This window comes from Lagopus muta, chromosome 8 (assembly GCF_023343835.1).
Source record: "Lagopus muta isolate bLagMut1 chromosome 8, bLagMut1 primary, whole genome shotgun sequence".
Lineage (NCBI taxonomy): Eukaryota > Metazoa > Chordata > Aves > Galliformes > Phasianidae > Lagopus > Lagopus muta.
The window spans coordinates 24,805,523-24,913,481 of NC_064440.1; the positions used below are offsets into that span (position 1 = coordinate 24,805,523).

Below are 107,959 nucleotides of genomic sequence, written 5' to 3' on the forward strand. Positions count from 1 at the left end.
CTTTCTGGATCTCTGTGCTACTTCTTAGCCTCCACAGACCCTGGGTCTGGGGGAATCAACCTGCAAAGCCACGCACAAGGAACCACTGCCCAGGATAATCAGCCTGGCAGCTGCAGAGCTAATGAATTTGCCCCTGAGGCTTAACTGTAAGAAAAGTAATTAATCTTGCTGGGTTTCACTCATCATCAAGCAAACTTTCACTGATGAATTGAAAACTGCTGAGCTCTCCAGTTTGCTCCCCAAGTCAACCTCTCCCTTTTGGACTTTGTGGGTAATTGGTACATCATTACCATCCCATTTTATCCAAATTCCCCAAGAGACCACAGTGAAAGGAATGCAGATGCTAGTGAGGGAAGGGGTTTTTGCGGCTCAGACTCCCACTCCTGAAGAAGTTCCAGTTTTACTTAGAGTCCTGATTTTGGTCAGGATGCTGACTGAGAGGAGAAAAACAAGTACCCTGGAAGGGAAAGAAGAATGTGCAAAACAGCTGCCAGAAAGTTTCAGAGCAGCTGCACACGAGATGATCTCCCAGTCTTGCCACTGAATCAGTGTGAGTCAGGGCTGAAGCCAGCTCCAGTCCACATATGGTCTTAGCCTCAGCCATGGGCAAGAGATGAAAATACCACAGAAACAAAACATTGGCACAATCTCAAATGACTCCAGGCATGTGACCTACCCGAGGCATCTGTTTTAGTTTGAGATAAACTGCACTCTTGAGCTGTGTGTGCTAAGAGGAGCCTACACTGGCAGGCAAAGGAGAGCCACCACTGCAAGATGCCCTTTGCAGCTGAGCTGATGGACTTTTGAGAACACTGCTGAAAGCCCCAAGTGAGTGCAGGTCTGGGGAAGGCCAGCGGGATTGCCAGAGGATTATCCAGACCTTAAATGGGCAGCAGGATCAGAGCCGTGCAAGGAGCTGCCCGCCTGTGTATATAGCTCAGGGCCCGGCTGTAACCCAGCCCTGTTAGCAGTACTGCTGCTACTCCGCCTGAGTGTGCAGCTGGGGCTACTAGTGGGAGTCGCTGTCTAAGGTCTGGTCTGTGCCTTTTGGTTGCCTTTCAAGGACTGGAATTTATTCTTAAAGGCTTACTGATCCTTCAAGGTTGCTGCCCCATGGTGAGCAAGGCAGGTCTGGGAAACCGGCATGTGTAGAGAACATCCACCATGCTGGTCACGGGGAGCAAACAAAGATGATGCAACACCAAGATCAACACAAGGAGGGAAGAGGATTGAGAAAACAGATAAAGAAATGCAGGAATCGAAAGGAGACACTCAGATCACCTAGTCTGTTCTGCTCATTGCAGGCATTTTGTCACATAGGTTCTCATAGCCTTGAATCTCCATGCCTGCAGACAGGCCAAAGGGGACAAGTACAGCACAGTGAAAAATGAGATGTGGCTGCAATTATTATCTGCACCGCCTTTTAATTTTGGATGGATTTACCTGAGATAGTCTAAATGAAATCCATTGGGCGTCCCTGAGAAAACAAGGCTGGACAGGAGCGCAGTGTCACTGAGCGGCAGAGCTGGTGAGCACAGCACTGTGCGCTGGGAATGTACCTGACACGGAGCTTCAAATCTTATTCTGCAGTGCCATCTTGAGGTTTCGTGAGACAAAAGTGCTTTCTACGAGAGAGCGTTGGACTTTTATCGGGCTGTAGGAGTTGGTAAAGTCGGCCCTCGTCTCTACGGGACGAGGTGCGCCCTTCAACCCTGACATGGCGGTCCAGGAGGTGCAGGATGTGCAGAAGGTGCAGGCTATGCAGGAGGTGCAGGGTATGCAGGAGGTGCAGGGCGTGCAGGAGGTGCAGGGCGTGCAGGAGGTGCAGGCTGTGCAGGCTATGCAGGAGGTGCACTCTGGCAGCGCACCCCGCCCCGAGGCAGCACCGGCTCCTCGAAGAGCCTCCCCTGGCAAGGCTCTGCCCGTTCAGCGGTAGAAGGAGCCCGTCCGAGCTCCGTCCCTCCCCGGGGTGCCGGAGCACGGCGCTGCCGGGTGCAAATGGCCGCGTGGCCCGGTGCCGCCGCCAGCGCTCCAGTTTCCTCCTTCCCGGCCCGGCGCCTGCTCCTCTCTGCCCCCCCGGCCTAGCGGCGGCCGGCAGCAGAAAGCTTTGCGGGCGGATCTGCGCCGCGAGGAGGGCCGGGGCTCCGCGCCGCCGTGCCGTGCTTGTGGAGACGTTGGGTGTGGGGGTCCCCGCAGACCGAGGAGGCCCCCAGGCCCCGAGATCAGCGGGTCAGCGAGGGGGGAACCCTGGGACGCGCGGCCCCGCGGGACAGCGGCCGACGCGCGCTCGGCGAATCCGGCGTCCCGATGCCCCGGGCGCGCTCTGCGGGCAGGCGACGGCCCGCCCGCGGGACCCCCTCGGCTCTGGGCGATTCGGCCGTTTCCGCGACCGCCCGGAGGTTTCCGCGCCTGCCCCGCCACCCGCCCCGCGGGCCGCCTCGGGCGGAAGCGCCGTTCGCGCCTTCCCGCGGCCGCTCGGCTCTTTCCGCCAGCCCTCCGGGGCGCTTCGTTCGTTTCCGCGGCCGCTCGGCTCTTTCCGAGGGGGCCGGCGGCGCGCTCGGCCGTTCCCGCCGCTCGCCGCGCGCTCGGCGGTTTCCGTGAGCGCTCGGCGGTTTCCGTGCGGGCCGCGGCGCGCTCGGCGCTTGCTCCCTGGCTGGCGCTCCTCAGTCGGCCGCTGCCTGCCTGTCGCCGGGCTGGGAGCGCCTGTGTGTGTGTGAGTGACGCGGCGGAGGTGTAGTTTGACGCGGTGTGTTACGTGGGGGAGAGAATAAAACTGCGGCGAGATCCCAGGCGCGAACGAAAGCAGTGACGGAGCAGCCCGCAACCGGTAAGAGGAGGACGGCGCCCAGCGAACAGGGGCGGGGGGGAGGGAAGGAAATGGAGCCCGGCGGGGACCGGGGCGGCCGGCGGGCGGCGGGACGCGGGGGCCCGGCCTCGCACCGCCCGCGGGAGGGGCGCCCGCCTCAAAGATGGAGCCGAGCCCCGCACCGTCCCCGCCGCCGCCGCGCCGCGAACAAAGGATAATGGCGGATGGGAGCCGGCCCGGCGGCGGCCGCTCGGCCGGGCCGCTCCGGCGGCAGCCAGCGGCGGCGCTCGGCGCGGCGGGGAGGGCCCGGCCCCGCGGCGGGAGGACGAGGACGGGGGCGCGGGGCGGCCGCTCGCCCGCGGCGCGGGACGCCCTCCGCCGCTGCCGGGCTCCGGCGGCGCTGCCCTGCTCTCCTCCCCCGGCCGGGCCGGGCCGCGGCCCCGCCGCCCGACAGCCGAGAGCCGCCGCCGCGTCCCGCAGGGCGCCTTCGGCGGCACGGCTCGAGCCCGGCCCGCCTGCAGGAGGTCCCCGCGCCGGCACCCGACGCCTCCGAGCGGAGCCGGGCGCCCCGGCGGTATTTTTAACCCGCAGCGAACCCGAGCCCGGCCGCGGCGGCCAGCCTTCGCTCGGGAACCGCCGGTGCCAGCTCCCCGCGGCTCCGGGTGCCGCACGACCGGTGGGATCCGACCTCTGCCCGTCCCTTAATCGCAAATGTCAACGACGGCGCCTTCCCACGCCACGCCGGCTCGCCCGCCGCCGGTGCCGCAGCTGCGGGCCGTTCCCGCCTTGTTCCCTAGGATAGAGGACTCTATTCCCGCTTCCAAACCTGGATATCCACATCTCTGTGCTCAGCAATAACTCAAAGTGACGTGGCAATCGGATCTTCTTAAAAATGTATTTTACACGAAGGTTATTACACCTCTCGAGTACACACGAGGAGGTAGATTTATTTTATTTTTGCAGACTATATGTCTTTTCCAGATTTTTTTTTTTTTTTTTTTTTTTTTTTTAGTTACCCTTCTAAGTATTGCAGTGCTTTTTGAGTAACACTGTTATGAAAAACATCTCTTCCTGGGGTTAGAAACAATTTTCCTGTTTCTCAAATAAAGGACTAGAAACTGACCTACAATCATTAAGCAACTGCAGACCCACTGTGAGCACCAAGCACTCTCTTTTGAAATACAGCATCTGTACTTAGTCCCTTCCCCATCACCAGCAAATATGTTTGGCTTTGTTTGTGGAGTAAAATGGAAGTCACCAAAACAATTTTTTTGGTCAAGACAGATATTAGCGATTCACAGGAGCATGTGGATAGCCTGTCCTTCCTTCTGTGCAAATTGCTGTGTTCTGTCGCTTACACCACTGTCGACATAAATGCCAAGGATGTTCCATGTCGCTTGTCGCTCTCTATGATAGAGGGGTTCCTAAAGCTGTAACTGAACAATGAGACATCTGTGGGTGTCAGCGGGCAGCAGAGCTGTTGGTGGTGATTAAATGATTTGTAGTGGCTGATGTATTTCATTCATTCTTGGTTTGATGGGGGTATGCACTACATTTGAAATACAAAAATGTGACAGTAAGTCCTTGTAGTACTTTCTGTCGCTTCAGAAACACGGCACTTTATTTATCCCCCCAAACATGGTTTCATAACGGCAGAGGACTCTCAGATCCACGTTTTCTAACCCATACTATATTCGCATGAGCTCTGTATATCCATCCTTGCAGGGCAGGTTGGGAAGAGCAGCAGGCAGGAGATTGTGTTTGCTGTGCATCACTGTCAGGTGACCCAAGATCAGATATTTCAGTGCAGGAAAGAAGAATATAATAATTTTTAAAATTTCATTGATAGAGTATAAGTGTTAAAAATAATTTTCCCAGCTTTGTATCTGGATCTCCCATGAGTTGGTTGCATCTGATCCTCCCCATGGCTTTGATGTGAGGTGCCTGCTGCCCTGCGTGCAAGGAATGGTCTGACAGGGGGAGTGTTCTGTTGATGCAGAAAATTTAGAAGCATCTAATTTAGTCTGTCAAGTCATCAGCCTGTTTCATGGAAGTGTGAGCTGTTGTCACTATTGCTGGTCCTGAGATCAAATATAAAATGTTCTGGAAAGTAGCAGTTCAACCGTGCTCAGAGGTGAGCACTTCTTGCCTGTGTGCAGCTGCAGCCCGCTGGGTGCAGGCTTTGCTAGCAGCTGAGGCCCTGATAGGGAATTTCTGTTGACACCCTTGTGCAACAAATGGGATATTCACACTTCACCTCTATTTTAAGATCTCTTAGCAAGTGGAGATGGGTTACTCATGCCACACTTCTCAAGGCTTTGCTGCAGTGAGAAGGCCTTGCCAGCTTTCTGCTTGTAATCTAAAGTCAGCTTCATGAAAAAGACAGTAATCCTCAGTGAGAAAAACAGCCCCGCTCAGTTGGGCTGGAGCTCACTGCTTCCTTGCCTGCTTGCAGCTGGAGATTTATGGCAATACCCTGGTTTTTCTCTAAATCAAAAATGGTGTGGCCTCATCTGCAGTCTGTGCGGTCACACTTCACGGTGATGATGAAAACCTGACCACCTCGTGGTTAGTGATTTTCTTTGCACTTCTCCCAGTGCCCACTAAGGCACTGACACCTATTTTATTCTTCAAAACTTGTCAGCTGCTTGGTAGTACTGAGGTTAAAAAGGTGAGAGGAAGCACAACACTTTTTGGTTTTGCATGCTTCTAGAACTGCCATGTGCGCTGTGCAGATGAAATGCCCCTGGCTCTGCTTGTTTTCTGGGGTTTGCCAGGGAGAGCAGCATCTGCAAACAGACAGGGATGCTGCTGCCATCTCTTTGTGGTACCACTGAGACCAGAGAATCCACAGGATTCAGAGTAAAGCATTTTGTGGAGGTCTGTTAGTCTGTGCTTTATAAACTTACATACAAGTAGTTTTAAAGCAGCACAGATGCCTGTTAGATAGTTTCAGTGATTCTTTCACCCCTGAAGAGATGCCCCCTGAGATTATAAGCATACATGAGAATGTTTTGAGATTTGTTCCTTGTTATGAATCTGAGACCGTTGGGTGAAAAAATGTAGCACTAGTTCCAAAGACGTGAGTCGTTCCAGTTGCTCTTCTGTTACCATCAGTCAGACCAGGCAGCCCCGGCTACCGTAGGTAAAGCTGCAGAAGGCCTTGCAGTGTGCTATTTTAAAGCTGCCTTCGTGCAGGAGCATGAAACTGAAATGTCTGCCCTTGAGATTTTCACACTTTTTGGAGGAGAGAGTTGAAGTGATGTGTAGAAATGCCTTTGACCCTGTAAGTGTTATCCCATCGGCAGCTCGGTTGGTCAGGGAGGCTATCAGTAAAACCTTTCTCTCCTTCATTTGCAAGAACTGTAAGTCTGGGTTGTGTTTTCCTTTTCTGTCAGGCTGGGTTGTATTTCCCCACGCCGGCGCCCTGTCCTAGTTGCTGCAGGGCTGCACGGTGGCTGTGCCAGCACATCAGGGGAAGGGACAGGACTGGGAGAAGCAGGAGATGGGCAGCCTGAGCAGCAGTGCTGCTAGATGAGGAAATGAAGCCTGCACGAAGTTCTGAGATTATTGCTGTGTTTATAGCCAAGTTGGATCACATGGTTCTTGTCCTTTTAGCTGCGGCACTCAATCATTTCACTAAGTTTAAGTTTTTGTATGTGTCAGATAGTAGGAGTAAATGAACGTGAGCAGCAGCTGCTTCCAAACTGTAATACACGTACTGTTTGTAACACTACTTATTTACTTTGCTTAAGCACCTTCTGCGTGTTTAAAGACTACTGTATTCTCTTCTTCAGCACTGTTCTTTGTTGATCATCTGCTCTAACTCCTAACCTCCTGTCCCTTTTCCCTGCAACGCCTTGCTGCAATGTTTTTAACCATCTCTCCAGCTACAGTACAACCTCCTGTCGCGTTTTGGCTCCAGTATTGCATGCATTTTTCTGGTAGATACTGCCTCAATCCTTCTCTTTCTTGACGGCTATTCAAATAGTCCAGTTTTGCTTTCCCTTGCACCTTTCCTAGGGATGAATGTGGAATCTTCTCCCATCCAACTGATCTTTTATACCCCTTAGAATGATGGATGGGAAGCAGTATTTTCTTGCCTTTCCCTGATGGCTCTTTCTCTGGCTCTGTATAGTTGGCCCCATCTCAAACTCTGCTGGTGCCTGTCCGCTCCTCCAAGAGACTTGGAATATACACAGGGTTTGTAAATTAAAGCCTTCGTATGTTGTGGAGAGCCTTCTCTTGAGTAAATCCTAGAGCGTTAGACAAAAGCAGGGCTTCTGACCCTCGTGAAACTCATCCAAATTATTCTCTTTTGTACTGATAGGAACATTCTGGGCAATACTGAGGGAGGGAAGGTGTGGAAAAGGGCAGTGTGCAGAAACACTGCAGTGTGGTACCAGCAGGAGCCTGCTGGCCTCATTTCATCTGAGCTGACACGACTTTGTGTGGCTCTCAACAGACAGACATCTTTCTCCTTCCCTTTCTCCTGCTTTTTGTTGCATGTTGTTTGCCCATCCCTGGCGTAGGTTGTAGTGTCGGTTGTACAATTTGGTAAGCCTGTTCAAATCATTGATATGAGAGAAAACTGTTGTCAGGTCAGTTTTCTTCTGCATGAGTGAGCTGAGTCGGTTGGCGATTGAGATCCTGCTAGTACCAGCGTGGTGCAAATCCACAGTGAGACCGTAGGAAGGAGGAAGACAACTATATCCCTTCAGCAGCAGAGCTGGACCACAGCCTGTCCCACGGAGCTGCAGCACATCCTTGTTTGTGAGCCACAGGAGGAGCTGGGCTCTGTCTTTGTGTCTAGGAAAGTTGTAACACAGCAAGTGTTTCAGCTGAATTAAATAAAAAGAAAATTGAAAGTTTCCTTCTTTTGGAAAGCCTGGTGACACTTGCGTGGTTGAACTAGCTCCTCCTCATCAAAGGTGGGTTTCAGTCTTCTCAAGAGATTGGATTGGTGTGACAGTTGACTACCTCTGGTTGTGAGGAGCCCAGTCAGGTGAGGAAAATTGCATTTGATAGCTTTTAATGAAGCCTCACTGGAAAGACAAAGCTCCAGAAGTTGTCCAGGCCCAACAGGTCAGTTTAAGTCCTGTCAGCCATCCGAGGCACCTGGGCTAGAGCGACTGCTGGGCTGCCTTTAGCTACACTGTTACTGCATGTAACTGCTGCAGCCTCTCCTCTGGGTTTTAAAATAACAACTGTGGTTGAAACTTGTAGCAGGAAAGTTGTAGCAAAAGGTTTCTGTGCACTAGTGCACAGTATCCTGAGGTGGGCAGAGGAGGCAGCAGACAGCTGCTTTCTCAGAGGTGGAGCAGTCTGAAGTACATGGCGCTCTACCCAGTCCTCAGCAAGCCCTCCTTGGAAAAAAAAATCTGCTTTTAGCCTCCCATTCTTAAGGAGAGTTATTAATAAAACATTAATATTCATGTTACAGAATGTGTGTTTTCTTCAGCAGCTTTGTTATTTCCTGCAGTCTTACGACACCTATCCATGATCTGATCTACTTTGCTCCCATGGACAGGCCAGGCTTCAGCAGGGTAAACTCTACTTCACCTTCTCTGTTCTTGGTCCCATGGCAGCAGGACCAGTACAACTGCTTGTGGGATTGTGAAATTATCAGAAAACAAGTCCAGATTAAAGATAAGTTGTATTTTCTGCTTTGTATGTAGTCCAAATTGGTCCCCAGTCCCATTTACTGCACAGCTTCACAGGCAGCTGTAAGGGTAGAAATAAATAGGAACGAGAAGGAAAGCTGAGCTGGAGCAGTGCTGCCAGCTATGACTAGTTGCAGAAAGCAAAACAGAGATTTTCTTTTCTATGCTCATACAGTTTTGTATACTAAAGCAAGGCATGGATTCTGTTTCCTTCTCTGGCCCTTTCTGGTTCATCACTGGCTCCTGCTGCTTATTCAGGTCCACCGTTCTCAAATCAGAGTTACCAGCAGGTCACATCTCTGTTCCATCCAGAAAGTTGTAGTGCTCACTGGTAATACAGGTCTTTAATCCACACAAATATTTGAGAACCAAGATTCTTGGTTATGGAGACGATATTAAGCAGAGCAGATCTGCCTGGCAAGTATATGAAAGACCTTGCTCATTTTAGTTTTCCTGTACTGTCCATGCAAATCCAAAAACGCATGAAAAATAAGACAGAACCCACACAGTTGATCAACTTGTTATAGAATTTGGTTGTGGTTTAGTTTCAGTTGGTGTTTAGGGAGGGTGGGTCATAGATTTAATTTTGGTACACTAAGTAAGATATCTTCTGTTGCTTCAAGAGCAGTGCTAACTGACCAAGCAGCAACAATTTCAATGTAACTCAGCCAGAGCCATTTCAGGATTTAAAGTATTTCCGAGCTGAGCCGTGGCATGAGCCCCAAGCCTTTCAGTTTTAATGTTTCAATACATTCTGTGAATTGGAAGCATTCAGAAGTTGGACAAGGGCAAGGTCTGTAGGGAAGTGCTGTTTTTCTTGTGAATTCCTGGGCATATTCTACTGCAACACTCCAACTGTAGAAAATTCAGGTTTTCACTTCAGAGCAGCATCAGAGCGAAAGTTACTCTATCCTGTCCCTGAAGAAGGAAACAAAGCTATTACAACAAAATCTGTGTTGCATCTGCAGATACAGGTTATTTTGAAGTTGTTTCAGACACTTGGCTTTATATCTGTTAACTATCAGCTCTGTATAAATCATTCGATCTTGCTTTCAGATGACTAGTTCTAATTATATTCTGTTAATAAAACAGTGAAAACATTGGTCTGAAACATCAGTTTTGTTGTGTTTTCTTTCTGAACTCATTAAAAGTGGTGGTGTTTTCTAAACAAAACTTCCCAGAGTTTACCAAGTTACAGAACTTTGTGTTGCACAGTGGGTTGAACACTATGGTTACTACATGTGTTACAAGCATCAAACAGAACAATGTACTTTTTTTTAATTGTTCATCCCTATAGAACTTGCAGCCTCAATATTGGAAGTAGCATTTTCAACGAGCTATTTAGCCACTGACATTCAGAGGAGGGTTAGAAACGTTTGGAATGGAGCAGTCTGTTTTCACCAACAAACAGAATCTCAGCACAGACACAAACTGTGACATAAAATTCTTTTGTCAAGTTCAGTTGTATGTTGATAATACCTAAAACTCTCCATGCTTGCCCTCAGTTTCTTAACTGATCTGACAGTTCTCTGAGACAGAAGAATGATGAGAAAAAGACAGTAGTCTTTGGACTGTGATTTTCAACATCTGGCCCTTTTCAGTTTGCAGTATTCTGCTGAGGTGACTTCAACAAAGGTGACAAGACTTAAACCTCAGGCTTTTTCTCACATTTTTATATGAAAAATAAACCTCAAATGGATGATGAAATTCAGGTGTCTAATTTAATGTTTTGGGTGACCAAATAAAGAACTTTAAATACTGACAGCTGCCCTCCATCGTTACAGGGTGGGAAACATTTACTTTATTCATGGGGAAGTACCCTGAATTTCTGGGACTTTCCAGCAGATGAAATTCTGTAATATAAAGTTACATTCATATTACATTAGACGTCATCTTTAATCAGTGTAATCTCTAAGCAGCTTGAGTCTAGTCTAATGGTACGCTGTCCTGATGAATGTGAAGTGCCTATTAATATTTTCACACTAAAAAATTAACCCACTTACTCTGGAAATGAGTTACTTTGAAAGTGAAAGATTTTGAGTAATAATAAACATGTCTCTGTGGGTATCTGTCTTGATCACATTCCTACATATGCTTCTGTTAAGTCGTACCTGGTATATAATGCAAATTACTACAGTGAAAGAAACACCTGTAGTGAGACGATACCATTCTTTGCTACAGCAGCAGGATCACTTATTTGTTGCATTCCTGATCTTTGGTCCTGGAGCACTCAGGTTCACCAGACTGCTGTGACTCTGTGTAACACTCAGCTTTTTTTAGTGTGTCATTCCTGATCTGCTCTGAGCACTGAAAGAGCTGGGTGATGTTTATGTAATTTCAAAGGAGCCTCAGTCTTGTTCACTTCAGTGTTTGTTTTGGTCCCAGTGATTGGACATGTGCAAATCTCTTCCGTGCGTTTAGAGCAAAGCCCGTGCAGGAGGGCCTGTTATTGAATGCCCTTGTGTTCACCTGGGGACCTCGTAGTCTGAACTTTTTCTGGGAGAGTTCTCTGTTGAGCTGCCAGCCATTGCTCCATAATTGTTTGCCAAGAACTCCACTACAGAGATAGCCCTGCGCTGAGCGCCAGTATGTGTAGAGTCTCTCCTTGCAGAGTTCTGTGCAGCTGCAGGCTTGGGACTACCACAGTTCCTCCAGCTGGTGCCTCTGAGCTGGGACATTTAAAGGTTGCCTGGCATATAGACAAAGAGCCTAACTATACATATCCAAATGTTTTCTAGTATGACCCACAGCAGTTAGATTGGTCTTGCTCTGCAGGATGACTGGTGGGGCAGTTTAAGGCTACAAGACACAAAAATGCATACAGAGGAAAACAAATGTCTTTTGTTTGAATTACAGTGGCAGGTGAAGTCCTGACAGGTCTACAGAGCGGGGAAAAAAGAACACATGCACTTTCTTAGATGAGTCTTAACCTTGCTATCTTTGCATCACTTTCTGCTGTGAATACTGCTTTCATCATTGGTGTGGACACAGGTCTCTGTAACACCTCCTGTTTCCTCCCTCTCTCTGGGGAAAGAGGAGGTATCTGTCTGCTTGCAGAATGAGTTTTCCTTTCTGTCATTCTGGAGTGCCTTAGCTCTTCTGCTGGAACACCTTCACATGCTGATGTTTGCAGTGAAGGGAGGCAGGAAGCATCCTGGCTCCTGTTGAGCAGCATGGCGGATTTCATTATTTATTGAGCATCTCTGGCTGAGTGGTACCAGAACACATGTTCTGAATTGCTCATTGTGTCAGCAGGCACAACCTTCCTCCTTGTGCAGGAATCATGCAGCTGCTTTCATGTGATGCTGAGCCCAAACTAATAACCCCTGTTAAGAGTAGGTAGGGTGTTCCAGCTTGGACGCAGGGTGTCATGAGCAGGACAGAGATGTTAGTTCATTGTATTTACTGTTGTAGTCACAGTACTTGAGTTCAGGCTGCATTAATACAACACATGGCTTTTAGATGTTTGTGTCCAGCAAACTCACCATGGACTCAGCAGATGCAGACCACACCTTCTGTTGGATATCCCTGTTTGCAGAAGGGAATATGGTCTGCAGCATCCAGCAATGTCACAGAGGCCTTTGAAGTAACAAAAAGGGAAAGATTTCACTAATGTTAGTGTAAAGGTCTGTTCCTTTTTTCTTAAAAAACTGTCATTTGAATAGTGTCTGATCACAGTTAGCACCCTTAAAGTGAAAAAAATTGTCTGGTGTCGTTGTTACATCAGTCAGCTTCAGATCTCGTGGGCTCTGTAATTTTCAGTTCTCCACCTGCAGTGAAGAAATAAGTTAAGCCTGCTTACAAACAGCTATGCTTATTGTTAGTTTTCTAGACCTGTACCGATTGGTAAGAGCTTGCTTCTCGAGTTCATGATATGCTCAGCAAGAGCATTGGCTCCCAAACACCGTAACAAAAATCGTTTGATGCCCTTGTGTCATCTTGAAGATGTCTTCATACAAATGATACCATTCAGATATGTTGCTGTGATGACTTTTACCAACAGCCACAAGTTGTGGAGTTCTCCACAGTACTTTCAGTAGGCACACGTAGATAAGATCAATTGATATTTTTTGTGTCAATTGATATTTATACATAGTTGCACCTTTGTGAGAGGAAAACTTTCTTCTGCTTGCAGGAATTACAAGAAATCAGTGCAGGTTGAAAATCAGGTGCTTTTTATACTCTAAAAATAATCTCAGAGAAAAGATGGTAAGCTGCGGTAAGCTGCAGTCCGTTAGTATGTAAATGCACTGTATAAATAACATTGGCAACAAATGTATGAGAACTGCAAGATGTGTCGAATTCTTAGAAACAAGCAAGTTCTCCTGAAGTCTTTGTGAATAGATAGAATATACTGCCCAGGTCATCCTTAATCTGCTTTCTCTACAGTTTCAGTTTGCAGACACCTTTTGGAGGAATTTTTTTTCTGCACATATTGGCTAAAGCTGTTCATAAATATTTATCATGATTCTATCTTACCATTAGGATCACAGGCATAAGGCATATGAATTAATCTTCTAATACACTACGTGCACTGAGTATGAGGACTGAACATTTATAAATAAAACATCTTTATGGATTAAATATTAAATAATAGTAATAATAGACACCAAATGACTTTATAACCTGTCCGTAATTTGTGTTGGCATTTTCTTTTGTTAAGTGAAGCCTAACAGTTTTGAGGGGGATTTCTGATGGGCAGGTATGAGATAGCAGTGAGGCATTTGGTTTCTTTTCATTGTGAATGTCTTAGGAAGCACTTACTCTCATCTCTTCCCCCAAGCTTCTAGAAAGGCCTTGGCAAAACTGGTGCGTTCATACAAGATCTATCCCTTCTACTAGATAAGGTTTTCAACTTACATAGATTTTTTTTTTTCACATTATCAGTTGAATGTAAATATATTGGAGTTGTTTGTTTTTTAAGACGATCAGGAGAGTTCACCTTTACCTTTAGTGCCTGATTTCTATTCTTAATGGGAAAGTTTGTGCTTCAGTTAGGTCCCTTGATGATGTTATATTGAGCAAGAAAAGGCAGTATACATTAAAAATAAATTATGCATATGTACAAATGCTTGCTGGATACTCCTGTGACTTTTTGATGTAAGAAATAAATTTCAGTTAATTATTGTCGAGTCTTATTTCCTTTTAGCTAGCCTGAAGACAGACTCTGGATACTAGTACAATACCAAGAATGTAAAGGCAAATCAAGACAATCCAGCACTGAAGAATGCATAAGCACCATTCACTCACACATCGTACAAGTGCATTTTCATTCACCTCTGCCTAGTGAATGTCAGCTTCATTGTGTTATGCAAACACAGTAAAATGGAATCTAGAATTGATGGCTCATTTGGGTGCTCTACTCTGTAGCTGTGAGTTCAGTTTTAGATCTTCCACCTTTTTAAAAAATCTCATAGCTTTTTCCCTAGTGAGAGGGAAATAGAGCATACAAACCAAATATTTTGTTCCAATACAGCAGTCATTTAGATATCTAAATCTGTTAAGTATGAGAAATTTTCACTGACTTTGAAAACGCAGCTACAACCACATTAGAAGGCTGCTTGAAAAATCATGAGCCAAAAAAGTTTGTGAAGCATAACCAAGGTCCCTGGTTGCATTTTTCAGTGGCCTATATGAAAATGCTATATTTTCATCTCACTTACTTTGGCTGCTGCGTTCAATCAGCAGAGTGTTTTCAGGCATCCCCTTGTGTCACACTGATGTAAACAGGAGTGGGACCATGGCTATCATGTTCAGCTGATAGTATGATTCCACTTTGTGCAGGATCGCTTTAAGTTGAGGATCATTTTTTCTTGTAAGTTCAGGATGAAATATTTTATCTTCAGTGTCAAGAGTTTTTCCTGCTTTTTATTGCATTTGCTTCACAAATTTCTGTGCTTGAATGCAAATGTCTGGAGGATCTTTGCCATTTTTGGCATTTTTTACAGGTGGTGATTGGGCCATTCTGGTACTCACACTTCCAGTTTACTTGCCTGGCCCCTTGTTGGAAATATCCAAGTAATTTTGTCAGGACGGTATCTCTGGTAAAAGCAGTTTTTATTCACGATTGCAATGGTGGGCGTCCTGCAAGCAGGAGCGCGCCTATGGACGGGCACAACAATGTGTCCATCTGGGTATGCACCCATCTGTCAGCTTCATTAATTAGATTCCTATCCTTTCTAGAGTACCTTATAGATTCTGACTAAGGTTCAGATATTTTAAGTTTACTGTTTGGACTTAAAGCCAGTTCTACAATTTCTTTTCCTTCAGCTGCCTGTTTTGCCACCTGATCCACCATCATATTCCCAGTTTCCCAGTTTACAGTGTCACTCTTCTGATGTCCTTTACAATGTGTAACAGCCATGATGTTCTTTGGTAGATTTACATCATGCTGAATTTGTTTTCCTTGTGTGTAAGCAATCCTTGCTCTTTCCAGCTGGCACCATGAGTGGGTACCACCCCAAAAGCATATTTAGCATCCATCCATATATTTAAGGTTCTTGTCAAGGCAATTATTTCAGCCTTCTGAGTGGAAGTCCCCACAGGTAATGGCTTTGCTTCAATTACCTTGTCAGTAGCAGTTACTGCATGTCCTGCCTTACAGTTCTTTGTCTTCACAAAACTGCTTCCGTCAATGAATCCAGGAATCCTCAGCATCGTCCAACAGTTCCTCCTGTAGGTCTGACCAGCTGGCACAGACAGTCTCCATGCAGTCGCACACTGCTGGCTTGGAGGCAGCTCTGCGTTGGCGTTCTGGGTGTTCAGCAAATTGCTTCCTTCTCTTTGATCAGTTGTGCTTTCTGTTGAGAAACTTGATAGCCATTTAAATCAAGAAATTCAGCAAACTAACAGTTCATTATACACAGTCCTTTGTTACTGTAGCATCCACGTACTGCAGTAAAGTTCCACTGTGAGATGGCGAACCCAAATCTCAGGCTCACAAGTTGACCAGTTCTCAAAAACTCTAGGTAACACTGTGCAGGTTAACTGAATTATTATTATTATTATTATTAATTATTATTTTTTTCTTCTCTCCTTATTTGAGTTTTCCTATTCAAAGGCAAATAATTTTAGACTTTCTTTGGCAAAACAAGGCAGAAAAAGGTGTACTTCAAATCCTGAACAGTAAACCCCACCTACTTATTCCTTAACTTGGTTAATAAAGATATACACCATGGGTTGTATATATTCAACATTTCTATTAATTGTCCTCAAATCTTGTACCAAACTACAGCTCTTGCCATCCAATTTTTCATTTGCAAGATTGGGTGTTGTATTTGGATTTCTATCCAATTAATAATCCAAAATCCAAAACGTTATTTATTATTTCTTTTATCCTCGTACAATCTCGTATCCTCAAAGGGCATTGCTTTACCCTGGTTGGGCTGGCTCCCATCTAACTTAACTTTCATTGGGCTGCATTTTTGGCATTTCCACATCATTTCCACATACCATTAAAAACTGCATTTCCACATACCGTTAAGACTTAAGTTTCTCCCAGTGCCTTCAAAATCCACAAATCAAACAATACAATTCCTCAACTTCCACAAACACCCAGCACTTGGTCTCATGATTAGGATACTCAATTATAAAACTGGTCCCATTACTCCATTTACGTTCCTGGTTTCTTATTCAATATTCCCCCTGGCTCACCAACCTTTCTCCAGTGAGCCAAAATACAACCCAGGGGTCTTCTTGTATCACTTTAGACACCCCTTGTTCCATAACAGCCTCGTACATGACATAACATAACATAACATTTTCACGACATAAACATTTAACAATCACAAAGACAGTGACAATAATCAGTACAATTTATCCTCAGGATCCTTCTCTCTCTGCCTCCCTCCAGAGCCCAACCTTCCCTCTGTATTCATTTCCCACACTTGCGTAGCTGCCAGCCTCCTTCTCCAATAATCAACATATCAATGATAAACATCATTTTCATCCATGAGTAGAAATTAGGCCCTAGAAATTGATCTAATTGTTGTGCTACACTTATAGGATCCTCAGTTAAGGAATTCTTCTTGGAACTCCTCACTTCTAGTAAAAACAGCAGGCATTACCATACCCTATTTCCCTTTGACCTAAGACTGCCTAAGAGGATAAAGTGAAGTATTAGTAAGGTTAGTATTAGAGAAAGGAAAACTCTCCAGGTCCCATTAGCATTACTCCAACTCCCTCAGTAATCTCTCCAGGACCCTGCACAGATCAGCAGCATGGATCTCCTCCTCTGGAGAGGTCACTGCTGCTTGCACTGCTTTAGAAATTGAAGGGGGGGGAAGTTATCTCATTTATGATCTTTCTGCTTCTCTTTCCTATTTCCTTTGAACTTCGACTCCTCGCGGGGAACATTTCTTTACTTCTTGCACTCATTAAGCGACATAAGCCAATTCTGTTTCAGAAAAAGGAGTCTTACTGTTTACATATAAATGCAAAGTCTGACAGGCCCAATCTTTGTCAGACTCCTATTTTGGTCAAAATAATGATTTTCCCTGTAGTGGCTCTCTACTGTATACAGTATTTAAACATCTTTTCCCTGTTCTTTTCCTAGTTTTGGGATTATTTTCCAGTTTTGAAACACTTCCCCCAAGGGGCTGGCTCTCTCTAGGCACCATTCCGGAGACCTCTTTCCCCTGCTCTCAGAACTCCTATTACCCATCCCTCCAGAATGCTACCGTGAACTCCCCAGCTCACAGGTTACCACATTCTGATTCTCGGATTTTGGGCCCAATCCCTCAGGAGTTCTATACTCCTATCTCGGATTAATAGGGGTGTACTGCTGTCAAGTGCACAGGGTACCGCACACCAACAGCTCCCTCCCGAGACTCTTCCTTTCACCAACACAGCCGCTCCGTCCGTCCCTGGCCGTGCCCCTCGCGGGACAACGGAACTGCAGGGCGGGACTCCGCACTCGCTTTGCACTGACAGCGCGTCTCAGTCACACACACTCAAGAGTTCCAACTGACCCCTAAGGAAGGAGTTAAATCCCCTTACCTTGGTCCGTGCACGAAGTTACCGGGTCGCAATGGCCAACACCCGTGCCTACCTGCCCCTTGGCTTTCACAGAGCCCGTCCTTATGTAACAGTCTCGGTTTTTTATCGGCCGTACCAAGGAGTCACCTCAGCACCCAGACAGAACCGCTGAAATCAGCGGGGTGCACCTATCCTGTGCAGGGCAGTAGGGAAACTCCCAAAGAGGCGATAATAATCCCGGACGAGCCCCCAAATTGTTGGAAATAATCCAAGTAATTTTGTCAGGACGGTATCTCTGATAAAAGCAAAATTTATTCTCGATTGCAGTGGCGGGCGTCCCGCAAGCAGGAGCGCGCCTATGGACACAACATGACAGCCTTTATACCCTGTTTGCTCCCCCTTGCCTCCCTGCCTCCCCTGTTTCCCCACTGGCTGGGTACTCCAGGTTCACAATCTTATCGGAAGGTTTACATTTGTTATTTAGTTGTTAATTTATTTGTTATCTGGTGTCAGTCAGTAGTCATCCTGTTGTTTCCAAGATGTCTCGGTGCTCTCCTTGTCCTATTGATATTGATATTGATATTGATATGATTGATATGGTGATTTTCTTTGAAGTCATCCTTAAACAAAGAGCACTGGGGATGATGCCAGGCCTTCCATGTCTCTTCAGGTGCTTCCTCGGGCAGGCCATGGCTAGTTCTCTGGTTTGCTCTCGTGCAGGATATTCTTGCAGTGTGTATGACAAAATATACATCTATACACCTATATACAGAGTGTGCGTTCCTGGGAAGGTTCGTCTAGAGGATAAGTGATGTAAACTTATCAGAGATCTTCCCCAAGTTGAGTAGAAGGACTCCCAAAAAGAACTATGATAGCGGAGATCATGAAATAAAAATAATATTATACAATTCTAATGCAGAAACAACATTTGATTCCCACACCCCTGTACTGCCCTGACCTGTAGCCAGCCTAATTGGGAGTGGCTGTATGGTGAACAGGATCGGAGGAGTGGTAGAAAGTAGTTTTAAAAGAATTAGCAAACTAAGTTGTGTTCACAGCATTGTGCACAGTCTTCTGTCACCCGAAGGAGAGCGCAGGACAGGAACAAGCATTTGAGGGCAGTGGCAGTGACAGCTTAGGATGGCAGTGAAGCTCAGATAAAAACTGCAATTTGTGTGTAGTCATTAGTGACAGAGAGAGATAATTATGGGCATGTTTTGTCGTGTTGCGCATTTACTAGTGGTTATTTGAAGTCTCATGTTAGCAGTAAATAAAATTATTTTTCTCTGAACATTTTCAGTCTGACAGAGATTGAATAGAATTCACAGAGCAGCTGCTCAGCAGTTGAAAAGGCTGCCACACTGTGAAGTAACAGTGGAAATGTTTATAGATTGCAAGTGAATGTCCTCAGTAATTACACTGAAAAGGTGAAAGCAAATAATAGCACACAGCAGTGATGTTTGATGACTTTTCAGTGCTTTCATGGTGGATCTGTGGCTTAACAAAGCCACGTATAATAAATACATGTGGCTTTATTTAATTTCTGGAACTGTGGACTAAGGAGATGTATGTGCTTTCTGAACAACGGTGCTGGTATGCCTGCTATGAACAAAATGGAATATAGGCCATAGTGAGCACTGCTTGAGGGGCAGGCTTGACGTGCTTACTTTGGAGGAGCTTTCCAGAACTCAGGACAGCTGCTGAAATCAGGACTGGCACATACGCAACAGCATTCATGTTAAAACACCATACAAAACTGTTACCATACTTATTCTCTTGTCTGAACATCCTCAAATCTGTTTCATGCTAAAGGTTGCTGAAGATAATGAAATGAAGGGAATGCAGAAGGAGGCAAAATAGGCTTCATTCACGTTTGGGACAAGAAGCTGTAAGCAATATCTGTAAAAGGAACATGCCTTGTGAAACAGTTTATTCATTTTAATACACGTAGGCCTCTCTGTGTGTAGCTACTGTCGTGGCCCTGCGCTGCCGCACACAGCTCAGTGGCTGGGTGCTGGGCAGGCCTGGAGCAGCATGGCCATGGCGGTGACAGTGGCAGGATGACTGGATGGACCCCTGACTGGACAGGGCGCGTGCCAGGCTGGGCGTGGGTCTGTCAGGTCTGCTCCCTGCTGGTGTTGGAAAACATTGTGGTGCATCTGGTTGAGTGCTTGAATAAAGTGAAACCAAAAGCCATCCCTTAGCTGTGGAGGAGAAAGAGGCCTTTCAAAGTTGTGAAGTGTGTGGCCTGGTAAGTTCCAGGTGACGGCCATGGCTGCTGTGAGCAGGCTGCGGCTGTGGCTGCCAGCTGTATGCTGATCCGTACTGCCTCACAGCTTTGCGGCACTCCAGAAGGTTGTATCTGCTACAGCTGCCACAGCACTGGTGCTTTGCTTCTTGGACTTAGCGGCGGTTGGGAAGTGGGCTCCGTCTTCTTTCCTTCGGTCTGGTCCTGCATGGTGACACGCCGTCTTTGCAGAGCAGGAAAGCTCTGTGGTAGCTGCGAGCCAAGGTCTGGTGCCAAGGGGTGGGCATGGACCAGGGGGTGGGACATCGCATCTGGGAGAGAAGCTGTAGGAGTTTGTAGGGGTATCTGGGGTAAGAGATACAAGGAGTAAGAAAGCGGATGTATCAGGGAGGCCGAATAACTGGCAATAGGTGAGTACTGTGGATTGAAGAAGATAGGAAATCTGTAAGAAGACAGTTATATCTTCCTGAGTTTAAAGACAGGAAGGGAGGTGGCTGTACTCGTGCTCTGAATGTACAGCATTGGAGCTCAGAGATAAATCTTATCTGCAGGTCACCTCAGTCAGCATCCTGTCTAAGATACTAGTGATCAGTGGGTACCTCACGACAGTACTGGGAACTGTAGAATTAAACACAATATAATCTGCCCCCTCATGAAAGTATTTGATTTTTTAAGGATTCAAAATTAATTTACATCTTGACTCATTATTGTCTTCCTTTCAGTTGTACACTTCTTTTTTTTTTTTTTTTGTATGAAATAATCTGCTTAATCATGGATATTCTTGTTATCCTTATGCATGTCTAACCCTATTTTAATCCTGATAAATTGCTTATCAGCGTCAGTAGCTTTTTTGTGTCGTACATAAAGTACCAATTTTCACCTTTTTTTTTAGTAAATATTTTTAAATTTTTATTTTTATACTTTTAAACTTGCAGGCCTTTAGCTTTGCTGTTTTATATTCAGGCAGTGAATATTTCTGGCTTACTCTCTGTGTTACTGCAATGTTTGGTGGACATCTTTCTGAGGTATATAACAGTTTTTTTGCAGCCTCCTGATACAGCTACAAACTTTCATTCCCCAAATGCTTGCTTTCTCTGAACACCTGAATTCCATAAAGCCCATTTCCACAGTGTGCTGCCATCCTCTGCACTGTAATCCATCTGATAAATAGGGCCCACTTACACAAACAGAATTTTTTAAGTCTACTCAGTACCTTATTACTGTTGCATTCTAACATTTTAGCTTTTGTTGTCATAGGTGCATGTCAAGCAGAAACTTGAGATGAGCTAAAAGCAGTAGTGCCCAGAGCCCTTCCCTTGGCTTATGCTATGAACAAGAGAGAATTATTTGGATTATTTTTGCAGTGTATGTAGTTCAGAATTTCTTAGGCATTCTGCAACTGTTTGTGTTCATTATCATAATTCTGTGCTTAATGTCTTAGTGCTGTGATATTGCAGCTTTGTTTAGCACAGTTAGTTTCTGCTGAACTTCTTTTTCCCTCTACTGATTTGATTAAAATTAATTACTGGGTGTCAGCCGCATGTTTTGCTGTTTAGCTGTTCATCTCTGGAATTTCAGTTTGTCAGCAAGTACATTAAATAATGCTCGTTTTTTTTGCATTAATAAAGAAAGTTATCTATTAAATATAAGTGTTGAGTTAGACCATACCTAACCAGGCAATCATGTCAGCTTTCTTACCTGTGTTCAGCATTCATTCCCAGAGTGTCTCAGACAAGCATAGTCCTGACTCTGGTTGTTACAGCTGTTTGGTTTTTTTCTTCCTTTAGTTTAATCTAGGAATGTTTAGTTCCAGATGAACCAAGAGCTATTTTTCTGAAAGTGGAAGTGTGAGTCCTTTTTTGACAAGTTGGAAAGCAGCCTGGAAGCAGGGAAGAATTGTGAACTGCAAGAATTAATAGGGATTGATAACCTTATAGTCTTACAGCCATTATAGTTATACGCTCAACCACACAGTTGATAAACTGATGACTGCATTCTGTGAAGACATAAGAAGGCAATTTCATTTAGATAGATACATTTAACAAATATTTTTGAAAGAACATTTCTGAAATGAGTCATGCCTGATACAGTGATATGCATTTTTATTAAGTATTTACGTTCTAAGTGTCTTGTCTTGTATGCCTTGGCAATCTTTTAATACTGTGCTGTTAAAACAAATGTGAAACAACGAAACGGTCAGTGTATCTTGAGTGTGAAGCCACAGTGCTCACTGATATAATTCCCTCTTTTTCTCACAATTTTTTGTAAAAGGTAGTAGTGAAGAAGTTAGAATACAAATACTCTGAGGTGGAAGAGCATTCTAAATTAGCCAAATTCAAGATTACTTAGAACCTGTAAGTAATCTATGACGAAGCTTGTCAAAAAGCCCCTATAAGTCACCCTTGAAACTTGTTCCAACTCCAGTGTCAAGATGCAAATCTTGCTGGCAGCTTCCTGCATTGCTCAGTCCTTACTGTATGTTATGAGGAGTTTCCTTTTAGATGTTTACAAGTCAGGTTAAGAATTTGGTTTCTAAAATGTTGGTATTTCAGAGGAGAGTGCACCTCAAACAGTTAAAACTTACTGTAATATATACAAAGATGACACAACTGTAGAAACCATGCTTGTAAAACCACAAGTCTTTTCCTTCACGATGTATAAGACTAAGAATTCTTCCTACAGAAACGTGTATCAACAGGAACTTGGCAACATTTGCCTTTGTGAACATTGATAAGGCCCTGATTCAAGGAACTTTCTACATTTTATCTATTTCTAATCCCCTTTACATAGCAATTGACTCCGTGCTGGAGTCACAATTTCTATCCCCACGCAAAGCCATTGTTAGTTTTGCAACATATTTGAATACATAGCAGGGAAACTGTATCTTCTTAAGTTCTATGAGAACATTTGCCTGGGAGATGCTGCTGCTGTATGTGATCTGCCCATTCTCCTCAGTGGCTCTGGTGGAGTGGGCTTTGAGAGAAAGATGTTGATTTGCTTATCCTAGGCAGAATGGCTGGTACGGACACAAAAAAGGCACCAAAGTAGACACCTCCATAAAAATGATAAAAATCAAAGAGAAACCTTTAGTAGTACTCTGATTTGAAAACAATACTAAAATAAAAAGGAGGTGTGACATGGAGGCCTGAAACTATCACAATAAAAACTTATGTGTTAGAGAAAACCACTTAAAATATAATTAATGACACCTTTAAGAACAGTAATGTGTATTAGTAATAGTGCAGGGGTTTTCCTTCGTGCTTTCTGGAGCATGAAATGCAGTGAGAGAGAGTGGGTGCTGTTGGGAAGAATGGGCTTGCAGTATTTGTGTGGATACAGGCTGTCCTTGACATTCTTATAAAAATGGCAATGTAGACTACTTCAAAGCAGTGAGTTCATGATGAATTTCTTTCATGACTAGTTTACAGCTATATACCTGTAGTTGAAGTGTTTTTTTTTATCTGTAGGCATTTGTCAGACTGGTGTTACATAAAGTGGAATGTAAAACCATGACAAGAAGGAGAGGTGGAACAAAATTCCGGTGCTTAGAAGTCTTTAACTTTCATTTTCTAAAAATGTTTTTTTCATTGTTTATTTTTAAGGAAAATCAAGTTTAATGACTGCTTCTTGTTGGAGCTAATTTTTTGGTACGCACAACCACATTTCATTATTTTCACACACACACACACAGTCTGAGCAATCTTTTTCAATAATAAGTATACAGATTTTGCTTTATATACATTTACTTGCTTTCTTTTTGTGCTAGATGCAGCTACTAGTTTGAAATGCCATTTCATCATTTTCTAAGAGATGGAAATTTTGTATTATTCTGGGGTTTGAATTGTGATCCTATGGCTTTAGGCAATGTGTCTCCTAGCATGTTCTCATTGCTGTAATACTGAAGCCTAGTTGGCATTAAAATTTCTCTGAGATTAGGTTTAAAATGAAGTATTTTGAAAGGGGTTGTGGTACCGCTACATATTCTAAGTCTCTTTCTCCAGGATCAGTAAAATTCTGGAGGGAGAGGGGGATTTCTCCTTCTTTCCACCTGCCTACTGATCTGAGCATCCTCTGCCTCCAGGCCCTCTCGAAAGCAGAAATGCTCAACTGGTGGTTTTGCTCCTGCTCTGGAGAGCTGTGGTGCCGCTGGGTAGAGAGAGGCCAGAGTAACTGGGCAGCACAGAGCGGTACACAAGATTGGTATTGTGGCTGTGGAGGTAATGGCCATTCCTCTTACTTAGTATTGGGGGTTCTGCATTTCAATTTTGTATTACTGTATCCCTGTTGGAAAGGTTTCCTTGTATGTTGAAGTTCTTTGTCAGATTTTAAATATGTACTTACCAGTATTTAAAGAACTGAAAAGTAATTCTCAGAGATCAGTGCAGACTTTCACATTCATTACGTTCTGCCTACGTGCTGGGGATTGGGAGTTACACAACCTCTTTCTATAGAGTTGTGTTTTCTAGTGATCCAGACTTAACTCAGCTATTTCTCTAAAATACAAGTGTATTGGAAAATGTGTAGGATACAAAACATAGGTCATGATGAATTACTGTGTACCTCTTAATTTAAAAATAATCAATTGCATTAAGGTTCTTCAAGCGCTGGCTTCTATCATTATGTATACTGATCTGAATCCTGCAGAGTGGAAAAGCTTTAGTTGCTGTGATGTAGATCCATGCACAGTCTGGCTGTGGAAAAAGTGTGTATGGAGCTGTTGCACATTTAGCTCAGATAGAAGACTGAAAGCTAAGTACCCAACACAGAAATTGCTGTTGGTTACTTGCAAACTGTAGTGATGGGGAGAGGGAGGACTGTAGCAGGAATGCTTTTATGGCTTAATTATGGCATATTTTCACCTTGGCTCTGAGGTTTCCTGAGAAATTGTGGGTCACTGTTCCAAATTACGGAGGTAGTAGATCATCGTAGTACAATCACCCAAGCAATTATTTTAACATGAGCAAAACACATTTTTTTTCTGATCTCAATTTTTGGAGGAAACTGGACCAGTTTTTCAGGAGCATTACACATAGGAAAATGAACCTGAGGCAAACATATAGCACGCAAAATTTTGCCTGAATGCTAATAGTTTGGCACAATTTTAATATGTAAATGAAACTAGTATGTAGTAATGGGAATTCAGATGCAGTGATTGCTACCAGATCCACTAAGAGTAATGGAATTGCATACCAACACAGACTTACGACAAATATTGTGATTGTAGGTAACTAAATGACCATGGAATCTGGAGCAGAGAACCAGCAGAGTGGAGATGCAGCCGTTACAGAGGCAGAAACCCAACAGATGACAGTACAGGCACAACCACAGATTGCAACGTTAGCCCAGGTATATAAAATAATATGGTATAGTAGCTTTACCTACTGGGTAACTTTTTTAAGAGGGATAATGTCTGCTCGCGGGCCTGAGTTAAGGTCCGGTTGATACGACTCTGAAACAGCTGCTGTGTATAGTTCCATTAATGTTTGTCTTCAGATTTTTGTAGCATTAGAAATTTTCAACTTCACATCACCCTCGACTGTTAATTTTGAAGAACTGTATGTATGTGAACTTTGTAATTTTAACAGAATATTTAATATTAATTGAATTATTTATATCATTCTTTACCACAACCGTAACACTGAAAGGTTGGGTTGTTTTCAAATTATGTAATTTATTGTCTTTTTTGATATTGACCAGATTGTTTCGCTGTTGTATTTTCTGTTAGAAACATGTCTATAACAATTAACTTTATTCTGAAGGAAACAAATTGAAAATCCAGTTAAATAATACAGAAAATACAACATCATATCAGATGGGATGAACCTTGTAAACATTAGGATCAAGTAAATGGGACAACCTGGCATCTGACAGCTTGTCTTGTCCTATGCAATTTCACAGAATTGTTCATCCCATAGAGAGACAGAAGTAGATCATTCAGTATCCCCAAATTATTTTGGAGAGGCAAGAAATTACGCAATTCCAGCTACATCTCTAATTCTGGAATCTAGTGTCATTCGTGGATGCATGATGGCTGGCAGAAGTAACTCCATTGTGTAAAATGAATACAGAATCTCTCATCTCTCTCCTTTAACAATTTCATTTTAGAAGTACTTGCAGTCTGCAAAGAGCTGGCATGTTCTTTAGATCACGTAGTGTGGGGAATTTGATGTCTTTTAAGAGGCGCATGTGTTGAATGATGTACAATTTTATAGGTGGTTAGTATCTCTAAGAAGTCTTTTCACCTCTCAGTAAACTCAGTACACTTCCATTCAAGTGATAGCACAGGGGTCCAAGCTGTTAAAATGCACAGGGCGCTTTTTGTTCAGTGAGCTGTAGTGTGAATTTTCAGACCACCAGCTGCCCTGCACCAGCTTGCCTCTTTGGGCAGTTTTCTCACTGTCTAACTTAGGCACAGAATGTAGGTGGTGTGAATAACACTTCAGTGTCAACTAAGTGAAAGTCGTTTATTTCTCTTGCAAAACCAGTAAGCTGCTTCCCTCTTGGTATGTGTTAACATTTCGTATGGAGAAGCAAGCATGTTTTACATTTATGTGCTGACATACTCACTTCCAGGTAGATAAACTTGCAGTACGGAGTGGACTGAATGTACTTCACTAGGGTAAAATTACCCTGGCGCTTGAATGAGATTTTTTTTTTTTTTTTTGAGTAAGAAAAGGCTATGCAGCTGTTATTAAAACCCTTGTGAAGCACAAGCAAATATGTAAGTTTCCCTAATTCCCCTATTGTCATTCACTGTATTATTTGCACCTTGGCTATTTCCCAAACCTTATAATCCTCATGGAGGGGACTGAACAGTCCAAACACAATTCCTTGTCTGATTCTGATTGGCAGTGTTTCATTAATATGACGTTTTTAATGTGTCATGTGGCAGAGCTTGGCATTAGAGAGTGCCCTCAGAGGCTCAGGCAAGTCTAAATAACTAATTATGTTAATTTAATCTTTCATTACTTCTTGTAAGTCACCCCCTTATGAGCTTAGTCTAAATTCTGTGTTTTTAGCTAGCTCAGGGTAGTTTTTGGAGTCAAAAGGAAACTCGTTCCAGTTCCACAAGGTATGAGTCAGAGGCATCTGCGGAAGTTGCATTCTGCTGTTGGCTTTGTGCAGCCGCGGCGTAGCCTCCAGTTGATCGGCATTGCTGTCACTGCCAAGGACTGTTTAGTCAGACGTGCAGTATTATAAAAGGTCACTTGGTGAAGGAATATGATTTGCCAGAGGGAAGCATGGTCACGCTAATCCCAGTCCCAGTTTCTCTCCTGCAAGCTAAGTACGGCCATGTAATGCTGCAGCCATTTTCATAAAAAAAGGAAGGTAACAGCAAGCACAGATTGTGGATTAGGGAGGGACAGCTGTGGAGGAGAGAGATCTACATGAAATTCCCCCTAATTCTGTTGTTGAGCAATATTTCTTTGTAAATGATGGATGTTTATGGAGATTCAGAGATGAGCTGTTGTAGCATTTTGAGAACCATGTGTCCATGAGGACAGCAGAGAATTTGCAGTCTGCATACAGCAGTTCTCTGGGATTAGGCAGGACGGCAGTAGAACTCCTACTCCCACTGTAGCTAAATGGATTGCATTTCTTAAAAAAGCCATTGCATACCAGAAGACTCCATTTGTCCAAATGTAGGTATGCAGGTGCAGGATGGCTAGTGAGTGAGCCCTCACTGGCATGGCCTGCGATGGCCAAGGCCTGTGATGGCAATAAGGAGCATCTCTGAGGCCCTGGCACAGTGTGGCAGCCCTGTCAATGCTCTGCCTGCCAGGAGCCCAGGTGTGACCTCACGCACTGCGTCACCGGACCAGGGATGAGCACAACTGAGTCCTGGGGTGCCTGCCCAGCCATGGAGCAGCCCCAGTGCACAGCCCACTGCTTGCCCATTACCCATGATCGTGGTCCATGTCACTCGGCACAGTGAAGAAGCGAGACTTCTCCATTCTGCCATGAGCAGCTGTGCTTGTGGAGCACTGTCCTTGGGGCCATGTCCTGTACAGGCCATGTGGCTGCATGCACACTGCCATGCCCAGCGCTGCACAGTTGGCACGTCACTGTGGGCATAGCCACTGCCTGCACCTTTGTGCTTTAGAAATGAATGTGTGTGTACAAACTGAGATTTTAAAGACTTGGGCCATTTTTCCTCAGACATGAAATAGCTGTAAGAGCAGAGTTTGTGTTTACTGGCTAGGCTGGATGAAAATAACTGAGTGCATATCTTTTGGTCCTCAGCAACCCCCTGGTTTTTTTCTATCTGAACACGTGGTTGATTTTGCCAGCTACTCAGTAAGGTTTAGTCTCTAATAAGTCTGAAAGATATGACTCTACAAATTCTAACATCTTACATCAGGCAAGTAACTGTGCATTTTCCTGAGTGAGAACAAAAATAGTTCCACTCCCATACGTTTCTGCCTTTGACTCAGAGGTGTTAGTAGGAGTACACCTAAATCTTAGCAGTGTGTAACTGAAGTAACTGAAGGTTAATATGTTTTTATTAGGTTACTCAAAATAGAAGCAGTTGTGTTTTTCTCAATCTTGTTAATGGTTTTAGAGGTAATATTTTGAGCCTGCAGAAACGCTGCATTAGATTAATTTGGAAAGTAGGTCAGATGTTGGGCATAGACAATTCAGGGTTTTTTGTATTACTTTGAAACATTTGGGTCATCTAGCTGGTGTCTAGATTAGATGTAATTTGTTCACCAGAAGGTGTTCCTGATAGTGAAAAAAGATTCTGCAATAACCTAACTTTTATTCACTGTCTCTACATTGCAGGTATCTATGCCAGCAGCTCACGCAACGTCTTCTGCACCCACGGTGACCTTAGTTCAGCTGCCCAATGGGCAGACAGTTCAAGTGCACGGCGTAATTCAGGCTGCCCAGCCATCAGTTATTCAGTCTCCACAGGTCCAGACAGTTCAGGTACTTGCTGAAGAACTTCCTAATATGCGAATTGCACCTTCTGAATGGTCCTGCCAATTTGTTGGTTTTTATTGAGCTTGTGTCCTTGATTATGTTTTTGCTTAAATTAATTTAAAAACAAAATCTGTACAGTATTTGCTACTCTGTGACTTTTTTTCTCTTCTGGTTTAACCACTTTTGACTTTAATTCATCACTGAGTCTCATTTCCCTCTAGAACTTGATTGGGGAGCTTAACAGGTCACTGTTTTACCTTTCAGTATTTTTTAATTTTTTCCCTCTACTTTATTTTTGCACAGTAAGAGTGTAAGAGTTAATATTGTCCTAAGGTGAACAAGAATAGTTTTTCTTATAATGTAATCTGTTAATCATTTGAGCCCGATATTCTGGGATGAGAGCCTTTGCCGCTTCAGGAAACATTTGTATTGGTTTACAAAACACATCTGTATGTTTATGGCCCTTCAAATATACTTATCGGTCTTCTCGTAAAAATAATATTTAAATTTACCAGCAGAATGTTGTTTTTCTTCCGTCAAACAAGAAAGATAATGCAACATGAGTGAAGAGAGAGCTTGAAGACTTAGGAGAAAAGTAATCTGAAATCTTGAAACCCATAACCATTTATTTCGTTTTTCTTTGGAGCAATTTCAAGTCCAGAGTTACTGAGCACAGGAATTACTTTGGGCAGCTACACAGAGTTAGACTGACAGATACCTAGCTGGGTATTCTTGTAAAAATAATAAGGCATGCATAACTTAAAACTAGGCCATTCTGATAATGGTCTTTATTTACTCCTTGTAAAATACTCCCAGCTTTAATGATGAGTTTCTGGCAGTCTCTGCCCTCTTCAGCTGATAGAGTCAGAAGTTCAGAACTGTAACCTATTGGAAGCAAGCAGTTTCCAGATAAGTGCACTTTACTAGCACAGGGGTGAGAGATAAGAGACTGACAGTGAAATCCTGGATGGAATTCACCTGGCTCAGTGCGAAGCACAAATGTGTATGGAATGCTGTGATACACATAGCATGGTATTTCAGTGTCAGCCTCGGACCTGTCCAGGCCCTCTATCTGATAACTGAGATTTAGGCGCCAGCAAGCTTTTGGATCCTTTAAGGATCTTCCCTACGGTGCTTAAAAAATCGTGCTGAGAGCTGTGTTTCTCACGTAAGCATTTTGCTGCTCACCATAATGAGCTTTGTAGATTTATAACATGAATAAAGCCATTTGAAAAACAACCTCAAGAGTTTTTGTATTTGAGGTTTTTAAAATATTTTTGGGACACTTTGAACGTAAAACTGTGGAACTAGTTTGAAACATTTTAACTTTCCCTTATGAATCTTTTAAAGTTTTTTTTTTAGCTCCAATTTTCAGACTTGCAGCACTGCATTATTTTTTAGCATCTTCAGGCATGACATTTTCCTGACGATTTCCCAAAAGAAAAAGCAGTCTTTGTGTAATAAATCCATACAGTGATTTATAAATTTTTGTTTCTCAATTTCATTATTTTGCTCTTTCCAACCCTTCTGCGTCCTTTCTTAATTTGCTTTGAATTTTTTCTCTCCCTAAATCTGACTGACTTCCTCATTTGTTCCCTCAGAATGGATGGAAACAAGGAAGAAATCATGAAAACCAAAAACTGTTTGGCACTAATTTTTGTATTCTCTTACTGTAATATTTAAGTTCTAAGAGACATTCTCATGAGTAGATACCTGGCTCTGGTCATTCTTCATTGTATCTGTTACTTCTAAGCAGCCTGCCCTTTCTTTTCATTGCATAGATAGTAGTAGTGTATAACACATGCATCACGTCAGCTATTCCTTAAAATAAAGGCATTGGAAGTGTCCTGTTAAATTTGATTGCTGTTCTTATTTTCAGATCTCAACTATAGCAGAAAGTGAAGACTCACAGGAATCAGTGGACAGTGTCACAGACTCACAGAAACGGAGAGAAATTCTTTCCAGACGACCCTCCTACAGGTAAGCAGGTTAAAAGCAGAAGCATTTTGCTTGTTGGATGTGTTCTTCACGTGGGATGCCAAATGGTGGGATTCTATAATTCTGTTCAGATTTATTGAAATCTCTCTGTTTTGTCCACTACTTTTTCTCATCTAATACCTAGAATTCAAGTTCTCTAGAAGGGAATTGGTTATCTGTCCAAGTGGTACTTGGCACTGTGGAGTGCTTGTGCAGTGCTGGGGTTCCTGTACACATGCAGAGCTGAAATAGTAACAGCAAAGCACTGTTTGTCAAGTTGCCTAGCAGAGTGACCAGCCTCCCCACATAGCTGAGCACAGATGTTCTGGTTTCCAAAGCCTTGGAAAGGTAACGAGTGTCATGTTGGAGCTTAGGATCTACAACGGTGTTCACTTCATCACACTTTGAATTCTAGAGACAGTCCACAGGAAAACAGAATTACAAAGAAAGTTCCTTTACACCCAAGCAGCATTTTGCAGTGAGGTAATACAGTGCCTGCACTAAAAAAGGCTTGACAGTCCACTCTCTGTGGGACAGTGCTTAGTCTAAATGTTGCAAATGGCAGCAACTGGTTGTGTTCAGTCCTACAGTCACAGTCAATAGGACCTGTAGCTGGGATGTTTCAGTTGTTTGGGCTGTGGAGAATTAGCCTGTGTAAATAGTTAACAAACTGCTTTTTCTTTATACGTGCTAATCTTACAGCATTTCTAAGGCAGGGTTTTTAGCTCCCCTGTACACATAATTGTGCTGCTTAAAACTCAGCACTGTCTCCCAGGCAGCTGTTCCATTAAAAGCTGGTGGCCCTGTACAGGCATTTCTGCAAACCTCCTTTATACTTGTCTCTCTGGCTGAGGACATGATGGTCTCTGAAAGGGAGCAGTTCCTCTGATGTGAATGATGAGGTTTTGCATACATTGCTTTCTTCAGATATTTTGTGGATGAAAGCAGGAAAGAAGTCAAAATGCATGAGACACAAACATGTTTTTAAGAAAAAGGAAATATCGCAATTGTTGAGAAGCACCTGTGCTGCTCTTTGCTAGCTGCCTTACTCATCTGTGCATAGCACTCTGAACAACTTTCTCCAATAAGAATTCGAAGGTAGTCTGGGTTTTTCATTTTACACCCATATTTGCAGTGCTGGATCACTGTACTTCCCAATAATTATGCATCAAAAAGACGTTTTCTCACCTTTTACTAAAATCTCTACAACACACTGTCTTTGCCAGAAAAATTTTGAATGACTTGTCCTCAGACGCCCCAGGAGTGCCAAGGATTGAAGAGGAAAAGTCTGAAGAGGAAACAGCTGCACCTGCCATCGCCACTGTTACGGTGCCAACTCCCATTTACCAAACCAGCAGTGGGCAGTACAGTATGTAGTCTGAATTTCTCAGTGGTGCTAGTAAGTGGGGATGAGAAGATGAAGAACTATTATTTGTATAACTGTGTGGGCTAGGGTAAAGCAGGAGGTAAAACTAAGATTACTTTATTTGACAGCTATACCTTTTAAACATATTCTTCTTATTAATATTTGAAATCTTCAATTAACATTCTGGGATTGTTTGCCAGCTAGTGCAGCTGCTGCTTCCAGAGGCAAAATATGAGTTAAACATAATGCTGTTATAAACTTTTTAACTTCAGGAATCAGATGAGGTAATTCAGTAGTTTCAGTTTTTCCTGGCAGACTATTAATCCAGGCTAAATCATTACCTAGTTAATGGAAGATGCATTAGTCTGCCATTGCACTTTTTAGAAAGTCCTGAAAAATAAGGACTTCAGCAAGCTTATTTGAAGCACGTAGTAAAAGAGTTTCTGTGTTTTCATTGTCTTTACTCATTAGATTTTTTATCTACAGTACTTTGACTTGAAGGGTTGAGGTTATAACACTAAAACTAGAATTCACATGTTGCCTCAAACAAATATACTCAGTATTAAATATTCAAGAGGAAGAAAGAACTCTCAGTTCATGTCTTTCTCTTAAAGTGTCTTTAAAATGTTGTTTCTCTGTTTACTCCTTAGCCACTTTGACAATATCCCACCTAAATATTGAAATGATGTTAATTCTGCTTTTCTACTATAAAATAAACTGGTCGTGTGGACACTTCAGATTTTGATATGTCTATATATAACAATACAGTGAAATTCTGTGGAAGTAGAAAGGAGAAGTGACATCTCAGTACACCTCAGTACACAGCATAGAGGGAGAGAAAGGAAAAAAAGCAACAAAGACTGCATGAAGGAAAGAAAAATGTGTGAAACTGGACCTGTGTGAGCGAAAACACTGCTAGGAAGGTGCTGAGGAAGTAGTAGAGAAGGAGAGATACAATCAGAAGAGAAAAAAGCCAAAGCAAGAAGAAAGTGAAACACAAGATGGATAGCAGTAGCAGCAGAGGAGACTGAAGGGAGTAAAGCATGGAAGAGGCAAAGAATTTCAGATGAGGAGAAAAAGGCAAGGAAAAGACCTAAACCAACCGGAAGAATACTAACTAATAGAAAGTATTTCCCAGGGGAGGATTGTAGCTCCTCTGTGTGATATTGTTTTACCAGGGAAACTAATTTGTAGTTTAATTTGTATTTTAAGTTGTATTTTAAGTTGTATTTTAAGTTGTGGGTGTGATTCAAAATATGAATCTCAGGAAAAATTAAAACCTTACTGTCAAAGTATGGTTACTTTAAACCTACTTGAAAGCCTTGGATCTGGTTTGAGGGCTTATAAGGGTTCAACGGCTCTAACTTGGTCTGGTAGTCTTCTATGTCTAGGTTAATTACTTTATATTAATGAGTAAATCAATGTCTTAAATGCTGTATCCCTTTTCCTTGTCTGCAGTTGCTATTACGCAAGGAGGAGCAATTCAGTTGTCTAACAATGGCACAGATGGAGTACAAGGTCTCCAGACATTGACAATGACCAATGCAGCTGCAACACAACCTGGCACTACCATTTTACAATATGCACAGACCACAGATGGACAACAGATACTTGTACCCAGCAACCAAGTTGTTGTACAAGGTGAGATGCCTCACAGCCAGTCATTCTGTATAACATTTTCTCCACACAGATTCATCTTGCCAACCTAAAGTCCTCAAATGTGTCAGGAGACAGAATTAACAGCTTTAACACAGATCAGTCTCCAAAATAAAAGGAAATTCTGGGCAAAGCTGTCACATTTTCTTGGAGCCTTTCTCTTCAGTTCAATACCTTTATAGATATTTACTTCTTGAAACAGTATTAATTGTTTTAACATGATTTTTATTACACATTCACAAAAACTGATGCTACACTCCATTTCAAAATTCAGCCAGAGTCATCTGCAACAATAGTGAATTTAAAGCAAAGTGTTAAAGTTAGGAAAGAAACTTGTTTAATATGTTCTTTCCATAAGGACACTTTTATTTATTGGTAAGTTCTCTCCCTTTTCAATTGGAAGCCGTAATTCCTTTTTATTGTGGGATTGTAACTAGTCACCAGGTATTTAGTCATTGGAGTTTTAGAATAGAATATAGTAATAGAATACTTAAGGATTGTGCCTTAAGATGTCATTTGATCAAGACCTCCACTTAGAACAGGACTACTTCAGACTTAGACCAAGTTACTTTTTATTTTATTAAAATTCTTGTTTTGATTAATTGGGAGTAAGAGGGAGAGTTTTAAAAATATTTATCAAAGTAACAGAAAACTATATGCCTGCTTTTATGATTCTAAGTCAGATAATTCAAAGTTATCCAGAGGAGAGGTCTCTAGGCACCAGTAAAAAAATATATGGGTGCAAAAAATACTATTGTTGCATTGATTTTCTGGATTTTGCATTCTTAACCACATGTAGCCTCTTTAGGTGATATCAGATTTTTTATGATCTCAGGCAAGTATAACACACTTGTTAAAACAAATAACGGAAACCAAAGACCCCATTCTCTATTCTAGAGAAATATTAAGTTGTGCACCTAACTTGCACACAGTTGTTGAAGTACAATATGACCCCTACGTTTTTCATCATGCAGCTGCCTCAGGAGACGTGCAGACCTACCAGATTCGCACCGCCCCTACCAGCACCATTGCACCTGGAGTAGTCATGGCATCATCTCCAGCACTTCCAACCCAGCCAGCAGAAGAGGCCGCACGGAAGAGAGAAGTGCGTCTAATGAAGAACAGGCACGTACATTTAGATCATTATAGATCATATAGATATGTATAGATATATATATCATATAGATATGTATCACCATAGATACATTTAGATCACTTTTTTATCCCAAATAGCTCTGCACAGAAATAGAGTGTTAAGCACTGAGAATCCTGATCTTTCTTAAGTCATTAAGGGTGCGAAGCAAAGAAACACACCTGCTTATGCCATGCATTGACTGTGAAACCTTAAGTAAGGGTGTCACCGTAAGTAAGAAGTTGTCACCCAAGAAGGCACCTTAGAAGCTCTCCTCTGAGAGGCACAACTCTTTCCTAATCCAGTAGAAGTTGGTATTTGGTGACACAAGTAGTAGCCCAAAATGACACAAAATTCCACATGTTGCATATGGCCCACTGAAGTGCTGCAAGCATATAAAGCTGTATTTGTAGGAGTGAACAGTGGATACTTGAGTCCTTTCAGGGATTACAAATCAGATTTTCTTCTTTCTGTCTCATTTACAAAGCAGAATATCAGCAGTTGCTTTTCGTGTTGACTTACCAGATAGATCCTGGAACAGATGCTCTTTTTTTTATTTCGTACAAGTTATTACTTACGTAGTGAGAAGAAGAGCTATCTTCAAACTTATCATCTTCTAATTTCCCAGAACACTGGCATTATCACCATTTTATGCAGTATTTGCATAATAGGACACTCACTCACTCACCTTCTGAAGCTGTTCTGCATTGCACTTATCAATTCAGGTCAAACAAATGTATGTTACATGTTTCTGCAGCATACTGCATTGACAAGCCATGTTGCAGGAGAACCTCCTGCAAGCATGTCCACCTGCAGCATCTATCTTTGTGCTCACTTTGCAAGTCAGTACCATTACTGTTGCTCTGCAGGACACCTTCTGCCTTGGTGTTTCTGCCTTCAGGATGCTCAGCTGCACATTAGCTCCTTTGAGGTATTTTTCAGTGGTATCCTTAATATATTGCCATCTGAGTTACTTGCAGGCAGCTCAGTCTTTACAGGAGAGTTTGATTGTCTCAAGACCTGCTTCAGCAGATTTACAATGCCGTGTTCTCTACACAGCAGATGAAGGCTAAAGAACTGTTGCTAGTGACTGTGTCGTTTTTTCTTATTTGAGTGGTATACATTATCACTGCAGTGATGCAGACATTACTAAGAAAATGAAAGTGTTGCTCAAGGGCAAATATATGAATGCTCTAAGTGCAGCATTTTTTGCACTGCTTGAACTTCCTGACTATTAGTATGTGGTTGGACTGCAGTAAAAGGTAGAGTTGTGACTATAAGAAGATCAGTAGATGAACACCACTTGTATCCATGTTTTTATTATTCATCTATTTATTATAATAAAAGCAATCTAATTATTACCAGCATTCCACTCAGACTAATAGCTCCAAGTTAAATCCTGCAAACAGAAATTTATGTTTGAGTAGGCTCCTCTTCTCACAGCAGCAGATTTCTATTGGTGCTGGCAAATTGGGATCTGGATATTGAAATGAACCTTAGATGTTGATAAATTGTTATGAGCTCAGCCTTTTCTCCTAATCTGTGAGTGTTAGAGTACCTGCATATTCTAAAAATGGCAGTACCACATAGGGTTTGACCCAAACAATCAAGTAGTCGTACTTCCAGTCTGCAAGTAATTGTTCTGGATTTGAATGTCCTCTTTTGCTTTGCAGAGAGGCAGCACGTGAATGTCGCAGGAAGAAAAAGGAGTATGTGAAATGTCTAGAAAATCGAGTGGCTGTGCTTGAAAACCAAAACAAGACACTGATTGAGGAGTTGAAAGCACTTAAAGACCTTTACTGCCACAAATCAGATTAATTTTGGATTCCCATTTTCACTTGTCCAGGTGGGATGAGAGACTGGTTCTGGCTATACCCAGAAAGACAAAGTAAACTTTTTATTTTCTAAACATTTCTTTTTTTCTATGCGCAAAACTGCCTGAAGCAACTACAGAATATACTTCGTCTGTGCTTTGCATCAAACTGTGAATGTTCAAATATTTGCCTCCACTTCTCCCCCTACAAGATTATTTTCATCGTCAAATAATCTCAGCGTGAAGAAGAACAGGCTTCTTTCTCATCTCCCATCCTCTTCAAGGAGTTAAAATGGTCACTTGGGAAGTAAATGCGGGGGAGGGTCCTTTTGTAATGATGTCAAGAATTTGTGCTGAGCTCTTTCCATTGCCTTAGAGACAGAACTACCCCAGCCTCTTGGCCCAGAGAGCTGTGGGCCACATATGTGAAGCACACATGGTGCAATGAAGAAGCAGTGGTTGCCAAAGTGGTTTCTCATGCTTATTTTAAGCTATAAAAATACGTGTCTAGGTGGCATGCCAAATGAAAGGCACTTCACAGTCACATTCTGTGTGTGGAGCTAAAATACCTTTTCAAACTAGCCCAGGAGGAGTTGTTATATGTAATCTACATCACTAGTCCCTCCTGAACTAGTGAAAACTCCATGCCTCAGACACAAATGGATCGAAATAAGCTTCACTGTTCAGTTGTTGCTTCTTGAAGCATAGTGTGTGCAAATGTGTGCAGCATTCCGAATGCACAAAAAAAACCCATTGACTTCATATGTTACTGGTTGGCAAACAAGATTTGAATGGGAAAGGAATCAGAATGAAAAAGGTACAGCAGTGATGCTTAGTAAACAGTCAGATAATAAGGCTAACACATGAAAGCACTGCCTATTTATATGCAGAACAACTAAGCAGTTGAAGCGTGGCCAACTCCACATACATACTCCCTGATGACAGTATGGTTTGTCTGATGTCCTCTTAAGCAATCATGTATTTCTATTTCCCTACCACTATCATATGTAAAGGAAATTATTGAACTTGATAGAAGCATTTGTCCTGGTTTACTAGATTATTTTTCAAATTTGGAGGATGTTTTCCATGCATAAATTAAATTGCAGTATGGTAACTGCCAGGACAACCTCAAATATTGAAGGGGACCTCAGACACAAATATTCCAACCGGCTTCTGCTTCTCAAGAGACAATATTAATTATTTGAACTTGCCCAGGCTAAATAGATTCTTAATTTATTGAGAGGATTTTTTTCATGCAGAGGGTCAGATTTATCAAGTTGTCAATGTAAGTAGAACTACTTACCTGCCTCAGATTTTTGCAAGATCAGACTTCTTGTGTGTACTAAGGAAACGTTTCTGGATTTACATTGTTAAAAAAGTAGATAATGTTAAAAATAATACTGTAATCAGCATTAGGACTTCCATTATGTGTCAAAAAGAATCACGCTCTGTTTGTTTCCTGGCCCCCTGCAGCCAGGCTCTTCATATTAACTTGAGTGATTTGATGGAGTAACTTTGGGCTTTTGGACCAACTTGTACGTTTAGAGACGTATGAATAAGACTCCGGTCTGTACCAACACCTTGCCTAGCAAAGTGTTAGCTCATATTTTTTTCCCATTCTCTCTATCTGTTCTTAAGATAAATTTCAAAGATGAATTTCTAAGAGGTTATACAATCAGTGTGACGTTGCAAGAACATTTGCAAGACTCTTGGCAGTTGAGTCTCAAACAACTAAGCAGTATTAAAAGTTGTAGTTTTCTCATTTGAGAGGGCATTCAGTTTCCAAGAGACTTTTAAAGGAGCAGGGTTAAACTTGTAGCATTATTTTTTTCTAGAGTTATCAATAATTTCAGATTGTATTTCAAATAAGAGATCATGAGTATTGGAATTATGAAAGAATTCATTTTCAAAATAAGTTTTGAGGGGGTTTATAAATGGTCTATTTTTGTCTGCCATAGAAAACTGATTTTCATGTTTTTATTTAACAGAATATGAATTTATTAGTTTAGCAATGGAAATTTAAAGAAGACCCTAAATTCTCAGCCTCGCCTACCTAAAAATTGTCTGATTCTTAAAGACAGCAAACACACGCATTTTTGACGGTTTCCAGTTGTTCAGAACTAACACTAGAAATGTTGATGATGCAGGCGTAGTTCTCATCAAATATGTAAGCTTATGATGGCTTAATTGACAGAGTTACACGGAATGGTTCCCCCGGCTTTGAGAATTGTGTAAAAGGCCCTGAGTGCCTGCATTAAGGCTGTTTGTTTTGCAGAACCACCTGTGTGCAAAAGCTTGAGGTTCTGTACTGCACCTCTGTGAGACTAGCTGGGAGCTGGGGGACGCTCCTAGCCATGGCCGTGGGCAGTCCCAGCACAGAGCCTGGCAGTGCATGGACCAGGAGCCTACAGCTGGACCTGGACCTGTTTCTTCTGTTACATGGCTGAACCAAATCTATGTGGCAGTGAGAGGAGAACTGCATTACCTGTCTGTCTGTGTGTGGTCTGTGAGTAGTCTATCGTGTCATTACTGTAGACTGCAGTAGCAACAAACATTTCACTGAGAAAAAGAATGTTATTTTAAAGTACATAGGCATCTCCAAGAATCTTTATTTTTATTTATGCTGCACTGAGGATTCAAGGACTTGAATTTCTTAAACAGAAATTTTTAATGACGATGATAAAAAATGTATTAGGCAGAGTACAGGTCTGACTAGGGTTACCCATACATGCTTTACTATTCATAGTGACCCAAAAGGGGAAGGAATACGATTCAGACATTTGCTGATGTGTTACCAAGCAGTGAGATTGGGGTAATCAGCTTCTATAAACTAAGGCCATTTGGAAACAGGACAGCAGTAGTGCTGGCGGGGGGGAAGGTTAGTTTTATATCTCACGATCGTGAGTTTTCTCGAACCGATAGCCTGTTTTACCTGAGGAGAGGGTTAGAAAGGGCTAGATCCATTACGTTCATAATAAACGAGGATTGATTTGAAATATAATTTTTGTAATGTCATTATTTTGCAAAACTACAGCACCAGTCAGGCAGTTAAGATATTGTCAGAGGTGCTCTTTTAATTTAGATATTCTTGGAAAATACATATGTATAATATATGTACATATATATATATACACACAGTATATAATCTACAGCTCTGAGAGCTTTTAAGTCAGGAATGCTGAGTATTATAGTATATGGAGGTCAGAAAAAATTTTTACTTCTGTGTGCGTCTGGGTGTGTGCGTGTGTGTGCGTGTGTGTGAAAGCCTCCCCCTGCCCAGTCCTTCTGGGCTGCATTATTTAGCGCTTATTACTGATTTGTTTTGTGCTGTTTCTCAGTTATCCATTTTTGAGAATTGTATTTCATTTTTCATGGCTTTTGTGAGTTGGTTTGTTTTTATCTTTTTTTTTTTTTTGACAGAGATTTTTGAAATGATGTAAACAGTTGTTTTACAACAGCCACCACCCCCCAGAATAACTCACTTTTGTGCTTTTTCTCTTTGGCAGCTATATATCAAAGGCAAAACAATTGGAATGGTTGTTGAGGTGTTGCTTTTTAAAGGAACCACTGGTAAGACTTCTGTTTTCCTCCTAGAGTAGCAGCAGTGCATTTGTATGTAAGCAGCGATTTCACCAGAAGCAGGTAGTTGCTTGTATCTGAAAGCACAATTGTAGCCTGTCACGCTGTCAGGACTGTACAGACTCCTGTAGGTTCTGGCTCTTCTGTAGGTCGTGTTTGTGTCGCAGACCACTATCTTCTCTGGTACTTTACATTGATCAGAAAATCGGAGGGGCGTTTGGAATCATTAAGAGGCTCAGGAAAAAAAAAGTTAGATTTAATAAGGAAAACAGCCCTGATAGTTTCTGATCAAAATTTGTACTACAGTCTTGTTTTGTTTTTTAAATCTGGGCTTCCAGTAGACAGCAGCTGCAAGTAGTCATCTGAGCAAAGACTAGCCTCTGCCTTTTTATCGTGTTAGACAGAGAGCCAGTGCTTTCTGTGGGCTAAAGACTGGTCTCTGCATCACAGCAAGTTCATTATCAGTGGTTGCAAATGCATGACAATTCATAGGGGATGTCATTGGTTTTCTAAGACCCTGTTTTTATTGTCATTTTTTACCCTGAAGATGGTTAGTGATGTCACATTTGCCAATGATCTAACCAAAAGGTCATGTATTTATTTTTGTTACACGATATCCTTTGTAAATGTTTAATTAAAATGTGCACTTTTTAAATAAAAATAATAATAATAATAAAAAAGCATAGAAAAAAAAAAAAGAAAAATTGGGTTTGCTTAAGAAGCTCCCGGGCACAATTGCTGCGATCCCGCTGCCTGCACACAATTCACTCCTCTCCCCACAGCAGTTGGCTCTTTCTCCAGTGTAACTTGCTGATCAGCACCTGGCTTCCAGCAGGCACTGCTTCAGACTGGCAGGAGATGTGAGTGGGTGGTACTGAAGATGGCAAAGAATTAAGTATGTGGTGTCTCAGAGCAGTAGGTACAGGATGGATGTGGCATTATTTTTAGACAGAACAGGTTCAGTGATCCCAGGTGAGAAAGGGAGATAACTCAGAAAGAAAGCCCAGCTCTTTCTCAGCCTCTTTATTCCCCTTAATTTGAGATTTAGCTGCGCATTTTAAAAGCTGCATTCCAAGAAAATAAATCAAAACGCTTTATAAATTTTTGACACTGGGAATTAAAGGTATGCTGACAGTGTGTCACTTTGCTTTAAAAGAAAAAAAAGCACAACTAACTTATTTGTGCAGAAATGATAAGTTAGCTATAATCCTGAAATCTGTCACGGTAAGCAGGTTTTAAAAGCATACAGTACTTTCATGGTTCTCATGTACTGTGCCTGGGAACTCATTTCCCTGAGCTTTTGTATTTGCTGGCTGGATAAGACTGATTTTGCAGAAACCTGAATGTATCGTGAAGCTCAGCTGAAGTTCTTTCTGCTGTGTGCTGGTGGCAGGTTCGGGATTGTGGATAGACATGGCTTAAATCTGTGCATCTTTTAGGGAAAGGGACCAGATCCAGGTGGTAAGAGGGGTTGCATTTTAAGTGTTTTGTCTTGGAATGTACTTTTTACATGTACTTAAGCTCTGTCCTACAAAGAGACTTGCTCTGGCTATTTTTTGTAGCACAAATTGAAGACACCGACCTGTTCTGGTGCTACAAGTGCAGTTCTTGGCCTGTGGTCCACGGCAGTGAGTCTAGGTCTCACTTTCACCAACAAGGAGGAGGAAAGCCAGCTGTCCCTGGGAGCTGTGTGCTGACAGGGAAAGGGTCAGGGAGCAGCCATAGTGATCCATGGTTAGCGCTCCTCCGTGAGCTGAGCACTTGCTGTTCTCATTGCTTGGGAGCAGTCAGTTCACTCAGTCTCAGCTTCAGCAATCTGTTTCTCTAAATTAGGGAATAGCTGAGTGAGAGCAAGGGGAAGGTCTTGAGCTGGTCAGTTGTCTGGAAATGGCCACCGTTAAGAACTGAGGGTAAATGGATGCTCTCCACAAGCTGTGTTTTATCCAGGTGCCACTCCATTTTTTTTTTTTGTGTGTGTGTGTGTGTAATAACATTTATTTATATTAAAACATAAAGTTTAAAAATTCTGAACTGCGACTTTGTATGGGATTTAATGCTGTGCTGCTGATATGGACTTCTATGGATGCGATGGGGAACAGGGCAAAAAGAGGTGCTCGTTGGCAGCCAGCCCCTCCACAGGCTTGTCCACAGATCAGTTGTTCACTTCAAAAATGAGTTTCTGGTTGTCTGGATTTATAATTTAAAATTGTTTTGGAACAGTGTTTTTCAGGGAAGCTTCCAGAGCAAGAGTTATTGTTCTCCCTTTGTAATGTATGCTGGAAAGGGCAAGTTCACCTCATCTGCATTTCTGGTTCTTTACCCAAACCATGTTAGCACAGAACAGGGTATTTGAGCTCAACTCCCACGTACCTGTGGAAGTTAAAAGACTGAAAGAAAATCCATTGTTGGGGGAAAATGAATCCTTTTTTTACCTTTCCCCAAAGATCTAGAAACATCCCTGTTGTGTTTATTTTTTTTACTTATTTTTTTGTGCTTTATCTGTGTTTAAAAAAAAGGAAAAAAAAAAAAGCTGTACTGGGTTATAATGCATTTTATTAACACTATGTACATATTAGCTGCTTTATGTTTTCAGAATGGTAGTAATTGCTTTGTATATTAAAGTGATTCTTGTGAATTTGTGAATTATTGTCATAAAGACGTGCTTTTTCTTACTGTAACCTTTGTGGTATAAACTGTCATAACTCCCTTTTTACACAAACATTTATGTGCAGTCACATAAACATGCTTTAAAAAACTCTAAAAAGTCTCTTTTTTGAGCAGGATTTTCCCTTTGCACTAATCGAGAGGCAGAGCTAGATAGGAATGCAGGAAAGGGCACATTTTAAGCAGTCGATGGTATCCTCATGACATGGTGTGCTGTAAGTATTCATGAGTATTTTCCCAAACAGAGTGCTTTTAAAATCTCAATCAATTTGAATTAATTAGAGGGTAAATCCTGAAGACAAAGTTGCATTCTTCCAAAGTTCCAATCTTCCACTTCTGATACTTATTTTTAAACTTCCTTTCTTGTATCTGTTTTGGTGGTACTTAGTTCTGTTTAATAATGTGTGAAAGATTTTTTTCCTTTCACAGTTTAAATATGCTATCTTTCCCACTTTCAAGCATTCCTCTTAAGCCATGTACTGCTGATTTTGAGAACAGAAGAGAAGGCAGCAAACATTACAAAGATCACAAATTGATTATGTAATCTGCAAGGTTGGATCAAACCACGGGACAAAAGCCAGAACAAATCCATCACTGATGCAATGCACCAAGGGAAAGAAGAAAGGTCGACTCATTATGAGTGGGATTTTGTGGTTTTCATAACTAAGCACTTTCATAGTGCTGTTCCTATATTTGTTCACAAAATCCACATCTCTGCAATGAGGGGAATCCCAGGCAGGTTAGTTTGTAAGATAAAAATGCAGTTTGTCTTGAACTTCACACTGAAGGAATCAGGTAACACAGGTCCCTCTGCAGTCAGTACATCATCCAGTAAACCTGATACTTCTGGTGCTGAGGCACCTTGAAGCTCTTTGTCTGTAAGATACAGAGCTGAATTTTCTACTCTGTCTTCGTAATAATAAAGCACCGGTTTTGCAATGACACTGCAGTTTGTTCCCTCACAGAATGGCACATTTCAGAGACGGTTGCAGAAAATCACAGTATGTTCACGTCTACCCAATCACTTCTCTGTGTCTTGGATCCTCCCCCTAGGGTGAGTGTTTTTTTACTGTCAAAAGTCTGTTTATGCACTGCGTCACTACCCTGGGACAACTGCACCAACAAGTCCTCCATCCAGTTGAGTTCACATGATATTGCAAACCAGGAGTGATGCAGTGGAACCACCCAAAAGAGAATCTCACTGATTTTTTCAAGTAAACACAGTGGCAGAAAGTGCCTGGGCAGGGTGTCAGTGTAATTGCCATGCAGCTGCTGAACCATTAATGTACGTCATCTCATTCTAGATCAGAAGCTTGCCTGGGACCAATCAGTCGGAACAGGAGCATTTGGTTTTGCCTTAGGCTTACAGATGTCATTGCAGAGAGCTGCTCTCAGTACTTACCCAATGGGGCCATTGCTCCTGTCCTCCTGCCCTACACAGCTGGTGTGGTTCACTCCTGAGTCTAGAAGCAGCCAAGGCTGATCTTTTCTGCCTGCTCTCAGAAAGGTTGCTGATTGTAAAAGCAGCTACAAGAGAACACACAATGGGAGCTGCTAAACAATTAGAAAGCAATGCAATTAGATTGAGCTGTTCTAAAAATTCAAAACTTCTCATCATAGCAAGCCATGGAGCAAAGATTCCCTTTTTAACATCATACAGGTTGTTAAACTTCTAGGTTTTATTCTGTGCTGTTTAAGTATGCTTTTTAAGCAGGTTCCTGCTAAGGAAGCAGTGCAGCTGCAGCCTCTTGCAGGGGCTGAGTACGGCCAGGTAGCAGACCTTCCCCAGGGGCCAAGTCACACGCACAGGCAGGCACAAGCTGCAGCATTCTGCTTTCTGCCAACCCCAGCCCCAGGGGAACCAAAACATGCAGTGATCACAGATGAGCTGAGAGAAGGAAGCACTAGGGGGGGGGAAGAGGAGCAGTGAGAACTGGAGTCCCATTCCAAACATTACAGCCAGAAACAGAATTGGGAGAGCTTGTGATTTTTTTCCAGATGTTGCTCACCCAATTGGTAGGACAGAAAAGACAGTATGGCACATTACAGCTCATACCATGTTCTGCTTTTAATTAAAGGTGCTGTCTTCCTTTCCTCAAAAGACTTCCAACACTAGTCTGAAACTGCAAATTCCCAGTAAGTACTGTTTTAGTGACACCGTGTGGCTTCTAAGTATACAGTTGTAAGCAAGTGTATTACAAAGCATCCGCCCTCAGGCGGAATTCAGAGCCAAGCAAAGAACTGAAGCTGAAAACAGACAACAGATTCTCCAGTGGCAAAATGCAAGGCCTTCAGACCTTGTTGGTGGAAGCTATAATGACATGTTATTTCCAGAATACGGTATGCATGTCACTTCTGGATCACAGACCCTCAGCATCTTCTCATTAGGAAGTCTGATGGAAGCAGGTATGGCCTCCACACTTGCAAGTTAGATACAACCACTAATTTCTAAGTCAGCTTGCTTTGAACTGTTGATCCCCCTCCTACCACCCCAGCCCTGTTTTCCCTGCTCTTCTTCAGTTCAGTAGTGGTAGCAATAGAACAGATTTATGGCATCTGCCTTTGTTGGGTGTGCCCTTTGCATGGCTTCTTTTACCACAGCGTTAAAAATGCAGGTCTGATGAGTTAAAACACTTTGAACTGAAGTTTTAGTTTATTCCACTTTTCTAAAGTTGAAGAAGTGATAAAAGGGAAAAATCCCATCTAATCTAATTGCTAATATAAGTTTCCTGTGAAAATTAAGTGGGAAAATTAAGATTTTTAAACCACAGATCTTTTGATTACATTTTTCATGCATGACAATTTCTGCAACATAAATCAACTTCAAAAATTATTTGATAAAAAGTCGTTGGAAGACCTTATGTATTTCTTACTGGGGAATGAAGTGGAAAATCAATATGCAGAAGGAGGATAGGAACTTTCCCTGCTGGTTCAGACTGAGTGGAAAAAGAAGCCAGTGAAATAACACAACCTCCATAATTATATGCTTAGGAACAAGTGTATTTAGTAGGAACAAGGAGAGGTTTGAAAAGGATCAGCAGTTTATTAACAAAGTATACAGTCAAAAGTCATCTTTGTGACCATGCCTCTGTGCTTTGTAGATATGAACATCCTTACTGTAATCATAGTGGACCTCATTTACAGAGAAACGGCCTTTCAGCATCTTCAAGAAGTTGCTATCCCGTTCATAGCGGATACGGCAGGAAAGAAGAATCACAGTTTGCTCTGAGCACAGGTGCTCCAATGTCTGAAGCAGTTCCTCAAAAGTTTCTTCGAGATAAATGATGTCTGCCCCCAGGATGAAGTCAAATGCTCCCGGAGAGAAGTTGCCTAGGTCTTTTCCCCAAGTTAGTTCCTTCACCACAGCCTTTGGGTGTAGTTCAGAAGGTAAGTTAGCCCACACGTTCAACTCCAGGAATTCTAGTGCTGGCTCCCTGTCTGTGATGGTAACGCGAGCACCTAAGTGGTACAGGAATATACGTCTCAGATAAATGCTTGATGTCCATAAATAGAGCATCTGGAATACAAAGCTTCAAGGTAAGCAGTCCTAATAACTGCTGAGATGCTTGATTAAAAACAAAAGAACAAAACAAGCCGAAATCCCACTGTCTGGACACATCCCATTCTTCATTAGTCACTTAAGAATATAAAATATATTCATATATTTCACACGAAGATTAAATCAGGTTAAACAAAAAGGTTTTCTGGCGCTTTTTCTCAGTGCATGAGAGTAATTATTTTCTGGTATGTGACAACAATTTTAAAAAGATTGTCACCATTAACTTGCTCTAATTCCTCATTAGAAGAGAAGCAACTGAAGAGGTCCGAGAAAATTTATGCCTGTGTGATTTCCTATGGCATTGCCACATTTTGTCAAACTGCTTTGTTTTTATTATTTTAACAGGCACTTTCCACTGTCAGTACAGCCCTGAATTACATGGTAATTTGCGACACAGCACAGATTAAACAGTGCTCAGCCCGTCTCGGCCACAGTAGTATGCGAGGCAAATCATTCCTCCAGACCTTGGTTTCCCTGTCTGCAAGATAGGCTAATGTGGCTTTGTGTGCTTTCTGTCTGCAGCTTTATCTGTGCTGCATTTCAGGAGAATTGAAAGACGACAAGCACAGCTCTTGCTCCCTAGGGGAGGAGATCTGCAAAGCTCAGTGTTGCGAAGCAGACTGCCATGGTAACAGCATCAGTCTTAGCAAGGTCCCACCATAAAGTAAACTGTGGTGGCACTATCAGTACAGTAAATAACACAGCAGGCTCTGAAGTCTGATGAGGGAGGAAGATGACTCAGGATATATCACAGTTCACATGTGTGGCTCTCATATGAACTTCTGCATGTGGATGTAAAAATGCCAGTTTTACTACAGCTGTAAATTGCTCACGGCAAACAAAACAACCCTTACCCAACAGTGTGGCCACTATTCCCAGCAATCCAGTTCCAGCTCCCAGCTCAATCACCGACCGATCCCTGAGATCGATGCCTCCCATCTCCAGATAAGCAGACAGGACGACAGCCTGAGCCAGGAGACAAGGTCAGTTAAGCGCACCTCAGTCACACTAAATCACAGCGCTTCTGATTTACACGGAAGAAGCACGCTATGAGGAGGGTCTGCAGCAAGGCTCCGGTCAGCCCTTCCGTGGAGGGCCCGTGAGCAGCGTGCGGTATCGTCGTGAGCTTTACGGAAGACCCTTAGAGGCAGAATACGATAACGGCCCCGCTACCTAACGTGCAGCGCCGAGGAGCGTTCCGCGGGGCGGCTTCTGCCGGAACCGACGCGGCCGCTCGGGCACCGCATCTCTCCCGCTGCCAGCGCCCCGCAGCCTCGGGCCGGTCCCAAAGCCGGGCCGTCCGGGAGGGCCACGGCCCCGACCGCCCGGCCCGCACCTACCGCGTCCCACACCACGGCCGCCACACCGCGCCGCTCCCAGTCCTGCCGGATGCGGACGGTGCGCCCCGCGAAGCGGTACGTGGCCGTCGGCCTGCGCAGGCCCTGCAACGCCCGGCCTTCCTCGTAGGGCACCAGCGCCATCGCGGCCGCTTCCTGCGGAACGGCGGAAACGCGGCGGGGCGCGGCCGAGCCGCCCCGCTCCCTCCCTCGCTCCGGCCGCGGCGGAACCGTGCGGAACAGGGGCCGGAGCGCGGGAGGGGTGGGCGGCGGCAGGGCTGGGCCGGGCGGAGGGGCCCGTGCCGATGAGCGGTGTCGGGCTGGAAGCGGTCATCGCGCGGCCGGATAACGTCGGACGCGGCTCCCGGTACGGCTGGGTCGCGGCGCCGAGCGCGGCCGCAGGGCCGAGCCGCTCAGCGGCGGAGGTGTGGTGCCGGTGCTCCCACTGCCTTGTTTGTGCACGGCTCTCGTCACCTTTGGCTCCGTTTAATCTCTTGTTTGGCAAAACAACACAGCGCGCCTCTCCTTTGTCTCCCTACCCAGTTCCTTGAACCTGCTCCAAAGCCTGCTAAAGGCCGTGGGAGGGCCGGGCAGCCGTCCTGGCTTCCCGGAGGCGCTCGGCAAAGACTCCGGCAGCAGGAGGGCAGTGCCGGCCGTGCTCCTCGTTCCCTGCACGGGGCCAGAGCAGGCGTGCACGGGTCACAGGAGAAGCGCCTGGGCGACCTGCGCCCATCTCCGGGGGCTGCACCGCTCAGCGGCTCCCTGTGCCAGCCCTCAAACTTAGGGAGCACAACCAACTTCAGAACACAGCCCTGCCCTCCCACAGGAAGCAGCAAATCTGGCTGGCAGAAGAAAGCAAATGTTGTTATATGTGAAAGCTGTTGATTTCAACAGAGCGGCTTTAGATTCGTTAACACCTTTGTGGAAGAGCATTACAGGCTGCACAGGGGAGCAGGAAACAAAGCTTGTTTGTAGGGTTCTGCTACTGTAGTGGAATGGAAAGCAGAATTCCACTTGCCCCAGACTGGTTCATACTTGTCTTATGGCAACTCAGACTTCTTTTCCTAAGCAGGTCAGAGCAGGTGTGATGATTCAGCTTACTGTGGTTTTATGTCTAAAGCACTGGTTCCTTGCCACTACTCCTACCTGACAATAATGCAGCGAATAGTCTTTTCTCAATAGTGTGTTTTTATAAGGCATATATTCCAGAGTATCTCAGCAGCTCAGCAGGCTCTACGAATCCTGCTCTTCTCCTCAGAAGTATTTCCCTTTCTTCCTTGCTAATATTACTTTGGCACTGACTTTCACACGCCTTAGACAGAAGGCCAGGAATTACTTTCCAGAGCATAACTTGGTAGTGAAGCTATTAAAAAGGCAATTAAAGGCTATTAAAGGGCCCTACATCTAACTTTTTTTCCTCTCTACAAATCTGTTTTCCAAGTTACAGTACTCAAGTATTATAACGGCAGAGTAAGAGACATACTTTTTTCCCCACCTTTCCTGACAGTAAAATGGCAAGGAAAATGTAACAACAAAGAATTCTATGCATAGGACAGTTGTCCAAAACTGAAGTACTTTTTCTCTCAGCAGGGTGAGAGCTTAGCGCAGCAATGAAGTTGGGAGAAATGTAACTCAGTTCGCCTTTAAATGCTGCAGAAGGCAATATGGATATCTGAGCTGCAGATAAATTTGCAAAGTAGGAAACTGCTCATTGTAAGGTAAGCAAGGGTGAGTTAAAGCAAAAAGAAACACTGCTTTCAATCCATTCTTATCTCACTCAACTACTTGATAGAACAGAGGTGCAGTATGTCCAACTGTAAATACTGCTCCCTCTGATGTCACTAAGCTTTGTGGGGTAATTTAAAGAAGTGTTTCAGAGCAGTGGTTCTTTTAATGCTCAGAAAATCAAAGAATCAAGTAGATGTCATGAAAATGAGAGCAAATTCTTTTAAGACTGTACTGGTACACATCTCTTACAGAAATCTTCTCTTGGCTGCTAAATGTTTAAAATCCTTCCTTTGAAATGAATACAGCAGTTCTTGTGATGGTTCTGCAGACACTGCATATACCAAATGGATCTTGGAGACATGCACAACGTGAGGAAAATACTGCATCCATCTCACAGTCTCTGGTTGCCACGGCAAAGACAGGTATAAATAGAAACAATCTGATACACTTTTTAAAAACTGTATCAGGGAACATGTGTTGTTGGTAACTGTCTGACAGCAACGCCTTATCCCAAATGGCCGCAGTGACTATTTGCCTGGAGACTTCTGAGCCTATGTGTTTAATCCTTTCTGTCTAAGCAAATATCAGCTATTTCTGCTTGTCCTTCCACTGGAACACAAGAACTATCTGTGAAGGAAAGTTTTGACAAATGTCTGTTTTGCTAAAAACTTCCGCCAATCAAACAAATGCTAACTAACACCAGGCATGGTGGGGAACTTGGAAAAGAAAGCTTTCTCCTCAGCTACCACCAGCAGCGGCCATTCAAGTGACTAGCAGTGAAGTGATGAACAGTTTTTACATGTTCACTGGTAGCTTCCACACACTCGGCACCAGAGAGATAGATGGGGCACTGAATTGCTTTCTGTTAAACAAAAAGGGAGTAAGCCAGAGATTAATTCTGCTCATTGCTGCTTGCAGTTACAGAATAAAGCCTGATTGATCTGAACCACCTTTGAAACCAACAGGATGAATTAAAAATGAAAACCTAAGTTTCTGCAGAAGCTAACAGGTTATCTGCAGACATTATAACTTGCTGGTTCTGCAAGAAGTGTTAAATAAGAAAGTAATGTATGGCATGAGCTACTGTGTCATTTTCTTTATACAAACACAGTTATGTTAAGCGACGGAAGTGATGAAAAAAATCATGAAGATGCTTAACTTCAGAAGTGCAGGGGCTGAAATGCAGAAAGTTTTGGTGCGAAGGAATAGTTCCCATCAGCACTATTACAATTACTCCATAAACCTCATATCTTGATCAACTGTCAGATATAATCATGGCACTTATTACAATCTCTTGATACAGAAAAATCACATCACTTCTGGTGGAGTTACGTGACTGATCTCTCAAAGGCCACACAGTTCTGAAAGTTGGCATTGTTCTGAAATCTTAATTAACCAACAAAAAGCAAAACGAGCCAGCTCTTCTCCCCGTAAGTGACAATGGCACTTTGGTTGCTGGAAACCTCCAGCTCTTGCTAATGCACTTTGCAGATCTGACCTACAGCCTCACATTGGTGTGCCAGCAGCTGGGCACTGGGCCGTGCTGGCCCTCTGATGGGAAGCAGACAGTGCTGTGCTGCAGGGCCATGGGAGGCAGGGAGGTGGGTTGCAATGCAGATGCTGCTGCCCTCCTGCAGCTCTCATGTGCAGGGTGCCTGGCTGGGGGCTGCAAAGCACCTGGCTCAGGTGTCTGCCTGTGGGATGCTGCTGCGCTGGGAAATGTGCTGCAAAAACACTCTTTGGTGGAGGCTGAATGTAGATCCAGAGGGTTAATTTTAAGTGCTCGCATTTCTGATGTGTTCCGTAGGTGCAGAGTTATGTAATTGGAGGGAAAATTACAGTGTAAGCCATGTACTGTATTAATTTACAACTAGTTAATGACAACTAAGGGCAGTTTGAAAACAGTTCTATAGGCAAGCAGACAGCAGCTAGAGCATGCAGGTAGATGCATTAAGTTCTCTTTTTCAACAAGTAGAAACCAAGAAAAATGTTTTTTTGTTGGTTGGTTTATTTGTTTATTTATTTGAGATAGTATTAGGCAGCTTTTCTCCACTCTTTAGAAACAAAACCCTTCAGACAAAGGAGAAGAAGCACTAGGCACCCGTAGGCAATTTCTGGTGCCTCAGACCTCACAAGAAGGGCTCCTCAGGGCCTCCTTCCAGGCTTTTCATGGCCCATGTTGGAACTAAGCCTTCAGAAGTTTTTCTTAAAGCTATGGCTGAGCTTACACATGCAGTTTGCTGTTTCTGAATGAAGTCACGCATGCCATGTTCATGTTTGTGTTAAAATACTGGAAAGCGTTTCCCTTTTCCTCATAGGAAAACTGCATACATGACCTGGAGTACAGCTATTTCCAATGCTTGGCTCCTCAGGAAGAGGAGCTGTGCCAGCTCTGCCCAGCAGCACAGAGCACAGCCTTCTTGATTTCAGCGCATCTGAGATTCTATTCTCAGGTGTAAGGTCTCCATAACTCCACTGCTGCAGTCCATTCTCTTGAGTCTCCAATACCTGCGAATGCTAGTTTTATGTTTTCTTAGGACAAAATGAAGACAAGATCCAAAAAAAGACTCCAAGGTCAAAAAACATTTACTGCCATATGCTTGTGCTGTTGGCATCACTGCAGTGATCCAGGTGCTCGCATGCTAAGAACCTCTGCACTGCCTGTGCTGACATCCAGGATTGCTGCAGAGACACAGAGGTACAGGTGGGATCAATTACAGCCATGCTGGAGTCTGTGTGCTGCGAGGCACAGCTCCCAGCCCTGCTGGCACTGCTCACCGCTTGTCAGTAGTACTGGAGGTGATCTGAAAACTGAGAACGTTAGGGCTACTAAACCTCACCCTGTGACCCTGTGTGTTCTGAACAACCTCACTGGTTTCTTTTTTTACTCACACCCTAGCGGAAGCACTGGATCTATTTCCCTAAGTACTTTTTTTGTTTCAGTTTTTTTCCCTTAAATGGCCACAGCCTTATGTTACTGCTGAGCCTCAGAAGACAATCATGCCTGCAGTATTTTCATCCTGTCAGCTGGTGCTGGATTTCAAAACAGGATGCCCACTTTTCCCCCCATTATTCACAGCAGTGAGATGCAGAATCCTGAGCTTTTGTTTCCAGTTGGTTACACAGTCCAACGTGTGATTCATTCTTCCTGCAGCCATGTTTCCAGGAAAAGACAATTCTGTGGCCCCTCTCCAAGTCACCCGCAGACTGCTGGAGGCTTGAGCTGGAGAGTGCTCCTGTGCCTGCAGCTGAGACACTTTCTAAGAAGAGATGAGGGGACGAGGCCTCAGGCGTGGACTGCTGTTATCTCCCAACAAACAAGCAAGGAGGGACACAGCCTTGGGAAAGCACATGCAGCACAGAATCAAGGTGCAGATAAGAGCAGAATGTACAGGATTTAAAATTCTTGGCCCTGTGAAGCACAACAAGCATCTGCAAAGAGCTAGTCTCTGTTCTTGGGATTGAGGCTGATTGCCAAGCCAATGGTTTAAGGGCCTGCAGTGTCCCTCCAAATATTTAGGGAGACTCCTGGCTGCTCGATGGCATTGGTGTGGACTATAATGCCCATGGATATTGGAGTTTCCCAAGAGTTGTTCAGACAGGAGCTGGTAGTGATGGCTTCCAGATCTGCTCTCAGGGATAAAGCTTCTCATGGCTCTGTGTGGTAGAGCCTGGGCCGGAGAGCTGCGTGGCCATGCGCTCCAGCACTTGGCTTCGGCAGCAGTCAAACACAAATGTGCATGGATCTGCTGGCAAGGAACTGTGGTGGGGAAGGCCTGGGCTGGGCAGTGCAAGGGCTTGTCTGCAAACAGTGCCAGTAGGCAGCAACTCACATGTGTGGGGCCAGCAGGCCAAGTGCAGAGCAGAACCGCCTCCCCGTGAGCCTGTGAGCAGGAGCACAGCACCTGCAGTGCCCTGCCAGGTCTGGCAGCCTTCCCTTGTTCTGCCCCCCATGTGCAATGACACAGGTAGCTGGGCTCACAGCTCAGCAGCAGCAGGATAGGCTCCAGTGTGTGAGTTCAGCAACGCGTGAACTCCCCACGCGTTCAGCAAAGAGGGAATCTGGTGCTTTGTGTTTTCAGAATAAACCATGGCTCTGTTCCATCTCCATGTTTAGGGAATACAGACTACTGCTGTGACTGTGATCTGACTTCATCTTGCAACCCTATGTGGCCCTGGGGTAGCCTGAAGATCTTCTGGCAGTTACAGACATTTCCCCAGAGGGCCTCTGTTTGGGTTCATTTCCCAGGTTGTGGAAAGTAACTTTCTCGTTCATGGAAAGTGAAGTGAGCACGCTCTCCCCACCGTGCACCATGAAAAGCCAAAGGTGATCTCTGGGAGCAGAACTGAAGGCCTGTAGAGCAGCCTGTGTGCTGATGGTGAGCATCCAGCTCAGGAGGGCTCCTGTGCGGCGTTAATGCCAGCCAGGGTGTGAGTGCCAGCCCAAACCCTCGGCTGCTTCTTGTGTGTTCTGCTTAGGTCACATTTTCTCCATGAACACCAATGGAAGGGAATGAAGTACTTTTTATCTTCATAAAGCGAGGTTCAGGTTTGAAAGGCCCTGCCAACACAGAACATCCCAAGGCTGCTGCACTCCCATCGGCCCGGTGTGCAGCGGGAGGGCCGCGCCCCCAGCACATCGATGGACATTTGTGCGATGGGAACTGCTGACTCACAGGGGTAAATCAAGCGAGATGGCAGAAGGACGGCACGGGAGGAGGATGGGACTGGCAGTGAATCGCAGCGAACGGCGTTCGGAATGCGGCCACGACACCGAGTCGGTGTGCGCGGGGCCGTGCAGGCCAGGCGTGGTGCCACCTCCATCGAGTGCCGCTCTGGGCGCCCAGCGCCATCACCGCTCTAGGCAAAGCACCCGGCAACGGGTCCCGCGCTGCTCTGTCGCGGCAGCTCTGCACGAGAGCCATCAGACTGCCAAGACGCTCAGAGCGTAGAGGAAGGCGGCTCTCCGCGAGCCACGGATCCCTGCCCGAGACGGCGCTAGGGAGCGCGGAGCAGCGGCTCGCGAGCCGTGGGAGCCGCACCCCCGCCCGCACCCGGCCGCCGAGTAGCGCCGCAGCCATCCGCACCTGCCGACCGCGCTGCCCGAGCTCCGCGACCCCGCGAACGGGCCCGAGGGCGGGGCGCGAGCCCGGGGAGGTGCGAGGGGCGGTGCCGCGCGCGCGCGTGCACTCAGGGAGGGCGGGAGGCGGAGCGCGATGGCGGAGCGTGACGACGGCGGCGGCCGTTGGCGGAGCGGCGTCACGCGGCGGGCCGGCGGCGGGCGATTGGCCGGCGGCGAGGCGGGGCCGCGCCTCTCCCCCTCCCCCGGCCCGGGGGAAGGTGGCCGCTCCGCCAGGGCCGTCGGTCGCCGCGCGGAGGAGGCGGCGGCTCGCGCGCGGCCGTTGGGGCGGGCGTGGGCCGCGCCTCGCCGGGGCGGAGGCGACGGTGATGCTGCGCTGAGCGCTGACGCCCGTCCGCCTCCCTCCCTCCCTCCCTCAGCCCGGTGCCTCCGCGCCCCCTCCCCCGCCCCACCCGGCGGCCGCGTTAGCCGGGGCCCGGCGGGGGAGCGCCGAGCTCCATGGGCAACACCGTCACCTGCTGCGTGTCGCCGGACGCCAGCCCCAAGCTCGGCCGGGCCCGCGGCGGCGCCGGCGGGGCGGCGGCTGGGCCCGAGCGCTGGGCGGACGCGTACCAGGCGGCGCCGAGCGGCGGCGGCTCGGGCTCGGCGGAGGCCGACTCGGGGGACTCGGAGCCCGGCGGCGGCGGCGGCCCGCACCTCCAGCACATCAGCGACCGCGAGTTCCCGGATGGTGAGCGGCGGGCGGCGGGGCTGCCTGGGCGGCGCGGAGGGGAGGGGAGCGGAGCGGAGGGGCGCCGTCCCGCCCGCCGCGCCCCTTTGTCCCGGCGGCGCTGTGCCCCGAGCGGAGCGGGCGGCCATGGGGTCCCGGAGGGCGGGGGTGGCTCCGGGCCGGGCGCCGTATCGGCGTGCCGAGCGGCACTTCCATCGCTGCGGGGCGGGAGGAAGGAAGGGTGTGTGGGAACGGGCGGCGGGGCGCTGGGGAGGCTGAGGGCCGTGACATCAACCCTGGACGCGGTAATTTATAGCCCGGCGTGCGGGCCCTTGGCGAGGGCCGTGTGCCTTATGCGCTCCTTCGTGCGGCTTGCCGCCCTCCGTGAGCCCATGGCGCCTCACGGTTCCGCCCGGCCCGGCCCGCTGCTCCCAGGCGTGCCCGGCGCACAACAGGTGGGGCCGCGCCGTCCGCTGCCGGCGGCTGTCGGTGCTGCAGTGGCGCGGGGTCACCGCTCTGCTGTTGGAACTTGGCTTAATTCGGTGCTGCGCCGAGTATAACCACACCTACAAGAAACGAGTGGGAGAAAACAGCTGTCTGACATCCTTAGCGTAGGGTGGGCGCAGTGACGGTTAGCGCCATCCCTCTGAGCTCATTCTGAGGGCATGAACAGATTTTTGGTGTCTGGAGAGAAGCCGTGTGGGTGAGCCTGAGGAGCGGAGTTACCGCTTGTGCCCCGTTCTGCACAGCCGCTGTGCTGCAGCCGTGACCGAAGTGCAGCAGAACAGTCGGCTCCCTCATCTCTGAGACAGCCATGCAGCACTGCAGGAGATATCATATTTGCCTGTCAGGAGAAATAAAATTTCATTCCTGTGGAAAGATATTGCAGAAATGTCAGAACTCTCCCATACTCGTTAAGCAGAAAGGAACTAAACGATTCTAATGAGTCAAGCAGAAATGCCTAAGCTAAATGAATGTTCTCAGGAGTAGGGGTTATACCTGATTGAACCCTCACTACATGATCATGTGGGTGGGCCTAAGTAATTAGGCTTAACTTTGAAATCAGCCAGACATCAGAATTTCCTCAAAGTAGGGAAGTACTGATATTTTTTATTTGAATGAAAGAGTATAACCCAAGCACAAGGCGATGCCTGTCTACCTCAAACCATAGTTTTGCGGCAGTGGAAGGTTTGATCTGGAGGCCAGAGCTGACCCCCAGACTGGCTGAGCTTAGATGGTTTGGGTGTGAGATGGCTTCAAAGATCACAGTACATGGTGTGCTGTGCATGATGGAAGCTGCAGCTGGTGAATGCTACTTGTATGCAGCTTTCTGGCTGATAGAACTATTTAGGGCTGCAGAAGCATCAAAGTTTGACAGCTTTATGACAATACAACTTACATCTCTGTCCTTGAAGTTTGTTTTTTTGGGGGTAGAAAATGACAAATACACTATGAAATACAGTGTATAAATCTAAGGACTGAGGTTGTGTCTTATTGCTACAAACATGCCAGCTGCCACTGTTACCAGGAATGTAAATGTGAAATGAATTTCTTTAGTGAAGTAGCACTTCAAGCAGTGCAGTTAACTGTGTTCTAGGGTCAGGAATTAAAGCACTGAGTTCTACAGTTCAGTTTTCAGCAGAAACTAACATATATTGCTATATTGTTCAAATTCTAAGGTTTACTTAAACTAAATTAATCTGAAAAGTAGTGGCTATGGAAAAATTGGAAACAGCATCCTTATCTGAAGTACACCCCAGGGGGTGAAGTACAGTTGATGATGGCCAGCTGGCTCCAGAAGGCTTTTGGTCACAGCTGCCTGGATTGTTCATAGCAAACCCAGGTTAAACCAGAAAAATCTTGTATTTTTTTTAAAACAAAGATGTTTATTTAAGGTAAAAAAAAAAAAAGGGTAAGAGGGAGGGAGATAAAGCTGAGACACTGAAAATGTAATGTTTCAAAAAAGTTGGTTCAAAGGGGGAGAGGTTGTTGTCTTTGTTGTGAGAGTCTGAAGGATTTATTTAAATGCTATTACCGAGATCCTGAGGTATATAACTTGTTCTGCTCATAGCTTTTCTGGTTGAGCAAACTCTGCATTTACAGTTTGATGTTCAAAGGAGAGGTTGTGTTAAGTAAGTGGAACAGATGCAACTTTTGAGAACTGAAAGCTTCTCAGTAGGTTTTTGTCTTCTGTTAATGTTGACTATCAGGAGCTGAAGTGAGCCTAGAGCTGCTCGTTGGCTGCTCAGCTGTGTGCCGTGTTCCTTGCTTCTTTGTGCAGCTGGGGTTGAGCAGAAGGTTTCTTCTCTGGTTTCAGAAGCAGCAGCTCTTTGGTGTTAATGTTCCATTTGGGTTAGTTTGTGCTGATTACTGTTTCTTCCAAGTGAGTAACAACTTGTAGTTGATACTTGCTCTCCAGATCCCCGTGTCATACATATGTCTAGTTTTTTGTGGATTCTTTGAATAAACCAGAAGGCCTTGCTGGCAGTCTTCTCTCATTTGCTCTTGAAAATATGATTTCTGTCCACCTCTGCTGCTTGCTGAGCACAGTGGTTTTGGTGGGACTTGCCTGATGCACCAGAGCCAGGCAGAGAATTGCTGACATGCTGATCTGATGGGACAGCATTGCGTGGTACCTCCCCCAAAGAGCTGGGAGGTGGGGAAATGAGGCAAAGCAAGTAAGGACCAGCACAGGTGTCCAGAGGACTGTGGTAATCACACAGGACTTTGATGGGAAAACAAATATAAAGGGACTTTAGAGGGGAGCGTTAATAGAGAGTGAAGTGATCTCTGCTTTAACAGGTCAGTCTAGCACCTACCTTAACTCTTCAAGCACCAGTAAACTTACCTTTCTCTCTTGTTGGTAGTGTCTGGCTCTCCAGAAGCTGCCACATGCTGAAGGGGCGAACTGCAAGATGTCTGCATGCCACACTTACCAGTGTTTGGAGATAATTAGTATATTCCATTATCTGTTCATCTGTAATGTCATTTCACCAACTTGTCTATGAGTCTTCCTGTAGAGGGCTTAAAAAATCTGTCTGTCCCTTATATAAGCATTTGGCTGTTGTGATTATTGCTTTTTTTTTAATCCTGGCTAAAATCGTAGTAAGAGAGAGGGGGAAAAAGTTAAGGCAAGGAATCACCTTTTTCCTATAGGAATGTTTAGCTGTCTACTTAGATACATGTGAAATTTGGGATGAAAACCAATAGACACCTTTGCTCCTGTTCTGTTATTTCCACTGTTGTCTTTTTAATTTAATCTCAGCCTTCTTCCCCAAGTGCTCTTGCTATTTTTTTTTTTGACTGGTGACCAGGAACTATTTAGAAAGGTGTTTGTAGTTGTAAGGGCAGAGAGACCAGTGCAATGGGAAGATGTTGTAGAAGTGTAACAGCAGGAGGACCAGTGCAATAGGAAGATATTTCAAAAGAAAGAAGAGACATGCTCACCAGTCTCTGAGGATCTAGGCTCGCAGAACAAACTCCCCAGAGGAGGGATCTCCAACAAGGAATCCTTCCTCAATGGCAGTCAGCCCTTAAATGAGGTCCAGGAGGGGTGGAAGCCACCCCTTCCAGTCATACGGCTGAATTGCCTTCACCTGTGCTCCTAGGGCTGACTGGCTCCTTTCCCCAGGTGCTCGGTCAGTGGTTCAGGCTGTGACTCAACAGTTCCCATACAGTAGTGCTTACAAGTAAAATGTGGCCATAACAAATGTGAAAGAATTGGCCCATCCGCAAGCCTGAAACACCTTCAGTCTTATTGCCTTAGGATGCCCAATGGTACAGCCTGTATGAAGTGACCTGAAACGTGCACATAGTGGCAGTGATGGAATTAAGAAGTTCTTTACAAACACTGCTGAAAGGGCCCTATGCATTTGGGAATTGGGAGTAGAGGAAAACACATTGCCGTGTCTCTCTGTCTGCTTTTCTCAATGGGTACTGCTAACACCTCAGGAGTCCTCTATCCATTTCTTTTGTGTGAGGTAACAAAAAGCAAGAAAACTCCCTCCCAAAAATTCATGTTGCATTAAATTAGGACTTCTAACAAGGTTTCTTCCGCATCTAGGAAAAAGGAGGGTGTTACTCAATGAGGCACGAGGCAGGAAGAAGCCACTACCAAACATTAAGACCTGGGATCTGTAGACCTTTGCCAGCAAGCTAATGTTGAAATTTCTCAATCTATTTTGTTTAGTCTTTGTTACAATTAAGAGTTCAAATGTATGCTTATGTTTCACTATGAAAATCATGTTTTCAGCAGTAAGCTCTGAATGTTTCCACTTCAGGGAATAAAACAAGATGCATCTGTGCTAAAATAGCTCAGTAGTATTTATTTAAATGTGTAGTAAAGCCAGATGAATAAAACTGAAGGTTCCACGTGTGGGGAATGCAGGTGTCAGGGTTACCTTGACAGTGTATACAGAACTCTGCAGCATTCCGCAGTGTCTGATGAGCTGTGTGTCTGTAGTGCAGCTTGTGCTTGTGTTTGGAGTTCTGAAGGGGCCTTCAGTCATTACTGATCAAACGTGGGGTTTTTTTTCTCTTTCCAGTGTGAAAAATAACGCCAGCTTGTCATCAGACATGTCGGTCAGACTTAGGTAATAAATTGCTGAATGAGAGCTGCTTTCAAAGCCAAAAAAAGCTTTTGTCCAAAATGCCAGGCATGGTTTGTAAGCTGTTGTTTTTTCTTACTGAACAAAATGCAGGTAAATTGAAATTCCTACAGCCACAGTAAAGAGTGATTGTGCTTTAGTTTGTGCCTAAAATGGCACAAAAAATATAATGAAGCCCAGTTAACTGTAATAAGAGCTTCAGGTGAAGCTTGCGTTAATGCATCTTTGTTAGCATTTGGAAGAGGAGAAAAAGCATATACCACCCAATGGAGTGGCGTAAGAGGCGGCACACTGTGTGTCATACTGTGTTACCTGAAGATGTGCAGAGAGGTTGGGATTTCTGATACTCATTTGTTTTTCTTTTTCAACCATGTCTTGTGAGAAGTAAGGCAATGTGCATGCAAAGTGTAGCTAGAGGAAAAACTTGCTGTTTTGAATGTGTTGCCTCCTATTTTATCATGTTGGCCAGGGACATCAGACGTGGATGTTGGTGGTATGGCTGTGGAGGGTGAACCTTCCCACCAGCATCCCATTACAGGTTGTTGCCATGTGACAGTTGTCAGCAGAGGGGCAGTCTGACACGGAAGTGCAAATGAAGCAAAGGTGTGTCACTAAATTCTTCCGTGTGGAAAAAATGGTACCCACTGACATTCATCCATGGTTGCTGAGTGTTTATGGGGTCCAAACAGTTGATGTGGATGCTGCATCTCAGCAGTGGGGCAGGGATGTGAAAGACAAGCTGTGTTCTGGATGGCTGTGCATAGCCAATGAAGAAATGAAATGAAGAGCATCTTGATCAGCTGATCTGTGCAAATTGGCTAATGGTGGTGGCAAAGTTGAGAACATGTTTTGTAGCTGAAAATTTGCTCTATGAAATAGTGTTGTTGTGCTCTTTGTATCTGTATCTGTTGTCATTTCCATGGAAATAAATGAGGCATTGCTTTTGAAGCTACCTACATACTTACAGTTAACAGCATGGATCTAGGGGTGTAAAATTGCATTGGTCTCACTCAGTGTGTAATTAGAAGCTTTTATTCTGTCTGACTGTGAAAAGGTGATGGCTGTGGAGTTCTGCTCTGTGTTCCCATGGCAGTGAATTGTGATGGATGTAAAGGTCTGTTTGGGCAATGAAAAGTGGGCAGCATGGAACTGAATCTTTCTCCTTGTCTATTTAAATGGTCCCACTTTGGGTGCTGTCTGGAAAGATGTTTCTAACCAAACATTAGCTACTTTCAAGATTTAACTTGCGAACTAGTTTTCCTTCTAGTTCCAATATCTACTTTCTAGAGTTGTGTAGTTTTCCTCCCTTGTAACTGGTCCTGCCTACTGTGGAATTGTGGGTGTTCTTGGCATCTTGCTCCCTAGCTGAAACATGTATAAGTGATTACAACACTCACAGGTATCCAGTGTAGTGCATGAAATCCTGCTTGATTTCCTTCAGTTCAGAAAGGCCAGACACTGCACGCAGTGTGATAGTTCTTTTATTGTGCTTCCGTGGTGGGGGCTGTGAGCTGCATGCCATAGGATTGTGCAGGGGCTGGCCACCATAGTGTGGATCCTCCTGCAGTTTAAATGCCAAATTTGTGAACCTTAGAAACACTCAGGTAACAAGGAGTGTATTCAGAGATTGGAGCCTGCTGCCCAGAGGGGCTGTGAGGTCTCTGTCAGGAGGAGATAGCCCCACACAGCTGGCTCAGGCCTGGGCAGCCTGCTCTGGCTGTCCCTGCTGGAGCTGGGCACAGGACTAGGCAATGGCAAAGGGGTCCCTGCTGGCCTCAGCCTTCCTGTCATTCGGTGAACAAGCACCAACTGTGTGGGTTGTTTTCATTTGTTTTTCTGCTTAAATAAATAGTTGGTTTCCTTTGGGCCCTATGGAGTTAGAGGTGTTTTTGAAAGACCTATGCATAGGAAGGTATTGGTTAAGGTTATGTCCTTACCAAGAATTTCCCCTCAAAATAGAGTCCTGTCTGAGAACTGGTTGTGCTTAATTGGATTTTGTTGCACAACTGTTCTAGTCCTTTATATATTCAAAGTTGCTTGTATTGCTATGTCTTAGTAACAGCAACCTCTTTGACTGTCAGCTTTATTCAGGAGATAGCAAGTGAGATAGCAAGTAAGACAGCAGAGTGTAAAGGGCGCTCTCCCTACATAGAGATCACCTGCGGGGGTGTATCAAACAATAGGTGAGCTAACATGAGTTGCTCAAACCTACCCATGGTCTTGTATGACTTTGATAAGTAAAAGTACTCTGTAATGCCAATTCCGTGTCGAGGGAAGACATGAGGACTTGAGCTGAGAGCAGAGGTTTGCTTTTACAAGCAAGGTGATCTGCCCTGTGGGGCCGTATGCCCTTATCAGTGTGCAGCAGGGGCGGCTGAGATTGCCTGGGGGGCAAGTGTACCTTTGAAAGAGGAATGGTGTGAGGGGAGAGTGAGCCCAGGCTTCTCTAGGGTTCGTCTGACAAGGTTGATAGCACCTGTGAGTAGATGGCACTGAGGGATGTGGAGAAATAGAGGGGAAGGCTGTGCTGGTATACAGTTCTCAGAGAGGTGGAGGGCCATTGCAGCATGGCATTGCTGTGCTGCTCCCACAGACAGCATTTCTGCTGGGGATCTTCCCCTCTCACCTCTCTATCACTAGGTGTCAGGTTCTGGTAGAAAAATGCGGGTTTACTCTTACTGAATTGGTAGCCACTAAGATGTTTTGGAGTTCTCTCTTTTTTTTTACTATTATTATCACCCTGTTGCTTCTGTCACTTCTCTCATTCCTGTTCTGCATGCTTTAATTCCCATAACTTCTGTTCATCTGGTAGCATCCCATACTTACCTGTGTGGCCTGAGTGCTCTGTCATACGTCTTTTGCTCCTGAACAAGACTTGTCCTTACTTTTCATAGTAAATATCTTAGGTTTGGACTTCTACTGTGATAATGTATTAGGAGTTGTATTTTGTTGTGAGTCACATTTGTTGCAGATGATAATCTCTTTGTATGGCTTTTCTTTTGCTGCATTTCCCATTGCATTTTGCCTATTCTCATATCATTATTTGCCTCTTGTCTTATGCATCCTTCATATTGCTATTCCTTTTTGGTATTTCATGAGCAAAACTGGCACTTTGGAAAGAGCAAACCATGTGACTTACTTCTCTATTGCTTGGGGGAAAGCATTGTCCAGAGAGAACAGTACAGACAAGAGGGCTAAAATTCTCAGGCTGCTATGGAAGGGGATGCTACAGGGAGGCAGCCTACAAAATACATCTGTCTTTCATTGCTGTCTCTTGTTAGACAGATTAGCTGTGCTGCTTCTGTTAATGCTGCAGTATTCTGGGGTAAGAAGCCTGGTTACATTTGGTCTGGGTCACGTTTTGCAGCATGTTGTACCAGGAACCACATGGTGTACTTTGGGGTTGATTGCTGCTGTACCTTACCTGGTTGTGTGATGTTGTGGACTTGGTGTGTTATGGGTGCTAGTACAGCTGTCTTTGTCCAGCAGAATGCATCTTGTGCCTGGCAGAATATTTTCCTTTCTCTGCTGTTCCTCTTCAGAAGTGTGTATCTGCTTGGGTTCAGGAGGGCTCATCTTCCTTATGTGACCATGTCAGTGTTGTGTTCCTTGATGCATGCCATTTGTACACCCTTCTTCTGCAGGGTGAAAATTGGTCATATTTGTATGTGTTTTTCTTGCGCTTTTTGCATTAAGCCGGATTTCTAACATCTTACAAAAGATAGATTCAGGGAAAGCACAAGAAGAAAACTTCTTTAAGAAGCGTCATTTCAAAGTAAATCAAAACCCCAGGGAAATCGAGTGGTAACAGTGTATTTTTCTGTGGGTAAAGGAGGATGGGTGTTATTTACATCTTACTGTCTCTTCCCAAGAAGTAAAAGAATTCCTGTTAGATGTATTCACCAGTGAGCTGGAGGAGGCAATGGAGGGCGCTCAAATCCCAGGTGATGCTGTGCTGGGCAGCAGTCAATATGCTGGAGGCCGCTTATTCAGAGGGGCTGAGCTGGAGGGCTGGGCCAGCAAGAGTCCTGCGGAATTCTGCAGAGAGAAATGCAGAAAGCATCATGTTAGAAGCTACCACGTTCAGCAGCCCTGTAGAAGAGAGGCTTCTGCAGCTGTAGGACTGTGCGTGCTTTCCCAAAAGGCATTCATACGCACAATTACACAGCTGGCATACGGGTCAACGCAGACAGAAAACACAACATGCAGACATATCAATGCCAGCTACCTCATCCTGTTCCCCTCTGTGGCTGATCAGGGTGAAAGCTTGTTAGCTGAAAGCCTGTTACCTTTTCAGACGCATTTATGTGGTATGGGACCCTGCTGGTCTCAGACATACTGTCTGTCCGGTATCTCCCCAGTTAATGACACCAGGGCACCAGCTCCAAGTGCTGGTGTTTAGACCTGCACAGACAGGACAGACTGTAGTTAGTGGGCTCAAGGGCTGGCCAGAGAAGCATGCTGACCAACAACCTGTTTACAGGTGTTTGACCCTTTTATTTCCCTGTGCTTGTTCCTCCCCAGTGTACTTTGCTCCCTCCTTTTCCCAGCTTTTGGTGTTCCCCTTAAATATGACATAGATCTTGTACAGTTCCCTAATACTCCTCTGTGTTCCTTAGTGAGCCCTGTAGGCATCCATGTCCCTCAATGGGTAAGGTGGTTTGAGCAGAGTTGACTCCCCTCCTGTACACAGGTAATGGGCTGACCATCCTCTTTGGTAACCAGGAGAGTAGTCTGGTTGGGGTGCTCTATGCACACTCGTTGTGTTACTGGGCTTTACATCTCCCTGGGGCAGAGGATAAGCCTTTAATCATGCAGCCTAACCTCCTGCCCCTGGAGGCCAGAACTAGCAGCAGCACAGCTGGAGACAGGCTGGCAGGGGAGCAGCTCTATGGAGAAGGAGCTGGGTGCTGGTGGATGGCACACTGACCCTGAGCTAGCTATGTGCCCCTGCAGAAAGGAGGCCAGCAGCATCCTGGCTTGTGTTAGCAGAGAGAGCAAGCAGTTTGAAAGAAGCGATTGTCCCCTTTTTCTCAGCTATTATTAGACTGTATCCGGACTGTATTAGAAACTGCATCCAGGTTTGGGCCCCCAGTACGAGAGAGAGATGCTGATAAACTGGAGGGAGTTCAGCATTCTCTAGGGCCTGGAACAAGTGACTGGTGAAGAGGAGCTGAGGGAGCTGGCCTGAAGAAAAAGCCACATTTTTCAGGCATGTCTAAGAGGAGTTTGTCAGTACCTACAAGGTATGCTGGAGTGACATAGCCAGGCTTTTTTCACTGGTGTGTGGCAGGGAGGTGACACATGAGGAGATATAAATTGAAACAAGAAGTTCCAACTGGTTATAACGAAGCATCTTCTCCTGTGAGTATGGTTGAGCATTGGAATAGGTTTGCTCAGAGTGGCCGTGCAGCCTTAAAACCATTGGAAGTTTTTAAGATTCAGCTGGCTGAAGCCCTAAGCAGCCTTGTTCCACCTTCCATCTGACCCTGTTTGAGCAAGAGGTTGGACTGGGGACCTCCTGAGATCTGTTCCCTCCTGACTTTGTCTGTTCTTCTGGAAGTTAAACTATAAATAAATAGCAGATTATTTCCTCTGTTAACATCATGACTTGCTAGTAATGATCTGTATTTTAATTATGCATTTTGCAATCGTGCTCTGCCTGTTGGCAACACTTCGGTCGTTTGGTGTTCTCACAGAATCATAAAGGTTGTAAAGTCCTCTAAGATCACCCAGTCCAACCCCAACCCGCCCCACCATGCCCACTAACCATGGCCCTCAGTGCCACGTCTCCACAGATCTTGAACACCTCCAGAGACAGTGACTCCACCATTTCCCTGAGCAGCTTGTGCCGGTGCCTCACTGCTCTTTCTGAGAAGGAATCCTTTCTAATCCTGACACAACTTGAGGCCATTCCCTCTCATCCTGTTGCTATCTGGCAGAAGAGGCTAGCCCCCACCTTACCACAGCCTCCTTTTCAGGGAGTTGTAGGGAGTGATGAGGTCTCCCTTGAGCCTCCTCCAGACTGAACAATCCCAGTTCCCTCAGCTGTTCCTCATCAGATTTGTGCTCCAGACCTTCACAGCTTTGTTGCCCTTCTCTGGATACACTCCAAGGCCTCGATATCTTTCTTGTAATGGGGGGCCCAAAACTGAACTCAATCTATTAAATACTTCCATTTCTGAATAACCTCTCTCTCAAATTCAGGAAGTTACTTGAAATTTACTGTCATCAGCAAATTCTTTGATTTATATTGGCCTTTTTTATTTTTTATTTTTATTTTTGGTAGGGTGCTAACATGGAAAGCTAGACTTGGTCTCCATATTATCTTTGTAAAATGATTTTGCCAAATTCATTTTAGTACACTATGGACAAGTTTTAAACAGGTTATGCTATTTGTTGAGATATTACAAATAGTAGTTAGACTGTGCTAGTGTGGCATGCTATTACATGCTGAATTTTTTTTCAGATAACCAGATATGTGCAAGTGGTACTTTATGTATAAGCAGTAAGGCAAATTCTGTTCTAGGACTTCTGGACCTCTTAACATTTTTAAGTACATGATGCCTTACTGCATTTACATGCTTACCATAAGCCATGAGCGAGCACAGTAAAGTGGAAATAGAAACACTGCTTTTGTGTTAGAATCATAGAATCGCTGAAGTTGGAAGAGCCCTACAAGATGATCCAGTCCAACTGTCCACCTGTTGCCTGGAGTTCTCACTAAACCATGTCCCTCAACACGATGTCTGTATGTTCCTTGAACACTTCCAGGGTTGGTGACTCCACCACCTCCCTGGACAGCCCATTCCAATGCCCAGCCACTCTTTTGGAAAAGTATATTTCCTAACATCCAACTTGAATCTCCTCTGGAGCAACTTATTTGCCCTCTTCTGAACACCTTCCATGGCATCAATGGCTTTCTTGTGGTGAGGGGCCCAAAATCAAACGTAGTATTGAGGTGTGGCCTCACCAGTGCTGAGTACAGAGGGACAATTACTTCCCTGCTTCTGCTTGCAAGACTATTTCTGATGCAAGCCAGGATGCCATTGGCCTTCTTGGCCACCTGTGCGCACTGCTGGCTCATGTTTAGCTGAATGTTGACCAATACCCCCAGGTCCATTTCCTCTCTGCAGTCTTCCAGTCGCTCTGCTCCAAGCGTGTAGCATTGCCTAGGGTTATTGTGACCAAAGTGCAGGACCCAGAGCTTGGTCTTGTTGAATCTCATCCTATTAGCTTCAGCCCAGCTATCCAGCCTGTCCAGATCCCTCTGCAGGGCCTTGCAATCCCCAGGCAGATCGACATTTCCAGCCAACGTGGTGTCATCTGCAAACTTACTGAGGGTACGCTCAATGCCCTCATCCAGGTCATCAATAAAGATATTGAAGAGTACCAATTCCTGGGGAGCACCACTCATGATCAGTCGCCAGCTGGATTTAATTCATCATCACTTTCTGGGCCCGGCCTTCCAACCAGTTCTTTACACAGCAAAGAGTGTACCTATCCAAGCCACAGGCTGCCAGCTTCTCCAAGAGAATACTTTGGGAGGCAGTGTCGAAGGCTTTGCTGAAGTCAGGGTAGACCACATCAACAGCCTTTCCCTCATCCAACAGGCAGAACACTAGATTGTGGAAGGAGAGGATGGTTGGTCAAGCAGGACCTACCCTTCACAAACCCATGGTGGTTAGACTTGACTTCCCATTAGCTTTTAAAACCTGCTCAAGATGATTTTCTTTCATAGCTGACAGTGACCTTTTTTGAGAGGGAAAATTCCTGGATGAAAAATTGTCACATTCCTTAATGGACGCTGGCTGCTGTATTTGTGTATTAGAGATTCAAGGTTATGGTGGTCTGCATCCTGGACTGGTGTCAGAACGATGCTGTTGGACTGACATCAGTGATGTAAGCCAACTACCTGGAGAATATCCAGGCCTCGGTACTGATGTTGTGTTACAGTGGGAACTTGGAACAAGAACTCTCTCGGGCACACACGCTCTCTCACAGTTACATTCTGTCGCTGACACATGAGGCTGTGGCTGTGCTGTGGATTCCTGTCACTAAGGATTCCAGCAGCAAGATGGTTTGTGTGTGCTTGGCTGTTGTTCACTCAGAGCTCTTTTGTCACGTGCATAAAAAGCTCTGAAGTTGTTTTTTTCCCATGAAAAGTTGATGGTGATTCTTTGATAACTTTGCAGTTGTCACGCTCTTAGAAAAACACTGACATACTGCCTTGGAACACTGATGCAGGTTTGTGAACTTGCTTGCTTTGATGGTTAGCATGGCATAAATAGCACACATGAAGATGAGAATGTAAGTTGCTGAGAGTTTGCTCCTTCCAGGATCCTACTGTTTGAGTGATGGTTCTGCTTATGTGCTTACAGAAGTTAGTGTGTGCAAAAACAGCAGCTTGCAGAAGTTATGCTAATGCAGATCAAAATTCATTGTGGTGTTTTTAGTAGTTCACTTCTATCTTAATCTAAGGGAACACTGTATCTTTATCTAGTGCCACCACTAGTTTGTTGCAGCAAAGGAGTAAAGCCATCGTTTTATTTTTATCTAGCTATGTGTTAGCTACATTGAGTTCTACTTGAAATTCCAGAGGACTAGTATTAGATCCATGTTTTGGTACTTAGGATCCATGTTTTGGTACTCAGCACACTATGTTGCTTACTGAACTCTTTATAAGATCACTAAGATTATTTACTGACCAACTGGATACATAAAGCATGGAGGAAGAGTAAGGCTTGCAGTGTCCGTGTCCGTAAATTCAGGCCTCAGCGAGGTTCTGGCTTTCTGCCTGGTACTGAGCCCAGGCTCTGCTTCCAGCTGCCTGCCCTGCCTTGGTTCTGATGGACACCGTGCGTTACTTCAGAGAGCAGCGTGGTGGTAGGAATGAGCCCGCAGGCCTTTTTCTGAGAGGAAAATGCCAGATTCTTGTTTGTCTTGGCAAAAAAGAGATTTTGCTTTAGAGAGCTCATTTTGTGTGTTTCTGATCTTGATTCCATCACTGCACTCGAGCATTTGAAGGCTGGATGAGAACCTTGCAGTAATATTAGTCCTCTGCTGACAGCCTCTCCTTTTCTGTCCTTTCTCTTTCAGATTTAGCCTTGGAATCCAATCCGTCTGATCATCCCAGAGCAAGCACAATTTTCCTGAGCAAATCTCAAACAGATGGTAAGCAAAGGTTTTTTCCAATTAAAAAATGGGGAGGAAAACAGAAAAAAAAATTGCCTGTTTTATTTACATACCATGAGATCATTTGAATTAATTTAATTTTTTCAAGGCATAGGGATTAATAATTTCCATGTTAGCACAGAAATGCATCTGTAGGCTATTTATGTAATGCTTAAAAACAGTTGTGATTATAAAGACTTAAATATCAGGAGATTTGTGAGCAAGGTGTTTGTGCTTCACAAGTGGAACTCAAGCTTCGTGCAGTAATGTTGGGGGTTTTTGTTTCATTTTTGCTTTTATGTCCAAGGACTCTTAAAAACTTTTTTTTTTAAGTTAAAGTTTTAAAAAAATAGTTTTAGTTTAAAAAAAAAAAAGTTTTATATGGGGAATTGTAAGCCTAAGCCATCAAATCGATTGCTTCTGCATGTGTTGTTTGAAGCAATATGAATACCTTCAGCAGCATAATTATTCTTGAATCCTGTTTTAATTACATGGATATATTGGGATTTTCAGTTTCTTTGCAGAGTCCTTATTTAAATCAGAAAGTCAATTGTAAGCAATTACCATAGCTACATACTTAAAAAACTTTTATTAGTAGAGGTGTTTTCATATTGCATAAATAAAAAATAATTCTGACAATACTAGGACTTGAAGCTGCAACAAAAAAGGAGCTTAAGATTATGCTTCTGTGCCTTTTTTAGTTAATTCTTGTTTGAAGCATTTTTTCTAAGCTAGTGTTGCACTTGGGGTGATGGAAAGCCACAGAATCTTCTACCTTGTAGGAGCTTCCCCACAGGGCAGTAGTGTTGTTTTGGCAGTCTGTCACTTCATTGCTGCTAATGCTGCCAGTGGTGAAATCATCACTTGTATCAGCTCTGCAGCGCTCAGGTGATCTCTGAGCAGAGGAAAGGGGCAGTGGTGTGATTCCCCAGAGGAGATGGTACAGAAGGAGTGCAGGCCTCTTCTGGGGTGGCTTCTAATGTGTGAGAATGTGCCCTGCTTACGGGTGGTGACTGTCTAAGGGCAGTCCTTTGTGCAGAGGGTCTGTCACCTGCCCAGACTGGTCACACGTACAGCTTGTTGCACTCCTCAAACTCCATGCCTGCAGCTCTCAGCTCTCCTTAACAGCACTGTTCTGCTTTCTGATGCTCTTACAGCGGCTGAAAGTTAACCTTCATCTCTTTGTTTGGGGGGGAAGTCTGACACAATTTGAGATGGTCAGATAAAGGGGCTGCAGTTACCTGATAATACTGCTTGTTCCTGCACCTTCTCTGTAGTGAAACACCTTTTTACCTTATGCTGTCTAATAGGGGAGAGCACGTGTATTATGCTGGGCATCTCACTTTCTTTGTGTGTCTTTGGCAGAGTCACAGTGTGATGCTTTCACTTCTGTTTGCTAAGTGCTGTTTGGCATTAGACATTGTCTATTCAAACTATCTTTAATCCAGTTTTTCCATGATGTGTAATATCTCTTTCAGCGCTGAGATGCTTTTCTCTCAGTGCAGCAGGTAGTTTTCCAGAGCATACGTGTGGATAGCTGGAAGTAGTGCATCATTTATTAGCTTGATAAAACTTGGCATTTTTGTTAAAAGTTCACTCTTCCAGAGACCTAGCAGTGAAATTAGAAACTTTCAATGCTCACGTACTTGAGAAGACTAGATTAATGGAATGTATCAGGATTACATTTTCAAAACTTCTCAGTTGTTATTCTTTCTCCATTTTTCTAGTACGAGAGAAGAGGAAGAGTAACCACATCAACCACGTGAGTAAAACTCTGAGGTAGTGTGCCATTTAGGTAATGTTGAGTACATGAGATAAAGACAAATTGCAGAAACAGCTGTAGTGGTTGTACCTGTGTAGTCATGCATTCATTCTAAATCCTTGTTAGCAAGATAAAACTGAATTGTCTTTGCCTGTCTTTACAAAAAAGAAACAAGCATAGTATTACAGAGCATAGAGCAGCTGATGGCAAAAGAATGAATAATAATGGATTCTGTCATATCATTCCTGAGCATTCCAAAACAGTACAGAATAAAATAAAGTCAAACCACCTCTGTTAGTATTTGAAGCAGAAATAAAACTGAGTTAATTTCTTAGATGAGATGCCAAGTTTAAACAACTTGCTCTTTGAGCATCACTGCAAGGCTTATTGTAAGAAATGTGTTCAGCACTGAGAGAATAATGAATAAATGGTCTCATTAGCATGAACAAATGATAAACCAGTAGCTGAATACGTGCTCCAAGCTTCTTCTGCACACATTAGACATTTTTCTTTGACATGATTTAAGAAGATATAAAAGATGGAATGTCATTAATAAGTGGATACAGACATTTTTGATGAGTAAGGCTAAGAGTGAAAGTTACTAAACAAAGTTTAAAAACATTGCCAAGCAGAAGTGTACTGATAAGTTACTGGTAAGATAGCACTATTTCACGACTATTGTATTGAGTACAAGTGTGAGGTTGTGTCCTCCCCCGACTTCTTCCCTTACAACTCCAGCTTCGGTCTCCCAGCACCAAGGTGAACTGTGTTTGGTTCATTTTTGCTGGCAGACTCCCACTGAAGTGGGAGATGCTTCCAGGCAGCCATTATGCTTTGAAGGGTGTCAGCCTTTTCATATGGAAGTCCTTCATGTTTTTAGACAGGGCATTTAAAACAATGATGGCAAAACCAATTAGACTTCAGTTGCTAGATTAAAGGTCTTCCCTCAGTTACAGCGTTCTAGCCTGAGTTCCAGGCTAAAACTGCTCAAGGAAGCCTGTGAGTTAGTGTTACAATAAGGTAGGAAAATTTCTTCAAGTATTAAATCTATGCATTAGTGTAGGTGATGGAACATGACAGTCTTTATTTCCAGACTCCAGGTGCTTAGCAAGACATGATTGAAGAGAGCAACATTAGGAAAAGTTTTATTGTTTTCCTAAAATGGAATAAAACATAGCCCCAAAAGCAGAGTTGTTTCTTTGCAGGGAGAGATGCTGGATAACCAGAAAATGTAAGGGTGTAGGGTATGGAATGATGAAGAGAAAAAATAGAGATAGAGGGAATTATAAGAAAATATATAATGGAAAGACAGAGACCTCAGATCTTACAAGAATAAAGTAGAGGAGAACTGAGAAAACCAGAGGACTTGCTGCTTTAGCTGTAGCTATTTCTGCTGAAAAGTAATCATCTGAAAATGTGTATTGCAAGAGATGACTTAGCCTATGTTATACAAAGGGTGTTCTAAGCAACCTGATGGCTATGAGGTAACATGCACATCAGGACAGTCATCTTCAAAGATCTCAGTAGCTACTGTAGATTTAAAGCCAATATTCAGTGTGGTAAACCAAGCTTACATAATCAATCTTCATGAATTTCTTTCCTGTTCTTCTCCCTTAGGTTTCTCCAGGACAGCTTACAAAAAAATACAGCTCGTGCTCAACAATATTTATAGATGACAGTACAGTCAGTCAACCTAATCTTAGAAGCACAATAAAGTGGTAAGAACCATTTGTTATCCACAGGGACTAAGCAACATCTGTTTGGGATTTTGTGGCGTTGTCTGTTTCAAAGCTAGCCATACAGCTGAGCGATAGGAACACAGCTTTGCTTGTTCAGGTTACTTGTGGAAGGGGTGTAGGAGTCTGGGTAATTGCAGACTACTGAAACAGGGTTGTTGTTGGTTTTTTTAAAGCTACAGAGCTAATGTGTATTTCAGATGAGTTTCCATACACTTGAGAACCAGAACCAGTGCAGAAATGTGTTGGCATTTTGGGTTCTAAAGTACGTACTGGGAGGAGTTCAGTGATCAAATTGTACATCTGGGAAAACTTGAAATGGATTTTGTAGGAAGTCTCAGGAAGAAAATATAGGACTGGTTGCTGCTTGCCAGTGGTGTTAGTCTGCCCTCTAGTTGTGGATAAAGGTAGGTTGTTGGCTTTGGTTTTATTTTTACTTCCAGCCTGCCTACATTTTCCTGGTATGATTGTTACTTTGGGTAGTTAAAAGAATTATTTAGTCTTTTTGGTTCTCCAGTGGAAATGACTGTTTTATCTGTTGGATACTACAGAAACTGTTCTTTTCATGTAAACTATACCAGGTGAGAAATGAGAAGTACTCAGTGAAAGGAAGAACAGCAGCTTCAGGCCCAGAAAGCTTTACTGTCTTAACAGTTTAATAGAGATTGGAAACACCGAAGATGATTTGCTGCTTTCAAATAGATTTCAAACAAGTATTGAGCACGCCACTTGTCTTTTGGTGCCATTGCCATTTTTAAGTGTTGCGTAGCTGGCAATTGATCAGTTCTTGTCCATGATGGCTTTCTTTGATGGCAGTATTCCTGTTGTCACTACAAAAATAGGAAATCAGGCCACATTAGATGAGTGTCAGCTTTATTGTCTGAGTTGACTCAGCACAGACTGAATCCTCCTTGGATTATGCTGGCATTCTTTATTTTGCTCTATTTTTAGACTTAAACGTATCCTAAACTACATAGCCAGAGATGCAAAGTTAAAATACCAGCAGAGCCTCTATAAGGGTTTATGTAACCTCAAATAGAACTGTTACCATACTTCAGTTGTGAATAGTCTGTGTTTTCAATAAATGTTACTTAATCACAGTGAAGGTACGTGCTTAAAATTTGGTGTAATTCTTTCATGGCACAAATATCTGTACCACATTTAAAAGCAGTTTGGCTAGCAAATCTGATTTGGGTAGATGCTGATCAGGCAGGTGAAGAACGGAAATGTGGTGTAGGGTAGTTAGAAGAGAGTGAGAAGACTTAATAGATTTTGAACAGTTTGCCCTGAACAACAGCTTCTGCAGTGGAATAGTCTGCACAGAACGTGCTTTAAGACTTTTTCTCTCTTTTTCTTTTTAGTGTAACGTTAGCAATATTCTACCATATAAAGAACAGGTGAGTAAACTCCAGGGTTGCTTTATTCTGAAACTTATCAATTTTATTTTTGAGCCAGGGTTGTGGCCATGGTGTTTCAGTAACAACTAGTTGTAGCTTAAGGGAGTTGAAAAAATCTGGAAACTTGATGATGTATCTGCCTTCTCTTTGTACCCCTCTTGAGCTGATACATAATGGTCAGTGAAATGCCTGTCCAAAGGCACATGCTTCTTCAACAGAGAAGCATGAGATATCAAAGCAGAGAGAGTGAGGGAGATACACTTAACTCACTGCAAACCAGCCTTTAGATTTGGTTTCGCTTTTCCTGAGTACAGAGGAACAGATTAGTTTTGATGTTTGAAGGAACCCCATGTCCTGTGTACAAATAACCACTGCCATTACAGCTAATTACAGCACACACTTCAAGCTGCAGCTGCCTTTCTGAAATAATAAATAAATGAATGAGATGGTGTCACATTTTAATGGAGAAGTGTGCTGAGTATAGTATAAGCGACGGCTTCTGTATTTGGAAATTTGGTTGGACTTACTGGTGAGAACATGGGTTCATTGTTTATCTTGTTAAATATTCGGTTGTAAGATCTCATCATTAAATGCTTTGCAAAAATGCAGTATAGCTTTATCTGTTGTTCTAGGAAGAGCTATACAAAATGTTCCTTTATTCTTCAATGGATAACACTTTTTAGTGGAGCATAGCATTCCAATGAAATCTTGGTGTTAAAACAGATCTTTGCTTTGCAGAGATTCAGACAGATCATTGGATATTTTTGATGAAAAATCTCATCCTCTCACAGTAAGTTTTTTTTTTTGAGCCTCTGTGTATGCATTTTTTTTTAATCTGGATTTGTAAAAGTTACAAAAATGTATTGGCACCAGATCAGAAGCAAATTATTTAAAATTACATCTTTATATAGAAGGTACAGTGCAGATGGTGTCCTGTGGATTTCTGCTATCAGCTATACCACTCTTTCTCAGTAGTACAATATATGTTTTTCTATGCATTATCTGAAATAAAAATAGGTGTATTTAGAGCAAGCACATACTAACTCATGTATATTTCAAATGAAAACTGCTTGTCTGTTTTCCTCTTTTAACAATATTTTAATTAGTTAAAAGTCTTTCCCATTTGTGTGGGAAAAATACAGTAGGCACGTGCCTAGCCGTTTAGACTGTAAATGGAATATTTACAAGTAGTATTTGTACAAGACAGTAGGTCTTAAAAGGCAAAATTTTAAAACCAGCATGGTAATGCTGCTTGCACTAACACCTAGGAGCATCCTGTATGTGATTCTAACGTGACTGGTGTTGGGGCTTTTGTAGATGGTCTCTAGGATGCAAAGCCTGACAGTACCAGCTAGCTCAGGAGTGCAGTGCGTGCCTTGTGTCCATGGGAGCACTGCAGGACTGCTTACTTCATTTTGTCTATCGCTTGTAATGAATTTGACAGAGCTTTAAAAGTTGTTTGTTCTGTGACTTACCAGAGTGAAAGCAGCTTAACTTGGCTCTCCTCCTTCACTTTTTAATAAGCAGTTGTTAATAAACAGTTATATGTTTAAAGTTTTGATAGAGGTTCATCCATAAACTGGACCCGTTGTGCAAGGAATTATACATAATAAATGTAACCTAATGAAAGTAATGAACTTCAGGAGAAGAGCTTTATGGAAGGTTTCTTGTACACTGTTGCACGTCAGCAGAAATGTCTGGTCCCAAACTGTCTGTATCAGCTGATTTGCTTTGAGAACTGTTTATGGAAGACAATGTCATATCATCGTTCAGACAGTCTGTTTCTTTTATTTAGCATTTATTTAACATCTTATGATCTATTGCTTACCTCCTCTTCAGTGAGTATGAATAAGGGGAAATCACTGTATCCTTTAGGGAACACTTAAAGGCTTCTTCTATCATAGTTCAGTATACAGACAGAAATACAGTAGAGATCATGCATCATGCTTATGAGGGGAAAAGAAATAATTACAGTGTCTCCAGCAATAGAGTTTGGGGCCTAGTACCCACTGTTCCTTTAATAATTAGCTGCACGTGTTGTCCTCTAAAGATTCCGTCACAAGGAAGTCCAAATCCAGGTAACTGTCCTGCCTCTGCTGTGCCTCACTGCAGAAGTAACAAACTTTTGTGTTAGTAGCATCATAGAGCTTAATCACAAATAATGTTCTCAGTCTTTTCCTCCCCACTTTCAGACAGCAAAAATGCACTTTCATGCGCAGGTACTTCTGCCTTGTGGTCAATTTTGGCCGGTCAACTTTTGTGGTCAGTTTTGTCCAGAAAGATGATCCTGGTAGCTACAGACCTATCATTTCATATCAGTGCCAGGGAAGGTTATGGAATGGATAATCTTGGGATTCATCATGGATCAATTAAAGGTCAACCAGGGGATCAGGCCCAGTCAGCATGGGTTTACAAATGGTAGATCCTGTTTGACAAACCTGACTTCATTTTAAGACAAGGTGACCTGCTTAGTGGATGAAGGTAAGGTCGATGTGGTCTACCTGGACTTCAGAAAAGCCTTTGACACTGTCCCCAGCAGCATCCTAATGGAGAAGCTGGCTGCACATGGTGTGGATGGGCTTATACTCTGCTGGGTGAAACACTGGCTGGATGGCTGGACCCAAAGAGTTGTGGTCAGTGGAGTTAAATCCAGTTGGCTGCTGGTCATGAGCGGTGTCCCCCAGGGGTCAATGCTGGGGGGACTCCTATGTAACATCTTTATTAATTATCTTGATGAGGGGATTGAGTGCACCCTCGGTAAGTTCACAAACAACACCAAGCTGGGAGAGAGTTTTGATCTGCGGGAGGGGAGGCACTACAGAGGGACCTGGATAGACTAGATCAATGGGCCAAGGCAAACTGTATGAGTTTCAATAGGGCCAAGTGTTTCAGGTCCTGCATTTTGGTCACAGACAACCCTACAGGCTTGGGGAGGAGTGGCTGGAAAGCTGCCTGATGGAAAGGGACCTTGGTGTACTGATGGACAGTCGGCTGAATATGAGCCAGCAGTGTGCTCTGGTGGCCAAGAAGGCCAATGGCTTCCTGGTTTGTATCAGGAATGGTGTGATGAGCAGGACCAGGGAAGTCATCCTGCCCCTGTACTCAGCACTGGTGAGGCCTCACCTTGAGTACTGTGTTCAGTTTTGGGTGCCTCAGTACAGAAAGGACATTGAGGTGCTGGAGTAGGTCCAAAGAAGGGCAGCAAGGCTGGTGAAGGGCTTGGAGAATGCGGCCTACAAGGGAACTGGGGCTGTTTAGTCTGGGGAAGAGGAGGCTGAGGGGAGACCTTACTGCTCTCTTCCAGTATCTGAAAGGTGATTGCAGTGAGAATGGGGTTGGTCTCTTCTCACTGGTGACAGAACAAGGGGAAATGGCCTCAACGCCAACCTCAATGGCGCAACGCCAGGGGAGGTAGAGGTTGAATATCAGGAAAAACTTCCTTACAGAAAGGGTTGTTAAGCACTGGAACAGACTCCCCAGGGAGGTGGTTGAGTCACCATCCCTGGATATGTTTAAAAACCATTTGGATGTGGTGCTCAGGGACATGATTTAGTGGAAGGTTGTTAAGAGTTAGGGTAGTATGGTTAGGTTCTGGTTGGACTTGATGATCTTTAAGGTCTTCTCCAACCTGAACAATTCTATGATTCAATTTCAGTATCTTGTTCTCGTCTCTTTTTCTGACAGGTTTTTAGGTCTAAGATCACTATTAGATTTCTGGAGAGAGCACAATCTTTCTTTCTGGGGCCTTGATATTGCTTAACAGTCATTTTAGCATTGCTTTTACAGACTAATGTATTTCTAAGCTTGTATTCTTTGCTGTATTTAGAAGCAGCTTAGCATCACATCAGAATTGAATCTAGCTGTTCGTTACCTTTGTTATCTTCCTGGAATATCTCAAGATAATGTCCTGTGAAGACTTTTCATGCTCTTTCCCATTAGCCTTACATATCCAAAAAGTGTTGACAACAAATATATCAGCCAAAGCTATTGTGTTTTCAGGTTCATTTCTAACATTCATAACATTGCAATGCTATTTGTTTCTTTCAGTGTATGATTTTGTTTTGCCACTTAGATGGGAAAGGTTGCATAAGCTTCTGCTTGTTCAGAAGAAGTAACTGTGTGTGACTGCTCTTCTCGGTTAGTAGTAGGACAAACTTTCAGTAATTCAGAGGACTTTATTTCAGCGGGAAGAAGTTCCGGATGACTACTACAAGCATGACCCTGATCACAAGCACATCTACCGCTTTGTTCGGACGCTTTTCAGCGCTGCACAGCTGACAGCTGAATGTGCAATAGTGACGCTGGTAAGAGATGCTTGATGACTGAGTCTTAAGCTGTTGGAAGACGCCTTTCCCCTCAGTGAATGAACTGGGCTGGACTGAGATATTACACTACCTTACGAAACCATGTTAATAATGAAGACGCCATACGACAAGTTTATTAGAAAATATTTCCAAGTAGTTACAGAAGTGGATAACTTAAAAGGATCTTAGCTTTCCTGTATTTGAATGTGTAATACTTAATTACTTGTCCAATCAGATATTTATTAAATTCATAATATATATAACTCACTGAAGAAGCTTGAGAGAGGCAGAACATGAGATACCATAAACAGTGGGGTGTATTAAGATCACACACAAAGTCATGTTTTATTTCTGTGGTACAGAGTGCACGTTAGAATTTGTATTAACTGGAACGGTGCAAATAGCATGCCCTAAGAGCTGAGAGTCAATAGCACAGGAATTCCAGGAGATTAACTTTTCTTATTATTATGTCCTTCAGTCACAGACACCTTTCTGTCTGCTCCCTTTTTCTTTTTCTTTTTCTTTTTTTTTTTTCCTTTTTGGACCATTTTCGCCATGTGACTGGAGGTGCGCGGAAATTGAGAATAGTAGTAAGAGAAAATCATCTCACCAGAGTGTGTTGTTTGCTTTCCAAAAGCAAGATGGGTTTAAAAAGTACTGATCTTTATGCAGACACGTGTTTATATGCCTGCACGTATACACACACACACACATACACATAAATACCTGAAGGGAAGGGGAAAAAACACAGCCGATACAATCACTGCATTAGAAGGTCTCTTAAACTGTGCTTTGTTGCATACTAGACTTCACTCTTCATTGTGGCTTGTCTGCAGAACAGTCTGAAAAGAACAGAAAAGAACTATCACCAAAAGACAGTGTGGCAATTAAGCAGGCTCACCTTCTGCTTTTCCAAAGGCATGCGGGCAATTTGACAGAATGGGATGATGGTCCCAGGCAATCTTGACATCTAAAGTATTTTAAAAATGGAGTTGTTTTTTAAAGTGGTCTTTACCACTAGATGGCTCTGTTATTACGGGAACGCTTTCAATCCTCTCCAAGACTGTAAGCAAAAGATGGGAAGAAAGCATAGGGAAACCCCGGTAAGTAGGGGTTGATGTTGCCCATAGACCTATGGGCACAACAGCTTCCTGTACCCACCAGGTTATCTGAGGTTTCACTGGGACCTTTGACCTGGTTTAGGTAACGGAACAACAAAACTAGGAACCTGTTGCTCTTGAAAGTTGTGATTCTGAAGTGTAAATACAATGACTGCTCCAAAAGCAGTGCCTGCTGTTTTATTCTGTTGGCCCATGACATCAGAGGCAAATCTTAGAGGTATGGCATTAGAGGCTGAAGCTTCCCACCAATATTCCATTGCGTGTTGTGTGTGACATACAGCCACAGAGGGGCAGTCTGACCAAATGGCATCTGACAGGGAAGTGTGAATGGAGCAAAGATGTGTTACTGAATTGCTCCATGCAGAAAAAACACCACCCACTGGCGATCCTCAGTGCTCACTGAGCATTTATGGAGACCAAACAGTGGATGTGAGCACAGTGAGGCAGTGGGTGGTGCGTTTCAGCAGTAGCGACACTGGGTCACATCTGCTGGTGCACATTTTCACAAGCACAGCACACAGCCTCCTGTTAATTGCTGGAGAAGACACATAGCTCATGGTGCTGACTGTATTGAAAAATAGTATCTTGTAGCTGAGAATTTGCTCTATCAAACAGTGTTGTTGTGCCCTTCATATCTTTTGTAGTTTCCTTGGAAATGAATAGGAGGCATTATTTTCAAAACAACCTATGTAGTTATCACCAATAATTTCTTTTACACAGTTAATGATAATGGGATGACATGGTTATATTTGACTGGAGTGTTTGTTCAGAAATCAGCTTCAACTCTTGATTCCACATGTAAAACTGTTTTGCTTTTTTTTTTTAACAGGTTTACTTGGAAAGGCTTTTAACCTATGCAGAGATTGACATCTGCCCTAGTAACTGGAAGAGGATAGTCTTAGGAGCTATTCTGCTGGCTTCTAAAGTCTGGGATGATCAGGCTGTTTGGAATGTGGATTACTGCCAAATATTGAAGGACATTACTGTTGAGGACATGTAAGTTGCAAGTTTTTACAAATCTACGATATTTTCTAAACAGCAGTTGTCCTGATAGTGCTATGTTGAATGCCTCTCTCTGGTGCTACAGGATACACACAGTGCATCTCTGGTGCCAGGCTTCATTGCCTCTTTTTAACCTAGGGAACTATGCTTCAGCTGTCTTTGAGACAAATCCTTATTATCGTTTCTAACTACTGAGGTGAGCAACTTCAAAGTTAGCTTTTGTTAACATCGTTCCCCCAGCGATGAGCCATGGGACTTGCAGCTTTGCATTGGCAGAACTCTTTAAGAGCCCAGTTTTTAAGTCTTATCAAAAATCTTTTTGGAAAATAAAAATTATCATTTCATGCGTTTTTGCTTAGAATTAGAAAAATTGCAAGGTAAGCTGAAACTTGTGACTTAAGTGTCTGCCCCTACATCCAGCCAATGCATAAATATTTCAAGGTCTGAATTCTTAGCTGATGCTCTTGAAGACAAGTGTCATTTCTGTTAGTATCTGTGGCTGTGTGTCTTGCATCCAACTACTGCAACAGGTCCTCTTTGTCAAGTGTGTTCTTAGACTTGCCTACAATGCTGGGAACAAAATGATCAATCTTAGTACTGCTTGTTCAAGTAGAGCTGTTTCTTGTACATAGTCTTGTCTCAGACACAGGTTCCAGTTTTTGATAACTTTGGAATCCACTCTTTTTTCTTTACGAAGTCAGCTTTAAGTCCTATAGTTTCTGCAGTTTCAGAGGATGTTCAGAGGGTGTACATCATGGTGGCTCTGTGCCAAGTGCTATGGCTAGAAGCATGTTTGTGGGAAGCAGATTTGGCCCATAATATTTCCAGTTAAATTCCTTTTTGTGAAGCTCTCTCCCTCTCTCTGCTTCCTTCTGCATTTCTTTTATGACGGTGGTAGAAATACTAGGTTAACTTGGTATCATTCATTCTGGCTTTATTAAACTTCATTAAATACCCTGTGTGTTTCTGAGTTTTATCACACTGTGATTGACTGTGTGTCCAGGCCTACACTGTACAAGTCAGTTCTAGTACAGGAGCAAACAGGCAGTAGCAATTTGCACATAGCACTGGTAGGCTCCCTATGTCAGATATTCTGCCCTTGCCCAAAGTTTTCTTCTCTAGATTCAGCTTAGAGCTAACATTTAAAATACAGCATTTATCTAGGACTCCTTAGTAAGAGAAATGTGCTCTTCCTTACAGAAAACTCTCCCATTTTTAGTTTCCAAAAGAGTTCTTGGTTTTTCAAATTATTTTGCTTTGCAAACAGCAACAGGAAACATAGCATCTTGTTTTATAGGTACCCCTTGTCTGGGAGTTCTTTGTCTCCAAAACCAGGGCTATGCAGCCATGCTTTCAGGAAAGCATAATTAATGATTTTATACAATGTGCATCTTCACTCAACCTGGCTCAAGTGCTTATCTCTCTGAGGAACACACTTGAAGCGTTGTTGCAAATAGCTCTGAGATGGCTGAAGTGAGGTCAGCGATGCTGGGAGTGCCAGGGTATACATCTTGCTCTTTTTGATGTGTCTTCTTCTAGTCCTCTTTGGAATAAATCAAACTGATAGCACTGAAACATCTGTAATAAGCAGGATGCTTATTGTCTATTGCTGGTGCTGGGTCTCCTGAAATTGTTGGTACTTACGTTTTCAAAGCAGTGGTGGTGGTAGGGAAAAAAAGACTTGAAGCTGCTGCTTCTCCTCAGTTTGGATTTTTTTTTTTTCTGTGATCCCATCTAATTTGAAATGGTTTCGACCTTTGAGTTTAGGTTTGTCCAGAAACTGCACAACCCCTTCTGACAGTGTCCGAGGTGCCCAGCCAGGCCTGCACTGCTGCAGCAGGACAGAGTTCACGTATCTCAGATTGGGTAATTTTACCACAGACAGAACCCTGGAAAACTGCTTAGAATAAATACTCAGCAAAACTGAGTTTTAAGCTTATAATACTACCTTCAATTAATGGTTGGCACTGTGCTTAATTGCCAGCTTTCATAGTTGTAGTTTTGCAGTGGGTTTTTGGGTTTTTTTTGTTGTTTGTTTTTGTTGTTGTTGTTTTTTACTGAAAAGGGTTTTTGGCTTGGTTTTATTTGCATATTCCTATGGGAAGAAAAAGAAGGAAATTAAACTGATATTTGGAAGTCATCCTTTGTCAAAACTTGCTGGCTTTGATGAGAATGAATCCATAATCACTGAAAAATTAACTGTGCAGCTGCTAATCTTGCTATGATTGCTTGTTAAGGGGACACATGCTGTTCATTCTTTCAGACACATATATTTGTAAATAAAGCACAGGAAACACATGGGAATTATGCTTTCCCAGGTTTTAAACCACTATAAATAGACTTGTTAATCCAATGAAGAATTGTATTTTTATACAATTAAACTAGTGTAGTGAGTACAAAAGGTGCAGTGAAGAGCATTTATTCACAGATAAATCAAGCTCTGATCAGCTGATCATCAAAACATTATCTGATTTACATTTCTATAGGCTTATGACCATATGAACAGGAAATTAATTTTGGCACTAGGTTCAATGGTACTCAAGTCCACTATACTAGAAACAAGCACAAAGCTGCTATTGATATTGACACCCATCATCCAGTACAGGACACAACCTGGATGGTTCTTTGATTTACTTCCCTCTTCTGACAGGTAAAACATCCATTTTAAAAGCTCCCACTGAATCAGTGTCCCTTACTCCCTCGTGTTTTTGCAGTTGACCAACTTACGGAGTTGTCAGATTCTGTAGGTGAAGGTCTGTTCCCAGTGGTTTGGGTACCACTCATTTCTTCCAGGTTGATTTTATTTACATCAGGAAAAACTTTTTTTAGCTGACCACAGTACAGTAGCTGAAATGGCCTTTTTTTGCGGCACAGCGTTTTCCTCACTTTACTCCAAATATTTTGCCCTGTAAAAACAGACGAGTGAGTAAAAACCGAATGGCACCCTTTAACACAGTACTTTGTTATCCTGCCTAATGCTATTGAGGAGAAAATTCCTTCTGCCACCTAATGCTGCTTATTTATTTATTTATTGGAGATGAATCCATGTTGCTTCAAGAGGCTTTTTTCTGTGAGATAATAGCAGCAGCTCTTCATAGATCCATTTGTTGCCGTGGTGATCTGCCTACTGCTTTTGTTAGTCCAACTCTACTTCAATAAACCCCCTTCCTGTTATCAGCCTGGTGAAAATGTCTGTAAGTTCTTCAGAGCTAATAAACAGCATACATCATTCCTTTCATCTGATCACTATAGCGTGGGGCTGTACGAGAGAGTGAGAATGGCGCATGAATTGTACAGCTGCACTAATGGAACTCTGAAGAATGAGCCTCCTGGTCAGCCCTGCGAGTGCACGACAGGGCACTACCTTTCTCTCCCAGCTGAAAGTGCCAGGACCCAAAAGCTGCACCTTGTTTCGAGCACCAGTGAATGAACCATCTCTTGAAATGAATAATACAGGCCCCTCGATGACTAGTTCAAAGTTGCTGGTTTTATAAATAGCCTAGAGGTCTCCAGTTGTTTTGTTGGTTTTTTTGTTGTTGGTTTTTTTTTTTTCCCCAGCTAAAGCAGTATTTTTTTTCTTTTGTTCTCTGTCCCTCCTAGGAACGAGATGGAAAGACACTTCTTGGAGCTATTGCAGTTTAATATCAATGTTCCTGCCAGTGTTTACGCCAAATACTACTTCGATCTTCGCTCCCTAGCAGATGACAATAACCTGAGCTTTCTGCTGGAGCCTCTTAGCAAAGAGAGAGCACAGAAACTGGAGGTAATGGTCTGAGGTTGCCTGAGCAGGGGACTGTTGCATGTGTGTGTGTGTGTACTAGGAGCGTCTGTTGCTAATCATATTAAGTGACAGTTAGAAAAACCAAAAAGCTTTTAGATTAGTGTATTACAGGCTGATTGAGCCCCTTTCTGGCTGCAGCTAGCACTTCTAAAACCACGCCTAGGCTCAGTTAGTTCTCTGAGGAAGGAGTGGAAGTCTAGCAGATCACTGCATAAAGTGGGTGTTATATGAGGAACTATAGTTCAGCTAGGCTACTGAAGATTGAAAGAATAGTGTCATATGTAATGGATTGTCTGTCTTTCCCTGCTCACAGTCTGTATTCTGAGCACTGAGAGACAGTCACACTTGGACCTTTCTAAATACTACCAGCTGAAGGTTTCCCACTGCATCCCACTGCACAGCTGCTTTTAAATCTAGAGGGAGTGCTCTTGCTGCTCTCACGGTTTAATAAACCATTTGTTAGGGGGACAGCTGCAGAATTAATGTTACTTTTCACAATCTTCAGAACTCACCTTTCCAAAGAAATGTTATTTTGAGACAAACTTTTAGAATAGTTGCTTCTTAGGAATGCTTCAGCATGCCCAGAGGAGTGTAAATACAGATGACTGGCCCTTTTTGCTAAATGGAGAAGGCTGCTTTGGTGCAAGTCCCCACAGTGTTCTTTCACGTGGAGGCTTCGTGTTAAAGAACTTAAGCAGCGTTGAACTTTCTTGCTAGTTGGTGGAGACACATAAGACATTTTGAAAATACCTAAATTACCTGGGTTCCTAGGCAAAACTTTCCTCTTGACTCATGCAGCCTTTCAACTGTCAGTTGACAGCCATGCATTTTGTTGACCTTTCAACAAAGACATTCAACACGGGCCCCATGTACACTGGTGCCCCATTCAGACAGGGGCGTTCTGCAGGATTATTGGCTTATATTGTTGTGTTGCCCACCTCCAGTAATTCTGCCAAGCGCCAGTTTTTCTATTTCCACCCAGAGGTGGTTGAACTTTGGTAATAAGCCTTATCCCCCCTTGTCCTTTGGAATGATAGGTATGATATGCCTACAAATTCCTCTATTTAAAGTGAAGCAACGCAGCTCTTCTGCTTTGTTTCACCCTTGTTACTCACACTTTAAGCTAACACTGTCACTAATTGTAAATGTGGTTGTAGGGCAGTTCATATTCCACTGGAAATTGTTTACTGAACTGCTCAGAGCCTGTGGCATAAGTGGATGATTTACAGGTTGTAAGCCTGTTTCTTTGCTAACATTTGGGGGCTTGGTGTTTAAAAGCAGAGTAATTTTCCCTACAGCATGCGATTTGCTGTAACACACTCACTGATGTGCATACATCGGACACTTTGGTTTTTAATTCTAAAACGTGATAAATATTTAAACCATTTGCTAAACTTTTTAATTCTACCTTTCTGTTAGAAGTATTTGAGGAGCAGATAGGCACCTCTGTGAAGCAGTGAATTAGTATTCCAGGGGCTGAAAACTGATTTATAACATATGGGTGACTGGGGCTAAATATGTCAACACAGGTTGCCTTATGATTGATGTGCTAGCATTAAAACAGGATGGAGAGTCTGTCTGGTCTTGCACCGGGAGCTCATACAGCCAGTGTCTTAAAGAATGCCACTCTTGAGCCAAATGCATGCCTCCAGAAGGTCGGCAGAAATAAATGTAAATAATTATTTTAAAATACACTTAGGGGTTTATTCATGCTCAGAGTGCTTTTTCACCTCTTGAACTTCCAGAACACTGGGTTGTGCTGAATGGGTGCTGCCTTAAAGGGAAGGTGTAGACTTGTAGCTGATTGTAGCACTCTGAAAGTTTGTCTCCTGGTAGGTGGTAAATTATTAATGGCAGTAAATGTTCAGGACTGAAATTCAGTTCAGCCTTTTATTACTGGTATCCTTATTTATTTGCATTGATTGTGTCTGAAAGCTTCAGTCAGAAATGGGCTCTGCAGGAGAGGACACGCACCGTTTTCTGCACAATCGTGTGTTATATGGGAAATAATTAGGCTGGCACTAAAAAGGCTGCACCAGAATAAAGGCAGCTTGACTAGCTAAATAAGCAGAGCAGAGCAGAGGTAAGCCAGTAAGTGGCTGAAAAAACAGTTAAATACGAAGTTGTCCACATGTGTGGATATGTAATAGCTGTATTAATGCCCCAGCTATTGCTGTGCCATTGAGCAGAGAGCTGCCCTCCCTTCTTGACCTGACTACATGAGTGGTCTTTGGTGGAAAAAGCAGCCTGGAGGAGAAGGTGTAGAGATGGTAAAGGGAAAATAGAGCCCTCTCGTACACCTCTGTTTTCTGCGCTCACTTGTACCAAGTGACCAAGGGCAGGGTTCTTGAGGGAGTGCAGAAGCCATTTTGGCTTGAGCCTTTTCTCTCATAAATGCCTATGTGCATTTTAGTGCTGTTAGAAGCCCAAACACCAGACCTAACTACTAGGTACAATTTGGAACATAACTTACATGAACTCGTAAGTCTGAAATGGATCCAAGTTTTCCATTAGGTAATGAGACTCACCTTTTCAGTGTCTTGATTCCTAACGGATAAGGTTCTTGATAGCATGAGGAGAGACCCCCTTAATACTTTTCTGCCAAAGTGGTAGTTCTTTTCTGACTTTGTACGTAAAAAAACCAATAGTACCACAGCTGCAGAGTGCCTGTGCTGTTCGTATGATGCTTTGTAAAAACTTCCTTGAAATGTTCCAGCTTTTCTAATGTGTACTTCTGTTTCTGAATGTGATACCCAGGCTATCTCCCGGCTCTGTGAAGATAAATACAAAGACTTGTCAAAAGCTGCTATGAGACGATCTTTCAGTGCTGATAATTTAGTTGGTATCCGCCGTTCTAATGCCATCCTCTCCTGAGGAGAGAGAAAGGTGCAGCACCATGAACCAGCGTCCACATGAATTGGAGGAATACCACCACTCCATGCACACAAGCCAGCGGTGATGGTGTCTTCCAGCAAAAGGAGAGGAGGGGTAAAATTAGCCAAGGGAGCCCAGAGCTTGAGGAGCATACTTGGTGCAAGACAAGATCTTTGTCAAATCCACTCTCTCCTCTTTAATTTATCCAGAGATGCAAAAACAAACTTCTCTCCATCTTTTTCCCACAGATGTTTGCTTACTATGTAGGCCTATAGCTGTGAACTCTTGAGGTTTTTAATAACAAGTAGTTTTAAATTTTAGAATTTAAACACTAACCACATGACTATAGTTACAACGTTCTTCCCTCCTCTCCCCTGTCCTACAGAGTCCTGCCGCATTTGTACTTCAGGTCAATGCGGTGTTAAAAACAAAACAGAACGTGGGACTCTTTAAAGTATCAAACTACTCTGGAGCTGAAAACAACAAACAGCCTTGACTTGTGTTGATGGTTTTTCCCTGGTTTGGCTACTAAAAGCTGCTATTATTGGTGATCTGTTCATAACCAAGAAGCTGCACAGCAGGAAGGAATCCCAACTCTGCACCAACAACTTCACTCCAGCAGACTGTCAAAGGACTTAGTATGTTTTGAGTGGTGGCAGAGAGATGGTTTTCTGTATTGTTAAAATATATAGGGTCCATGCTGCATTTCTTGTGAATTATGGTGCTTCTCTCATTTTCTAATACTTGTTATTGCTCTGGAAGAGACGCAAGCTGTATATTTTTTTGAGGCATTGAATGAGAAAGTTGGTCTGGAAATATCATCACCATCCCAAACAGCGTAGCAATCCAGTGGTGAACGGCATGTGTGCAGCACCGCTTCTCGAGTTCTACTGCAGATCTCTTGTGCTATATACAGTGGAGTTCCTAAAGCTGATATTGTGCATCCATTTGGCTCCCATTGAGGCTTTGTTTCTTGGGAGGGATTTACAATCATGATAAGATAGAGTTTGAGAATCTTGGACTACCTAACCAGGTAGATTGAAAAAAAAAATTAATCGAAAATTATCAAAAATATTTCTGTAAAACTTTTTTTTCCTTTTTCCTCCAAAGTGAATTTTATTTTGTGCAACTGCTTTTAAGGCTTGGGTTTTTGTTCCTTCTGAGACTTTGGAATGGACCTTACTTTCAGGCTCTGAAACTGAACTCTGAGCAGGATAAGTATTACTAGACTCTTCCTGTTACATGCCTTTGTAATATCTTCCCTTCTTGGATCCAAATAGATTCTAGGCTGTCTGTCTAGGAGCAGATCTCCCTCCAAATGGCACAGTTTCTGTGCACTTCATCTAGCCAAGGTCCAGAAACTCACACTAAACGGTGAGTCCACATGCTTTTGAGAGTGGAGGGTAGGGAGTGGGGGTCTGAGTGTAACAATCAGTCTGGCTACACTCAGCTGTTAAAATGATGCATTTTGTCTTTTGTGGTATGCAAATATGCCTGCCCCTGGCTCTCAGATCCATGGAACTTGGCACTTCAGGTATTGATCACAACTGAATTTTGGAAATAATGCTACATCTTCAGGTGGTTTTCCTTTCTCATGTTTGTATTAAAAGAAAAGCTAATAAACTCTATTTTAATTAAAGTTAAAGGTAAATTGTGTATTCTGTACAGTTGTCTGATTTAATTCCCCCTCTATTTGCTGCTGTACAGCTTCTTTCATGTTTGAGAGGAAGTGGGGGGCTGTGGAATCAATGTGCATTAAGGCCTCCCCTGTCTCTGTACCTTCCCCTCGTGTTCATTTTGCTGAGATTACTCGGGAATTCTCTGAAGCCCACAGCAGAGGTCATTGGGCAACTGTGTGCTGCTTGCTCTGCAGGATGGGCCAGGGCCCTCAGCTGGATGAGCAGCAGAAGCCTTCTGTAGCTGCCTGCCTATTTCCACTTGTTTTAGTTTGGAATTTGACTCAGCCCTCTACAATATCTGTCTGGTGCTAACTGGAAGTTTTTAAATCCTCCCTTGAGCACTCAATAGGAATCTACAAGCGACTGGGTGCCTTTTACTTTGTGTGATGGGGTCTGGATTCGCTTCACTGTGGGCTGGCACATGGTTTCTGTAGCTGCAGCCGTTCAGCTCTAAGGTGCTCAGCAGGAACTTGTGGCATTCACTCACCTTTTGGCCAAAGTAGAGCGAGGCTCGTCCTGCTGATCTGCCTGTCAGGCGGGTGTCAACTCAGACAGCTGTACTCTTGTCCAGGAACCTGATGCTCCCAACTTAATTTTGCCTAAACTTTAACTGGTTTTAGTTTTTCTGTAGCTTAGCCCAGAGCACTTTGTCAATAGAATCATGATTTTTTAAGAGAGGGGAAAATAGCAATTGCCCTTAACATTCTGGGCCATATGAAAGAGATCCAGGAAAACATACCTACAGCATTTCTTAGGTAATCAGTGGGAAGTAAAACTTTTAAAAGAGTGCAGTTGAAGAACAAAGATAGATACAATTTCAGAGGGAACTGCATTTGGGGGGTGGGTTCTGCGGGGAGCTGAGCTGTGCTTTATTTGTTGGCAGTAATTTTCGTACAAAGGCAAAATGAAAAATAATAGAATCATCTCTAGAACACTAGCATTACAGTGAGTGTACCTACCTCTGTTGCCTTAGAAGAATACCCAGCAACAACAGCCTGCGATGAGAATGCTCATTTGTGAAGAGTAAATCTAAGGTGAGGTGACCTTCGGTTGCATTCAGCCCCAGGGTGGTTCCACTTAACAGCTTCCCTAGACAATATCTATATCGTGACCCATCAAGAGTAACGCGAGCAGTGTGTGCTACAGGTCCATATGGGCAGCAACTCACTGATGTGTTTCTGGGCTACATGATGCCTTTGGGAGTCAGAAGGCCTTTCTGTTTGTGTATGGGGACTGTGTGCATTTTGTTTCTAAGGGAACTTTATGAGAGCTACTTCAGCGTGGGTTTGGCAGTTAAGAGGACAGGCACTTCAGAGACTGAATAAATGTCAAGAACATTGCTTCTGGGTAAGAATATACGCATCAGGAATAACCTGACAAGCAGAAGAGGGCACAAGAGCAATTGAGGTCAGAGTTTGCAGGGGGGGCGTAGCAGCTGTGTGGGTGCTGTTGGCTGATGGGTCAGAGCCCAGAACAAGGCGGGCTGCTGCCTATGGCCCAAGCTGCTAATTCCCATAGTGCAGCAGGGCTTATGCCTGACTGTTCACAGTGTTCTCTGAGAAAGAGGCAAAATATGTGCTGTCGTGCTGTAGCAGTGAATATAGTGCACTGTTGCGCTACCATGCACACATACATATATGCAGTTTAATAGCTGGGTAAAGCACATCGCTGAAAATGGGCCAGTTTGCTGCCTTAGGGAGCAAGGCATTTCCAGGAACAAAATCACCACTTTGCCTCCTGCCCCTGTCACGTAAAACCCCATTTGCAGGGCCAGATCCCTGTTCTGCAAGATACTACTTTTCCCCACACAAAGTGCATTGCACTAGTCGATACCAAGAGAGCCTGCTCTTGCCTTGAGGGCAGCCTGAATGGGCCCAATGGGACACAGAGCACAGGTGTGTGACACCACACCATCAGGGTGGGCTGCGTGTAGCTGTGCAAAGTCCTGCAGCCTTTGGTGGTGGTTCACCAACAAATGACTGCAGCCATGGCCCTTCTCTTGATCAAAATCGATCTCAAGGTGGCAGCGGATGGCAGCTTTGCCAAACTCCTGCTTACTGAGGCACTGAGAACACAGAAGCTTCTCAGGAAGCTTTGGCAGTAACCCTGCTGCCAAGCAGGCTTTACAGCTGGAAACAGGCAAGGTGCCTTCAGCACCCAGGTAAGTCCTGATGCTGAGGTGGGGCATGCCCACACAGCCGCACAGCAGCTGCCCTGCACAGGGCAGGCTCAGCTGCTGGGTGTCCTTTGTCTGCACCTAACCACAGAGGGCTTGGGTGAGTCAGTGCATTGCTGGCTCCATCAGTTTTATCATGGGGCACTGGAATGCTGCTTTCAGGTAAGAGATCCTATCTAGTGGGACCCGTGTGTGCCTACACACCTAACTAGATAGCAGAGTCCTGCACCATTAGTCACAGCACAGCCAACTTAACCCCTCATTGTCCTCCCTTCGCACTCTTCCCACCACAGGAGAGTGTACAGCAGATGGCAACAAGGACACTTAAATCAGCACACAACATCCTCCTTGGCCAAGAGCTGGCACCTGCTAAGTACCAAAGGGCAACTCTTTGGCGCTCGATCTCGAGGCAGAGTGAGGGACCAATACCGTGCAAACTGCAAGAACACCAATAAAAGTTGATCGTTAACTGTCTTCCACCAGGAAGGTGTGACCTTGGCCTGCCCAGGAGCTCTGTCAGCAAAGCCAGGGGTGGTGCCAGCAGTACCTGCTGCCAACACCCTGCAGACCCAAACTCACTCCCAAGCTGGGTGGGCTGCTGCCATGGGCCAGGGCGCACAGCCTCACACTGAGGGCAGAGCTGCGCAGGGCTTGGTGCTCTCGGCAGCACATCTGCACAGGGCTGCTGCGGTTGCCTCCCAAGTCCCCGCTGATCCCTGCTGATAAGAAGACAGCACAGCCCTCCCGCACACTCCTCCCCTTTCCCCACAGTAAGCTTTTGTGGTAATTATCAGGTTAGCATAAGCATACAAGCAAAGAAAACAGCACACACATCTTTTTCCTCATAAATAACTAATCTCTATACTTCTCTTTGAATAAAATTTCTTCAGCTTTTCACAAAATATAATATGGTTATATAAACAAAAGTTGAAGAGCACCACTAAACAACAATGCCAAAACAACATGTCAGTTACCCACAGCACAGGGGCACTGGCTCCACACCTTGCCCTGCCTGCAGGGCAGTGCTGAGGCCAGGGTCAACCCCAGGCTGCTGGCACCAACCTGTCCTTAGGTCAGAACAGAGTGGCCTCCCGGAAACTTTTCAATAGGCAAGCCTGCACTTGAGCTTGGATTTCTTTTTTTCCTTAAAAAAAAAGTTTTACACAGTCAGTTAGACTTAAAAAAAGAAGCAAACAAACAGAAAAACACCACCTTTGCCATGGTTTTGTTCATTGTATTGCATGGTGTGCTTAGCTGTATCTACAGAAGGCACTATAGAAAGAGACAAGTCCAGCAAGCCGTGGGTTGGATCAGGTTGGAGCTATTTAATGCCCAGGATTACAACACACATATGCCCACAGTGCCGCGCCTGACCTGCCCCACACTGAGCACACACCTGCCCCAAACCTGTATCAAAGTTCACCCCAGCTCCTGAAAGTACAAAACAACTATATACAGCTATTTACAGTTTGTAACAGAACATGGTGCAATGCTGCCCAAGGTGAAGTACTGCAACACACCAAAGCGAGCCAACCTCTGTCGCAACAGTGCCCTGCAGCTGTGAGAGGGTCCCACAGAGCACTCTGGCCCTGCACCGCTCTGCACACATGCCACGTCCTGGCACCATCTGTATCACCAGCTGTGCCACCAGAGGGTCCCCTGCTTCCCAGACTTTGGTTTTAAAAGGCTTGGAAACCTCCTTGATTGTGAAGTGTTCTCAGGGCATCTTGAACAACCTGGGGCCCTGGCAGTCCCGCAAGAGCAATGCAGCTGGGTCGTGGCGCCATGGTTGGAAGGGGACAAAAGGACTCCCATAATCATTTCTGCAAAGTTACATATGTGATCCCATTTGGGGCAGGGAAACCAGACTAAACACCTGGGTTCTTTCAAAAGCAGGCAGGAGCTGGCTGCAGCTGCCTCTCAGCAGCCCATCCCTGCTGCCACTCCCTTGTCCCACTCAAGGGGCTGACACAGCACCCATGTGCTACCAACCTAGGCCCAGATGTCCCCAGAGTGTAACGCCTCGCAATGCTTCTGTCAGTGCCCTGCTGCTGCCCAACCCTGGGAAGAGGCTGCGATGCGGGAGAAAGTGTGAGCACTCTGCTGACTATTCCTGAATTACCTGCTCAGTCCTGAGCCTGGTGCTGTCTGACAGAGGTGCAGCTTCCAAAAAAGCAGCAAGGAGGGCTGGAGCCGGCTGGCTGCTGACCCCACTGCTTCCCAGCACACGCAGCTACCACCTGCCTCACAGACCCCACGCACACACCTCCTGCTGCAGATACACACACACACACACAGTGCATTTCCGTCTATGACACGACCCCTGCCTTGCCCCAGGCAGCCTGCACAGCACGGGGGAGATGCTACAAACTTGCCTGACACAGAGGCGTGGAGCATTGCCAACCGCTTTCCAAAGTGCCAGAGCTAGCAGTGCAAAGCACCTGCCCTGTCAGGGAGCTGGCGTGTGCTTGCTGGGGGCTCAGGGCTCCTCGGCCCCAGGCTTCTTGGCAGCATGCCGGGCTCTGTGTGGGCTGGCAGCAGGACTTTGTTGAGCCCCATCCTCCTGTTCTGCCAGCACCCATGCAGCTCAACCCCTGCCTCTAAGCCTGTGCCAGGGCCACCAGCTCTCTGCCTGGTGATATGTGGGATGTCCCCGACCTGCTATCCTGACTCCTCTCATGCTTCCCAGCTCTGGCAAGCAGCTCAGTTCTGGTGCTGGGGATCACTAGAGATAGGGCTGCCACCAGCCATGCCTGCTGCAGCTCTCCCCCTCATCCCAGTACCAGCACAACCCGTCCAGAGGCTGTGGGGCTGCTGCCACCTACCCAGCCCACACATCACTTCATGATGTGTCCCAGCTCATGTAGCTGGCTCCCAGCACCGACCCTCTGTCCCCATGTTGCTGGTGGCACCTCTCTTGCCCTGACTGGGGCTACGCTTGGTCCTGGGCTGCTCCGCTCTGCTGTGGGACTGGGGTGGCAGGGTGGCTCTGCCGCCGCTCCCTGTGCTGCAGCATTGGGTCTTTGCAACCCTCTCCTCCCTCCATGCTGGGGTCACCACGGCTCCTTCAGATCACACATGGGACAGCGGGACCTGCTTGTGGTAGGAGGCCATGCTGGGCAGCACCGTCCTGCCCACCAGTGCTGGGCTGACCTCACCGTATGCAGCAGCACCTGCTGGCTTCTTTGGCCGGCAGCAGCGGGCTGTGAAGCGCCGCCAGGACTCGAGAGTTTTGCCAGACCAGATCCAGACGCCAGAAGTGATGCCCACCACAAGGCACATGAAGTACTTGAGCATGAATACAGCATAGTCAGGCTTGGGGCGGTGGGGGTCCCCTGGGCAGGAGCAGTTCTGCGCCTGCTCCCACGCCTCCCGGTTGTGCTGCTCATAGATGTAGCAGGCAATGACAATGGTGGCAGGCACAGTGTAGAGCACGGTGAAGATACCGATGCGGATCATCAGCTTCTCCAGCTTGTCAGTCTTGGTGCCGCCCTGCTTGATCACACTGCGGATGCGGAACAGCGAGACGAAGCCGGCCAGCAGGAAGAGACTGCCAGTGAAGAGATACACGACCAGCGGTGCCAGCACAAAGCCACGCAGATTCTCCAGGCTCTGGTTGCCCACGTAGCAAACCCCAGCTACTGAGTCCCCATCCACGGAGCTGAGCGCCAGCACGGTAATTGACTTGGCACTGGGGATGAGCCAGGCAGCCAGGTGGAAGTACTGCGCATAGCTCGCGATAGCCTCGTTGCCCCACTTCATGCCAGCTGCCAGGAACCAGGTGAGGGACAGGATGACCCACCAGATGGAGCTGGCCATGCCAAAGAAGTAGAGGAGCAGAAAAACCACAGTGCAGAGTGCGGGGCCCGTGGTCTCATAGTGGATGTGGTGGTGCTCAGGGTCGCAAGCCACACTGGCATGTCCCGCTACCAGCCGTACAATGTAGCCCACAGAGACGAAGAGGTAGCACGCAGAGAGGAAGATGATGGGGCGCTCGGGGTACTTGAAACGTTCCATGTCAATGAGGAAGGTAGCCACAGTGGTGGAAGTGGAGAGGAAACAAAGGATGGACCAGAGGCCGATCCAGAAAGTGGCAAAGGTCTTCTCGTCCTGGGTGAAGTAGGGCTGGTAGCAGGGCATGGCGCAGTTGGGCACCTGCCCAGTCCGGATGCGGTTATACAGCGGATGGGACTCCTTGGAGATGGGCACCAGTGGCGCCTTGCACTTGCAGGTCCGGCCGCAGTCGGTGCCCGGCGGGTGCCTACCGCTTGGTAGTTGGCTTTTGGCTGTGTCCTTGGCTGGGCGTGTGGGCTTCCCGAAGAAAGGCGGCAGGGTGGTGGCCTCTGTGCGGTTGTAGCCCATGCAGAGCTCCTCGGCGTCCCCCAGCACCGGCAGGCTGTCGCAACTCATCCTCTCTGGCCAGGCAAAGCCATACTGCTGCATGATGGGCGAGCAGCCCGCCTTGGCCCGCTCGCAGACGGAGCGGCAGGGGGGCAGCGGCTTGGTGTAGTCGGGCAGGCAGATGGGGGTGTACATGCTGCAGAGGAAGAAGCGCAGGTCCGGGGAGCACTGGATCTCCACCAGCGGCCAGAACTGGTGCACCTCCAGCCCGGCCTCGTCCTGCGTGTCGTGGTTGAACTGGTTGGGCATGTAGGTGAGGTTGTAGCCGATGCCCTTGCACATCGGCACCGTGATCTCCTGGCACACCGGCGCCTTGGAGGCGGCGCGCCCCGCCGCCGGCAGCCCCAGCAGCAGCGGCAGCCCCAGCAGCAGCGGGACCGGCAGCCCCCGGCCGCCCATTGCCGCCGCCCGTCCTACCGCCGCCGCATGCCCCGGGCGCCTGCCCCCGCCCTGTCGCCGCCGCGCCGGGAGCGGGGCCGGGAGCGAGCCCCGCCGGGACCAGCCGTGCCGCCGCCGCCGCCGCCGCCACCTGCGCTCTGGGGCGGGCGGGCGCCCCGGCTCCGCGCCGCGCCGGACCGCGCCCCCGGACCGCCTACGGCCCCGCCCCCAATGCCGGCTCCGCCCGCCCCCGGCTCGGCACCGCCTCTGCCTCCGCGGCGGGTAGAGACCCGCGAGCACGCGGCGCTGTTCGCGGAGCAGGCCCGGACCTTCCCGAAGCTCTCAGATAGCGCGCTGCCTCTTGTCCGTCCATACCGACTCCCTCGGAGCGCACAGATCCCCGCTGCCGGCACCCCTGCGCGTCACGGCCGCCTTCCTTCCGCACCCCCTCCGGGTCATCCCAACCCCGCGGCAGCAGCCGAAGGCCAACAGACAAGAACCGGGGCGCAGCTCTGCTCGGCGCCGCCACCTCCGCGGCCGAACAACTTAAAAAAGGCCAAAAGCGCTCCGGTCCCCACAGCACTCAGCTGCCTGCAGTACGGGCACAGGGCGCTGGTGTGCAGCAGCACAGCCCTGCAGCAGGAGCCATAACTTTTAATTCTGCCCGACTGCGTTTCTGTGAAGTCACAGCCCAGCAGAAGGCAAATCACAGACAGTTTCATTATGGCCCTCAGCTGATTACCCCAATTACAGTGAGAGTAGAGGGCAGCTTTTTGTTATCATCGCTGTGCAATTAGAAAATGCTGATGCGGCTGCATTAGAGCAGAAATTCTCCTTTTTTCCCATGTATTTCAATTCTGTAAGCATTCCCTCTGGCAGTATCAGTTTGGTCTGACACACAGTGGGGACAGGTAGGCAGGGGGGCACAGGAAGGGCAGAGCGAGGCAGCGCTTCACTCCACCCATCCATCAGCCTGCAGCCTGGCGTGGGTTCTGCCACTGCTCCAGATGCACCTAATTCTTAGGGCCTGGCTATAAATAACACTGCATTTGCTACACTGGGGATACATGAAACCCAATTAAGAGCCAGGTAGACATCTGTGTTTCTGTTTCCTTTTTGTTGTTATGAATATGCAGCAGAGCAACCAGAGCAGGATTAAATATGGTGTAAGAGCGAGTGCAGTCGGTAAGCTGCTACCCATCCCTACTGCACAGCACGAGCACATCACTGCATACATACACAGCGCCATTAGCAACACCCTGTGCCTGCCTCAAACCTACCACGCTGAATCCTGACAAACAAGAAAGCATTCCTCGCACTTGAGACCTTTCCACCATCATTAATAAATTCTACACATTATTAAGAAATTGTGTTACCTTCAACCCCCATGCAGAGGTGTTCCTCAAGCTGTCCCACGCCGACAGCTGTGCCTGGGAACTGGGCTGCAGCCCCAAGGAGAGGGGCAGGGGCAAGGCCACTCACGTGTACCTTTCCCCATAGGTGCACTTCCAGCAAGGGGGTTCAGTGGTTCCTGCAGGAACAGAAAGTCAGAAGGCGGTTAAGTGTTTCTGTGCTTGGTTCTGTGTTGTCAGCCTTCAATTTTTACCTGGGCAAACTGCCTTTCTGGGGGACATGGTCACTGCTAAAGGACTTGAGGAAAGCACTAAGGGAGATCCCTTTATGAAGACCAGTCACTTCCATTGCTCTTATTAGGGAGCTCAGCAGACATCTGCAAAGAGCTCCCGATGCCCGCAGGCAGCTGTGGGTATCCCACTTGGGGGGGTGCTCACACGTGCAGTGACCCCCTACCAGTGGCTTAGTGAGTGGTGTTTCTGCACTCCCACTTGAGCCACAAGGCCGCGGGCTGCCAGTGCTGCAAGCCTTGGAACCCACACAGACCCCACAAACCACCCTCACTGCCAGAGCCAGGGGGGTGCGAAATAAGACACAAAGTCCCTGCACACTAGGGGCCAGCAGGTAGAGGGACAGCAGGGGCAGGCAGGCTGCGAGCTGCTGCCAGCATGGCAGGACTCTGGCACCCAGTCCCACAAAGTGCAGCAGCAGCAGGCCAGCATTTTCTCATGAGCAAAATGATTTACAAGCTTTGGGCTGCGGACAGGAATTTGGATTTAAATCACTTCAACACTTTCACCATGCATGCCTTACTGAAATTCCCTGGAAAACCCAAACTTTCATCACTGCTGTTTGTTTATACAGATACCTGGACAATTACACATCTCAAAATAGTGTGGGAAACAAAACCCTGCCAACTCACAGTCATATTCAAAAAGCTCCATGGAATAGACACATTCCAAGTGAATTAACACAAAACGTGGTTTCTAACAGTGACATAGGTGGCACCAACAGCTGACCTGAGTGCTACACTTTGCAAAATGCAACCAAAACTTTACACGTGGAAAGCTAAAGCAAAGTCAGGAGGAGTGGCTGCACTTAAAGCTCATCTTGCTAGATCTGTCAATTCTTTACCTCAACAATTCCATTATGACTTATCTGTGCATATCATGGCACATACAATGTACACAACTGGCCTCTATCTGTCCCCACAGGGACTGGGGGTGCAACTGCACTGAGGGGCTGCCCTGCAGCCCACATCAGGCAGAGGGGCCTTGGGGCCACAACCCTAGGGAGCAGTAGGAGGAGGAAAAGCCCCAGACCTGCAGCTTCACAGCTCTCTGCATCTCACCATGATTCACACAGCACCGAGCTAAGGAGGAGGTAGGGAACATTACATTTGCTTCCCCTGGTGGGCACATTACAGCCTGAATCTTCTCAGATATGTATGTTTTGAAACACACTGCACAGTACTCCAACCCCTCCCCCCCTCTTTTTTAACACTGGCCTTTGAAAAGAAAACAGTCCCCATAGTGAAGTTGACATGATAAATTAGTATGGCCCTGGCAAGGCCCTCACTCTTCATTGGGCAAATACTTATTTATGGACTTTCAAATTGTGGCTTATGTAACAACATGGTGAGTGACTTTCAAAAAACCTCCACCATTTCTTGACCTGATAGAGCCTAATGGGTCCTTCAGAGCAATTAGGATTTATTGTGTTAGTGCCTATTGTGTATAGAGACCATTTTAAAAACATGTGTTATTTACCCAGAAGGCAGTAATGACTGTTTAAATACATAGACTGTTTCTGAAATGCTCACTGCTCTATATATTGCAAAGGAGTTACTCCAAACATTTTTCAGAGGTAAATACTTTGCTCTGCTGGGATTTCCAAGCAGGGCGATTGTACTGCACATCCATTTGTATACTTACAGCTATAAATGAATCCAGCGCTCAGGAAAGCTGCCAAATGAACAACCCTGAAGCATGAAATCTGAGATTTTTTCTTGACCAAGGGGCCAGCGCTGGCCCCTCTGGCGGTCTGAGCAGCTCAGGCTGTTTCCTAGTAGAGAGCTGTGCATTTCCTGCAAACTACCAGAGCTCTGCCCAGTCTCAGCTGAATGGTGATCAGAACAGCCATGAAGCCATGGTTTTCACCATGGCACAGCTAACCTGCACCACCACAACCACATCACTGCAGCCAGAGTGCAGAACCACCAGTGCCGGCTCAGAGCTGAGGATCTGCTCCCTGGCCAGGCTCCTGGCAGCGAGGCTTCACTGCCTGCTTTCAGTCTAGAGTCAGCTTCTGACTTCTACAGAAGTAAAACAAAACAAAACCCCAGCTAATACGTGGGAGCCATTAAACGCCTCTGTTAAATAACAATAACACACACTAATTATTGCTTGCTTTATCTTCAGATTAGTCCTGTTTTGATCTATGTCATCTTTAAACAGGCCTCTGCCTCTCCTTTCTCTGCCCTCTCCTTTCCTGTGAGATGCCTATGGGGTGAAACTGCTTGGAGCAGTTCAGCTTTGACATAATGCCTTCTGTGCCCTGCCTCAGGCCATAACCTTTGGAAACCTATTTCTATTTGTTTGCTCTACATCCAAATTCAAATAAAATCAGTTACAGTTGCAGTACTTTATCCTGGGGACAAAGGTCCTAAGTAGCTCCCTAATCCAGCAGAGATGGACAAGGCTATAGCAGCAAGGTGAGGCTGAAAAGGTTACGAACACATTAGGGCTAGGATGCAAGTCAAGGTGAGAATTCTCTGGAACAAATGCTCAAGCAGCCTTCACTGAAGCTGTTTTGTGGAAAATTCCAGCATTAAAAAACAATGCAAAACATACCAGTTTGTGCCAAATAGGGCAAGCTGATTGTACTTCTGAAAAATGCTGCAGCATCAGGAAAAGCAAAGAAGCTTCCTGTTCCAACATGGAAAAGGTCTAGAAGTCCCCTCCTCTGTCCTAGAGCAGGGACACAAAAATGCTGGCACACCACGAGCTTGCTGGGAAGCAGGCAGGCTTCAGCCAGAAGGCAGCAGAGCATGGTCAGCTGCCTCCGGCCCCAGTGGCTTGTAGAGAAAGAACAGAAATGTTGCCAGTAAACTTTCAGTCTATGCTGAACCAATTCCTTACAGAGAAGCTACTATCTGTATGAACAAAGCCGATACCAGTGGTCTCTCCTGGCCTTGAAAGTTTATCAATAGGTGGAAAGTGTTGCTGTTAAGAAGGAATTCAGCCTGGCCTTTCTTGAGAATACAAAGTACCACACAATCAGAAAACATCTCTGACTGCTCTTTTTCATTAGCCTCTCCAAGTGCTGGGATCACCATTTTCCGGTGATCACAGGATGCACTGATGATCTGGTGATCATCAGGTGCACTAACTCTGGACCCTTCTGAGGCAACTGTAAGGGGTCTTTATTTACAGAAACTGCTTCATACCTGTACTCTGGAGTCTGAGCACCTCCATGATGTGCCATACTGACCCAATGATCTATAGTACCCTAGAAAGGTACTATGAAACCACGTCTTCTCTCTGACCTTGAGGCATTCTTGCTAAGATCAGGCCCTCTGGACTCCCAGTATGTGCTTCTGACATCCTTGAAGTGCTTGACACAGACTGGAGAAATATCTGGAGCTAGGGCTTAGTGAGTCATGTCACTCCCAGTGAATGCACCAAATTATGAGGAGAAACAGATTTAATTCGCTGCATAATCAACATTTACTGGACACAAGTAAAAAGATACATGAAACTGAATGAGAAGGCAGTTAGCACTGGTTGGAACTATACACATTTTGATTACCTTCTTTTGCAAGTTATTCATAGGATGATTTAATACACAAGTCAAAACATATTTGACCTGCATATTAGTTAGATGTGAAGAATTAAGAAATGCAAAAAATCTATGGATCCTGATCTTAAAAAGCAGTAGCTTTACCAGGGACTAGTGTTACAGAATTGGAGCACATCAAGAGATTTGCAGGGATAAAAAAACATGGCATTTGTTCTCTAAATCCTATGCCACACTGCAATGTGCATTACTGTCAAGCACATGGTGATGCTACCTTGCTTGGGCTATGTCCTGGTGACACAAAAATGTGCTCTAAATATATTCAATCTTTCCACAAGTGCTGGCAAAGGGTTTCAAAAAATCTCTAATGACCAAGTTGTGTCATTAGGCCTTTTTCTCTTACAAGGCCTTTTTTCTTTTTTTACTGAACTGATGCAATCAAACAGATTTTCTATACGCAGCAGGCTGACAAAAAGAGTAGCACAACATCTACAAAGATGGGACACATTCTTTATGCCATTATAAACAGTGGAGTAGCTTGATTCAGCTTTTTGCTCAGAGAAGTTTACCTGTCTGCAGCAGAATTCACTCTGCTGTATTTTCCCTAGATTGGTGAAATTGTGCACTACGTGGGGCAGGCAGCTGCGGAGCTCTTTCCCATGCCTGCCAGGCCCCAGCAGTTACATTGCCATAAAACAGGCAGGACCCCTCTGGGTGCACTTGGAAAAGTTACTGTGCAAGCTTCCACTACACATCTTCATTATTTGCCTCTCACTGCGCCAGCTGCTCAAGATACTGGGCAGTATTAACAACATTCAGGCTAAGCAACCAAGGAACAATAAATGGGAGAAAGGACAAATAATTCTCCTGCTTTTACAGACAGAAAAATGTGATTTACTACACTGATCTGGGAAATCAATCCTTTGGTCCTGAGCTAGAGAAAGACCAGCTCCTGCTGCAGACAGCGCTCTGTTTCCATTCCCTTAGAGCAGGTTAGGCCGATCACCTCCAATGCTGTCCTGCAAGGATCCAAGGCTGGGTGCCTCTTCAGTCAGGGCAGATTGACTGTCCTAAAGATAAAATTCCCCTCTGGAAGAAGTGCAGTCACGGGGGAACAAGGTTGCCTCCTTACCTGAGCCAGCACAGCTATATCCCTCCAGGACTAAACATCTCCCCTTGGATGAGGAAGGAGCAGAATAAGGTGAGAAGATTTTAATCCTTTCAGCTGAGACTCTGGCAGAGATGTTGCTAATTAGCAGAGTGAGGATGTGTCGTGGCTGGTGTGAGACAGACATGTTCTGTATTGTGAGACAGTGTCTTCAATCAGCCCTATCTGTGAGACAAGTACACTGAGAGCTTTCCGATCATGTTTGCATTGCAGGAGCCATCCCAGCCCCGTCAGCTGAGTCCTTGATGCCTGCTGTGCTCCCCTTGGCTCTGTGAGAAACCTGTGATGGGATTCTGGATGGACCAAAAGTCTTGGTTGTGAATCCCATTTGCACTGTTCTGATAGAATCAAACTGATTTTGTATAGATGTACAGAGTAGCTGTGGCTTCCAGCTCACATTAAAAAAATGACCAGTACTGGAGCAGCAACTGCATTTCCCAGGCTTGCTTGGGTATCTTAGAGCAGTGTTGTAGCTGCAGCTAACGGGGGAAATGGGGAGTTTTTTTCAGCCTCAATGTGAAGTGAGGCTGCGGTCCAGAATTGTGCATATGTGCATGAGTATCAGCTTTATACAATCCAGTTTGGGAAAATTCCCAGCAGACACTACTAAATTTGGTTGGTTAGTGTCTTGATGAATTTAAACAGAGATGAATCCAAAAGAGAACAGTTATGTTTTCCTATATCCAAAGAAAACCAAGATACGCACCCATTATATCTGAGAACAACCTACACTGTGTCCTGCAGTTTAGTTCCATGGATTTTCTTTAGAACCTCTAAAAACATAAAAAGTACCATTCCTGAATTTGTGTCTCTGTGTACTTTTCACTTAAGCTAGGATGCCCCAAATTCTTTAACACCTAAGCATATTTATGTGAGGTAAAACATGCCTTATGAACCTATTACCTTGGCATATTCCTGAGACACAGCTAATTGTTTGGCTCATCAGCTCTTGACTAAAGCTAGCATTCAGAGTATCAGCTGACAATGGTAACAGCAGCAAGCTGCAAAAGCAACAATCTTACAGAAGTAGAGATTAAATGTATTCAACTATGCGCTAATGCAGACACCCAAGACAAGCCCAAGCCATGCTAGGTCAAAATGTGCTCGAAGAAATACCAAAAACACCAGTGCAAACCTTGGGATGTTTAAGACCTGAAAAAGAAATCAGTGGAAAGGGGTGGATGCAGGTGTCATCTGCACTATGCAGATTTTCGTGGGGAAGCAAGAGCAAGGTTTAGCACTTGGTCTGAGCAAATTCCACATAGCTGCTGAGCTTACAGATATGCTTTGCCTAAATATACCACAAAAAACGTAAGGATGATCATGGGAAATAATGGACACAGGCAAGAAGAACAATGGCGATCTCTGAGGTTCTGCTGGAGGAAGAGGGCCAGGCTGTGGACAAATGCAGCCCAGCCGCAAGGTGCACAGTGTCAGGCTGCAAAAAGGAACAGGGCTGCTTTTAAAGGTCCTTGAAATAGGCAAAGCACCAATATGGTATGAAACCATACCCTTACATCCTGCAAAACACCTCCTGCATTCGGCTGAGCTTTGGAGATTGCCGTCCAAATAACTAACCACAAAGAGCTGCTGGATGGGGCCTCCACAGAGCACGGTGGGCAGGGGAGGACCGCCAGTTCCCATCCCTGTGCTGCTCCCGGCCCGGCCGGATCCGGAGGGAAGGGGGAAGGGGAAGCGGTGGCAGCCAGCAATTCGCTGGAGAGCCACGGCGCTCTTGCAGTTTGCCCACTAATTACTATTAAGCCCTGTTCCTTTTTGTGTTCCAAGGGGCGTCTTCAATGTGGCACTGCTTCTTGGGCTTTCATGCAGCTGGGCTAACCTCTGAATAGCAGGCTACCCCCCCTTCTCCTCTTGCTACCTCTCTCTCCCTTTTTCTTTCCCCCTTTTGCTTTTCTGATAGTATTTTCTGTCCACGTTGTGTAAGGCCCTAAATGAATCTTGACTGCCCCTACGGCCGACTGGAGACACACAAAAGCGGCCCATTCCAGTGGCCACGGCGCCATTGTGTTCCCTAACAATGCACTAATTGGCGGTGACAATCGTGCGGCTGGGGAGGAAGAGGGGGCCGGGGGGACACGGGTCTTTTCCAATCAGCAAGCTGGGTCAATAGAAAGAAGAGAAGCAGTGTTAGGAGCAAGACACGCTCTGCTCCCGGCTCTCCCGCACGCACGCCTCTACCAGACCCCAGATCCCCCGAAATTCCTATAGAGAACAGCAAAGCTAACAACTGTAATGGGTGGCTATGCGGAGAAAGATCCATACGAACTAAACGGGTCTCCTCAGTCTCCGAGGCTTTCTCACCATCCCGTGGCCGTTGAGTTCACGTGCTGCGGACAACGCTGAGATATTCATGGGAAAGAATCACACACAAAGCCGGGGGTGCTGTTGCTGCAGCACTCCATGTTGGGCACACGTGCAAGAGAGTGCTCTCTCCTGAAAAAACGGAGCTTCAAAGCCCTTGCTGCTGCACGAGGCTGGTGTGATGCAAGGTCAGGGCGTGCTACAGGTCCCTGCCAGGCAGCGGGGAGGACCTGAAGTGCAGAGCCTGTGGTACTGTTGAGAAGAGGGGAGTGCGCCCGGATCGCATCCGTCAGCACCAATGGAGCTGAGATCTGAGGACTGCACGGGGCACCAGGTGGCACAGAACTGGGCACCTGCCAGGACTCAGAGGAGGGACCAGCTCCTCCCAGTCTTAAAGACAGATTCAGCTGGAGCATGCTGGTGTATAGAGCCAGCTCCACAGTTCAGAAGCTGATACAGCTGATGTGAGAGACAGATTTTAGCCTCAGTCTCTAGCTGTAAAGGTATGGTCTGAGTCAGGAAATGGGATGGACAACACTGCTGACATAGGATATGAAAAGTATGGCCACGGAGAGCGAGGCTCATATAGTTGCCTAGGCAGAAAATTAGCTCAGCCAGTTTAGAAACATAGGGTCAGATCTTGAAGGGCTCAACACCGGCCAACTCATGTTTTGCAAACAGTCTGTACCAGCCCTCCCAGAAAACAGAGGAGCACTTTGGTTTCCAGCAGAGAAAGCAAGGCAAGCTGGGCCAGCATCACCACTAAAGTTTACAAAGGCCTCCAAAAACTCCCTTCTCAACAGAAGTGTTTTTATTCTTACGGCTGGCTTGTTTTGGAGAAGCATTATCCAGAGCAGGGTCAGGAAACAGAGTCTCCCAACCCTCAGCAGACAGCTGTGAGACTGCTATGGGGGAAACACTTTTGCTAAATGATCTGGTGGAAAAGAATGATCTTCATTTGGAAGATAAAAGCAAAATGCATTACCATGTAGTAAGATCTAACCGGAGAACCACATCTAATGGAAGAGCAATACTTCTCTGCAGTAGTACTTTCCTGCAGCAAGGCTAACAGGTCCCATGTACGACCATGGCTTGGAGAATAAATGTTGCCACAACTCCAGAAGGGTAGAGATGGGTAGGGGCTACAAAGTGAAGCTGCAGATCCATGAACAGGCAAAGCACTGTGCCTAGATCCAAACTCCTCAGCACTCTGATTGGGACTGGCATTTCAGTTTCCACTGCATGTAAACAATGAGTTCAGCTGTAAAGTCTGGTCCTGCAGAAAAAATGTTAAGAGGATGCCTACCGTGAGCCTAGGGTGAGAAGCAGAGCTGTGACACCCTAGAGCTGAAAGTATGCTGAGTTCAGGATGTGCAATGCAGAAATCCTGGGACTCTGGGCTCCCATTCTTTTTAGCTTCATAGCCACACTTAAGCACTGTATTTTTCTTAATGTTAGCTTTTATGGGCCTTGTTAGCATTCCTATGAAACCGAAAAGGGTATTTCAACTCAGACACAAGCTTGCTTGCAGCAGAAACCCTCATCTCCACTGGCTGGAGGGCAGATTCATTAGGTTCCTAAAACCAGGGGGTGGTAAAACATTCTCCCTGAAACAAAGCCATTGGTTACCTGCTCGGAAAATAGCAAACGTGCCACTTCTGCTCTTTCCCCTAGCAGGCCTCCATACAGCTTCTGTCGACAGCTATGGAAACATTCTCACAGATCACCACTGGAGCTGGAGGAGGGCCTTATATAGAGACTTCTTTGCCTTCCCTTTGCCCTAAGCCCTTCACAGAAGTACTTTATTGTTTTATGACAGTGCAGTAACACTTGACATAAATTTCTAAGCACACCTAACAATGTCAATACTGTGTAAATATCTGCAGTAGAGACCCATACTTTTATTGTAATTTCACTCTTCTTTTCTTGCTATCACCCAGGGTTAACTCTGTGCTGAACACGACATGCAGTCCTGCAGATTTTACAAGTAATCCACCAATTTTATAAACCTGCTACAGCTCGCATCTCTAAACACTGAAAACTCAGGTCTAGTTCTTTCAAAACTGTAGCTTTCATCGAAGACAGAGGAACTTGTATATGCTTAAAGGACCGATCATGCCATCTGTTAAATCACAGATGAACATTCTTCAAAAGTGCAGAGTCCAAGCCAGAACAGGACATTTTGCAATAAGCACACAACAAACAACATCCACCCAAGCAATTGGGTTGCAAACAATTGCCAATGTCTGATGACAGAATGGTGCTGGGTTCTCAGTTCCTCTACCCTAACCTTGCTCCCACAGGACTGTCCTTGGCTCACAGAAATCAGGATTACTTAACAGTGCAGGGCACAATTCAGTGAAGAGACACTGATAACATTTCAAGCTTTCATCACTATACTTCAGGTATGTCACAGATGAGATTAATTTATGAACTTTCATGCTATGAAAACAATTTAGACTGAACTCTTCCATGCACACTGATTACATCTATTACTTTCTTACGCACTCAGTAACTTGCACTTTCTTACATTTAAACAATGTTTAGCATTATTAGCAATTCCTTCCTATTCACCTGTAAGCACATCATATTGTATATTTATACGATAAAGATCTGGGAACTTTCAAGTCAGTCTAAAGTTCAGTCCTTAACACAAACTATTATCTGACTTCTCTTGCTTTCTAGATGAGCCTCATAACTTCATTTTTAATATCTGAGGCTAATGTCTCAGGCTCAGGCAATATAGAAAACAGAGAGTTTATAAACTATAAACATTAACAGATGTTTAGCATGTTTGCAGCCCCAATGACAAAGTTTATATTTGGCTATGCTTACAATGGCTGAAATTTACTCCTTGCCTTAGAGAATTTGTCTGGTTTTACTTGTGACACCTGATTATCTGAGATGCTTTTCGCCACCTTCTCAGAGTGGTAACTCAGACCTCTAGATGGAACCACTAGTTCAGAGAGTATTTAGTTAAACAAGAACTATTTCAAAAAGACAGTCCAAAGCTATGTACAAACACTCCTAGAATATTTTCATTTGTCCTCAACATGTCCTTTCACTGAAAAGTTACATTAGCCCTCAAACCTGGAAGGGCCTTCTCTGTCTCTGAGGAAAGGAGGAAGCTAGATCCTTTGAGGTTAATCTATTGTTGTCATTACAATTGTATCATACACATGACAGAAGCTTAAAAATCTGAATGAAAAAATAAGGTGTTTCCTTGAGCTTGAAGCACAGTTCTGAACAAGGGGCTTGTACTATTTTAATTCAGACACTCTCAAGACTTATTAAATGTCTTTAATTTCTTCAAAGAAGAGCTATATTCTAATTCTGCCACCTTTCAGAAAATCAGCTCCCTACAAAGAATCAAATATTGTTAATTTTTGCCTAAGAGCTAGAAATGTAACTTTTTAAAACAGAATTGTCCTGACCTTTCAGAGAAGAGTTTGGTTTGGCACGTTCAGATGATATGAACTATAAAATCATGCATAGGACTTGGCCATATGAGATGACCAATATTCATGGCTCAACCCATTGCAAAGCATTTGAAGTGCAAAGAGAACATGAAACAACAAAATCCAAAAGGCTGTTAGATCTAAGGGGTTATGAGATTTGTCCATGATATAACATCCTCAAACATCTAAGTTGATGTGATCACCCTACGACACCATCTCACCAGCATGAAGGGTGTCAATCAGGAACAAG

At 44.8% G+C, this 107,959-nt stretch overlaps 4 protein-coding genes and 1 long non-coding RNA gene across 12 annotated transcripts; 3 read left to right on the forward strand and 2 right to left on the reverse strand.

Annotated features, from left to right (window-relative positions):
• Window positions 1-2,568: 2,568 nt before the first annotated feature.
• CREB1 (cAMP responsive element binding protein 1) lies at window positions 2,569-42,603 on the forward strand. 3 transcript variants are annotated; one of them, XM_048952642.1, is made up of 8 exons: window positions 2,569-2,827; window positions 23,775-23,910; window positions 24,918-25,039; window positions 28,478-28,624; window positions 30,498-30,598; window positions 31,822-31,964; window positions 33,420-33,602; window positions 34,592-42,603. In XM_048952642.1, exons 3-8 carry the CDS (start codon window positions 24,926-24,928, stop codon window positions 34,783-34,785), a joined length of 882 nt encoding a protein of 293 aa, XP_048808599.1. In that variant the 5' UTR covers window positions 2,569-2,827; window positions 23,775-23,910; window positions 24,918-24,925; the 3' UTR covers window positions 34,786-42,603. The 3 variants fall into 3 exon arrangements, with proteins under 3 accessions (XP_048808599.1, XP_048808601.1, XP_048808598.1); XM_048952641.1 differs by lacking the exon at window positions 23,775-23,910 and having other exon boundaries at window positions 2,571-2,827; XM_048952644.1 differs by lacking the exons at window positions 23,775-23,910; window positions 24,918-25,039.
• METTL21A (methyltransferase 21A, HSPA lysine) lies at window positions 39,952-47,857 on the reverse strand. Of its 2 annotated transcripts, XM_048952645.1 has the most exons (5): window positions 47,705-47,857; window positions 47,219-47,330; window positions 45,923-46,264; window positions 44,208-44,332; window positions 39,952-43,681 (listed from the first exon to the last, which is right to left on the reverse strand). In XM_048952645.1, the coding sequence occupies exons 1-5, from the start codon at window positions 47,843-47,845 to the stop codon at window positions 43,622-43,624; spliced, it is 780 nt and encodes a 259-aa protein (XP_048808602.1). In that variant the 5' UTR covers window positions 47,846-47,857; the 3' UTR covers window positions 39,952-43,621. The 2 variants fall into 2 exon arrangements, with proteins under 2 accessions (XP_048808602.1, XP_048808603.1); XM_048952646.1 differs by lacking the exons at window positions 39,952-43,681; window positions 44,208-44,332 and having other exon boundaries at window positions 46,198-46,322.
• Window positions 47,260-53,694, forward strand: LOC125696662 (uncharacterized). 5 transcript variants are annotated; one of them, XR_007378470.1, is made up of 4 exons: window positions 47,967-48,068; window positions 49,289-49,419; window positions 49,681-49,851; window positions 52,584-53,694. It is a non-coding gene; the product is annotated as an uncharacterized LOC125696662 (long non-coding RNA). The 5 variants fall into 5 exon arrangements; XR_007378471.1 differs by lacking the exons at window positions 47,967-48,068; window positions 52,584-53,694 and adding an exon at window positions 47,260-47,347 and having other exon boundaries at window positions 49,292-49,419; window positions 49,681-50,722; XR_007378468.1 differs by lacking the exons at window positions 47,967-48,068; window positions 52,584-53,694 and adding an exon at window positions 47,673-47,779 and having other exon boundaries at window positions 49,292-49,419; window positions 49,681-50,722.
• A 1,275-nt stretch (window positions 53,695-54,969) lies between these two features.
• CCNYL1 (cyclin Y like 1) lies at window positions 54,970-91,992 on the forward strand. Its single transcript, XM_048953247.1, has 10 exons — window positions 54,970-55,239; window positions 68,925-68,999; window positions 70,727-70,761; window positions 72,379-72,479; window positions 73,859-73,894; window positions 74,633-74,684; window positions 78,079-78,198; window positions 80,149-80,315; window positions 83,922-84,084; window positions 86,860-91,992. Exons 1-10 carry the CDS (start codon window positions 55,008-55,010, stop codon window positions 86,974-86,976), a joined length of 1,098 nt encoding a protein of 365 aa, XP_048809204.1. The 5' UTR covers window positions 54,970-55,007; the 3' UTR covers window positions 86,977-91,992.
• FZD5 (frizzled class receptor 5) lies at window positions 87,634-95,735 on the reverse strand. Its single transcript, XM_048953200.1, has one exon. It carries the CDS (start codon window positions 95,629-95,631, stop codon window positions 93,904-93,906), a length of 1,728 nt encoding a protein of 575 aa, XP_048809157.1. The 5' UTR covers window positions 95,632-95,735; the 3' UTR covers window positions 87,634-93,903.
• Window positions 95,736-107,959: the final 12,224 nt, after the last annotated feature.

Coding starts and splice junctions, on each gene's coding strand:
- FZD5 (XM_048953200.1), bottom strand. CDS start 95,631: ATGGGCGGCCGGGGGCTGCCGGTCCCGCTGCTGCTGGGGCTGCCGCTG.
- METTL21A (XM_048952645.1), bottom strand. CDS start 47,845: ATGGCGCTGGTGCCCTACGAGGAAGGCCGGGCGTTGCAGGGCCTGCGC. Junction 47,331..47,704: donor CGGCCGTGGTGTGGGACGCG/GTAGGTGCGGGC, acceptor CTCCTGGCTCAG/GCTGTCGTCCTGTCTGCTTA. Junction 44,333..45,922: donor TGAGGTCCACTATGATTACA/GTAAGGATGTTC, acceptor GTTCTCTTGTAG/CTGCTTTTACAATCAGCAAC.
- CREB1 (XM_048952642.1), top strand. CDS start 24,926: ATGACCATGGAATCTGGAGCAGAGAACCAGCAGAGTGGAGATGCAGCC. Junction 25,040..28,477: donor AGATTGCAACGTTAGCCCAG/GTATATAAAATA, acceptor TCTACATTGCAG/GTATCTATGCCAGCAGCTCA. Junction 33,603..34,591: donor CAACCAAGTTGTTGTACAAG/GTGAGATGCCTC, acceptor TTCATCATGCAG/CTGCCTCAGGAGACGTGCAG.
- CCNYL1 (XM_048953247.1), top strand. CDS start 55,008: ATGGGCAACACCGTCACCTGCTGCGTGTCGCCGGACGCCAGCCCCAAG. Junction 69,000..70,726: donor GAGCAAATCTCAAACAGATG/GTAAGCAAAGGT, acceptor CCATTTTTCTAG/TACGAGAGAAGAGGAAGAGT. Junction 70,762..72,378: donor AGAGTAACCACATCAACCAC/GTGAGTAAAACT, acceptor CTTCTCCCTTAG/GTTTCTCCAGGACAGCTTAC.